The sequence below is a fragment of the Aythya marila genome (assembly GCF_965140915.1).
Source record: "Aythya marila genome assembly, chromosome: 1".
NCBI classification, from domain to species: Eukaryota; Metazoa; Chordata; class Aves; order Anseriformes; family Anatidae; genus Aythya; species Aythya marila.
Window position 1 is genome coordinate 124,404,293 of NC_139042.1, and position 137,705 is coordinate 124,541,997.

The 137,705-nt window shown below is 50.3% G+C and overlaps 9 protein-coding genes across 25 annotated transcripts; 3 read left to right on the top strand and 6 right to left on the bottom strand.

Annotated features, from left to right (window-relative positions):
• Nucleotides 1–819: 819 nt before the first annotated feature.
• On the bottom strand, nt 820–10,993 carry LPAR5 (lysophosphatidic acid receptor 5). Of its 2 annotated transcripts, XM_082752702.1 has the most exons (3): nt 10,641–10,993; nt 9,804–10,067; nt 820–2,873 (listed from the first exon to the last, which is right to left on the bottom strand). In XM_082752702.1, exon 3 carries the CDS (start codon nt 2,553–2,555, stop codon nt 1,443–1,445), a length of 1,113 nt encoding a protein of 370 aa, XP_082608828.1. In that variant the 5' UTR covers nt 2,556–2,873; nt 9,804–10,067; nt 10,641–10,993; the 3' UTR covers nt 820–1,442. The 2 variants fall into 2 exon arrangements, with proteins under 2 accessions (XP_082608828.1, XP_082608829.1); XM_082752703.1 differs by lacking the exons at nt 9,804–10,067; nt 10,641–10,993 and adding an exon at nt 7,601–7,688.
• Nucleotides 10,994–12,694: 1,701 nt separating this feature from the next.
• On the top strand, nt 12,695–15,357 carry LOC309874500 (protein Wnt-4-like; the record flags this gene model as incomplete). Its single annotated transcript, XM_082752723.1, has 5 exons — nt 12,695–12,759; nt 13,108–13,346; nt 14,065–14,196; nt 14,359–14,501; nt 14,861–15,357. 5 exons carry the CDS (start codon nt 12,695–12,697, stop codon nt 15,326–15,328), a joined length of 1,047 nt encoding a protein of 348 aa, XP_082608849.1. The 3' UTR covers nt 15,329–15,357.
• Nucleotides 15,358–15,757: 400 nt separating this feature from the next.
• Nucleotides 15,758–37,496, bottom strand: ACRBP (acrosin binding protein; the record flags this gene model as incomplete). The annotated part of the gene is made up of 12 exons (XM_082751494.1): nt 15,758–16,290; nt 16,874–16,960; nt 17,033–17,191; nt 17,286–17,465; nt 17,662–17,858; nt 18,070–18,152; nt 24,406–24,811; nt 25,080–25,188; nt 25,330–25,424; nt 28,555–28,764; nt 34,415–34,466; nt 37,479–37,496. 12 exons carry the CDS (start codon nt 37,494–37,496, stop codon nt 16,177–16,179), a joined length of 1,710 nt encoding a protein of 569 aa, XP_082607620.1. The 3' UTR covers nt 15,758–16,176.
• Nucleotides 36,912–57,408, bottom strand: ING4 (inhibitor of growth family member 4). Of its 4 annotated transcripts, XR_014319322.1 has the most exons (9): nt 47,317–47,744; nt 40,379–40,450; nt 39,810–39,976; nt 39,529–39,643; nt 39,099–39,207; nt 38,597–38,744; nt 38,145–38,206; nt 37,737–37,910; nt 36,914–37,643 (listed from the first exon to the last, which is right to left on the bottom strand). XR_014319322.1 is itself a non-coding variant. In XM_082782861.1 (8 exons), exons 2-8 carry the CDS (start codon nt 40,404–40,406, stop codon nt 37,871–37,873), a joined length of 669 nt encoding a protein of 222 aa, XP_082638987.1. In that variant the 5' UTR covers nt 40,407–40,450; nt 57,350–57,408; the 3' UTR covers nt 36,912–37,870. The 4 variants fall into 4 exon arrangements, 3 of the variants coding, with proteins under 3 accessions (XP_082638987.1, XP_082638985.1, XP_082638986.1); XM_082782861.1 differs by lacking the exon at nt 47,317–47,744 and adding an exon at nt 57,350–57,408 and having other exon boundaries at nt 36,912–37,910; XM_082782859.1 differs by having other exon boundaries at nt 36,914–37,910.
• Nucleotides 55,787–77,549, bottom strand: ZNF384 (zinc finger protein 384). 9 transcript variants are annotated; one of them, XM_082782784.1, is made up of 12 exons: nt 77,467–77,481; nt 77,119–77,167; nt 76,170–76,359; nt 73,662–73,728; nt 73,283–73,523; nt 72,835–73,165; nt 68,057–68,134; nt 60,700–60,924; nt 59,859–60,041; nt 58,959–59,037; nt 57,966–58,124; nt 55,787–57,834 (listed from the first exon to the last, which is right to left on the bottom strand). In XM_082782784.1, exons 3-12 carry the CDS (start codon nt 76,220–76,222, stop codon nt 57,556–57,558), a joined length of 1,695 nt encoding a protein of 564 aa, XP_082638910.1. In that variant the 5' UTR covers nt 76,223–76,359; nt 77,119–77,167; nt 77,467–77,481; the 3' UTR covers nt 55,787–57,555. The 9 variants fall into 9 exon arrangements, with proteins under 9 accessions (XP_082638910.1, XP_082638913.1, XP_082638914.1 ...); XM_082782787.1 differs by lacking the exon at nt 76,170–76,359 and having other exon boundaries at nt 73,662–73,732; nt 77,467–77,549; XM_082782788.1 differs by lacking the exon at nt 76,170–76,359 and having other exon boundaries at nt 77,467–77,528.
• A 14,790-nt stretch (nt 77,550–92,339) lies between these two features.
• PIANP (PILR alpha associated neural protein) lies at nt 92,340–104,350 on the bottom strand. Its single transcript, XM_082784707.1, has 6 exons — nt 104,176–104,350; nt 98,012–98,081; nt 97,301–97,866; nt 97,072–97,153; nt 96,691–96,918; nt 92,340–96,507 (listed from the first exon to the last, which is right to left on the bottom strand). Exons 2-6 carry the CDS (start codon nt 98,026–98,028, stop codon nt 96,486–96,488), a joined length of 915 nt encoding a protein of 304 aa, XP_082640833.1. The 5' UTR covers nt 98,029–98,081; nt 104,176–104,350; the 3' UTR covers nt 92,340–96,485.
• Nucleotides 104,351–109,560: 5,210 nt separating this feature from the next.
• Nucleotides 109,561–112,544, top strand: COPS7A (COP9 signalosome subunit 7A). 3 transcript variants are annotated; one of them, XM_082764438.1, is made up of 8 exons: nt 109,561–109,830; nt 109,926–110,001; nt 110,248–110,336; nt 110,413–110,615; nt 111,112–111,217; nt 111,474–111,625; nt 111,940–112,005; nt 112,173–112,544. In XM_082764438.1, exons 1-7 carry the CDS (start codon nt 109,669–109,671, stop codon nt 111,977–111,979), a joined length of 828 nt encoding a protein of 275 aa, XP_082620564.1. In that variant the 5' UTR covers nt 109,561–109,668; the 3' UTR covers nt 111,980–112,005; nt 112,173–112,544. The 3 variants fall into 3 exon arrangements, with proteins under 3 accessions (XP_082620564.1, XP_082620565.1, XP_082620563.1); XM_082764439.1 differs by having other exon boundaries at nt 112,281–112,544; XM_082764437.1 differs by having other exon boundaries at nt 109,562–109,830; nt 111,940–112,544.
• A 7,652-nt stretch (nt 112,545–120,196) lies between these two features.
• Nucleotides 120,197–127,452, bottom strand: MLF2 (myeloid leukemia factor 2). 3 transcript variants are annotated; one of them, XR_014318066.1, is made up of 8 exons: nt 127,123–127,452; nt 125,562–125,688; nt 125,202–125,237; nt 123,054–123,107; nt 122,189–122,314; nt 121,678–121,837; nt 121,345–121,585; nt 120,197–120,778 (listed from the first exon to the last, which is right to left on the bottom strand). XR_014318066.1 is itself a non-coding variant. In XM_082766596.1 (8 exons), exons 1-8 carry the CDS (start codon nt 127,170–127,172, stop codon nt 120,766–120,768), a joined length of 732 nt encoding a protein of 243 aa, XP_082622722.1. In that variant the 5' UTR covers nt 127,173–127,300; the 3' UTR covers nt 120,197–120,765. The 3 variants fall into 3 exon arrangements, 2 of the variants coding, with proteins under 2 accessions (XP_082622722.1, XP_082622721.1); XM_082766596.1 differs by having other exon boundaries at nt 121,420–121,585; nt 127,123–127,300; XM_082766595.1 differs by having other exon boundaries at nt 120,197–121,585; nt 127,123–127,300.
• A 3,882-nt stretch (nt 127,453–131,334) lies between these two features.
• Nucleotides 131,335–134,157, top strand: PTMS (parathymosin). Its single transcript, XM_082753554.1, has 5 exons — nt 131,335–131,714; nt 132,196–132,267; nt 132,963–133,044; nt 133,206–133,270; nt 133,797–134,157. Exons 1-5 carry the CDS (start codon nt 131,667–131,669, stop codon nt 133,845–133,847), a joined length of 318 nt encoding a protein of 105 aa, XP_082609680.1. The 5' UTR covers nt 131,335–131,666; the 3' UTR covers nt 133,848–134,157.
• Nucleotides 134,158–137,705: the final 3,548 nt, after the last annotated feature.

Consider the following 137,705-nt stretch of genomic DNA (forward strand, 5'->3'; position numbering starts at 1 on the left):
AAGGGAGATTGAAAAGAGGGATCTAAATCTCTCTGTCTCCTAAACTGTATTGTAGCACGAAATCTTGATGCATCGCAATACCTTTTTCCCCCCAGTACTCACAAGGTAGGGATTTGAAATGTGATTCATTGCTAATGCAGAAGGTAGTCTAAGAGCATGGACTTTACCCCAAACAACATTTCTCATCAACTTCCCTTACCATTCCTTCAACTCTTTCAAAAAACAAAACCAACCAAACAAAAACCAACCAACTTCACATATACTGCAATGGACCCACTTTGGGGTGACCTGGGTCCTGCTGGGATCCAAAGAGAGGCTCAGTTGCAGTGCAAATGGGAAGGCAACCCTCGGTCACTAGCAGGAGTGAATAGCAGGTTGGTTGTTTTTTTTTGGCATTACTGGTGCACAGCTGCATCTCTCGCTTCTGGGCAGATTTATAGGGCTTTAGCATACAGTGCAGTCTGGAAAGCTTGTACAAACAGTGCAAGCAAATGTATTTCACTGTGGCCTCATTCCGTGACATCATTTCGCTTTGACAGTGAAAATCACCCAGAGCTGAAATCAATCAGCCTGAGGCCAAGTGACAAGAAAGTGCAAAGCACTAACGTCAGTGAGATCTTCAGAAATGACCACGGTATTGGTATTCCCTCTCTCTCTCTCTCTTTTTTTTTTTTTTTTTTTTCCTGGGGCCATTATGAATGCTGAGTGTATTCTCAAGTGTGCTAGTGTTTCCCAAGCTGTTTCACTTAATGTAATTGTATAGCCATTGTGCTGCATGTGTGTGTGTGCAGCTGCACAAGCACATTTAATGTACCTCCTAAACGTAGTTTTGTTAAGGTCTATGACTTGCTCTACAATTAGTAACCTATTTTCTGTGAGAGTACTAAATATTCAGCTATTCTCTTTGACTCTAACAAGAGTTGCTAAATGCTTCAACTCTTTTGGAAAATTAAGACATTTATTTAGGTGCCCCACACTGGACTTAGGACTGTATCTGAGGCATCTAAAAAACAAGAAAACAAAACAAACCAAAAACTTTCCCTCAATATTTACTATTAAATTCACCCTGTCAGCAATGAGTACTGTATCTGTGTTCTGATTATTCTCAAAATTGCTTATTGTTACAGTGCATCAAGGAGGTGCTCAGGCAAGATCAGCTTATCACAGGAACCAGACCTAAACACAGCAGACTTTTTTCAAGTACTCGTTCCCCACTATGCTTCCTGTACCAACAGAGTCAGGTGGGACCATGTCACCAATGTATCTGTTTATTCAAAAACATCCTTTCATCCTTCAGCTTTGAACCATCACATTCACCCACATACAGCCTGCTGTGCTCCCTCAAACAGTTTGCTAAGTTACCTTGGGCTGCTTTCCACCGTCTTGCTTTAATTATTGAATGGGCCACTCTGCAACTCAGTAATGCTATGACCTTCCTGTGGTTATATTTCTGAGTCCTCAATAGGGTCATTCAAAAATACTGCAGTAGGAAGAGTTGGCAAAGGTTCATTGGGACAGATAACATTTTTAGATGGGAACTGTTTTGTTTTTGTGGCAGCATGGTTTTGGGCTGACTTTTGCTCCACAACCTGACTCTTAAGCATCCCTGTATCTGAGTCCCAGGTTTGTCCCTGTCGCAGTTTCTTAAAGGTGTTACGGAAACCTTCAGTGCTAAAGTAGTAGATCAGGGGGTCCAGAGTGCAGTTCATACTGGCCAACAGCATCGTCCTAATTAACACGTCGCGCACAGAGGACTGTGTTTCTGGTCGTACATTAATCACCTTGGCCTTTAGCAACCCGTATACTGCCAAGGTAGTGTTGTAGGGCACAAAGCAGATGATGAAGATGACCAGATTGACCACGAGGAGACGGACTGTCTTCTGCTGTCGCAGGGTCCTTGTCTGGCTGGCCTGGCAGAGCTCCCGAAAAATCTGAATTGAGCAGTATGTCACAGAGCTCAGAGGCAGGAGAAAACCCAGGATTTCAGCCAGTACAACTAGGGGGAAGAGGTTGTTCTGCCACATGTTGTCACTAAAGCTTTCAAAACACAGATATGTGGTCTGGTTCTCCAACACACAGTGGTTTTGCTTGTGGTATATGGCTGTGGGGATGGAGCCCATGAGAATCACTACCCAGACAACAAGGCACAGGAGCCTGGCCACCTTGGGGCGCCGCAGATGCCGCCAGCGAAGTGGATGTACAATGGCGACATAGCGATCCAGGTTGATGCACATGAGGAAGATGCAGCTACCATACATGTTGATCTGGAAGACAGAGCCAGAGACCTGGCAGAGGATCTCACCAAAGGGCCACTCGTGGTTGGTATAGTAGTAGAGTCGCAGTGGCAGAGGGAGCGTGAAGGTGAGGTCACTCACAGCCAGGTTGAACATGTAGATCATCACTACAGACTTCAGGCGCAGGCAGCGAACAAGTATCCACAGAGCCACCACATTCAGTACCAAACCTGTAATGAATATCAGGACGTAGCCAGGCAGCAGGAGGTAGTGCTGGTATTTGTAATCCTTGCACATCTGAAATGAGTTGTTGGCTAACATGCCCAGGGATGAGGGGAGGATCTCAATGAGATGGCTGAGGCAGCTGGTGAGTTAAGAAGGTCCAAAGAAAAGCACCAAGCAAAGTCATTCCCCTCGAGGAAGCTCTGGGTAGGGCATTCCCCTCATCTGCAACTGGGAGGTAGATGGGCACATCTCTCTCTCTTGACTGGCACTGCTTTGGATTGTTGGTCAATGGTCATCAGGCAGGGATGGTAATGTAGTCAGCTTCTACCTCTAGTTCATTTATTCTTTCCAGTGGTTACGGGGATGTTGATGTGATGAAAGGTCATTTCCAGTTATTCAATGTCAGCACAATTCCTGGGCAGAGCAGAAAACCAAGAAATAAGAGTTCAAGTTAGAAGGGGAAATCTCTTGAAAGGTCAAAATCCCACCACGGTGGCTTCTATTGCAAGACTTTGTAAAAAAATTGAAAGATGAAGAAAAATGTACAGTAGAAAAATGAGTGGTTAAACAGCAGAAGAAGCCAGAGAAGGTAACTGTTGTATAGGATATGCACTTCCCAGAAAATACACATTGTTTTGATTGCTGCTGTGAGCACATGCATGCAAGAAAGGGACAACATAAGAGCACACAGAGAAAGTAGTTAAGGCAGCTCAGGGTAGGCGGGGCGGGGGGGAAGGAAGAGAGAAAGAGAGAAAGAAAGAGAGAAAGAGAGAAAGAAAGAGAGAAAGAGAGAGAGAGAGAGAGAGAGAGAGAGAAAGAAAGAAAGAAAGAAAAAGAAAGAAAGAAAGAAAGAAAGAAAGAAAGAAAGAAAGAAAGAAAGAAAGAAAGAAAGAAAGAAAGAAAGAAAGAAAGAAAGAAAGAAAGAAAGAAAGAAAGAAAGAAAGAAAAAGAAAGAAAGAAATAGGGAAAGGTTGGTTGGTTGGTTGGTTGGTTGGAAGGAAGGAAGGAAGGAAGGAAGGAAGGAAGGAAGGAAGGAAGGAAGGAAGGAAGGAAGGAAGGAAGGAAGGAAGAGAGCAAGCATTTTGAAGCAAAAATGCTGGCTGTAAGGAAATTAGAAGAGAATAAAAAATGCATGGTAGTTTTGTATCAGAGAAACAGGACTTTGTACACCATTGCAGATAAAAAGAATGATGCTATAATTAGACTTGACTCCACCCTAGCTCCCTTTTGTAGGTGAAACAACCCATAAAAGTCTGAGTCCCAGCTAAGGGCTGGACCACCATTGATAAACTTCAATGGATTGATGTGTAGGGCCAAGGAAATCTTCTAGAAACCTGACTTGTTTTTCTAGAGATTTGAGTGCAAATGAGACCAGGGCATCCATCTCGGTTCCTTCCTCAGCATTTATAAGACAGAATAACAGGGATGATGAATAACAGGGTAGAAATGACTGGGCCTCAATTTCTCTATGAAATTTCAGCTAAGCATGAGGAAAGAGAGGATTTATGTTACAGTAGCTGAATTTCCTTGAGCAGCTTACATTCACACAGTTCCTGCTCTAGCTCCTTTTTGGGGTGCTCTCTTGTGTGTTATAAGTGGTGCCTATTGCAATTGCATGTCCTCAGATCACTTTCCTGCTTACAACACCATGAAGTATGAAGAAGTCCATGTCCCACAGCCACAAAGAATGCCCAGGTAAAGAAGGAACCCAGTAAAGAAGGAACCCATGGGACTAATGCAGACAAACATGTCCATGACTCCTACTTAGTGTGAGGCTGGTAACCACTCTAGGTTCTAGTGGTAGCACTGCCCTGACAAACATTGATCAACTAGACTAAGTCCAGTGGAAGGCCACCAAAAAGATCTGGGGGCTGGAACATTTGCCCAGTGAAGAGATGCTAAGGGAACTGGGCTAATTCAACTGAGAGAAGAGAAGGCTCCAGGTGACATAATAGCAGACTCCCCATACCAGCAGGAGAAAAGAGAAAAATTTTGCCTAAGTTGGATATTACTGTAAGAGGAAGCTCCTCAGCAACTTGACAGGCATGTCAGACCTTGTGGTTGGTATTGTAGGGTGATGCACAGGTCCAGAGGGAGTATCTATTAAAAACAGAGGAAGTGCATGCTGGTTTCATAGGTGGGAACTGAGTCAACAGTCTCATTGTGGTAACTATATTAGACAATGAAAGTGGAACTCAACTATGAGAGAATGGGGATAAAGAGCAGAGAGTAATCAATTTGCCCATCCTTTTGTGTCATTGGGAAGGTCCACCGCCAAGCCAGTTTTCTTACAGAAACTTCTGCTGGTTTGTCAGGATACATTTGAATGGCTTTCCTCCTTTAAAAATGAATGACTACTTTGTGTGAAGATTTGCTTAAGTTTAAAACATAGAATGATCCAGCAAAACAAACTGGAGATGTTCAAGGAAAGGCTGGACCTGGTGCTTAAGGGCATGGTTTAGTGGGTGACATTGGTGGTAGGGTGATGGTTGGACCAGATGATTTTGAAGGTCTTTTCCAACCTTAACAATTCTATGATTCTAAGAATGTTGTTGGTTTCAAGTGAAATGATTAGATGCCTCAAAAAGAGAAACTACAGGGAGATATGCCAGCTTTTGATACAGCCAAAACCCTGCAATGACTCCAGATTGAACAGATTGGAGAGTAGCTTCATCTTGACTGAGACAAATTGAGTGAGACTCAGGCTCTGTGAGAAAACATGACCTTCTCCAACGCATGCCCAGACCATCCGGCTGTCAGATGAAGGTGACTTGTCTAGATAGACAGCCTATTTTTGTCAGTTGGTATTTAATAAACACCTCTAGAGAATACAGTCTGTAAGTATGGTCCATACTGTGTGAGAGCAGTGGTTTATCTACAACTAATACTCTAGCTCAGATCATGGCTGACGAAGGAATAATGTAAGAACAGTACAATTATGCAATGATACTCCTTCAAGTTCTCTTTCTGTTTCCAACAAACTGTGGCCCAGGGATTTCCTGAGCCAGAGGTGACATATTTATATTTAATAGTCCTCAGGGATCTTTTATTATTTTTTCCAATTGCTTTTTGAATCCATATAAAATTTACCATCGACAACATCCAGTGACAGCAGTGCCAAGGTTTTCCACAGATTAATTACATCACATGTGAAGAACTATCTCCTTATACCCACTTTAAATCACCACCAGCTAGATTCAGTTCCTAGTTTTAGTACTGGGAGAGACAGTGGAATAAAACATTCCTATTTACTTTCACCTTGATGATTTTACAAGCTTCTACCATACTTCCCCTCAGCGACTTTTTTTTTTTTTTGAGGCTAAAGGGTCTTAGCTTCTCAGTTGCTCCTCTGTTCTGAGGATCTGTTCTGTAACTTTGAATGTCCTTGTTGCCCATTCTCAGAACTTTTCCTCCTCTTCTACAGCCGTTGTAAGCCTTGTGGTGAGGGGCTCAAGCTGTACAGACGGAGTGTTGAAGATATGTATGCACTGAGCTGAGTAGGCATAGAACTCATTCACAAGGAGTAATGGTAGGTTCAGATTGTTTTTTTCTCATCACTTAGCTAGATGAAATTTCAGCTGTTATTTTAAGGCCAGTCACTCACTCTTTTTCTAATCTCTGCGGTTCTTCTCAGCCACTCTCATCTTTTCTAACTTGAATAATTTTATGTCTCCAACAGATTTGTTTTTTCATTATTCATCCTTCATGAATAAATCAAACAGCCCAAGCCCCAGCATGGGTGTCTTATAACTCCATTGCAAAAACTGACCATCTACCCCCATTCTCTGTCCTGTCTTGTACCAACTTTTTATCCAAATAGGAATCTTTTCTCTAAATTTCTTTAAGCACCATTCATGAGAGCCTTTTTGAAAGCCTTTTGGAAACCCACACAGGCCACTGTTCATGTTCTTGTCGACTCCTTCACAGTATTCCAGTAGGATGGTGAGGCACAGCATCTCTTTACAAAAGCCATGTTGACTCTTCCCGAGTAATTAGATGTGACTGCATGCCAATTGATTTTTTTCCCCTTCTTCTATCGCTTCTACTAATTGTGTTCAGCACAGATATCAGGCTCCCTGGTGTAAAATCTCCCAAAAGCCTTTCCTCAAATTGTGCCTGTTAGTGAGCACCACAGATAGTCACTTCTTTCATACTTAAGTTGTTTTAGGACCACTGGGATAAGAGCCAGAGATTTAATAAGTGCTTACTTAATCTTGCTGCTTTATAACCCTTCATAACAGCATTTTCATCAGAGGCAGTCCTTTGATGAATTTCCCCTTAAAGATTGTTTCTGCTGTGGAAATCTTCCAGACTTTCCTGACATGAACACCGGGGCAATAAATCTGTTTAATTTTCTACTCACCTTCACCTTTTCCTTTTTCTGAGTGGTCTTTCCTTATGTATTAGCCCTTAAGCCTCTGAGACACCAGATAGTAGAGTTCTGAACTGATAGCAAAGATCACTGGGAGTGAAAAATAAACTTTTTTTTTTTTCTTTCAGGTGAATTGGTTTCTTTTTTGTGGGTGGATGGAAACACAGAAGCAAGAATCCTTGAGCTGAGTTTTACTAGAGGCTAATGATGGTGTTATTAAAAATAAGGTGATAGTCTCAAATCTGATGTAATAGATACTGTAATTGAGATGTCAAAGACCCAACTTAATATGTGTTTGTACACGGTCTTTGGAAAGAGGAAGTTGTGGGGGCAGAGCACTTCTCTGCAGAGCTCTGAAGGTACAGTTTTGACTGCTCATCACTGATGAGGAAATCTCCTGATAAAGCAGGCTGGTAGCAGGGGGACTGAAACTGGTTCAGTTATCCACGTCAGTTAATGTTCAAAGCCACTGGCACCATTCATTGTGGCTATTTCCAAAAGAACCTCAAGCTCTACAAAAAAGCTGCTGAGAGGTCTCAAGTCGTCAGCTGTGCCTACACAGGGAATGGTACCACAACTTGAACTAGCACTAGAAGAAGAGCAACCAAATAGATATTTTGACTCCAATGTTCTCCTACAGAAATAATATTCCTTGTGATGAGATGCTGTCTTGAAATCCTGAAGGAGATTCCTATTTGGCAACTGACTTTAAGTGGCCCATGAGTAGGAGTAAGCATCTTTTCACCTTTTAGTGTAGATCAGTACGAACCTTGAAGGACCTTTTCCCCAGTGGAGACAGAAAAGAGTAATTCAAACTGCCGATGCCATCAAAGCAGATACCTCTTCCTGTCATGGCTTCAGGCAGGAATTGAATTTGTTGGTGGTGTTCTTGCTCTGGGAAGGGGACAGGAGGAACAACATGGACACGTGCATGTACACACACACTAAGCAAATTCTGCAAGGGAGAAGGAGATGAAGAAACTAAAACGAAGGGAAGGCAGTGTCAAGGGAGGAAGAGGTGGTGGTAGAGGTGTGAAACGGAGGCAATGTTGACTGCTGATGATGTATGAGGGGAGAGAAGAACACCATGCTGGTAAACAACCTGAAAACCAGTTAAAGAGAACATGTCACGCTCCCCTCCCACATACACCCTCTTGTGATCACCCTGCATGGACTACAGCCAGCCACGTTGCCTCGTCCAAGTGCTTAGGAAGCTGCCCAAGGGCCATGGCTGGTATGGGGTGCTCCTGATGGCCTCATGGCACCAGCAGGGGACAAGCCACAGGTCAGGCCCAAGGTGAGCACATCAGAGGTAGAAAAACAGCTGCTAGGCAAGCAGATCCCACAGGACATGCCAAACCTGTGGGACTTTACATTTCGGAGGGTGGGAAACCATAGCTGTACTTCCTTACAGGGGCTGAAACAGGAAGGCCTTGGGATGAGATGAGATGATGAGATGAGCTGAGCTGAGCTGAGCTGAGCTGAGCTGAGCTGATGAGATGAGTTGAGATCTCTCTGCCTAGTCTTAGGCATCTTCTGACAATATCTTACCCGAGCCACTGCTGCCTAGCACCACAAAAATTATGAATGACCACAGCATAGTGGGACAGGTTTTTCATAGAATGGTCATCTAGTCTAATGCCCCTGACATGGGCTGGGACACCTTCCACTACACCAGGTTGCTCAAAGCCTCATCCAACCTGGTCTTGAACACTTCCAGGGATGGGGCTTCCACAATCTCTTTGAACAACCTGTTCCAGTGTATTGCCACCCTCATCATGAAAAGTTACATCTTTATATCCAATCTAAATTCACCCTCTTTCAATTTAAAACTCTTGCTCCTTGTCCTATCACTACAAGCCCTGGTAAAAAGTCTTTCTCTGTCTTTCTTATAACCCCCCTTTATGTTTTGAAAGGCTGCAATAAAGTCTCCTTTGAGCCTTGTCTTCTCCAGTCTGAACAACCCTGACTGTCTCAGCCTCTCTTCATAGGAGAGGTGCTCCAGCCCTCTGATCACCTTTTGTGGCCCTCCTCTGGACTCGGTCTAACAGATCCATCTATTTCTTATGTTGCAGGCCCCAGAGCAGGATACAGTCCTCCATACTTATGAGAGCAGAGTAGAGTTATGCATGGGGCAGGGAAATGAGGCAAAAAAAAAAAAAAAAAAAAAAAAGAGAGCTAAAAAAGTCTTGCCAAGCATGCCACAGAGTAAGTGTTTCTGAGAATGACTTGTTATTTAATCTCTAGTGCACTCTGGGGTTGCCTGTAGATGCAGGAAGAAAGCACAGCATCAGGTAGCAAATGAGCAGAGCAGTGCCAAAGAGAACACAAACTGCACAAGCTGGCTTAGTAGATCTGACACCAAGAGGAAATAACAAGGAGTGTGCCAGACCTCAATATAAAAAAACAACAAAACAGCCAGTTTTGTTTTAGAAATTGAAGGTACTTTTTTTTTTTTTTTTTTTTTTTTTTTGAAATGTGGATAATTTTTACTCAACGTAGGTGATATTTAAACCCCACTTTTCACCTTTATTTCTAAACATGAAATTAGATTATTGTGGTAATTAGAACCATGAAAGCTAAGGCTTGGGACTCGGGATGTCTTGTTTTTAATGAGGTGCATGGCACCAGGGCTCAAACCTCAGTATATAACTCAAAAGGACTGATCACACTGGTACTGCCTGCTCCCTAGAGGTTTCACCCACCCTCACCTTGTAAGGACCCCATGGAAGAGGACTTCCACTGCGGGCACCATGTCAAGCAAGCTCTGCAAGCTGCTGACGCTCTTAGTATCAGAGGACTCCAAAGAAAGCCTGTGTTTGAATGCACACTGAGATTTGCCACGCAATTCTCAATTCAGTGGATGACCAAAGAGGCGTTAGGGGGTTCCCTGTGCCCTATGATCAGTTTTGGTAGCACCTGCCCAACACTCCCACACCATCCTGCCAGTGAACTGCTTCTGTCTCACTTACCTCTCTGCTGGTGAAGAGCTGAGGGTGCATGAGAGCTTGCTGTCTGCTCACTGCAGAGATTTCAGTTCATTCACCAGGGCTGCCAGTGGCTTGAAATACAAGAGAACCAAGCAGGCTCTCTGTCTACTTGCTTATCCAAATCACGTCCGTCCCCACTGCCGTGGCTGGTTCTATATCTGTCAAGCTGCAGTTCATGTTCCCTCCTTCCTCACTTCCTGATGCACTGGCCACAGAGCATGAACTTTGCTATTTGAGGCTGATAAGCTAAAAGACATTCTATGAGAGTGATTGCAATTGTGAAAGACGCAATACTCAGGTGCACTAGAAACAGAGGAGGCATGCCCTCAGTCACCGTGCCAAATATTTCTTCATCTTTGCCCCCACGATAACGCAGCCACCCCCACGGCTGAATTCTCCACGGGGAAAATTACCCCCCCCCCTTCCCCACAACATTGCCAGACAGAAGTTAGAAGTGAAATATGGGAAGTGAGAGCTAGTGCGTGCACACAAAGGCTTTAATCACCAGACAGCACAGTGGCTGGGCGTCCTGATGGCTCCATGGGGGGCACTTTGGGGCAGATGCCCTTCCCAGGGGCACAGCTTCACACGGCTGGCAAGCATCAGGGACCCCAAATAACCGAGCTCTTGAAGGGCTGTCAGTGCCTGCAGTAGGCAAAGGCATGTTTGCCCCGAGTGTCATCCCTGTTGGTAGAGGCATGGTGCCACGAGACCCAGCATTGCCAGGCAGGGCTGGGAGGGGGTCTGCTCTTCCTCAGAGCCCATCTGGCACTCTGCTGCTTCCTGAGGTCCTGTCTCTGCTTGGTGGTCCCAGCATACCTGGAAGAAGGCGGGGACCATGGGAACGCTCCTATCCTGACTGTCGTCCTTCCCCGGGAGAGCTGCTGCCTTCTGCCCCAGATGAAGCTCACGGGCTCCCAGCACCTCCGCCTGCTGGCTGTCACGGCTGATGTTTGACTTTCTCACTCCCTGTGCCCCTTGTTCTGCCTCATTCAGGGAGTGACACGATGAGGGATATATCTTCCTGCTGCTCGTAAATCCTCGGAGGGTACAATAGCACCCGAACTGCTGATTTCACTCTGCTTTGCTTCACTGTCTCTCTCTTTTAACCAGTCCCCCTTTCTCACTTCCTAGTTGCTGGGATCTTTGTTCTCACAGCTCTTTGTGATTTTTTTTTTTCTTTCTTTTTTTTTTTTTTTTTTTTCTCCCCAATTCCTGCCAAGTCTCTTGTACCACGAAAGACTTGCAAATATATTGAGGAGTGGGGGCTTCACCCTTTGCAAAAAGAATCCCTAAAACCTTCTGTGGGGCCTCTCCCCTCCCCTGAGCCTCTCGCTGCCTTCCCCCCACCTCCCTGCCGCAGCCTGGCAGCCCTGCCTGCACCTCGTGTGTCAGAAGAGCTGCCCTGCGTGTCCGTGCCACCCCACTGCATCCTTCACACCTCGCTCCCCAGGTTCACTCACCTCACTGGGTCTCAGAAGCCCACAAACGATGCCCTCCCAGGTGGGCTCGTGCCCAAGCCCCTCAGCTGCTGCCCCTCGGAGGTTCAGCTTGCAGGGCCGAGCAGCGCAGCCCCCAGCGCTCCTCGCTGCTGCCTGAGCCTCCAGCAGGTAAGACCAGATTGCTGGGGTGTGTGTCGGAGGCTACACCCTGGTGCTGCTGCAGATCCCAACATGCCCACCGCCGCCGAGCACTGGCTCCAGAAAGCAGGAGCAAGGACCAAAGCGGAGCTGGGAGCTGGGAAGATGAGCAGAGAAACAGAAAGCCTGCCGCAGCAGAGAAATTGCTGGGGTTTGGGAGGATGCCTGATAAACCCCAATGCTTTTCAGAACTCGTTGTGCAGGCAGATGCAGACAAGCACAGCAAAGGTGTTAACCTGCATGTAGAGGAGATGGATGAACTGTAACAAGGCCAGAGCCACAGCGTTTTGCTCTTTGAACGGTTCAGAGAAGGAAAGCAGAAACCTCAGGGCTGGGTGAGGATTATCACCTTGCAGAGACAGCAGACGGTACTTCCCCGGCCCAGAGAGGGAAGAGCAGCCTTTGCTCTCGGGGTGGTTCATACAGCTTACATCTCCCTCCGAGAAGAGGAGCAGCCACCATGTTACACCCTCCTGGGAGAAGGGCAGAGACAGTCCCTCCTGCCGTGGGGGACGGCAGGGCTGAAAGGGGTCCTGACATGGGGAATAGGGGGTATACAAGGGAGACCCGCCAGGGAAAGAGTTAAGAGAGCTGGGAAGCTGCCGGGCTCTGTCTGTTTGCTGTAGCTATGTGGGCTGCAGGGTAGGGAAGAAGAATGTCCAGCCTGGAGGAGGCAGATTTGGGAGCCTCACCAAGGACAGTGGCTGGGGAAAAGGCAAGCAGCAGGTCTTCCCCTCTCTGCCCCCATGGACTGCCACGGCCGGGAAAGCCTCTGGTTCCCCAGGGCTTGATGACAATGCGGTTACGAGCTCATGTGTCTAGCAACAGCTGCCTGCACCCGTAGAGTTTCTAGACCCTCTGGGTTGAACATCTGCGAGGCTTTTCTTGCATGGAAAGATCTGTGTGCTGCCAACGGGATCTCGGGCTGCTTCCTGCTGATGAAGTGAGTTGCCTACGGAGGAAGACAAACAGATCACACCGCTTACAGGACATCAAAGACCAGGGCTCAGGCACTGATGCCATCCCCAGCCCCGTGAGCTACCTGTGATGGGTGCCCACCTCAGAGCCCTGGTTCAAAGCTCTTCCATAGCACTGGCAGAGCTGTAGGGGACAACACTGCATGAACGTGCTCCATCCAGCTGGTTCTGTGGGCCACCAGGTCTCTCAGGTCTTTGGCAGGGATTTGGGTGGCTGCTGCTTTGTGGCTGAAGGTGGAGTTTGGCCAAGGAAAGGATGGAGATTGTGTGGCTGTGCATGGTGCTGATCCTGATGCAGCACGTCCTTGCCGTGACCTGGCTGTAAGTATACTTTGCACTTATACTATATAGGTTGAAAAGTCACCTGGGGAGGTGCTGTTTGTGAAGAAAACATGCGGATCTGTGAGAAAGGGGTGGGAGAAGGAACTTTGGCAACACAAATGAAGCATTTGAGAAGGAGCATCTTGGTGAGCATGAAGGGAGAGGGGCAGTGACATGGAAGAGATGCAAGCAGGGGAGCAAAAATGTCCAATTTGCCACAGAGAAGAGGGTGCACATCCCCTTCCCTGCCCATTTTTCCTCTAAAATAGAGCTACAGAGGGGTAATCCTCTGCAGGCACGACCCTGTCTCCAGCCCACCTGTGACTGAGACTCTCTTCTGCCTTACAGGCACCTGGCCAAGCAGACGTCCCTGCGGGGGGCCCTCAGGGACCCCGGTGTCTGCGCAGGTCTGACGGGGCTGGTGGAAGAGCAGGTACGGGTTTGCCGTCGGCAGGTGGAAGCCATGGAGGCGGTGAAGCGAGGAGCGGAGCTGGCTGTGGAGGAGTGCCAGTACCAGTTTCACTCTCGCCGGTGGAACTGCTCCACCCTGCAGGGGCTGCAAGTCTTCGGCAAAGTCGCCATCCAAGGTCAGCAGGGGCAGGCTGAGCCAGAGGGGTTGGCATGGGGTCCCTTCAGTATGCAGGGTGGCTTGGTGTGGCTTCCTTCACATGCTAACATAGCTGCTAACACAGCAATTTTGGAATGGCATGCATGTGCTACTGCAAATATTAATATTCTACCTAAATTTTGCCATTTAGCCAGGCCTGGCTGGGTCCTGTCTGGACCGTGCTGGGTATCAGCTCTGCAGGCTGGCAGATCTTGCCCCTAACCCCTGCCATCATCCCCCAGGAATATCAGATCAAATCGAGCCTTTTGCTTCAAGGTCACAGTCCCTTTTTTGTTTCAGGCCGGGAAAAAGGCTCTGCCTATGTCTCCAAAACCAGTCTGCACAGGTTTTGCACATGCTTCACATACAGGGAGCAATAAACAGGGTTTCTGTAGCTTCCCACCCCCAGGCTCCCCTTTTAGCTGCCTCTGGGCAGCAGGGCTGCTGACTTCTCTTCATCAATGGGACACGAGGCCGAGGAGCTGGGGGTGCTGCAGGCTGGCTTCAGGTCTTAGGAACCACAGTGCCGGCTGAACATCCTGATTGTGATTTCTCCTAAGCAGTCTTCAGCTGAATGTATTGATCCTGCCTGCACTTACAGCCTCCCTCCCCTGCTGCATCCCACCAATTCCTTCCCCCTCTCCACAAGGGAGAGCACCAAACTCAGCAGAGCTCTGCCTTTTCTCACCCCGCTGCAGGCACGCGGGAATCCGCCTTCATCCATGCCATCTCCTCCGCGGGTGTTGCCTTTGCTGTGACTCGAGCTTGCAGCCGTGGGGAGCTGGAGAAGTGTGGCTGCGACCGCAAAATCCGAGGAGTCAGCCCTGAAGGTAATGGAGGAGGCCAGGAGCAGAGTTGAGGTGGCAGAGGATAAGATCCATTGGGGAGGCCCTCACCAGGGGAAGTGAGACCTCATTTTGCTTCACAGCCCCCTTCTGGAACTCCTCCCAGGGCCTCTCACTTTTCATCTCACGGCTGCTTTCCCTCTGCAGGTTTCCAGTGGTCAGGCTGCTCTGATAACCTGTCATATGGGATTGCCTTTTCTCAAGCCTTTGTAGACAATCCCGAGAGAAGCCGCGGCATCTCTTCCAGCCGAGCTCTCATGAACCTGCACAATAACGAGGCGGGGAGGAAGGTAAGGGCAGGAACAAGAGCTGGGACTCAAGCCCAGTTTCTCGGGCTTTCTCCTTGGCTGGGCAGAGCTTGCTCCAGCCCCTTATCCAGAGTAGCAGTTTGGGGCAGTCACAAGCTCACAGAGCAGGTCTGTGTCCTGCTGCCTTGCCTTGCCTTGCCTTGCCTCCCCCTTTCTCCCCTTCCCTTACAATCCCTCTGGTTGATGCTGCCCTCCAGCTGAACACCCCTTCCCGAAGCCCCCCGCCAGGCCCCATATGGGAAGGCTGGGAGGGAATGGAGGCTGCCTGGGGCTCACAGGCACGGGGCAGGTGCCCCACATCGTGTCCCAAATCTGTCTGGCAGACACCTTCTGCTCCCCAGGCGCTCCTGGCCCACATGAAGGTGGAGTGCAAGTGCCACGGCGTGTCAGGCTCCTGCGAGGTGCGTACCTGCTGGAGGGTCATGCCCCCCTTCCGCAAGGTGGGCAACGTCCTGAAGGAGAAGTTCGAGGGGGCGACTGAGGTTCACCCACAGCGGGTGGGTTCCCGCAAGCTGCTGGTGCCCAAGAGCTCTCGCTTCAAGCCCTACACAGCTCACGACCTGGTCTACCTCTTGGCCAGCCCAGACTTCTGTGACCGGGACCCCCGGCGCGGGGTCTTCGGTACCTCTGGCCGCCAGTGCAACCGGACATCCCCGGCCATGGATGGCTGCGAGCTCCTGTGCTGTGGCAGGGGCTTCCACACCACGCAGGCCGAAGTGGTGGAGCGCTGCAGCTGCAAGTTTCGCTGGTGCTGCTCCGTCAAGTGCAAGCAGTGCCGGCACCGGGTGGAGGTGCACAGCTGCCGCTGAGGGGGGACGGGGGGTGGCCGGGGACCGAGCAGAAGACAGCCCAGGGAGAGGGCCACGGGGTGGGGGGAGGCAGGGTGGGTGTGGGGGAAACCTGTCTGGGTCTCTCTACTCAGTCTCATCAGGAGTTTTGCAGTTTAAACTTGTTTCCCAGATGGAGGGTTGGAGGACATAGGCCCCAGAAACCCTTAAATGTTAGAAATAAAGCAGCTGCAATAGAAAGCAGAGTGTCTACGTTAACTCCGTCCTCACGTGCCGTGTTTAGACCTGGAGGGAACCTTGCCCTCAGAGCCTTATCACGAGGGCCACGTGGGCAGTGGTGAGCAAGCAACACCAGCGAGCCATGCAGAGGGAAGTGGGGAGCCTGCTCAGATGTGAGAGGGGTCTCCAGGGGGTCTGACAGAGTGGCAGCAGCAGAGAGAAGGGCACAAGTTAGGTTTGTGGTCTCATTTTTATAAAATAAGACTCAGCCTTGAGAGCGTTACTGATCCGTATGGGCCTGCAGGGGCAGGAAAGCCAGAGGTTGCTGGGGACTTCAGGCACTTGGGCTGGTGGGTCTAAATCCACGTCCTGGGACCAACGCCTTCTCCAGTACTCAGCCACTCCTTCAGCTGGAGAAATCTCTTGCAGGAAGGAGTTTGAGTAGACAGCACAGTGAAATGCTGTTGAATGTCGCTCCCATCCTGGTGTGCTGCTGTCATGAACGCAGAGCAGGTTCTCAGGTGGCAAGACCTGGCCACGAGGAGTCTCTGGAGAGCCGTCCGAATCTGTCCAGGTTCTCCACATTGCCACGGCTCTGGAGAGCCTGCTCTGGAGCCCTGTGCCTCACGTGCATCTCCCAGCACCATGCCTCACCCTTCGATGAGGCTGAGGAACCTCTGGTGCCACCGCCTGACTTCCTCCTCTCCCTCCTCCTTACTCAGCACATGGTAAGTCTGGTTTCTGAGGCAGCCATGGCGAACCACCTGAAAGGAGAGCCTGAGTTCATAGGGTTGGTACCGCTGCCTGTCCTTCCCCTGGCAAAGGGGACTCCATGAGGGGTGGCATCTCTCAGCAGCCGTGTAGGTGGGACAGCCCTCCCCATCTCACAGACACAAGAGAGGAGCCCACCAGAGGGGAGAGCCTGCTTGGGAGTGCTAGGGAGCGGATGATAGCTGAACTGTGTTTCCCTGCAGGATACAGGATAATCAGTCCTCTGTCCTGCTCTGGGGTTTCTGGGTTTTGTTACTGGCTAGAAAGCACACAGTATATGGGGGAGATGCTCCTCTGTGAGAGGAAATACAAGAACACCCTGATGGCTGGGAGGCTCCCCATGGCTTCCTCTGTGAAGGCATCTCTTACTACCTCCGCACAAATCCCACTGCTTCAATTACATATCAGCAGACCCTCTGTGCTCAGGTCAGTACTTTTGATCCCCCTTCCCAGACACAACCACCTGTGTGCTGTTGGCAGGAAAAGCACTGGGCCAGTGAGCTCTGCAGGGACTTGGAGATGGCTGGAGCATGCGGGGCCTTGGAGGAGAAGGCAAGGTCACAGGCTGCTTCTCACCTTCTGGTTGTGGAGGCTGTGCTGCAGACACTGGTGGCTCTTGAAGGCGCAGTAACTGGGGTGCTGAACTCCACCTGAGTCGCAGATCTGGGGAGATAGGAATGAAAGCCAGGGGTGGGAGAGGAGAAGGAGAGATGGGAGCACCCACCCGGCACCCACCTGGCTTGGGGTGTCCCCGGCTCGGAAGGCGGCGTACTCTGCCTGCAGCCAGAGCATCACACGAGGGTCGTCGCAGCCCTGGGTGGCTATCTGGCTGCACCAGTACTCTGCTCGCAGCCCTTGGGAGAACTGCATGCCGTAGGGCTCTGGGAAGCCGGTCTGCAAAGTGGTGGGATGAAGAGAGCTCTGCTTCTTTCTCCCCATCCCCACCACCCATTGCACAGGCCGACTGTAGAGGCGGCGTGCTCAGTACCTTGTTGCCCATAGCCTGGTGCTGGGCTGAGATCTGGGGGTTGATGTAGGTGATGAAGTTGCCTTTCCCGCAGTGAACACGCCTCAGGTTGTTGGAGTTCTGGCATTGCTCCCTCTTCAGTGAGCAGAAGGCACAGTCAGGGCACAGGTCCATGTGCCGCCGCCCAAGGCTGTCGCACACCTAGGGTGGGTGCAACGGGGAGGTCAAGAAGAAAAGAAGCAGCTCCCGTAGCCCTGCTTGGGTCTTGCCTACCCAGTCACCCAGCTCAGCTACTCCCAAGAGCTGGTACCTGTAAAGGCAGTGCTGGTGAGCACTGTCAGTACTACAGGGAGCTCTGCACACAGCGGGGGGCAAATATGGGCTTCAGCATCCTTACCGAATCTCCAAAGCCAAGGATTTTTCCTTCCATCTCCTTCCAGGCCTGGGTGACAACTGATGAAACACAGATTCCCTCCAGCACTGCATAGCACAGGATCATCACTGCTTCCTTCTTCTTCAGGGCTAAAAGGCTGGCAAAGAAAGGGATGGAGGAAGTCAGTTCTCTTCCCTTGTCGTGAGCTGAAGAGATAGACCCTTAGATAAAAACAGAAGAGGTGTGGGGAGGAGGAGGTGCAATGGCAGAGTTCAACCCCAATGCAAAATGAAAAACAAACAAACAAACAAACAAACCACAAAGCCCTTCATGAAGAAGCCTTGGAGTCCTGGCCAAACTGCACAGACTGGGGATGTCAGCAGGGTCTGCATGTGCCTGTGTAACGTGTAGGATGGGGATGCATTCAGGAACATTTAAGAGGCACTGGACAGGCACAGGTTTGGGAACTTTTCCAGGACCACCGAAGCAGCTGCTGTGTAGTTCTGTCTGTCCAGCTGCACAGCAAAGGGATCTTTGTTAGAGCCTGCTGAGTGTTGGTCACAGGGCAGCCCCACTGGGGTCTGAAATGGACAAATTATTAAGCCTCTCTCCAGCTTGAGACAATATTTTTGATGGAAAGGGGAATAAACTGGTAATGATGGTGAATTAAATTTTCGTTCAGACTGATGTTGGAAGCCAAAGGTAGAAAAATTAAGGACAGTATAAGGACAGGTAATGACAATAAGAATGTTTTCCATCTTAGGAACAGCAGAAATCATAGACTGGTATTAGACATGTGAGTTATCAGCAATGAAGCAGAAGAGGTAAAAACACTCATTAAATATTTCTCTTCTCTGTCTGGAAACAAATCCAGTGATAAATAGATAAATAAATTTTTTATCTGGCAGAAAGTAAGAAGAAAAAAGCAGCAATTACTTACATTAAAATGTTCTTAAAATCCATGCATGAGCTAACCTGTATGGAGGATTTGTCCTAAGATTGACTGAGACTTTTTGGAGGCCTTCAGATTAGCCTTAAAGAGAAAAGAAATAGGTGGAGAACCTGGAGGGAGGTCATTAAGATGAGATTTCCTGCAGCCTGGAAAACTTTCAAAGTGAGAAGCTGGAGAAGCTGAACTAAGTTGAGCAAAGGCACTACTGAGTGGCCAGTCAGTCAGTCTGTCCTTTTACCAAGATGAAGGTCAGATGGAAGAGTCTGTTCATCAGATGAAGAGCATTGACTTACAGCAACTGGAATTCAGGGTGAGATGAATTCAAATCAGAAATTAGCTGCATGAAATGAAGGGTGTTTACCATGGGAGCAGCTTATGAGATAGTTTCTCCATGGCTTGGAGACTCGATAAAGAAATCCCAAATTTCAGTTAGGAGAGGGGCTGTAGCTCAGCCATGGGATACTGCTTTTTCTTCAGGGATCCCCAGGCATGGCTTCATGTCCTCTGCTGGGCATCAGAAAAATTTGCCAGGTCTGAAGGCCAAAAGAGATCAATCTCCCTGCCATTAAACAATTACATTCTGTGAGTAGAAATAATGCTGTAAGGAGCAACTGGTGTTCACAGATCCATGCACAGTGGTGCAGTTTATACCGTATGTGCTGAAACCTGTGAATGCCAGGCATTTGCACTGGGTTTGAGTGTGCTCTTGCAAATATGTGTGAGTGTTAGAACTTGGGAAGAAGTTTTGTGCACCTGTGTAAGAGGACACATGCACTGGATATGTATGCAGGTGAACATGAGCATTTGCCTTGTTTGCTCTGTACGTACATAACAGGATCTGTATGCAGTCCATCACACATGCATACAAGAGCAAGAGCTCAGCAGGCAGCATGAGGTCAAGCCCTAAGAGATCCCTAGGCCCTGCTACACACTGCAGGTGAAGGAGCTCATGGCACATACTCTGCACTTGCAGCAGGTCAGGAGCAAGTGATCCTGTGTCCAAACAGCTCACACTAAGCAGAAGCAAACGAGCACGTCAGGGTCTCTGAAGGCATCACTCTCATTTAGGTACAAGAGAACCTGGAAAATCTTGTTTGCAGAAAATATCATGAATGTCTCCATACCATTTTTTTAAAAAGACATAATGGTCAAACCTGTCTTATCACAGCACTGCAGATGCTGCTTGAGCCTGCATTGAGACAAGAGAAGATGTTGTTTCAACTCACATTGCTGTGCTGTGCTCTGGACAGGCTGCAAATGGTATTCCAAGGGTACAGACACATGAACAAATTGCAGTGGCGCCAACCCACCGCACATCAACAACATCCACTGGAAAAATGAGGGCAGTTCAAAACCTAGAAATCTATGCATTGCAAGCTTGTGCATATATTACTGCAATGCACCACACTGTGAACAACCTGGTCATATGTTTGTGGAGGGAAGATCTGAGCTCAGAAAAGACAAAAGAATGCAAATTGAGGACAGCAGTAACAGACACAGCTGGAAAGAATGAAAATGTGCCAGTGAAAAAAAGGGAAACAAAGCCTGCTCATCCTGGAGAGAGCCCTTCCAGCACCTGCAAGACCCTTATGCCTACTCCTGTATCCCCTATAATCTTTCTTTTCTCCATATAATCTTTTTTTTCCTTGGTTCTTCTGCAAACACTCACAGGAAAGCTTTTGAAATTTTAGCAAAAAAGTATCTCTGGTCTGTACTGATCCCACATGAAAACCCTGTCTGTGGTTGTTTAATAAAACCCTCTCAGCGTTTTACTGTGACTGGATGCTGGCCTTCACTAGAAGAGGAAGCAGGGACAGCCCGCGGGCACACCTAGCACTTCTCCTCCATAGAGGATTGCTCTTTGAGTGGGAATTACCTAACACTTACAGTTTCTCTCTCTCTCAAGCAGCTGCTTCAGAGCAGCCCATGAGATCCAGATTTCTTTGTCTGCTGTGCTGATAAACCCGTGACAGCTGAAGGGAGTCCCTGCCAGCACTCAGAAGCCTGACTGCTCATTCACAGTTGGTTCTTGGCCTTTAAAAACTGGTAAATTAGCTGGGTCATCTTGGTGGGACTCAAAAATTTGATTAATTTGATTAATGACCTGACATCATTCTCCAAAAATTACATGAAACAATTTACCCACAAATATATCATCATTGCCTCTTGTTCCACTACCCACTTTTTATGCCAGTGGCACGTTTTGATTTTATTACTTCTTCATCAAGCCAGGATGATCAAGCCATTAAAGTGAGAGGCATATTAACAGTCATTAAACATGGTATGAATAGCTCTGATATTTTCCTCAACAAGGTAGAAAAACTGTCCAGATTGTTATACTTTTTTTAAGATACTAGTAAATAATTAAGAACCTAAAGCTTAAAATGTGGCTTCTACTAAATGGGCTTAACAGCCTTTGCTTGCTCCTGCACATGCACCAGTCCAACGAGTGCTGCCCAAACAAGATGCAAATAGAGGACTGCAAGGAAAAGGGGCAGTAAAAGGGAACTCAGCCCCAGCCTCTTCTAGGAAGAGTGCTTCCATAAGTAGCTCATAAGCAGCAATAAAACATCTGCTGAATGCTGATGACCTACTTGGTTCAGAACAGACTCTGTTCTGAGTCTGATCTCTTCACCCAGGTCAGAAAGCCCCGCACTCTTAAGCGCTGCCCGCTGATGCTTTGCTGCTGGCCATGTTTGCAGAAGCACACAAATTGAGTCCATAGCATCCGCTCACCCATCCAGGAAATCGAGCCGTGCCATCTGCCTGAGGTTACCAAGAAATTCTGCTGCTCTCTATTTCACATCCATTTCCTGCTCTATCTCTGTTCTACATCTCCACTGCAAGGCTTTCTGGCCGCAACGGCTGCACATTTATGTGTTGGTTTACTATCACCAGGTGGGTGAGGTAACTCTACATCATCCCCAAGTGACAGCTAGCCCCTGAAAGCAGCTTAGAGGTAACAGGGGAAAGGTTCCCATCCCGCATCACCAGGCCCAGGGACAGGTCCTGGGCTCCTCCCCTGCTTGCCAGCACCCGCAGCCCATGATGCCAAGGCTCTGGGTGCACCCATTGCCACCACTGGTTTCCTGGCACCACAGCTGGCAACGTAATGCTCAGAGAAGCCCCCTGCTGCTACCTCTCTCTCTAAAAAAATAGAGTTGAGAAGACTCTGTCACCCGAGATCAGTAATTCCTCAATGGCTCAAAGAGAAAACTTTGGACGAAAGCCCATGCTGTTTTAGCAACTCAAGGCATGGCGTGACGCATACTCTGCCTACTTTACTTCAGTGGTGTCTCTGAAGAGGGCTGGCTGACAACATCCACTTCTCCCTCAACATAATGACAAGGATTTGGGCCATTAACTTTCAGCTGCTGAACCTCCCTGATATTAGCAGGCTGCGTGAGGCAAGCAGAAAAGACGATAAGGAGCAAACAACAGCTTTCCAGCACTTTATGACTTCTGACTTGTGTGGGTTGCTGTAGGAAACTAAAATCACTAAGGGAAAAGCTGAAGTTAACAGCCTCAGATAGAAAAGTAGATTATTTTTTTTAAAGCATACCCATACAGTACATTGTATGGTTATAATGTTATAATGTTATGAAGCCAAACGGTCTTTGTTGATGTGTTGTGTCACCTGGAGCAATATCTTCCAGCCCATTCACAACAGAGAAGGGTGCTTAACAATACATATTAAGAATAAATCTTTTTGAATCGGTGAGTATAGAAAACATCTCTAATTCTTAGTGAGCCGACCAAGGGGATATCTGGCCGCCTGACATCACCTGTGACAATTAAAGTCCCAGCGATGCCTTGGCAGCCTGCAGGTGGCCCAGATGCCACGAAGAAAAGATCAGCAGGTAATTGGGTGCAGGAGTCATTGGAAGAATGGGACATAACACCTGGCCAAGAGCTAGCGGATGCAGACTCTGGGAAAAATTGTATTCTTTAAGCAATTACACTTTGGGGTAAACTTTTGACATTACATCACCTGAAGTTCCTGTTGCAAATGCTAGCCAGTGCAAAAAAGCCCAGCCAGGTCCTTGTTAAATAGGAGGCTCTGGTTTGCAGGACCTGAGGTTTCCAAGCGCTGGTGGGGCAGCCAGTTTCATCATTTGCCTGGATCCTTTGTACCATGAGACCTAACTCCTCTTCAAAGTAAGCCACACACAGTGATGACATGGAAACAATAAACGGGCCCTGGCCTTACCAAACAGCCAAATTTTCAACAACAAAGGAAAGAAAATAATTAAATAAATTTAATAAGAGACATATTTTTCCCCACAATGAATCACTGCTAGCAGGACTACCACAAAAGTGTGCTGTGAGTTTTTCACTTTGCTATTTTGATATAATTGGCATCTCTCTCTCTCTCTAAAGGTCACAGCTAGCTTCACCAAGCACCACAGAGCAGCTGCCACAAGCAGGGCCGAGAAAGGTGGGGTGGATATCCTGTGAGACATATGACTGCAGAAGACGTGCAGCCCTGGCTCCACTGCCCCTTGTCACAACTGTGTGCACCTGATGTTAAACCAGACGCTGAACAGCACCCGTGTGTGCTGACCAGTCCCACCCGTCACTATCACTCTGGCTGGAGTGGAAATGCCCCAGGGCATTTCGCCCCTGTTTTAGGTCATGTGCTGAAGTCCCCTTGCGAGCAGGCAGGATGTGGTGAGCAGCAAAGCCAACAGGCGTAGCCCAGCTCGCTTTTCTATCTCACTCGAATTTAAGCTTTGCTTAGCATGATTGATGGGGCCCGGCTGTCAGGCTGCAGACACAGTCAGCATTAGTGCCTTTGAGGAACTCTGCAGCAGAACAACGAGTGTCATCTGTAATCACAGCAGTCCCCCGGTAATCCCGATATAACTAAATCAGAGCAAAGCTCAATTTCGGAGGCAGGGAAGATGAACATATCTTCAATGAAACATAACTTTGCCTTAGCGTACATACGCCAGGAAAATATTTGCTGGGCAGTAAAAGCCTCCTAAAGTATTAGGAAGGAGGATGGCACAAGTTGCAACCTTGTAAGGGAACAATTATAGTTTCAAGGATATGATGCAATTTATTTGTACATGTAGAAGCGGGATCTGAGGCTCAACTGCAGTAGCATGCAGTGTTTTCAGTAGAAACCACACGTGCAATCACGCACAGACTGATGTGCTTACAGGAATATCACTGGCCCACAACTAAGTGAAACCAAAATTACTTATCTATGAAAATCACATTCAGATAGCACATTTATGACTTTGGTAAGCAAAGTAATCTTTGCATTACAGTCAGAGGAAGTGGTCCTCTGCCACAAAGTATGAAAGGCTCAAAACAGGAGTCGCACTGGTCCTGCCAAGCCAGCCTGTTCTGTGCTCCCAGCCCTGTTTCCTGGTTTTTAGTTCTTCCTTGGGCTGCTTTAGTTCTGTCTGGGTGAGGACAGAGCACGGCTCAGGGCTCTCCTCAAGCCGGGCTGTTTCAGGAAACACCTGCTTGCTGTTGCGTGGAGGTGAGCACAGGCAGACAGTGGTGTAGTCCAGCATCCCAAAGACCCGCGAGTGCAAGAAGGCTTTCTGCAGGTCGCTCAGACTGCCAGCAGACATGAGCTGGGAGGTGGATGGGCGCAGGGGTGATCGCACAGCACAACTGGCTGCAGGATGGGGATGTGTCATGGGACATGTGCAGAGGATAAAGCCCTGACTGAATCTCGGGCACGGTCAGGAGGCACTTTACTCACATCACCAGGCTGGGAACATTTCCATTTGAGGACTGCACACATGGCATACAGCAACCAGCACCCCACCGGGTGGGGAGCTGCGTCTCCCCCTCACCTGCCACGGGAGGCCTCCTCCTGCATCCCCTCCTCGGCACCGCTGGGCACTCTCCCCGGCTTTGACACGGTGTCGGGGTCTGGCGTAGAGTCCTCCGTGCCCGCCGAGGTCTCCAAGGTGAGGGCCAAGCCGATGAGCTGCTGGACACTGTGCTGCAGGCGGCGCTGCCAGGCTCGCTCTGCTTGGCTGTCGGGTGGCGAGGGGGCCAGGGGGGCTGGGACCAGCAGGGTTGGTGTGGGCTCAGGCAGCCCCTGGTCCCCCGAGGGTCTCGGCACCGCTGGCAGGGCCGGGGGGAGCTTCCTCGCCAAGGGTTTCTGGCTTGACAGCGCGTAGGAGTACTTCAGGAGCATGTCCACGTTGGAGTGCAGGTGGATGTCGGTGGGCGAAAGAGAGGCCTGCTTGGGTGCTGGGGAGAGAAGAGGACAGGAGGGCTGGGGAGCAGAGCTGGCCTCCGTGTCTGCCCTTCGGGAGGTGGAGGGCAGCTTTCTGGGGCCAGACAGAAAGCTGCCTCCCCAGAGCTGCAGCCAGTCAGCACACGTGCTTACTGTTGCTGCACTTATGCATACACATGTGGGACTGGGAAGGTTTCTGCCAGTCTTCAGACCCTTCACAGAATCACAGAAGGGCTGAGGCTGGCAGGGACCTCTGGAGGCCATCTGGTCCAAAAGCCATACCTCCATCTGTAGGAGAGCTTTCCTCCTTTGTCTGAAAGCCCACAGCATGAAGCCTCTCTGCTGGACGAAGAAGGCCTTTTGGAGGAGAGCCACTCGGACACGGGATTCGCTGAGTGGAGAGAAAAACAAGAGTACTACCGTGCCCTCTTCCTTCCCTTCTCACCCCAACCTGGGACCCTGTCTCCTAAAGCTGGCACCTTCCTTCTCCCAGGAGACGCTGGTACCTCCTAACCCCAGCCCCACACCTCACCTTGATGTAGAATTTGCGCTTGGAGCAGCGGTACTGGGCGAACTGGCAGAAGCTCTGGAACCACCGTGCCTCCGGGACAGCAGAGCAGACGGGTCCTAGGGACAGGTGAGAGACAGGGGAGGTGGGAACAGGGTTAGGGATACGTCCCTTGGCCTGAGCCTGAAGACTGGCACCTCTCAGATGCTTATTTTCAGAGCATGCTTGTGGTTGAATGGGGAGTCAAAGGTGTCTGCCCCCATGTGGAGATCACGGCGTTGTGCTGTTAAAACCACCAACATTTCATGTCACTTGTTTCCCTACACACCACCTAGGGGTTCAGTACACCCCCAGCCCAGCTACATGCAAGCAGGTGGAGAAAACTTTAGAGAGAAGAGTATCTCTTCAGCATCCTTCAGAAAACAACATGGTGACCACAGGACAGTCCCCTGAAGGCCTGCCAGTGAGGGTCAAGTGCAGGTGGAGATGGAGGAGTTCAGCAGTGAAATTACACCACTCTTGCTACTCTCCCAGTGTGCATTTTGTACATAATATGCACACTTGTACATCTTTTGTTCATAATGTGAATGCCTGTTTTTCAGTCCATCGCTATTCAGCTCTAGAGGCAGCTGGAATCAGATCAGACAAAGGCACTCTAACAAGGGCCCATGCACTCGTAGGCTCATGGCAGCCAAGCAGTGCAGGTGCAGCGGTGTCTCCTGTACTTCTGCATGCAGGAGCAGCACGTGGCAGCACCTCACCTTGTGCTCAAAGCCAGCCACAGCACGCTGCACAGTCAGGTGCTCTCCCTCCTCCCCCCATTTATTGCCAAGCATGGAGTAATTGGCGTATCACACTGCCCTTGAAACCAAATTTTTAGGCGTTAATTGTGCAGAGACCAGAGCATCCTGTGCTGCTTTGTTTTTAGCTTAGAGTTGAATTTGGTTATTAATTTTGGCAAAAGCAATGGACAGGACAAGAGCTACAAACATGAAAACAGTCTGGAATCAGGGAATGCAGACATTTTGCACCAAATAAGGGCAGATACGGACAACACGATGAACAAGACAGCAGTCTGCAAAGGGTGTGAGAAACACATAATACATGAAAGGCAGAAAACACCAGCGTTAAGTGCTCTTTGGGCTGATTGCTTGAGAAGTGGCCCTATGCCATGCAATAAGCAGGAGGCCGTAACCCTGCCTAAATCATACCTCTCCCCTTGTGCCAAGCATACAAATTCACTAGCAAGAGCAGAATTTCAGCCATCTACCAGAAAAATGCCCAGTGTGATGGGAACAAGCCTGATGGTCTCCCTGCGCTTTGCCCTTTCTTTGAATCCTCTGACCTTCCTGCCAAGAGGAGCCCTTCCAGTATTATCTGTTTAATTTAATCCATAAGATTTTTTGCTTCTTTCCTGTTCTCTTCCTGCCCATTTGCTTGCTGCAAATGGCTACAGCTCTTGGAAGTCAGGAGGCCACCTCTCTGGGCTTTGTGGCAAAGTCCGCATGCAGGAGCTCCCAGCACTGGGGGCTTCCACGGAACAAGAACAACTAATTAACAATTTCACCTTCACTGAAAGGTGGAGCCAGCCAAGACGTTTTCATACACTCATCAGGGACACATCATCCTGACTGGGTTCTTCCATGGCAAAGAACATCGAAAGGTTTTGTGTGCACTTATAGTGCTCCAAGTATCTCCAAGCACTGCCATGCCAACCGTGGTGTCCCAGAGGTCCATGGTGACAGACATTGCCTGGAGAAGAACCAGCAGCAGCCCTGCAGCACCCAGAGCCCTGGTATCACCGACTGCAGGTGCCAGCAAGTGAGGGAGCAGCCCAGGACCTGTCCCTGGGTCTGGCGATGCGGGATGGGAACCATTCCCCTGACACAGCTGCAGAGGCAGGCAAGAAATAGTTGCCCTCAAGCTGCAGTCCAAATAAGCACAGACAGTTGGCTGATCATTCAGTTCATTGACGTTCATAGCTAAATATAAAGACATATTTTTAATGAGAAAATTGTTCCTATTTTTTTTTCTCTCTGAAGAAAAATACAACAGAAGTAGTCCCAAGTTTTTCAGCTGCACAGATATAATTATGCCACTTAAATTCACTGATGCAGGGGTTCAGGGAAAGGATGATTGCAGAGATTTAAAGGGTGCTGTTGCTATGGCACTTTCTGAACTGGGATGTTTCTCCTCTACTGAAACGTTAAACACTTAAAAAAAAGCAGATTATCAGCTCATGGTTTCTTAAGGGCCTATGAGAACCTATGAATCAGGCTTCTGCACTAAACCCCAGATCTAGCTGGAAAGAAACGTTCAATTCATAAGATGAACTGTTAGGAAGAGCCAACGAGCTTCAGTGTGCTTCAGAAAGATGTGGCGGCTGTTATTTTATTTTTTTTCCCTGCCTCCCCACCATACACAGCTCAATAGGGGTGTGGAGGAACTGAAGGGCTGGGTGAAGGGCCAGCGGTGTGGCCAGGGCCTCAGCCTGTTACCTGTGGATAGATGCTGGGGGAGATGCACTTGTTCAGTCAGGTGGAAGGCCCTAGTCTACAGACAGATAAGAGCAGCCTCACATTCATAGGCTGTAGTCCTCTTGGGAGGCTTCAACCACCCCAAAAACTGCTGGAGGGACAGCACGGCAGGGCATAAGTATTTTGGGAGGTTCCTGGATTGCACTGATGATAGCTTCCTCCTCCAAGTCACAGAGGACTCAATGAGGAGGGGTGATCTGCTGGACCTCATACCCAGCAATAACAAGGGGCCTCTTAAAAGATCTGCCTGGAAGAGCCCCATAGGATCAGGCTCCAGAAGAGGGGCCAAAGAAAGCTAAGTTAATATTAAAGTTAATATTTAGGGATCACCTCCTCCAAGAGTGGTGCATTCGATGAATAGAAACACCAGGAGGCCTGTGTGGATGAGCAGAGAGCTCCTTGCCAAACCCAAACCCAAAAAGAAAGTATACAGAGGGTGGAATTAAAGGTGGGTAACCTAGGAGAAGCACTGGAAGTTGTGACCAGAGAGGCAACAAAACCACCCTTGGAGGTTTCCAAAATTTATCTGCACAGAGCAACGGTGATCTAGTGCTGGGACTGTCCTGCTCTGAGCTTGAATTTGGACCACACACCCACCAAAGTGCCCATTCCACCACCATTCCCACAACTTGGTGGCATTTTGGCAGCTGGTGACAGCTGGGGTGGCATCCGCCACTGCCCCTGGAGGTGGGGTGAGCCCGCACCGCCCTACCTTTGGGGACGTGGCCGTGGTTCTCCTGCTGGTCCAGCCGCAGGACGGCGGGGTTGAGGCAGCCGTGTACCTGCCGCAGGTGGCAGGACACCTGGGCCTTCCAGGGTGGGCGCAGGCTGGAGAAGAAGAGCTGGTATTCGCTGTCAGACAGGGGGCTGCCTGCGGGAGGCACAGGTGGCGCGGCGGCAGACGTCAGCCAGATCAGCAGCCCTGGGGAGACAGCAGGGACCTGTCTGCCTGATGCCCCTGGAGGTGCCCACGGTGCAGCTTCTGCTGCCCACCCCTCCCACATGCCCCCTTCACCACCAGCAGCCCTGTCCAGCACACCAAGGACCATGCTCCTCCATGAGGATGTCCCTTCCTTCCCTCCTCTCCTTTGCCCCCAGCCGTGTCCCAAGGCCCTGCTGATGGCCCTGGGAGGCAGGGCAGCAGCTGGGGGGGTCACTCACCCACCAGGGAGGGCAGCCTCAGCATTTCTGCCCCTCTCCTCAGCACCCCTGTCCTGCTGACCCCTCTGCTTGGTGTCCCTGGCAGCAGCGGAATGAGAAGGGGGTGGTGTCACAGCTGGAACACGGGGGGACAAGGGGACATGAGCCCCCCTGGAACCAGGGGGTGGGAAGGGCTGGTGGGCACTGGGATGAGCAGTGCAGGGGACCTGAAGCATAGGCTGGTGATGTGGGGGTGTGAAGGGGCTTTGGCACGGCCACGCCACAAGAGATGAGGAAGCTGGGGCAGAGAGAAGCTCTCTGGGGACAAGGCAACCACAAGGAGCAATCCAGGAGCCTGGGCTGAGAGCTGTCGGCACAGCAGATGGTGTTGGACAGCCCAAAGGAGGTGTAAGCACAGCAGGGTGCTCCTGAAGAAGCCGATCCTAGCACAAACCCCAGGAGATTCAAGCCGCTCTGCTCTGCGCAGCAGCTGCAGGGAGCACGGCGGGTGAACCAGCTGCAGTGGCTGGGCATCATCTGCCAGTAACCCAAGCTGCCACGCAGGCCGAAAGGCGAAAGCTCAGATCTCTGCAGCCATGCATTGCAAAGGCATCTGCCGACAGCACGTAGCTCTGCGCTTCCTTACAGGAGGCAAGACATCGTTTGCTCCAGGAGCACGAAGGCAGCGTTTCCAAAAAGCTAACCATTTAACAACAGCATTGAATTTTAGGATGTTTTCACAGCTTCTTACAAACACAGAGACCATTTGTCAGCGCTCTCTTGCCACTCATTAAAACAGGTGACACTGCTGCAGCTCACAAGCTTTATCTGATTCCTCATCTCCTGTCACTGAGCTTGAGCCGCATTGCTTATTAGCTGATTTTAGGCAACCCTAACACCTTCAGCTCCCCAGTTTGTTAATCACCTCTGCTCCCTGGTGACAAAGGAGCCCGGGATGAGTTCTGCCATCACTGGGCAGCTTCACAGGGGAAGGTAGTGCTGACCTCAGTGGCTGATAGAAATTGATGACCTAGGGAAGCACATGACATGCAGTGTTATCACAAGGGCTCCTATTCAGATTTTATGGCATATAGGAACAGAAAACATGAATGAATGGGCTGGAGTCTCTGAACATACTCTGAGAGCTGAAATACAAGGCAGAAGATAAAGGAGCTGACAAGGAGATCATCCATGGTTGATGTTCCAGTAGCTCTGCCTGTGAAGAGCTACTGCATATTTCAAAAGATGGTGTTCAGTGATGTGAGGACAGGTTGGCTGCTTTGTACTTCCCACATACTTAAAGAGGCTTGCTCAGGCCCAGAGCCCAGCTTACCTCTGTTGGTTCAGGCTGTCAAAAATCCTTCAGGAAGCTCTTATGGCCCACAGGTGCACAGAAAAGCCAGACTGCAGTGTGTACCCGGCAGGGCTGAGAGATGGTGAGTGGCTATGGGACACTTGTAAGTTTCTGCAAAGAATAATTTATCCTTGGGACAAGGATGAGGATAGGAGAAACAGGAGTTTGAGCAGGAGTCATCAATGCAGCACGCTGGGTGGTGGTGGTGTCTACTCCTTAGGGAAAGGTCTGTGAGGTGAAGCACAAGAGTGACATTAATTCCAGCATTTCCTGAGATTTGAGTTGGCACCTATAAGGCTGCACCACTACAAGCCGCATCGTTCATGCACTGAAGCAGATCTGTGACCTGATTTTCAGGGCCACCACAAGACCCAGCTCCCAGCAGACCATGTCCCTGCGCTAGTCGGAGCTCAGCGAGCTTGTGTATACTGATGTAAGCCCCGGGCCTACAGCACGCCTTACTGCTGCAGTAGGTAAATACGGCAGCAGGATAGCAGCACACAGCTGCTACAAGGAAAGGAGATGCATTTTCCTTGTAGCTACCTGATTGCCGTGCCCACAAACACCACTAACAGCAGCAATGGCTGAAAATCTCTTGAAACCCCTGGGGCTGTAGCTCATGAGTCCTCCTTCCTCTGCTGCAAGGGGAATATTGCCCCTTCCTTCATTGGGCTGATGGCCACGTTTGTTAGACTGTGCCAGCTACATGAGTTGAACTGGGGGGTGGATTAGGGGAGAGGATGTCCCGTCAGCTCAGGAAACTCAAAACGATGGAGGTTACAAAGATCAGGCAGGGATTACAGAACCAGTACATTGCCCGGTAGCCCTGTACTGAACACATCCTCCTGATGGCTACAGCCCTGTGGGAAGGGACATGGGCACCATCTCGCTCAGAGCAGGGCTGGCATCTCCATTTCCAAAGACAAAAGCATGAGGCAGTGCGATGAATTAAACCGAAATGATATGAATTGATGGCTTTAATAACAGGTTACCTAATCTTCCTTCTGAGTTGCACTTCATTTTTGTAGGTTTACTGTCACTGACTGAGAGCTATTCGAATGAGCTGATAAATATAGCCTTTACATTAAGATTAGCGCTCATTTTAACTTGGTGGATATGTTAATCTATTCACATTTATACAGGCACTGTACAGTTATAATGTGCATTAATCCAGAAAGCTAATTTACATTTAATTTTGTTAGGAAATAATGAATGAAGCATTTTTTTCCCTTGTCGTTTAGAAAATGGAAGATTTAATTGATTGCAAAAAACGGTATTTAAAAACGGTTTCGTGAATTAATAATACAACCTAAAATGGAGTGGGCTCATACAAGAATGCTTGAATGAACTGCCCTGGTCTTTTCAGGCAGGCTTGTTTAGGGCAAGAACAACCTGACCACAGTTAGCCCTAGCGCAAGCAGGGGGTTGTGCTACAGAGCTCCAGAGGCCCCTTCCCACCTGAATCTCTCTGTGGCAAATAATTAGAGCCCTTCAGGCTTTCAGAACAAGGAAATCTTGTTGTCTCACACTTTTTTTTTTTTTTTTCTGAATGCTTGTCATTGACATGTGAAAAATAATTCCAACCTTTTTTTTCCTCCCAGCTTGGTTTTCAGCTTTGAATGAGTTATCCCTTCAGTGGCAATGACCCAATCCACTGAAATTAAATTGTACAAAAACTAAATTGTGCAAAAATTAAATCTTCAAAAAACAGCCCAAAGTAGGTAATTTACAGAACATTTTTGCAAACTAGGCTTTAGCTTAGTGTTTATCCCAGGTTTGCCTGCCCTTAAGATGTGGGCAAAAAAAAATATGCTTTTTTTTTTAAATGAATGTTTTAATTTCTTTTATGCATTCGGAAGAATAAATATAAATTACCATAAATTAATCAAGATGTTGGACTATTTTTGTAAATGAAATGCATTTTGTTTGATAAAAACAGCTATGTGTCTCCTGATACTGTAACCACTAGGCAACAGAGTTGGAGAAACTTCCTTCAGTTGTTTTTGAAAGACAGATAGCACACTTTGTTTTCTTCTGCTAGTGTTTAACTCTATGAATGTGTTACCCAAGAAAAGTTAAACACTTGAGGTCAGCTTGTAAGTAGGTGTCACCTCTCCTTTGGAAGCCCACCACAGGAGAATGAAGAAACCCAAATCACTGAGCCAAACAGAGGACGTATGCTCACTGCCTAGCAAGAGACGTGAAAGGCAGCACTTAGCGTTAGCATCCTGCCCCCTCCAGTTTTATGAAGTGAGAGCACATCCATTATTTTTTTGATTTTAAACACTAACCAGGGAGACAGAATCATACAAAAGGACCCATGGGACCTCAGGTCTACAAGAAGAACCAGGTGCAGTAAAGAGTTTTATATCTCTTCTAGGCAATCCGGACAAACAAACAGATGACATGAAATTATTCTGCCAGTAACACCTTGTGTCCCAATAGTAAAAAGCTGACATGACCACAGTGAGGGAGGACTGGCCAGGCCCTAGAGGTCCCTTCCCACCAGCATCTCTTGGACTCTGTCCTTCTTTACATAGCAGGTCCTCATGTAGTCACAGAGCTGCTTGTAATTTTGCCTTGTGGAAGTAAGGGAGTCCTTTGATTTCTCAGCAGTAGAAGTGATATGGGAGATTTGGGGCCTGGACTTGTTGAGGGATTCATGATCTTTCATGTCATTGTTTTATTAATCTTTGAAACGCAAGATCCTCTTTCTGTTCAGGCACAGAAGTAAAACCCAGACCTTTGCACATGGTCTGTTCAAGCAAAGCCTTCTGCAAGCTCCTTAGCCAGAGGTCTAAACTATTACTGACAAGATTAATGCCTCATTGAAAGCCTTGCAGAGATGATATTGATGCACTGGTAGTTAACAAGGAAGCAATCTGGATCAGATAGCCATGGGTAATCACAGCCAGCTCTGGTACACTGGAATATCAGGACAGGACAGGACAAAACAAGTGTATCCACACCAAGTTTGCACCAAGGCATCCTTTTACTTCACATCAGAATTTTAACCTTGGGTGTTTGCTGTTCCCTTGTGCCCTTCACCAGCACTGCTGAAAGCATTAAGTTCAACACCAGATGATCTGGGACCCTCTTTTCTGTGCTGCCCAATGTCATGAGAAGAGCAATGGGCACACACTGGAACACAGGAGGTTCCCTCTGAACATTATTAAGCACTTATAAAATTTAAGCACTTATAAAATCTCATAAAATTTAATCCCCAAAAATCTAAGTGAACACATAATTAAGAGTGCTAATTAAAGCTATTGCTGAGCAGTGGTGACTGTTTTAATCACTTTTAGATGTGTAACTGGTGACGAAAGCCGTGCTGGTCCAGGGTGACAGCTATGGCTGGCACAGTTTCTACACACCCTGCACATGGCAAAACGCACACAAGAAAAGAGTCCCAGGGATGAGAGATTACTGAAAATGTGCTCACTGCAAATGAGCGTACTTTGCTAGACAGTCTTATCAGTCACACTTGCCCAGCTAACCTAGGAGTGATGCCCACCATTAAGACAATTAGAGCTGGAGAAGATAAACCAGTCATTCGTGTGCACGATCAAATTTTTATCAATAAATTTGCTTAAAGATGCTGGCAAAAGTCTTACCTCTGGCAGCGCTGCAGCTTCTTGAAACTGAGCCTTGCCTTTACTTATTATTACCAGTCAGTCTGAGAGGCAATTTCACCAGTTCCACTTTCGAGGGTGGTTGTGTTTCGTTGACAGTTACTCCAACAAAGCTGCAAGTTACCCAGTTCTTTAAAGGAGTTTGTGATTACTTTAAGAGAAGCATTACAATCACAAACTTGTAGGTGGGATGAACTTTTGGATGCTTGTTCCAGTGATTATAACAGTGCTACAGGCGACTATTTAAAGCAGCCTTTTCAAAAAACCGTATCAGGTCATTTTGACAGACTTTTCTGGTTGTTGGTTGTTTTTTGTTTTGCTACTTCTAGCCAGAACAATTTAATTTTATTGACCTGGAATTCTTGCTTGTTTTACAGAGAAGCCATTTGCTTATTTGGTGTGTCAGTATTTCGCATCTAGACCGGTATCGGCTGCTGTTAGCTGACCTGCAGCAGTCCTCCTGACGTCCTTAAAGCCCAGCACAGCGCTGTCTCTTCTCTTTCATTGCAGGCTTTCCCCAGCACTCCAGAACCTGACAGAGAGCAGAGAGCACAGGTGCCTTCAGGCGGTTTTCACAGGGCTACAAATGCCATTTGCTGAAGATCACTGATCAAAATTGTTCACCCCAGTGGATGCTATTTAAAATCCCCCTCACTGTTTGCCTGGGAAGTACATCATCCTAATATGACACCAGCACCAACACAGAGCAAATATTTACAGAACACTTCCCCCTCCTCTCATTACAAACAATTCTGCTATCTGCAGTTGGCAATGGACACGTGCCATGTTCAATTACACCAGAAACAAAAGACGTTCTAAAAAAAAAAAGCTGCTTATGTTTCTAGCCTCTTCACTTACAGGCTTTGTCTCCAATGGCTTCATTTTTGTGCTTTGTAATTTCTAGCTTTTCTTGATTCCATTATTTCCCCCCTTTGGTTATTAAATATTGCACAGTTGCTGTCTTCATTCCTTCTCTTCCAACACTTTATGTCCTTTCATTTTTATCCATCACTGTAAACTTTTTTAAATGTCTTGGTTTTCATTCACGTTTGTGTCTAAATTCCCTCTTCCTGCAAGTTTGCTTTAGGGCATTCCCCCCACCTGCAGCAAACGATCCCCGAATGCTGCACACCACTGGACAGGATTTCCTTTCACCCAGCAGCAGCAGGTCACACTGGCAGGACCAATGGATCCCGTTTCCCTCCCTAGCACTCGGTTTTCTCCACCTGGCCTAGGTGTTTTTCATGTGTTTTGTGTTAAAGTAAAGGGGACGTTCCACCTATTTGCATCCCTGCAAACAACCAAAAAGCCTACCAGGAGCTACAAACTGTACAATAACAGGGGGTGGGGAAGCATCCCTTGTGTCCCGAAGAACACAATGATAACTTTCTGCCCAGGCTTTAGCCTAAAAACGGGCATATTCTGGTCTGCCTCCCCCCTCAGCGCCCTGTGCTGACTGCAGAGGACCTGAGTTGTGTTTCACAAACCAGAGCTACCCTGAAGAGAACTGTGCCTGCAGGGTAAGCAGTGCCTAGGCAACAGGTCACCGTGTTTCCTGGGTTGGCACGCAGTAACCCCCTGCCCACTCACTGCATTCACTTCACACCGTGTGCCTTTACACAGCACTTATCATCCCGTATCAGTGGTGGCTTCGTAACAAAGCCACCACCTCAAACACCTCTCTAACCCCCGCTTCCTAGAGGTCTTGCTGCTCACGTTGGCCACCACAATCCTGTGATTACTGATCCCATGATGGCCAACATCCCCTCAAAATCATACCATTTAAAATAGTTTCTGCATCTTTTGTCTCCCCTGCACTTTGCCAAAAGCCAGTTTTCAGTTTCAAACCATGCCCTTCTTTTGTACTTTTATCACTCGTTTGGTATCCGGATGAACCCCAGCTCAATAAATTAATTCTCCTTCTCACACAGACGCACGGTGGCATAGCATCTCCTCTTGACTGTGTCAGATTCACAGCCAACATCTTCCAGCATTTTCCTCTTCCATATTTAAGGAGGGAAGCTCCAGGACGCAGACTGTGGCAGCAGCACACCAACCACATGAGCCAGTCTGGGTAAGAACTTACCACAGCGTTTTTCTGTGCAAGATGGGAACCCAAGCAGCCCTTCCCAAAGCAAAAGGAAAGAACGACCCAGTGCTAACTCACCTGAACAGGAGGCTTGGCAGCAGCTCCTGAGCTGATGGCTCTGGCAGGATCCCCATACAATTACATAACTACATGGTGATGGTGTCACTCTCCAGCTACACGGATCTCTGAGTTGTTTTAATGATGAACCCCTAAAAGAGCTCCTGCTTTGTGACCACGGGAACAAAATTGCTCCACCAATCCTCATAAAAGTTATTTATTTGAGGAAAGCATTTATTGTTTCCTGTGAAAAGCTTAAATCCTCCTGAATAGCAGAGGAAAGGCAGGAAGAAAAACTCATCAATCTCCAGGCCAAGCCACTGGAATAGACAAAGGTCAGCTTCAGTATGGATCATCTCACAGCTACCTGCAGACACTAGAGAGAGACACGCCTCCAGTCACTGTTTTGGAGCCTAATGCATTTTAGTAACAGCTTCTGGAGTTTCTGGCAACGAGGTGATCTGAAGTGTAGGGGATTCACTGGGGAGCAAGTTAAAAGGTACCTCAAAAAGCTGCCCAAGCTGCCCACGTTCTTGTATGCACGTGTTTTGCCTTGATGGCTTACTCTCTCAGCTGTGCTGCCCTGCAGTCATAGCGAGGGTTGGTCTTTTATAACCTCCGTCGCTCTTGTTTGAGAGAGGATAACTGATGCAAAAACGATCCAACAAAAATGTGAATAAGCATCCCGTTGCACGGGGGGACGTGACTAAACGGGCAGGTGCTTTTCACAGACACTAGAATGCTGCATAATTCTTTGCTAAGTGTATTGGGTGCATTTTCAAGCCTGACTTACACGGCGTGTCCAACTGTTCAGGATTATCACCTGAAGAAAGCTGTGCCACTGAGAAAAAGCAGAGCTGACAGAGAAAAAAATAACGGAAGAGACCCACTGCTTACTTTGGAGGTGACAGCAAGGCAAACAGAGTATTTGTTCCAATGAACTTTATTTAATTCTGTATTATACAAGTGGGATTTGGATCCCAGAACTTCTCATCATGAACATAATGGAGAAGCTCCACTGCACAAAACGGAGGGAGAATTTTGGAGCCAGAGGACAGGCTAGATCAAATTGTTTCTTGCCATGCAGCCAGCAATTCTTCCTCCTTCATACAGTGTGCTTCAAAGGCCAGCAGGTTTACCCCAGGAGTAAAGGAGACAGCCAGCTCTAAACACTCCTCCTTCCTCCTCACCCCAACAAAAGAGGCAGCTCAATGCCAGACAGAGTAGTGGAATGATTAAAGATAAGGAGTACATTAGGTTTTCAGTCTCTCAACCAGCCCACTAGATTAAGCAGTGGCCTGGTTACTCCCTCTCTCCTGAAGAAGATCCAGGCAAATCAAAGACCTAAAATACTGCGGACTTACCTCCTTTCCTTCCCCCATCCCATAGCCTTGCTCTCTAAGCAGAGAGCGGGCAATGAACTCTGAGGAGGCTGAAGGAAAGCCAAGGGAAATCAGGGGCTACCTGAATCCCTGGGAATCTGGTGGCTACCCTGGTGCCCTCATTCATTCCCTGTGAGGTTCAGGCACCTGTTTGGAATAGTACACAGAGAGGGCCTCCCTTAGGGACTTGGAAGCAACCAGGGACCCAGAACACAGAGGAAGTGCCGTGAGGGTACACACCATTCCAGGGATGGCCGAAACCACAAACAGGGCAAGGCTCCCCCCAGCCAAGGCCCCAAGGGCTGGGGGAGTTGGGACGAGGCCCTGGCAGGGGGAAGAGAGCTCCTGCAGCAGTGCTAAGGGCTCATGGGGTTTTATTTCTTCTTCCTCTCCTGGGAACAGCGAGGGCAGAACCTGGTAGGAAGGGAAGTAAAAAGCCAGCATTTATGGCCTGATATATAAACATATACAAAGATACAGTCTCAAAAGCTCTTTTCCAAGGTTCCAACCAAAGCCTTAATTCAAATTTTCCTTCTGCAGAGGACGTCTAAGCGTGCACATACAATATCCTCCCTCTTGCCACCCCGGGCCTCCCCTTTCCAGAGACCAACGGGCCCTCCAGGGTGTTTGCTTTTAGCCCTCACTCACCATTTTCCTCTTGGTTTTGTTGTCAGACCCACACAGGCAAAATGAAACCATTCGATGGAACACTGTTGGGGTGGAGAGCAGGCAGTTAAAGAGCAGTTTTCTTTGGAAATCTTTGTTTCTGGACTACTGAAGTTTCCCAACATCTGATCAAACTCCTGCTAGCAGCGATGTTAACGGGATCAGTCAGGAAATGGGGACTCACACCCACCCCATACAATGTTAGTGAGCAGAATTCCCCTCCGTGCTTGCTGAGGGTGGGGCCAAAAAAGCAGCCTGTCATTTCAGGAGCAAACCTGGAGGGAGTTGCACGTAACAGGCCACATCGCTGCTCTGCCAAACTACCCGAGGTAAGACCTCCTCCTGCCACTGCTTGCTACATCAGCCCCCAACGTGGGACAAGACATCCTGTAGGAGATTCTCCTCCCCCACCTCCACCATGCACGGGCTCTTACGTCTGGGTTGTCGCAGCCAATCATCTCCCCGTAGGAGACCTGGTGGCAGAGGCAGTACGTAGGCTCGTTGGGGTCCACAGGCATATCCAACACATCCGAAGGGTGCACGTTCCCAAAAGTGACCGAAGGCATCCCGTATTCCGTGCTACTGCAGGAGAAAGGAATAACCTAGGTGAGCAAATGAACCAGCATCGGTTGCCTTTGTGTCCCCCACGACGATGCCCTTAATTTGCCAGACAGCCACACCTCTTTTTTAAGCACACACACCCACCTCCCCCGATGTGACCTGTGTTCCCCTTCATGCCACACTCCCCTGAAACAAATAAAAGGCCTCTTTTTTTTTTTGTTTGTTTTTTTGTTTTTTTTCCCCCCAAACAGGGACAGAAGACACACAGCCTGGTCTGGGTGAGGACCGGATCCTTCAGAGGGAAGTCTGGCTAGGTCTCCCTTGGTCTGATTTGCACTGCTGCTCCTCACTTCCCCAAATTTCTTAAATGCTTACGTGCGGACAAGCTTCAGCTTCTTTTGGGCAGTCTTTGGTGCCTCCTCATCAGAGTTCTTCCCTTTAGAGCGAGCACGGGCAGCTTTCTTCTCTTTCTGGGCTCGGCCCTCTGGTAACAAGAGAAGAAGTTGTTGCACCTGCCACCCCGTCAGAACAGACCCCTGACAGGAACACCCTCTTCAGCACTAAGACGCGCTCCTGCTGTGGAGCGTGTGTTGGCTTTGGGCCACGCACCCCATCTTAGTTTTATCTAGCGGCCTTGCACACGCTCACAGAAAAGAGCCCAGGACACCATCTTTTTACCTGTCCTTCAGATTCCAGCGTAACAGTCTTTGATCTGTACCACTCCAGTGCCTGCCTTCATCCCCACCACTTCCACAGGCACTCGGCTGCCTCCTGTCTCAATCTGCAGCCCAGTGGTGGTACTCACTCTTCTTGCCCTTGCTGGAAGAGCTGTCATAGTCACTCGACTCTATCTGCTTCTCCTTCAGGTCTGCTTCAAAGCGAGCAAGGTCTGTGTCCAGCCGCCGGATGTGCTTATCGACCTGCAGAGATGACATTGAGCAGGAATTACCACGGAAAAGAGCCCGAGGGAGCAAGGAGCAGAGAAGCAAGAGCGTGCAGGGCCGGAAAAAGAGATCAGGGCCTTCCACGACTGGGGGTGTCAGTACAGCCTGTCATACAATAACCACTAGACACTTCCCTTCATACCATCTCGTAGGTCTGCATTGCCAGCTGAACCTTGTCATCCCCAAACTCCTTGCACTTCCCATAGGCCTCCTGGATTTGCTTGAGGAGCCCCAGTTTTTCCTCTGACGACAAAGTCCGCGCGTTGCTGATGTACTCCGTGGCCAACTTATCGATCTCCGACTTGAGGTCTGAAACAAGTTTAGCATTAGTACACAAATACACAAACACACACTGGTGGGACGGGTTGCCCAGGGAGGTGGTGGAGTCACCGTCCCTGGGGTTGTTTAAGGAAAGGTTGGACGTGGTGCTTGGGGATGTGGTTTAGGGGGTGACATTGGGGGTAGTGGGGTGGTTGGACCAGATCTTGGAGGGCTTTTCCAACCTTAATGATTCTATGGAATGATTCTGTTAGGAAAGACCATGAAGTATAAGGATAGGAAAGAATAGGTTGGGATAAGGTTGGGAAAGGATGAGAGCAGCTGCAGGTTTCCTTCCCTGCCCTGAGAACCCTGTGACGAAGGCACAGCACAGAAGAGCTGGCCAGGCCGCACGCTTTCTGTCTCATCACAGAAACCATCTCCGATGCTCACCTTCCGTCCTCTGATCCAGATCTCGCATGAGCTGGAAGTTTCTCTGCAGCTCAAAAGGCAGGTTCTCGATGCCTGCAGGGGAAGGAGGACACATGGAGCAGTCAGGTTCAAGGCAGGAACCAAGCTAGCAGCTGATCACAGCACCTACACCAGCCCCGCCACTCCCAGCACGCCTTCCTGCTGCACACGAGCACGCCTCTGCTCTCAGCTGTCCCTTCTTCTGCCTCCTATCCCACAACCTCAGCGTAGCCTGTCCAGCACCTGCAAGGTGCTGTGCATCACGAATAACAAATGTTTCTACAACTCAGCACAAGCAACGTGAAGCTGAGAGTCAATTAATTCTCAACGCACAGCGCTACTCGCCCCCTAGCCATCAGCAGATGCTGCACTGACAAAGCTGATAAAAACAATTCTCGTTTTCCGCGGCTGTCTGATCAAACGGAGGGCTCCCATCACTGCGCTAACATCAAGTCCAAGCCTGATCGCTGCCACCTCTATACCTGACAGAAAAAAAACAATCTCTTGCAGGTATAAATAAAGGGGGGGAGGTGGGGAGGAAGAGCTCTTCAGAAACACAACATAAGCACGCCTGCCTCCTGGACCCTCCCTGCAGCACAGGCAGAATGTAAATGAAGGCGTCTCTGCCCGTAATCAAAGCTGTCTAACACAATGGCCCCAGCAGTGCTCTCTGCTTTCACTGCCATATGCTTCTACACCAGAGACACTTCCTGAAAAACAAGAGATTTTTTTTATTATTTTTTCTTAAAGTACAGTACACAGGCCGTGAAATTTATTCCTACAAGAGGTAAAAGCAATTGTAGGCTTCATCGAGCTTAGAAGATATTTAAACTTCTTTTTTCACACACACAGAACACTGTGAGTTACATACAAAGGCCCTGTAGGTAATTAAGCTATTGCTGCAACAGGTTTTGTTGCCATTTCTACTTTGAATATCTGAGGGATTTGCAGGTAGCAGGTGTCCTGAAGAATACAGGAACATGATCACGCAGCACACACGCATCGCCGCCCTGTGTCCAAGGTTAACAGTGCCAAACTACCTTCTGAAAAAAATAAATAAATGAGGAAGCAGCAACATTAAGGCTGTGTGAATGTTCCCAGATTTGATGCTTCCTGTTGGCCTACTCTGACAGACTTTGCACCAGGCTCGAGCAGCCCGCAGCTGATGTTACATCCCTACAGCTCAAAAAACATCTCAAAAAAAAATCAAATCAGTGACACAACGCTGAGAAACATCGCTGCTTACAAAGGGAACTTAATGACAGGGATGAAATTCAGCTCAGGTACCTTAACATCGTTCCCTTTTCTTGTAATCCCCATCCTCGTTGACTCCAAGCCTTCCAATTTGTGCAGAAATGAACCATGTTTCATGCAGCAGCACACTACTTTTTACTCCTCTCCTCTAGGAGAAATCAGCATTTGTTCTTGCGTTGCACGCCGTGTGCCAGATATGCACCAGTTGATTAATCCTGGACCATCGCGACCTCTGAATTCTTGACTTGGCAGATTTTAGAAAAATATCTATGTAATTTCCTTTTTCTCCTCTAAAGCAAAGGCAGCTGCTGCAAGCAGACATTCCACCACATACCTAGCTTTCTCTCGGCAGGGCTGCGAACCGTTCGGTTCAGAGCACACCTGGGCTAGCACAAAAAACAGCAGGACGCTATTTTTCGGGCAGAACAACCCGAAATGAGGTTACGGCTGGGTTTCACAGCAACGTGCTACCAGCAGGAGGAATTCGGACAGGAATTTGCTTCCGTTACAGCCCCTGAAAGGGGCTGTGCTCTGTTTTTTTTTTTTTTTTTTTTTTACAGATGTCGCTGTGAAAATCCGCCACCAGCTGCCACTGCCACCATCACGTGCCCTCGCCTGGGAAGCTTCTGTTCTACCTGCGCCTCTCCCTCCTACACAGAAAGCACAGCGCGATCCAGCTGCAGCTACACGAGCCTGGATGAACTATTTCTGTGGCAGTCAGCTTGCCTCAGCACGGGGGAGCTTTCTGACCTCTGCAGCTTAACCCAGAAGCTCCTCCCGACCCTTCTGAAGCAGAGCCCTTCATCACACACCGTTTATCGCCGTGGGCCAAACACTTGCTGAAACTGTTTGGCCTGTGTTGTGCAGTCCATTAAAAATAAATAAATCTAAGGTTTAAAATTTCCATTGTCTCTTTCTTACTACACCAACACCTTTTCCCCTCTGTCTTTCCAAAACGATTTGGTATTTCTGTAACTGCTTCCTCCCGTGTTTCTCCTTTCCCCTTTACAATCCATGCATGCTTTCTTCTCACAGTGGGACGCACCCAAGCTCTTCTGGACTAAATGCTGTATTTGCCAGTACCCAAACAGTTCTCAGATTCTGAAAGAGATCACAGGAAAAAGAAATTGTCTGTCTGAGCAAGCGCAGTCAGGACACCCTAACAGACACATTCGACTGCTAGGGCACAGGCGAGTGCGGTCACTCTGCCACAGGCAACAATTGGACAGAAAAATAAGGAGAGGCAAAGACCTCTCAGCACAGACGCGGCAGAGCAGCGAGAGAGGAAGCCAAGGATGGGGAAGATGACAGGCTTGCACAAGGGCAGGATAACCCCCGTAAGGAGTACCACACCAGGGAACTGTATGGCTACGTTAGAGATCAGCCTTGATGTCAGAAGTTCGGAGGACACGGAGGACTGAGATGTCAAACAAGAGGCACAACACTTCCAGCTGGTCACAGATCTCCAAGGGCAGGGACCACCACTGAAGGGCTCGAGGGCTTTTTGCCAAGACAGGCAGATCAGATGTGTGAAGAAATACAGAGAAAACGCAGAACGCTCCATCTTGTACCATCCTTTTCTCTCAACTCTGCTGAAGACAGCGGTCAATGACCAAATCTGTTCTAAGTGAACTGGCCATTACCAGCAGCAAAAGCATTGGCTCAGTGTGGGCTGTGCCAGCAGCTCTCACAGAAACACAGGATGCCTGTGAATCACCAAACCCTCTCCCTTGCAGGAGATCTGCAATTTTCCATACCTGCGTGCTGCGGTACGGATCCACCTAACCCAAAGCCTGGGGAAGGTGACAAGCACCTTCCAATCCATGACAACGTTTAACATAAAAGGAAAGGATGAAGAGATGGCAAACCTGAAGTATGATGCAGGAAGCTCGATAGGCAGGAACAGAAAGCTCCCCCAATGAGTACAGTTAACTCAGTGTTAACTGCGGACTCCTCAGCTAATGGTGCAGTGAGATAGCTAAATGTTGGCCGAATCTAGATGCACAGAGGTATGGGGTGGGGAAAGCTGGGAACATTTCTGTTGCTTTGTTACCATTCTCCTCACCCAGGCTTTACACTGACATTCATTCAATATCTGACCAGCTTTGAATGGAAATGTGAATTTCCTCCCAGTCCGGTGCACACTTCCCAACCGGGATGATGAAAGTTGTACATCCAGCAGGACAAATAAAGCAAGAGCCTCATCAGTCCAGGCAGAAAATGTGGTGGGCAGGGTTGGCTGGAACAAACAGGGAAGGTGGCATCTCATCTCCTTGTTTCTCTAAGGAGGAAGCACACCCACAGACACAACCCTTGCATCTGGTCAGCCATCCCCAGCAGCAGAGCAGGGAAGGTGAGCAGCTCGCAGTAAACTGGCCAGCCGAGGAGAGGTGCACTCCTCGGTTCTGTTGCTATAGAAGATAGATTTGTGGGGTGTCCCCGTGCTTACTTTATTTCCATACCCTCTGACCAGATAAACAGGGATGCACCAGCATTAGGAAGTGTTGTTGAACAACCCTACAAGTCTCTTGAAACATCTAACCGTGAAGAAAACACGGTGTTTGCATCCCATCTTCTGGAGGATCTGTATTAGTCACCCTCCCTTGCTCCCACTCAAAGCCTCCACTACGGTATTTCTAAGCCTGTGAGCATGCAAATGCTGAGCCAAACACGGCAACTCCAGGCTGAGCAACCCCAAACTCCTCTGGGGAGCTCCCATGCACACGCAACCACGAAATACCACGGTTTTCTTTCATCTCGTTCCTCCTCCGCCCCTTTCTACACCTCTAATTCATTTGCAGCCACGGTTTCCCCCTGCTGAAGTTGCGCTGCTTTCTTGGCGTGAAGGCAAGCGCTTCCCTACCTTGCTTTCTCCCCTCAGAAGCAGGCATAACATCGATTTGAGACCAGGAGGACAACATTTGAAGAGATGGAACGCTTTTTATGCTTAACTTCAATCACTAAGGAGAACTGAGGAAAGAGCCATAGAAATAAACAATGGAGAACAGACGTGGAGCAAGAACCACTCCTCCTCTTCCCCTTCCCCGAATTCTTTGGCTCAGTATTGTCGTTGAAGGGCCAGCCTCAGCATGATGAAGGCAGGCAGGGGATCAGGGCAGTCAGCAGAGGGACTTTCAGCACTGAATGAACACGCACATGTTTTTGCTGCAAGAACACCTGCTAGGGGCATAACACGCTTCAGACAGCCACACTTTGCCATGAAGGGCTTAGAGCAAAGGCATGTCTAATCCTAGGTCTAAAATCAATTTTAAATTACAGCAAGGACCTGAAAGAAGAATGTTTTTTCCCAGCACAGTGGAATAGCCAGCTTCCCTCACCAGGAAAATGAGTAACTGAGGTGAAGAGACTAAGGGCAGCTCGTTGCAAACACACCTCTTGACATGTCAATGCTACAAATCCTCACTACTTAGGATTGTTTGTTCAAAGCACGCTTTAGTTGCAGCTATGAGCGTTCTGCACATCTGCTATAGAGGAAACATAAACATCAGTCACATTTTGTCCGGGTGGCATTCAACAGGACACCACCTTTTTTCTCCCTACAATCCTCACTTACTCCATTACACACCTTCCTTTCTTCAAGCATCTGAAGAGGTCCGACAAGCAAACTGCCCTCTTTCATCACACACTCCTCATTCAACCCCTGAGCAGACCCAGACAGTAAAGAATATGAAAGAGAAATGCTGCAGGAGGGAAAAAAAAATCAACTGAAAGCCACATCTACGTTAGATGCGAAAAGAACACTAAGAAGAATTTCAGTGCAACAAGCAGAAGCAGATATTAGACATTTTGAAAAGAGCTGACCAAAAGTTCTGGACTATTTATTTGTAGCAGTTTACAGGATATTTTGGAATGTTACCCAACTTTTAAAAAGTGAACTTAAAAAAAAATTATATTGAAATAATCATCAAAGAAAAAAAAATGAAGGAAGGAGTGAGGGGGGAACAATCGGGAGGCATGAAACCAGTAAAAGAAATGGAACAGCTGATCTGGGATCACCTCAGAGAATTCAACAAGGGTGACAATGCAGGTTAAGTTGTGACACCCTCCCTTCCCCAACTTTCCTGATAAACTTTTTTTTTTTAATATTATTATTTTTAAAGAGTATACATATCGTTAGCAAAAATATCATTTTTCAATGATTGAACTACAACTTGGATCAAAAACTTGACGTGTTATCAGAAAGGCTTTTCAGTAAGGGTATATTCAACAGGAAGACAATAACCCAACCCGACTTCTTTAGTTAGCACTGTAACAAAGACTGGTAATAAAGGACCGTGTGCATTCAGAGAGTCAGAACCTCAAGTAGGATGTCAAAAGATGAGAGCAGGCTTGGAGGAGAACAATATGGCTAACTGAAAAATACATTATCATAAGAAATTCATTTTTTCCCTAAGGTACCAGAAAGAAAGTTCAGATTTAATTAATTAGAATCTACACAAGGAAGATTTTAATAAAGGGACACTTCAACACACCAGGTAAAAGGCACAGGTGCAATGACTAAGTGGTGGAATTGTGAAAATCAGCTACAGACAAGTCAAACTGTGACAGGAAAGCTATTAGCAAACTAACCCACTGAAGACTGAGATGGATTCTCAACTCTATGTATTAATACCCATGTAAACTGCCTTTCTTAAAGAAACTCTAATTAGAGCACAGCAACTGTCCTACAGCTAGCTAATGAAGGGAAGTCACATTGTATATGAGATACACGATACCGGATTAAAAAAGGCAAAGCCACCGTAGCGAATGCTTTTTTGCTCTTCCCAACAGTCTTGTAGCCAGATACTTTACGTACTTTTAGACTGTGAACATAAAAAAGTAAAGCGACACACCTTAAAAAAAATGACACCACCACTGTATTAATATCCACCTTCAGCAGGATGACAACCTCTAACTCAATTGCAGGAGCACACATCTCAGCTGGGACAAAATGGAAGACCTTATATTTTTCCTCCGCAAGTATGTGTACTAGAGGGGAAAAGAGGCATTCCCATGGAGTTCATAGATTTTAGCTAACAGTAACGGTGACATCCAGAAGCTGGACATCCAGAACCAGAGCAGTCTCTAGCCACCAAGATAACCTACAGGTTCCTCTCTCTCTTGTCTTAACACCTACCCTACCTCTACTGGTTTCAAATCCCGGCATTTCACCCCTTTATCTCTGCAGCCCTTCTCACATACACTTCTGCTCTACCCAGTAAGGAAACACCGCGTTCCCCCCCGGACCAGCTCCCTGCCCACCCCGCACATCCACCTCTCGCCTCGCCCCCACCCCTCAGGCATCTTCCCCTCCTCGCCCACCCTTCCCACTGCCCTCTGCGCCCTCCTCACAGACCCCAGAGCAACATTACAGCCTGTGCGCTCCCACTGTCTTCTCAGCCTCGGTGGCAGAGCATTACTTACTACAATTCTTGAACTTTTTAAAATTCTTTTAACCTTTCTCAAGAGCCTCCCTTCCCTAAGGGCAGAGGCCAGGCCGAGAGCCGCCGGCCGCGGGGCTCGCAGCAGGCCCGTGCGCCCCGGGCTCGGCCAGCACCCGGGCAGGGCCCGTCCCCTGTCCCTCTTCTTCTTTTTCTTCTTCTTCTTCTTCCTCTCCCTCCTCTTTTTCCTCCCTTTTTCCCCCTCGCCCCCGCCCCGCCGCTTACTGTCCAGGTAGTGCTCCAGGTACATCCCCGCCGCCATCTTGCGCCCCCCACACACCGCCACTTCCGGCAGCCGGCGCGCCCCCACCGGAAGCGGCCCTTGCCCGGCTGGTGAAGCCGCTTCCGCCCTGGCTCCGGGACGCTTGGCGCCCGCCGCCATTTTGGGCCCTGAGGGGCGGTGTGTGGGGGGGGTGGAGACCTGCGTCCTTCACCGCCGGGCTTCGGCCTCGGCAGGGCTACGGGGGTGCCCCCTGGCCACCGATAATTTGCAGGAGGCTATCTGGGCACTTCTGCTGGATAATGTGCGTGGGGAGGTGCTCTTAGTCCCTTACAGCACTGTATGCGTCCATTTACTGCGTTGCCAGCTGCGACAAACTGCTGGGACGTTATAACCAGAGGTGGTCTTTGCGCTGAGGTGGTTGGGGTACAGGCTCGACATGCCTAACAAAGCAATAAACCCATGAAGTGAAGCTCAACGTCTGCCGTCTCTCTCTCTCTTTTTTTTTTTTTTCCTCCATCTAAGCAAAACCACTTCCATGGCCATACAGAATCACAGAATCACAGAATTTCTAGGTTGGAAGAGACCTCAAGATCATCGAGTCCAACCTCTGACCTAACACTAGCAGTCCCCACTAAACCATATCCCTAAGCTCTACATCTAAACGTCTTTTGAAGACTTCCAGGGATGGTGACTCCACCACTTCCCTGGGCAGCCTGTTCCAGTGTCCAACAACCCTTTCGGTAAAGAAGTTCTTCCTAACATCCAACCTAAAACTCCCCTGGCGCAACTTAAGCCCATTCCGCCTCGTCCTGTCACCAGGCACGTGGGAGAACAGGCCAACCCCCACCTCACTACAGCCTCCTTTAAGGTACCTGTAGAGAGTGATAAGGTCACCCCTGAGCCTCCTTTTCTCCAGTCTGAACAAGCCCAGCTCCTTCAGCTGCTCCTGGTAGGACTTGTTCTCCAGGCCCTTCACCAGCTTGGTTGCCCTTCTCTGGACCCGCTCAAGCACCCCCATGTCCTTGTAGCGAGGGGCCCAAAACTGAACACAGTACTCGAGGTGCGGCCTCACCAGAGCCGAGTACAGGGGAACGATCACCTCCCTAGCCCCGCTGGTCACACTGTTTCTTATACACCACATATGGCTTCTAGATTAGAGATACACGTGCTATGGACTTCAGGAGCCCATCCCTAAGCAGTCCTTTGCTAGTGATGGTACACACAAGGTGTTCTAGGTCACAAATTTAATTATAAATAAATTGAGACCATTATCATCTTCTGGTCCTTAGGACCTAAATTCAGGATTGCTGTTCAGGAGGTCAGGGTTAACTTTGTGTGCCATAATTGAGTTTGTATTTGGTAAACATTAAACTTCATCTGCATTTCTCCTGCCCACTCGCTCACCTGTGTTGCTTTCTTTCCCCCAGGCTTCTTGTTCCTCCTAAAAGTTTCCAAGGCACCATACCAATATTTATTTATAGGGACATTCTAGGATTAAGCCTTTTAGCAACCTGCAACCCGACTCTGAGAAGCTGTGATGAGAAATGAACTGCAACTGTTTGACTTACTGGCCATTTTGCTGATGCACTGTTTGGTTAATTCACAGAACCTCTCTGTTCTGAAGATGCAAATAGTTCTGCTAGAATCACACAATCATTAAGGTTGGAAAAGACCTCCCATACCTCACCTAGGTCCAACCATCCCCCTACCACCAATGTCAGCCACTAAACCATGTCCCTAAGCACCACATCCAACCTTTCCTTAAACACTCCCAGGGATGATGACTCCACCACTTCCCCAGGCAACCTGTTCCACTGCCTGACTGCTCTTTCCAAGATGAATGTCTCCTCATTTCCAACCTGAACCTCCCCCTGGTGCAACATGAGGCCATTCCCTCTAGTCCTATCACTAGTTACCTGTAAGAGGCTGACCCCCAGCTCCCCACACCTTCCTTTCAGGTAGATGTAGAGAGCCATAAGGTCTCCCCTGAGCCTCCTCTTCCCCAGATTAAACAAACCCAGTTTCCTCAGTCACTCCTCACAGGACTTGTGTTCCAGGCCCTTCACCACCTTCATAGCCCTTCTCTGGACACGCTCCAGGGCCTCGATGTCCTTGTAGTGAGGGGCCCAAAACTGAACACAGTACCCAAGGTGCAGCCTCACCAGAGAGAGCACAGGGGGACGTTCACCTCCCTGGTCCTGCTGGCCACACTACTCCTGTTATAAGCCAGAATGCTGTTGGCTTTCTTGGCCACCTGGGCACACTGCCAGCTCATGTTTGGGCGAGCATTAACCAACGCGTCCAGATCTTTTTCCTGTGCACAGCTTTCCAGACACTTGCCCCAAGCCTGTAGTGTTGAATGGGGTAATTAAAGTCATTGAAGTTACTCAATGTTTTTAATTATTCAAAAAACTTTCTTGCTCTTTAGTTCTGTTGCAAAGGAACTGGTTTCAGTTAAGCTAAATATTATTGTTAAACCTCGCTTTGTTTTTAAAGTACTTAAAAATTGTATAAATTGCCTTACACTCCTTAATTACGGAGAAGGATGTGGCTGTTACTTAGAAAGTCTACATCCTCTGCCCTGTCACAACACTAAACCAGGCACCCCCAAATGCATTGTGTTCGGAGCTACTGTGCTGAATGGAGCTGATGTTAAGAAACAGGCATTCTTAGACATCACTGATTTGGTTAATAAGAGACTACCCAGGAATCTCAGTTTATCCTCCAAGTTAAGGCAGTAGAAACGGTTTCAGGAAAAGCTAGTTCCTGAACTCTGAATCTAGAAGTTTTATTTTTTCTTGCTTTAAAAAGCTGAGGCACTGAGGTTCATGTGGAAGTATGTCTCCCTGGGTTCCAGGAGCAACCTGATTGGCAGATGAGGTGTTACCACTGCAGGTATTTGGTGAGAAGTGTGATATTTTTAAATGTTTCTACAGGTGAAAGCTGTAGCACTGATGCAGAAAGATGCTTTCTCGACTGGAATATGCTCTGGAGAAATCTGACTCCATCTAGCCCCACCCAGCCTCATGTATTGATCCTTATGTAACGACTGTAGGTAACAAAGCCACATCTGCTTAACTGCAAGGGATATTTCCACCCACACAGGAGTTTGCTACTTCAATTAAATCATATTGCTAGGTGATAAATACCTCCCAGTTTGGTGCAGGACCTGGCTGATCAGTGAGCGGAGACCTGTGCATCTCGCAGAGGGAAACTAAACAGCCTACTGAAGTAGTCTAGACTAGGTTCTCAGCCTTTATTGATCTACAGATGCCTGTGTATTTTCCCTTGGAAATGTGAACATCTGCATAAAATTTAAGCCTCCGGCTTTTCAGTTACCTTACAGACCTCTTTAAGTGTTCTCCAAGGGCCACAAGGTAGTCCGTGCTTGAGAGGGATTGTTACGCAGACTGCAGCAGTAGGCCTACAACTCCAAAGTTTCGTGTTTAGTTCCCTTTTTGCTGTAGAGGCACACATTCGACTCTTCTCTCTTTTACATTCTCAGTTCAGAGGTCCCTGCTCTGCATTTCCTTCTCTTCAGAAAGGAGTAGACGTACCCACACTTCATTCTCACAGACATCAGTTGAACTGGAGCACCTGCCCCCAAGGTGGTAAATCAGCTTTACATATGGAAGAGGATGCCAAATGCCCCATGGTATAGCTGTGTGCGCGTTCCAAAAACATATCCTAATTGAGCAGCAAAACTAGGCATAGACTCTAGTTCTTTGGCGTCATGATTTCTTTTCTTGCAGTTGTTTTTTTTTTTCTTTTTTTTTTTTCTTTTTTTTTTTTTCCATTCATTACACAGACACTACATGAAATCGAAATGTTTGTTGGACCAAGTCACTACATCTCTCTAGAACTTCGGTGTCCTATACAGAAACAAGAAACCATGCACACAAATTTAATCTGTTGTACCTGGAATGACGATTGAACAGGTACCTATCATGTAGTTAATGAAATGTACAGAGCGATTTCAGTCTATGTTCTGAAACTGTACTAGTAAACTTGGGCATCTTTCAGGTACATCACCTGCAAAATATTAGAAGAAAACCCTAGACATGATATATAACCTTTAGTTGATACAAAGATGATAAAATAATAAAAATATAGAAGACAGGCAGGATCTCAATTATATTCTATATTATGAAGAAAGATGGAAGATGTAGACAAATTTGTGAAGTAATGAAAGATTACCAATTGTCCATGATATTTAGGAAGATGTTTAGTTCTACCCATCTACCCATAAAATATCCTAGAAGTTGCATAGCTAGAAGCTCACAATCAAGATTTAAAAGAATTATCTGGCAAGCAGATGGAAACAACGGGCTTTCCTTTCAGAAGAACTTTGGAGTTTGAATGCATCCCAGAAGACAAGTAAATACTTTCATTTAAAAATATTTGAAAAAGTAAGGGGGGCTATCCAGGTTGCTATAAGCCAGTTAACCTAACACTGATTTGGCAAAATCAGAGCGTAATCAATTTGGGTTACACTCAGCTAAAAAAGGAAACATAATGTTATTTGATCTAATTTAATGGAAAAGATCTCATTAAAAGAATTACTTTTATGGCCATATAAATTTGGTGGTTCAAAATAGCTGTCTAGGACTAACATATCAAGACTTGCATCTGCATACCGCACAGGCTGGCTGTTCATAAGGGAAAATGAAAGGCAATAGGTAAGTGCTGGAGGATGGAGCTAAGCCTTACCATGAAATACCTAAACCAGCTTGACTTAATTTAGCTGTTTGGAAAGATGAATACAGTGGCTTGATCGTGGTCTGTAACTCATTACAAAATAAAAAGATTTCTGATAGCAGAAGACTTTAATGTTCTGAACACAGGCATAACAAGACCCTATGAAGTTAAAAAAAAAAAAAAAAGAAAAGAAAAGAAAAGAAAAAAGTAAAATAGAATGCTATTTTTAATGGCAGTGATAACCAACAAAAAAATTTAATAATGGTTGATTAAACATAAGTCTTTAAATTATGAAAAGTCTTAAATCTTTCTTGAAGATTTAACTGAATGGTAGAGCAGCAATACTATCATTAGTCACAGCTGAGGTTCAGTTACTGTTTTGTGGGTGATTTTTCTAAATGATTTCCAGCCTACGTGATGTTTCCTTTTAAAGCAGTGATAATTTGCAGAATCCAGCTTAGAACTGACAATGGATTCAGTAAAGACAAGAAGAAAAAGTGCTACCGCCTTCCAGCAGAGACTCAAGATGCAGCCGAACGCAGAACTCCAGAGTCAACGTAAGGTCTCGGGCACAGACACACGGGAACAAATGGATTGGCATCACAAAGAAAATGCATAGTTAAAGAATTCAGGGAGCTGAAGAGAAAGTAAAGAGAATATTCCATTCTTGTGAGTGGAAGTTAAATAATTGAACTGTTGTCACCTTGAGTGTACAAAGCTGAAAAGCTGCAGACTGTGGAACCCGCAGCTTCATCTCAGCAGGGGATAATTTTGTGTGGATGTTATATTCTGCATCCTGCAGGTAGAAACCATACTTTTAAGATCAGCTGAAGTACTTTATATGTGTTAAATAGCCTCAGAAATTTGAAGAGGAAGACCTGATACAAACAAGACAATGAGAACAAGGTATTTTCAATTATTTCTACACCACCAACAGGAGCCTGGGTAAACAGAGAAATAAGAATTTTTCATTGATGAGGGGAAAAAAAATAAATCCTGGAATAAAGTGGCACTTTTGAAACTTGGTGGGAAAGTCCCTTAATAAAAATCATTGGTTTCTTTCTGGGCAATAGTAAAAGTTACAGGAACAGCGGCAAACTGCACAAACACAAGCAATATCTTTGAAATAACTGGTAACAAAAGAATCATACAGCCTTAAATACATATAGATCCCCATGCTTGGTAACAGATTCCAAGAAGGGGAAGGATAGAAGACATTGAAAACAACACATCAAACAAGGTAAGGTGATTTCAAGCACCTTTAACACGTTTAAAAAAGAAAAAAAAAAAAAAACACTGCAAGGAATTGTAACTTGCAAGACACTCCCCAAGGAATCCAGCCAGTCAGCAAAATATACTTCCAATTTTTAAAACTAGTTTTCTCAATACAAGACACTGCACCCAAACCAGGTCAATTTTTCAGACTTTGAGGTGATGCATACAAGACAAGACAAAAACATGAGCGGAAACTGGCAGCTTTGTCCTGTTCCTACTGAATACGGGCATGCGGAGGAGAGCCACAAGCAGTAATAAACCTATCCTGTCTGTGCTTCTCAAAGCCAATTTCCAAAGTGAGCAAAACTGTAAACTGAGTTGCCCATGAGAAAAAAAAATGTAAAACGGAAAAGTGTGAATGAAAACTATTACGAAAAATTTATTATATGGCCAAAAAAGCTCCAATTCCACAATCAACAGGGGGAAACTGGGTAAAAGCTTGTCCTGGGTTCAGTGAGAAAGTCTGTGAGCAAGAAGAAACAACTTAAAAAGAGAGAGAAAAGGCCGAAATATAACACATTGAAAAGGGGAAGGCCAGACAGCAACTGACATAAATTAGGTATTATTAAATAGAGAAAACTGGTAAGGAAAGCTCTGCAGCTAGCAAAACTACAGATAATATGGATTTGGGAACTCTCATTCATTTTTTAAAATAAAAAGTAAACAAATATTACTAATAGTACTGATCCATGCTAAATAAAAATGATTAAATTGCTAGTGACACAGAACAAGGACAATCAGTCAACAAAATATTTCTAATCCCATACTCAGAAAGAAACAGAGTGTGGCAGTAGTACGAAAATAGCAACTTCTCTCCAGTACCTTAGTATCAAAGTAGGAAGTTAGACAACATCTGCCGGGGACATATATTTTCAAGTCAGCAAACAAGCAGGAGTCTTTCCAGTTGACTAACAAGCTCTCCAGCCCATTGATTCTGATTTTCATTCAACTTGGGATATTAGAGAAATACCGTAAGACATTCAGTGACAGTATTCCCAAAAGGCAACTGAAATGATTCAACGTCAAAATTAGTCTGAGGCAAAAGAATGGAAGAGCTGTTGAGATGAAGAATGAACGAATGAAGAATAAAACCTATAATCCGAAGGTTTATGGAATATAGATTTTGTAGAGGATAAAAAGAAAAAAAAAAAAAAAGCCTAATTTCATTCTTTGAAGACATCATTATACATTTGGTTTAACAAAGGGGACTGCATAGGTGCAACATACTTAAATTTTTGTAAGGCATTGACCTAGCACCGTAAGTCAAAAAGATTTACTGTACATAATCACATACTACGAAGATTAAGAAACGACTACTAGCCTGCAAGTCTCAAAAAGAAGCTAATAAAAAGTTGCACTGAACGATGCTTTTCAAGTTAGTGTAGGTCAGATGCAACATAGCACTTTCAACCCGGATCCGAAAAGTAAAAAGTAACAACTGATGCAGTTTGTGGTGGACAAAACGGACAGGGTGGTGCACAACCTGGACCATCGGCAAGCTGGGTCTGTTCACACACAACAGACTGATAGAGACTCACGTTCAGTAACCGGGAAGAACTCGGACCATGCCTGCAGAAAGGGGGAAAACGCTATCGTGGGGAGCTGAGACTTTGATCTGGGAGTCACACCAGGTAAGCAGCTAATGTGAACTCCAGTAAAATGCTGCAAGAAACGGGCAAACGCAGTCCTCTGCAGACTTAAGGCAAAGGGCAGGGCAACCTTGTCCACGGCCACGGGGCTTCAACACTTAATTCTGACATGAACGCGTCTACAAGATATTGAAGGATCTGCCAAGATGTAGAAATAAAAGACGAGAGTGATTCACAGGCTGGAGGAAATCCCTTACAGTGGAAGACTGAAGGAGTTTTCATCCATTTAGCTTCTCAAAGAGTAGATGAGGAGGTGCTATTACAGCGTTTAAACACCAGACCAGGGGAGAAAGCCCCACTCTGCTCTGTGGGTCTCTGAATTGGTGGGATGGACAGGACTGAACTAGTAACTAGAAGCCAAAGCCAAACAAATCCAGAAGTGAAATCGGGCTTGGATATTTTCAAGCCAGAACACAAAGCCCTTGCAGCAGGCCACCAACGGAAGGGGTTCGCTGTGTCCCCATGCCTGAAAATCAAGCCAATCCATTTCGGGAACACGTACTTCAAACGCACGTTAGTCACCGAGGCTCAGAACAGGACAGATGGGTTGAAACGTCGCCTGGAAAACGCGGGAGGAAGAGGGCTTCTCCCAGCCTGATCTGTGAACCTAAAAAAACCAATTCAACCCCTCGCAGCCAACCCTGCCGAGTAAGCGCAGAGCACCAGCTCTCCCCGCGGGCTGTGCAGGTGCAGAGCTCCCCTTCCACCCTGCAAACCACCAGGCTGCCCGAGGGCAGGGCTGCGCCGCGCCGCTCGCGCTCCCGCAGCCCGTCCAGGACGCTCCTGCCGCGTTTCGGTGTGCGTGGGGAAGGAAGACACGGCACAGGGGCAGGGTGCCCGCAGCAGCACCTCCAGGGAGCCTTTTACACCAATTTATTTCTACACAGGGTGGTTAAAAAAAAAATAATAATAATAAAAGCCCCTACCGGTTGTTCATACATAAGTCTGGGATTCTATAGGGTTTGAGTGCAACACATGCTTTTTTTCCCTTGCCTTCTCGTTCTCTTCCCAGTCAGCCTCCATGATCCAAAGAAACTAAGAAGTGACACACAAGACTAGTAGTCATGTGGACCAAAAAAAAAAAAGAAAAAAAAAAAAAAAAAGAGGGGGAGGGAATCTGAAGACGAAGAGAGAGGGAAAAACAAACAAAGATTGAAAATAAAAATTCGCCAGGATAATGCGTTTTATAAACACAGAGATAGAAACAGTTACAGCAAGGACAGAGCGGGCCAGGGGCGGGGAATAGATATTTATATATATATATATATATATAAATTCAAGGGGCCTTCAGTTTATTCTTTTTGGCTCCCCCTTCTCATTAGATTGGTCTCTCTGTGGGGATCTTCGCCCCTTTCTCTCCACTGTCCGCCTTTTGGGGATTCTCTCCCACGCTCGGGGTCCAGAAGAGGCCACCACTGCCACGTGAGTCCAGCCCGTCTTGGCAAGAGGGAGCCCGGGAGAGCGCTCGGATGGGAGGTGAGCAGAGAAGCTAGCCTTGCCCTGACACCTGCCGGCTCCTCGAAAAGCCTGGGCTATTCCTCCTCCTCCTTCCCTTTGGGAAACTGGGGGCAGGACAGGTGTGGAAGAGTCAGAACTGCTGCTGTTCCGCCTTTCGGGGAAGGAAGTAGAGAGAAGGGTGATGGTTATTTTGGCAGTCTCTTCCCCTCCCCTCCATTGCTTTTTTGGTTTGTTCTCGATGCCTGCAGGCTTTTCTGAGGAGGTTGGGGGGGTAGGGGGGGGGGGAAGCAGGATGGAGAGGAGGAGAAGTACGAGCTGCTAGGACATCATCCACAATGGGCAGGAAGAGCAATGAGCAGGAACCCACATTCCTACGGGGCCTTGGCCGTCATGCTGCTCAGACAGCCGGGAGAGGCGGCAGCCCCTTCAGCCAGACTCCTCTCTCTATTGCTCTCCGCCAGGGGAGAAGAAAGAGTGCAACGCTCCAGAGCCCTCGGGCAGCGCAGGCACCTGTCCAGCCCAGAGAACACGCCTCACCTCTCCCCCACACCGGTTTCACCCTCCGCTGGGGAGAAGGCTTCTCCCATCCGGTCCTCGGGGCAGGACAAGCGACCCCTCCTCCCTTTCGCAAAGCAGGAGGGACAGGAATGGATATTTCTCTCTCAGACAACTCAAGGAAATCCTCAAAAATACCCATCCGGCTGTGACCCCCTGCCACGTTCTTCTGCGGCCCGCTGAAAACGTGTCCGAGCCCCCGCCTGTACAAGGCCCAGCTCTCCGTCCCGTCACACCACGCACCTCTCAACGCCTCCCCACCCCCTTCCCACACAGCCTACAGCGAGAGAGAGAAGGCAGAGCAGGGGCCTTTCTTTGGGATTGAAAGGAGGGGCTCTTGCGTGAGGAAGCGATCCCGGCACAGGAAGGGGGGCTCTTGCACAAGGAAGCATCCTCCTACCAGGCAGGCTGCTGCACGGAAGGAGCACCCCCTTGAGACAAGGCTGTCGTTCAAGGGGCTGCCACGAACGGGGTTTACACGGCCAGAAGAGGCTGCTGCAGGAGGAGAGGCCGGAGGCTGTTGCACGAGGAGGGCCGCTGCACAAGCGGTGCCCCGGGCGCAGGCTATGCACAAGAGGCTTTTCTGCTCCCTGGGTTGAGGTCTCTCTAGGAGCTGGAGAGGTGCTCCACTTGGATGGCGCTGGTGCTGACAGTGAGGCAGATGTCCTTGTGATGCTCTGAAGTCTTGTAAGGAGTCAGGTCAAAGGAGCACTGAGGGGGAGGGTTGGGTGGGTTAGTGTCTCCAGAAGGGCCCCCTGCTGCCCCACCCCCCTGCGGCTGGAAGTGCTGCTGCTGCTGAGAGGCCTGGGCTTGTTGGGCCTGAACCACCTGCTGCTGGGGGTCCGGGATGTTGTGTTTCCGCATGTGCTTCATCAGGTACGTCTCCTGCAACGGGAAGGCGGCGTGAGAGGAGGGGACGGCTTTCACCGAAGCCAAAGCCCGCGGGGACCCCAAGGACGGACTCCCCGAGGAGCACTTCCACCTCTGCCACCCCCTCCGGGGGAGGAAATACTCACCGAGGTGTAGGCCCGGCTGCAGATGGAGCAGGTGTAGACCTTGGCGTGTTTCACCGTGTGCGTAGCCAGGTGCACCTCCAACGAGGCGGCATCCGTGTACGCGCGGTGGCAGTTGTGGCACTTGAAAGGTTTGTCTTTGTTGTGCTGCCGTCTGTGGGACTGGGGGCGGCAGCGGGGTGGGAAAAGAGAGAAGGCAAAAGGGTTAGGAAGCGAATATTGACGCTGGAGGCTGCCTTACCTCTAACACTCCCTTCCCACCAGCCTCCAAGTTCCCTAAGCCCCAGGATGCCGAGCAAGGGACACCTGGCTCCTAGAGCAGGATGGTGATTTCCCCCCCAGTCCCCAGAGCTTTCTGGTGGGCGCCGTATTTTCTCAGCCCTATTAGGCATTTGAAGAGCAGTCTCTCAACTCTCCGCAATCCCCACCTTCTCAGTCTCCATGCAACTCTTCCAGTCTCCCCCCATGCCCTTTCTACCTCTCTTCACATTTACTCTCCACATCTGTCAACTCTCAAGGCAGGATCTTTCACTGCTCACAGGCATTCACAGCTTTTTGCCAGTTGGCATTGCCTACAGTTCCCCTCCTCCAGGATACTGCAACAGGAGGCACCACCTCTGCTTCCCTAAATCCCTACTCTTACGTCCCCCATTTCATTATAAAACAAGAACACCTATTCCTGAGATTTTATCCCACGTGTGAGATTTAGGAAAAGCCTTACCCCAGCTATGTTAGAAAATGTCTGCAGAACAGATCAGAGGAACTCCAACAAGCTATCACCGCTTGCAAGTCAATCTTACAATTTTACAGGATGTAACCACTTATGTGACTTATTTGGGTCACTGTTGCCACCAATCTCTCCCCTGTCCAGCCCTTCAACACCTTTTCTGCATTCCTTCACTCCTCCTCCCAGCTGCCCCAGTTTTTCCATCTCCTCCCACTCGCCATCCAGATTTGCCACCCCCACTGTCGAGCAGGGCCTGCCCAGCCCCTTACCTGCAGGTTGGAAAGCTGGGTGAAAGCCTTTTCACACCCAGGGTGAGCACATTTGTAGGGTCGGTCCCCGGTGTGGATGCTGTCGGGGGGGAAGAGCACAAACAGGAGGCAGTGAGCAAACAGGCAGCGCAGACTGCCGGGGCCTGATGCTGTGATGCAATCTCACAGCCGCTCAGCAGCGCGGGGAAGGGGATGACGGTGCTGCCAGATGCTGTTCTACCTGGACAAAGAGAGCTCTGCCCAGCTCCTGTGTCCAGCTAGAAGTTAGAAAGGATGTGCCATCAAGCAGAGTTCAGAACGTGACTAGGACTGAGGAGCAAGAGCTTATGAACGCTTGGCACGAGGGTCACTTAAGAATGGCAGGGGGTCTGCTGGCCCAGACACCCTGCTCCAAGCTCAGGAGACCCACGCTGTGACCAAGAGGAATTCATTCTCTTGCTTGCACAGCACCGAGAAAACAGCTCTGTTCCTTCTCAGGATACGCGTGACAACAGCCTTCCTCCCTTCACGCTAGTGGGGAAATGTGCTCACGTGTCCCTGTCCCCCTGCAATGCCAGGACAAGCTTCCACACGCTCAGTCCAACCCCCGTGGTGGTGCCAGGATCCCTCACGGCCAATGCCTCTCTCTCCATCGCTCTCTCTCTCTCTCTCTGTGCCCCCCGCGGTGCCAGACCAAGGCTCCCCCGGGACAGCACGTGCCCACCTCTGCCCTGCCGTGTGCTCAGTGCCTCCTGCGCAGCCGCCACTCCGTCCACTCTGCTGGGCCGCCTCCTCCTGGGGGTGCAGCCGGCCGCGCTCTCCCCGCCCGCCCCCCGCATGCTTGGCGCGCGTGCTCCACAGGGTGCATGCCGGCAGCGCGGGGGGGCCAGGGCCAGGCCCCCGGCCTCCTCTGGCCCTTACCGTGTGTGCTGCTGCAGGTGGGAGAGCTGGCGGAAGGCCTTCTGGCAGTAGCGGCAGGTGTAGGGCTTGGCCCCCGAGTGGATGCGGAGGTGCTGGGCCAGGTAGGAGGTGTTGGCGAAGCTCTTGGAGCAGTGAGGACACTTGTGGGGCTTGACAATCGCCGTGTGGAGCTTGGAGTGGATCCTGCCGAAGAGGAGGAGGAGCAGCAGCAGTTGGACACGACCGCCATCTGGCTAGTGCTGATGGAATGAGGGCACAAAGGGGGTGGGACAGCACCACGCTATCTGCTACACAGAGGAGCTCCACACACGGCCCTAGCTCGGAGCTGGCTCGGCCTCAAACCGTGCTCCCCGTGGATTCAAGAGACCATGGTCTGTCCGCACCGGGGGAGGATCCAGAGAGAGGAACTACAGAGTTTGGACTGAGGGGCATTGGCAGAGCTGTGTGGGAAGCCTATGGCTGAAATAGCAGGGGGCTGCAAGCCCGGACTGAGACGTTTGGCAGGACTAGGCTGGGGTGACAGGGAACAGTCCTCCTACGCCCAACTCTACGCTCGTGCTGACAAAGCCAGTGCTACCTTCTGTCCGAAAACACCGCTCCGCTGCAGACGCCCCTTAGAGTCAGCAGCACGAACCTCTGCGCGCACCCAGCCCCGCACGGAAAATGACAAGCACTACGTGTCAGACACCACGACCGCCGCTTTGTTTTCTGTCTGAGGCGTGACCAGCCCGCGGAAAACAGCAGGGTCTCCCCAGGCGGTCACCCACTCGAGGTGCTGACGGCATGCTGGGACGACGGCAACATGCAGTGCGGAGGGCCCCCAGCCTCCTCTGGCCCTTACCGTGTGTGCTGCTGCAGGTGGGAGAGCTGGCGGAAGGCCTTCTGGCAGTAGCTGCACGTGTAGGGCTTGGCCCCTGAGTGGATGCGAATGTGCTGGGCCAGGTAGGAGCTGTTGGCGAAGCTCTTGGAGCAGTGAGGACACTTGTGTGGCTTTGTCTCCGTATGGGACTTGGAGTGGATCTGCATCTCCGACTTGGAGTAGAAGGTCAGCGAACACATCCGGCACCTGGGACCGGGGCGAGGGGAAGAGACAGCGTCACACGGGGCGGGCCCCAATATCTAGCAGCTCTAAGTGGAAGGGGTCTTCCACACTGAGTGAGTAAAGGAGAGTTTCTGACCATGCGGACCAGGGGAAGTTTCGCCTCGGCCACTACGCTCAGCTGCAAGTACTCCAGTCCCAGAGGGACAAACCTAAGCTAGGAATGGGCAGGAAAGACCAGACTTATACCTTGCAGCCACACAAGGAAAGGTCTTGGAAGAATCAGAGAGATTAATTTATCAGGCTTACAAGGGAGACAGGGTAGCACTTGGGAAATTTTCCAAGGGCAATCTGAAGGGGACAGGAATAAGAATTCCCAGACAAAAAACACTTTGTTCATCTATGATTTATTTCAGTCAAAAAAAAAGTTGGAAAACCTGAAAATCCAGGTTAAGGTGTGTCTTCATAATAAAAGTTAATTCCATGTACTGCAAAGTCTGCAAAAGCAGTTATGACCAAAACACTTAACTCTGCTCCCGTTTTTGGGGAAGACATTCACGTATTTGAAGGCAATGCTGGAGATAACAGGGCTACTTTCCTAGTGGGTCTCACAAAGATACTCTGGGAACGTAATCAGCTATTTCACTGGTTTAATTGGCTTTCACCAATTCTATCTTACTGATGTTTTACAATGTTTTGTCTAGGAGTTTGGACCCATCTGTTCCCATAAAGATCAGAAACATATTTGGTAACACAGATTCTTCGAACAGGAAGAAGCAGTTGGCATTATCTGCTATGGATGTTGCTGTTAAAAACTGTTCCTCCGTCATGACACCGGGTTGTTGGGAGAAGCCTGCACTGCTATACAATTCAAGATGGTAAAAGATTTTGTCTCTCTGTCATTTTAACCACAGAGGTTGCACCCATTGCTGGCCTTTTTTTTTTTTTTTTTTTTTTTTTGTCTTCAAAAAATGTGTGACAACAAGGAGCAGAGTTAAAGTTTCTCTGAATTTAAGTCCTTCCATGTGCAGGCTTTTCCATTAAACAAGACAAAATGGAAGCTGCACTTGGAACTTCCAGGGTCACATCTGAGGGAACAATGCCACCTAGGAGACCTCTGTTCTGCCTGCTGTGGTGTGTTCATTATGTTTTTGTCTGGGAATTTCCTTAAGTTTTATCAGTGTCTAAAAAAGATACCCAGTGACAGAAGTCTCTGCAAGTACTACACACCACAGAGAGCTTATCCTGTTTGTGCCCACATTCAGCTACTTCTTTTTCCTCCTCGGAGGATACATCATTACATCTACTGTTGCGGCTATTGATGTGGGAGCCAGAAGCTTTTAGGAAGTGTGCGGTCTAATTGGTGTATGTAATGTAGGCAACATTTATCCAGCACCTACCTTAACTTCCACAGGCCCTTCAAAGCCACAGCTTGATTTTGAGCCATGTAACTGGAAGCCATGCCTCCCTACCAAGCATCCTACCACACACCTGCCACAACATTGTTCCTCCTCCTTTACATTCATGATCACCTCTAACAGTTGCTTCTGCATTTCCTACCTTCATCTTTCTCTTATTCCCTTTTAATTGCACACCTGAACACAACGCACAAGCTAAACACATCCTTACGTAGCTCCCCGCTCACACATACACAGCTCCTGCCTGGAATCAAGGAGCAGAAGCAATTTGGCTGTTTGTCCCTAGGTCTGCTAGAGATACAGGGAGTAAGAAGGCACATCGGGATCACCTTTTAGGAAAAGCAGCTTTTGGTTTATAAACCCAATTATCTCCAAACACTTGTCCAGTTTGCTCCAGACTTTCTGAAACAGGACAGCTGGACTTGAAGACAGCATACGTATTTTGCAGTTATCAAGTCATACTTAGAGGCTGAGGACTGTATCCTTGAACAAAGCAATGCTAGAAAGAACTTAAGTGAACGCTGAGCTGAAAGTACCACTGAGTTACCAAGTCCAGTTCTCTGCTAACGCAAGGAATTAATTCATAACCCCATGCGTGACTCTATCAAGCTCCCTCTCAGTGGATGTTTATTGCCACTATTCTCAGCTGAAGCCTGTTCCACTGTGTCACTCCTCTGATGATGAATCATTCAATTGAGAACAAGCTCCCAGTGCGATGTTGTGCTAATACGGCTAAATGAATCAAAGGGGAATAGCAGGTATCAGCTCTCTCTAAGTGGGAATGGGGCAACTACTCCTGCAGCAGCATGCCTGACGCTGAAGACTGTACAGTCAACAAGTACTGAGAGATCCAGGCAAGTTCAGAGAGCTCGGGAATGATGGCGTGTGGAAAATCTACTTCACAGAAGAGACTCACTGAGCCCGGTCTATCTAGGTTTGGTTTGGGGGAAAGGTTAAAAGATAGCTTGGTCAATAACCGTATAAATCTACGTAGAGGGAAAAAAATCAATGACTGTGGGCTTGGTTTATGCAGCAAAGGTACCATGAGATACAGTAGCTGACAGTATGAGCTCGAGAAATCCAAGAAACAAAATCATTCCAACCATGAGAAGAATGCATCTTTGGCACAACTCCGAGGCTGCGTTACAATCTCAACCACTTGGCACCTACAATTAATATTTTTAGACTTCAGCTACCCGTCAGTGAGTAATACCTTTCTAGAAGTTTTGCTTGAGCTCCAACGCAATGTTGGGCACTAATCTCCTCTGTGCTGTACGCATGACCATAGATTTTAAAAGTCTATTCCTTTTTGAAAAATTCATGATCTTTACTATGTCATCAAGTCTAAGCAGTCCAGCCCCTTAAGTCTGTAATGACATAAAGCCATCTACTTTATTTTCCGTAATAGCTGTGCACCAATTCCTTTACTTATTTACTTTGTTAGGTATCTGCCTTCAGGGCAGAATTTCCCTAGAATAAACTTTAATGAAAAGAGAGAGACTGAACGTCCTTCTCCGTTTTCAAAGTAAACATATAAAAAAAGGTATTTCAAAACCTCTCTGGCACCTGCATGAGAATGGGAGATAAATCTGAGTGTTAGAAACAAAACAAACAAACAAACCAGAAAATAAGAAGAAAACAAAACCCATCAAACAAGAAACCAACCCTAGCTGTCTGAATTTAGCAGCTGCAGACATTTCAGCAGTGTTTTTCAAGCAACATTTAAAAAAAATAATCTTGCAGGGACTCGTTTTCCAATAATCTACCGAGCATTAGCCCTGAGAGGGCACGAATGTTATGTAGCATTAACAAAGTCATAAGTCTTGTAAGTTAAAAGAGCCCTGGAATACAGCAGAAAGCTGCACTTCAGAGAGTTCTGTATGATGTGGTAGCAGGCATTTTCAATGGAACAAATGATCCATTTAATTAAGGGTTTTGCATTTTGCCTCAGACATCATCAAATATTAAAGGGGAAGATGCAATCAGCCCTCTAGTGGGTAAACATGGATTCAAAAAAAAATGTTAAAATCTATACGGATAATGAGAACATTGCATCTGACACTCGCAAGGCTTCAGTGTTTCATTTCAGTGAATTTTTCCTTGCTGGGGATAGGAAAAGTTGGCAGCGCCGCCTGCTAAACATGAACATAGTGCTATGTGAAATAATCTGTTGTTGTTTGTTGTTAATAAACATTTTTGATCTTTTTTTTCCCCATCGTGCTTCTAAACTACTACTACTGCCATTGTATTCGGAGAGCACGTACCAGCAATGGCTGCAGCATTCCCATTGAGAGCATTATACAACATCCCTACAACTGTTTGTTATGGCTCTGCAAATTTAGCTTAGAGCATATTCTTAACAACGCAGAGGTGTATTTCTCCATATAAATAGTTAACTCCATACGCAGCAACGTGCTAGAGATCAAAAGCAACCCCTTCCAGTGTTTGTAATCCTTTCTTTTTATAAGGAATCTACAGAAATAAAGCGAGACGTTAAAAGAATGTGCATGTTAAGACAAACACCCTCAAAAATCATGAAATGCCAGTAAAAGGTGGATGCACAATTCTAATTCTGCACCCATATGAAAGTCATCACGATGAGTCATAAACAAAATTATGCTTATAGCAACCAGACTACAACTCGGAGGCGCACGGGGCCTTTTTTTTTCTTTCCACTTTTCATGGAATGTTCCGCCTCATTCATCAGATGCTGTTATGAGATAAAATGCCATCTGAAATACCATCTCATAGTAAAATTTGCCTAACGTGGATTAACAGCATTTTTTCAATCAAGTGCTTAATTAATTGGTATCACAGTTGTGAAAACTATGCAAGCTTTTATACACAGCCTTGAGGATTCAATTTCCTAGTATCCGCCGAGATTGGTCTTGAATTTAATTGAACCCTTGCTCCTTCTATTAGGCTACAAACACCAGACCAACAAGGTTTTTTGTTTGCTTGTTTATAAAAAACCAACTAGTTTAACTTCCCGCCTTCCTGATCTAAGTTTAGGCTCTCCGAGTCAACAGATATTTAGCAGGGAAAGAAATGTACTGCCTTTGCAATGCAGAGTTAATGAAGTAACTAATGCAATCATAGCATAATAATGGATGCACAGTGCATGATAAATGCTGATTTAACCTTCAAACTCCCCAATTTTTTAAAGCTGGAGCTAAACATTTGCTTACTAATATTTTGTAAGTGGCAGAGGGAAGGAGGCCAAACAATTAAGAGACACGGCTACAAAACTCGGATAAGACCTAAATAAAGCCTGAGTACAGAAATGCCAAAAGGAAAGCATGTGACAATTGTACCTCTGCTTCTCCAATTCTACACCAAATCACATTAAAAATTTAACATGCTTCCATTTGCCAATTTACACTATTGACACATACACTACCAAATCTATCAGCTACACTGAGGTCTGAAGCTACTTATTTCCACACTCCTTCAGTCACTCGTGTGGTTGATAAGGCTACAGAAAACAGGTGTGCATCACGCTCTTGGCAAGGCACTGAATATTTTTTTTTAACACCCTGTAGCATTTTTCCAGCTCTACTTTTCTGAGGGGATTCCAATGTTTTGTCCATTTTTCAAAGATCATTTTGAAAAACATCGGAACCAGAATTTTGTGGCATTTCAGCACGCTTCACAAGTTGCCTGCCTTCTTTTAATCACTTCAGCACTTGTGCTTTCAGCAATTGCATTTACCCTCTTTCATCACAGCCTCGCACTGGGAGCTCACATGATGTCATTTAGTTCCTAAAAGTCCTTTTCATAGCCATTGCTTTCCAGGATACTGTTTCCTCATGATTATTATTCCGTATCTTTAGATCAAAGGTGTTCAACAGCAGCCAACAGGCCACTTTAGAGAATTACAGAATATCCCACATTGGAAGAGACCCACGAGGATCATCAAGTCCAACTCCTGCTCCAATTCTATCCAGGCCTAATTGGATGGTTGTTTATATCGTGTCTGAGTATCTAGATTTCAATCCCTGACTCCGCTGGAGAAATCACACGGGTTAATAAACCAAGAAACTAAGCCTTCCATTCAGCTGTAATAAAAACACATTTTGTTTGAATGGTTCTGGCTTAACCAGCACACACAACTTCCCATTTTTTTCCTTACCTATCCACCAGCACTGCCTCTACCTGTAAATTGTCAGCCACAATTTCCTGTTGATCTCCGAAATCACTGAACAACATCAAGCCTAAGACCTTCTCTACCACTTTCTGAAATCAGTCACCATTAGCAAGAGAGCAGCGAAACAACGAAACACAGCGAGGTGTTTCCTCGTGCAGTGATAATACCTTGTGTTAAAACTGAAAGAGCACAAAAGAGAAAACACTAACAAATTTGGGAGTGCCAGAAGTTACGGTCATCTATGTCACCATAATTTGGCTCCGCAATGCAGGGACGTCCTGATACATCCTTATTGACTGTTCCCACACAACTGCATCGTTATCATGTTGCACAGATAGTTAACAAGCAAGCCTTCAGTACTCTTCATCACCATTGTGATGTGAACAGCCTTGAGCCTCATCAACCGCGCGCAATTCTGACCTCAGCTGGCAGAATTACTCCTCTGTTGGACCCCCACAGAAGTATCGGTGCTCCTCAGACACTCATTTATTTCCACAACACCCCTGTTTATTTTTAAGGGAAGGGTGCAGCAGAAGACAGAGGAGTGAAAAACAATTAGGAGGACGTAATTCTGATGCCCGCAAACACTATTTTTCTTTTAAAAGAACTTCATGCTATTTACATTTAAATCACAGCTCCTGAAGGACTTCTGTGCTGCATATAAGATCCAATGCCTCTGCAAAGCAAAACAGGATCCAACAGGTAACAGAGGACTACTCTATGACACTTGAAGGGATTATGGTTTTAGGAATACCAAATGTTAATTACTTCAGGATAACTGTCTATGGTCATTCCTAGCCTGCAGCCAATGCAAATCCACAGAAAGCTCAACCTAACTCATATATGCACAGGCTTCAAGGCATGATCATCTGTAGGCCTGAACCACATGGCTGTAGAATACTGTAGGAAATCTGTAGCAGAAGCAAACAGAGCCTGCAGTTCCTCAGACCAGCAGTCAAATGCCTTCCTCAAATCATCCTTCTCTAGGCCACAACCCCAAGTCATTTTTACTTTATTTTTGACAAAATTATTCCTTTCTCTAAGTAGTTGTGCAGGACGCTGCCAGGCCATCACATATACAGCAATTGTAGTCACATAATCAAGGATGTATCGAAGTGCACTGACTCAACAGGGCCAAATTAAGGTGTGACCAGATAGATGAGTGACAGAAGAGTTTTGATGTTCTCTCTCTCCAGCTGAAACTGTAACTGGCCCTTCACTCCCTTGCACATCAGTAGAATGGTTGTATGCAAGTAAAAAGCACTAAAATTAAAATTCATTTTAATTTTAGAGAGAGAACTTGCACCAAGCTTCCACCTTACTATATCCTGAGGCATACGGTCAGTCTCATTTCTAACTTTCAAGCACAGCACTCATATCCAAAGCAAAGCTCATGTGTACGGTGTGTGTAGATATGGAAGTTCATGCACACCTGTCCTCCTTCGTTTTGAAATCATAAGCCAATTTCAACCAAAGCTAAAAAAAAAGGGGGGAAGGGTTTTAAAGTCACTACAAGTTTCACAAGAATACGCAGCTGGGAAAGATGAGAGACCCTCATGGAGCCCCCTGCTGAGGGAAAGGCTAGGAAGCTCACCCTTGATTAGACATCAGAGAATCCACACAGGAGAGAGCCGCTGGAAACCAGGCTTCATTAGTTCCGCTGCTCACGGAACTACTTGTTAAAAAAAGCAAACAGAAATTCCAACATGTGGCATCGTCCCGACACCCACGTTGGTCATCAGCAATCTTAAGATCCGCTGCACAGACCTCTGCCAGCAGAGCAAGGACAATCAGTGACAGCAGTGCTAGTCTGACACCTTTCGCTAGCATTAGAGGGGGGCGAGGCTCTGTGCCAGAGGAGGGCACGTTCTCGTGCTGACAGCAGACACACAGCCAAATTTAGGAACATTGGATTTAGTATTTCTAGGCTTTGGAGGGAATGTGGTCAAACTTTCTGCCTGATACTTCAAACTTTATTCTCCCCTTGCCCCTAGCCTTCCAGCCCGTTGCAAGCCCCTCTCTCCTGCACCAAGACCCAGTCCCACGCGCCCCACTTCATCCTCCACTGCAGTGCATATTCAAAGTTTCCTTCTCACACTTCACATTTGTGTCCTCTCCCTCATATTTCTCTTTGTCTGTCCACATCCCATGCCCCTGTCCCCATCTGTTCCATTAATTCTAGATACCCATTCACTTTCCAGCCCCTAGTAGATCTGCTCTCTGTCTTCTCAAGTCTTGGCCCCTCCTAGCCTCTCTCAGTCCCCTCTCCCTAGCAAGCACACTCTCCACCATCCCCTCTGGTTTGCAGGCTCCAGTCTTTTCTTCTCCCTCCTTTCTGTTCCCATCTCTGCTCTGCCAGCTTTCTAGACCTCCTAGGCACAATCAGCTCTAGGTGCTAGCCATACCTCACTCTCGTCCCTACTGCCCTTGAATCAAGCCTTCTTTCACCTTGCTGCTGTGCCCAGGGGAGGGGGAAGGTTCCTGTAAACACGGGCAGCAGGACTCCCTTCTGAAGCAGAACGAGGAGTTGCGGCTAAAGGAAAAGCGTGCTTGGCCCTTCAGCATTCAGAGATGCCTGGAGGTCAGAGTGCTTTTGGTTCCTCCGTGGAGACGGACAGGCTGGTCAGTGCCCGGAGCCATGCAGGCTTCAAGTAACACCAAAGAGGATCTAACAGCCTTCGCCTATTTCAGCTACTGAAGTATAAAGCGTCTCAAAGCGTGCTTAACAGATTTTTTTTTCAAAGCTTACGACTTGGCCAAATTTGGCCACATTTTAACAGATATTTGTGGCTTAGAAAAAGCCATAATCACCTGACTTCAAATCCAGGAAAAAAAAAAAAAATCAGAAAGTCACTGAAGAGCAACATTAAATCCAGCATAGAGCAAGAATAAAAAAAAGGCTGACAATGAGCTAAGAACATGCCCACGTGCTGTATTCAAGCCACTGGCTCCTCTTGTGTCCCTAATTTCCTCCTTAACAGGTCCTCTGCCTGGCTTTTCCCCCCTCCACAGCTCATTGATCTTTGTTTCTTGCTAAGCCTTCCATGGCTTCTGCACACTTTTCTCCCTGGGCACACCACAGAAGCGTACGTCCCTTAGCTACTTACTGTTTTCCAAACCAGAACACCCTGATGTGCCCACACCCTGCTGAAGGGAACTCACAACTGAAAGTGGAAATGGAGCTCTTTGGTTACAGTATCACAACAAGGCTCTTCTCAAGGCAACAACTTTTCTCTGGGTGTACTAGGTTCAGAGGCATAGCTTGCAAAACCATTCCAGATTAAGAACCAGAGCCTTTACAAACTCAGTGTTACCACCAAGCAACACGTATGAAGAGCTCTCTTCCTCTTGCAAATGCAAGATCAAACTATCTGGAGAATTGTTTTCTGAGACAGAACGGATGATCTGGAACAGATAAGCTGAACCATTTAATCAGCCTCGTCTAACACACCACACCACAAGCTTCAAGAAGCGCGTACGTACAAGCACTACAACAGTCCTATGAAATGACCCTACTGCCTCCAGGATTCACGCTCTCTCTCTCCCTCAGCATATTTTGAAGTTCTGATGAGCAACCATGTGCTTCACACACTGCCTCTTTCTAGAAATGTGTTGTCTCGATGATCTTGTTTTCCACAGAAAAAGTTCTGCAAGGATGTCAGGGAAGATTAATAAAGTTGCACTGAATCCAGACAAGACTGAAGCGACATAACTCACAAAGGAAAAGGCTTCATGGAACTGGCTCAGATGCTGTCCCCTTCAGCTACGAGCATTTTTCTAATGCCACAAAGCAAAGCGCCAAGGACTGTGCCAGACTGATCCTAAGGCTGGATGTCTGAGATCTGCAAGCAACACCATTAGCAAAAGCTTCACGCCTTTCCTTACAAAGAAAAACCTGGTCATAAAAGATTCTTGCACCAATTTCACTAATTCACTTCTGGAGATGTTAGAGCAGCAAAACATCTGCCATTTGCTGGAGCAGGAACCGCTCCATTCAGTGGGCTGATCTGCACTGGGGGCATCATCTTTGTGCTCCAATGCCTTCAAAACCTGCCCGCACTGCTACCTGCTGAAGGCCTCGCTCTGCCTGCATCACTACGAGTCTGGAGCTCACAACATCAGACACCTGCTCTGACACACACAACAAGACAGCTCACAGAACTTAAAAAGAAAAAAAAAAAAGATCAATTTGACAAAACCTTTCCAGGCTTTAGGAATGAACTATTGAAAAATAAATAGATTGATCAATATGGCAAACTCCTTCCAGGCATCTGACTAGCTTGTCCTTAGTGCATCACCATGAGAATCGATGAAATCATACAAACACATCCCCACGTACACCGCAAGCAACTCCTCCTTCAGCCTGAGAAGGGAGCAGTAGACAAACCTCACACGGCCTTCATTTGGCTAGTGTATGTCTGTATGTGATAGTAATGGGAACTCCCCAAATTATCGTAATCTGGAATACAGATGGAACCCAGGAGTCCTCAAGAGTTTTCACTCGGAAGCCCATTCATATGCATATTATGCACAAACTGCACTGCAAAGATTTTCTCTTCCACAGCTGCGAAAGACGACAGCCTTTTCTTTTATTTTGGAACAATTTTTTTTAGTTCCAAACTTGGGCATGGAAAGCAGCAGACAAAGAGAAGACCCAAAGGAAGTTCTCTTTGATGGTCTTCAGTAAATACCAACGTAGCTGTCTTGCACCTTAACAGTGCCCAGAGGAAGCCCAGGTTGGGATGGGGGCTGGATGAAGAGGCAGAGGTACCACACTTGGACTAAGCATGAAGACAAAGTCTTCCTGCTGACATGCTCCCACATACAAACTCATTTTTTCCCCATGACCAGTTACACAGACTCTGCATGTTCATAAAGTTTCTGCTGAGTCACTCCACCTGGTCATTGGCTTTTTTTTTTTTTATTTCCAAACTTACAAATAAACAAGGAGCTATAATTAAAGCTTTGGTTCAGCTTTAATTCTAGCATTCACTGCCAATTGTGTCCCCTGTAAATACATATTTAACAGCCTAATTAGCAACCCAGACTGTAAGCAGCTTGAGTGTGGAATTGTGGCTAGGGCCCAAAATAAATGGTGGGATTACAAATAGCAGGCTACCTAACACTCCTACCCTTCTTCACCATACGCTGATTATATTTTCAAAGTGGAAAAACTGGGACATTGGGCAAGAGAATAAAAAGGCTGATCCAAGCGCTGGTTTTGAAGCTATTTCACTGCATTGATTTAAAAATACAAACATTCCTTAAATGCTGTAGTTAAAAATGAAACAGGGCCTGCGGTGGATGCACTGATTCTGTGTAGGTGCCTTCACATTGTTATTCTTATGCCAGAAACGTAGCTAAATCTACCGAAAAGGAAAAAAAGGTCTGGGATGGTTACAGGGAAACGGTCTGCCTCAGAAGGATTCATGGGCACGTAGCAGGGAAGCGAGGAGAACGAGGAACCACCTCCTACTTGTTTTCACCTAGCTACTGATTTGTCTCGTATTGATCTTGATCATCCTTGAGAAATGCCCATCACTAAATCACCTGCACTTCCTCCCCAACCAACAGACTACCACGTCGCTTCCTTTTCTTTCCTAGCACTCCCCTGCTCTGCCCAGTTCCCACCTTCTCAGGAACACTCTCACCACCCTCTGCTTGAAGCACTCCCTCCTAGCTAACCTCTCCCCCGTTCCCAGGGCTCACAGGTTCCTAAAGCCACATCCCTCCAAGCTCAGAAACCCAACTTTGGGGCTCAGAGCACTCTCCCCTCTCATCCGATCCCTTTAGGGCTTAGGAACGCCCTTACACCTAATTCAGAAATGCACTTTTTCCTGTTTTGTTGGGAACACCGAAACAGGAGGAGAGCACGCTGGGCAACGAACACAGGAGCAGGCACTGTCACCAGGGTTCGCTTCCAGCTCCGTGCATCCAGTCTAGGGTATTTATACTGGGCAGACTGGAGTCCTGCTTCGGGGGCACCCCGGCACAGCAGGGCTTTCAGCTGCACCACGCAGCACTGCGTTCTGCAGCGTGCCAGCCACGCTACCCGGCTGTGGCATCAAGGATATGGCTCAGCCTCCTTCAGATCCTGGTCGTTAATCAACCTAGTGATGTTAGCATCTGCACATTTAGGAAATGGAGGTTGTTCACTAAGGAGATCCTTAGTTTTGGGTCAACCCACTTGTTTGCAAACATCCCCGATTAGAAAGACAACTCAACTCTCCCTGCATCTGCAAGTTTCTCTGCTCAGGGACTCCGCAGGGAAGAGGCCAAGATCTCTTCTTCCCTGCGCGAGCCTCTGAAGGGCCAAACAACCCCCCCCGACCCCATGCAATGTTACGGGCACGGTTTAACCCTGCTCCCCACCTGTATGTCTTGCCATCCTTGTGCTGGTCCTCATCGTCCTCGTTTGACAGCACAAAGGGGTCGCTCATCTCTGGCAGCCCCGACTCCTGCAATCGTTTCTTCTTCCGGCCCCGAGGCGGTTTGGGGGCAACTCCCCCACCCCCGCCACCCCCAGCACCTTCGGAGAGGGTGGTCGTCCCCTTCTTGGCCAGGTCGGGCACCACCTGCAGGGCTGCCTGGGAGCCGGGGGGGAGCGCGGAGACAATCATGGGAGCCGAGATGGGAAAGGTTTGTGCAGAGGTGGCTGTGGTCACCAGGGAACCCGAGGGGGAAGTTATCACCAGCCCAGGACCTGCAAACAGACCGAGGCGGAAGGCAGGTGTTACATCCCCGATGGCACCCAAAAAGGACCCCCCAGGACTCCCCGCCGCCCCTATACCCTGCTGCAGACGTCCCCAGAGTCCCCTACCTGCTGTCATCAGCCCAGCAGACTGCACGGGCACCACGGTGATGTTCTGAGTCACGGGGGCCTGGCTGTGTGGTGTCAGCTGCTCCGGCTTGGTGTCCGAGTCCATGGCGATGCCGGCGGGCAGGGCCACGGAGGTGGGCACCGTCAGCAAGGCGGGGTAGTGGGGGGGAGCCAGGCTGCAGCCCTTCTCCGTGGGCAGTAGCTGCTCCTTCATCTTGTTAATGAACATGGTGTTCTCGATCTGAAAAGGGGGAGAAGGGCCTTTAGGACGCTGTGCCGCAGCTTCTCCCAGCGCTCGGCTGAGCACAAAAGGCAACAGAAGGGTGTATGGTGCTCGGGTTTCTCACGGGACGCAAGGGTTGGAAGGCAAAGCTCTTACCTGTCCCGAGACGGTGGGCACTGCTGGCCAGAAGTACGGGGAGGAGTTGAAATGAGATTCTTCCATCCTAGCTGGGCACAGGGGGGAAGAGGAAGGGGGAAGGGAAGAGGAATATGGGGGAGAAGGAAGACAGACAGACAGACGCACACACACACACATACACAAAAGGAACATTAAACCCAAAAAGACTCCAACAGGGAACTGACTCAGCCTGATGCTGCGACAGTTCCTTAATCTCCCCGTCCTTCCTTAAGCAACTGCTCCCCGCTTTTGATCTATCTGCCCAAACCAGGTTATTTGCAGAGAAAAAAAAAAGATGTCTGCTATTCCCACAGGCTTGGGTCCACCTCAAATGCCTCTTGCCCACCAGTCCTCCATGCAAAAAATAAAAAATAAAGACTACATCTGACCCCAAGCACCTCTAAAACTCCCCAGTTATCCTCTACCCAAGTACATGCCATAGATGATGAAGTCTGTGCATCTGCGTCCAGGCAAACACAGCTGAAAAACGTTTTTTGCTGCCGCAGACAGCCTGAGCCCACAAGCAGTGCAAGTTTTGGACCCTGCCTGCCCCTCCACCCCAGCTCCCTGAGAACCCAGATGCAGCAAGGGCGCGTTAGCATCGTGTTACACAGGAAGAAGGACAGGCAGAGAGAGGGAAACAGACTTGCCCGAGGTAACAGACAGGCACAGCAGACCGAGAAGTAAAACCTAGGGCTCCTGACTGCCCGTTGCCCACTGCCCTGACCATTCCTGGAAGAAGCCTGGAGGTGTCTCTCAGTATTCCTGGCAGACCACAGCCTCCATCACCCAGCCAGACACCAGGAGACAGCCTAGCAAGCAAAGTTTGCACCACTCTGAAAACCCCAAGAAATCCACACAGCGGTATTCTCTGAGGTAGAAGAGGTGCCGATTCCTTAACAAAGATGGCAGAACTGATGGGTAAAACAAAGGCCGTAAAACCTCTGCTCAATGAACACCGTGCCTGGCAGAGCGAGCTGCTCAGAGAAACCAAACACCGCAGCCTTCTCGTGCAGCTCTCTGCAAACAGCACCGGCCCGTTCCTGTTGTGATGTGGCAGCAGTCTAATTAGCGAGTAAATATTGCTTCTGAAGGGCCTATCCCCAGCATCAGATAAGCTGAGGAGCGTGCCCCGAGTAGCACGAAGCCCTTGCTTTCCAGGAGTGTCTTAGGAGAGAATAAACACACGTGGAATTGCTGCGTGTGAGCCAAAATGCAAAGGCACTTCTCCTCTGTGCGGAGCAGCAGTATTTAAATGACCCAAATTACCCGTTAATTTGCTTTTTATGAATTGCTCGCACAACAGCAAAGCCCTGTCCTCCTGCCTCACCTGCTCACTGCACACCAACCAATAAACCCACTTAAGGATGAATTATTTACCTTGCAGCAGCGGCATGCGGTCCGGCTGCCAGCTGCCTGACCGAGTTACTCTGGATTTACACTGCCGTGATTCGAGCAGGATCCGATGGGGCAGGCAGCTGGGCTTCCTTTAATTTCTTTACTGAGCCAGATTAATTAAGTGCTCTGCCCACAACGAGGCCCTGCGTATCTAACACTTCAGTACGGGATTGTTTCCTTCCACGGGATGGGCACACACAGAGATAAGGCCTCCCCTAGCAACTCAGCACCTGTATCAAGAGGGATTTTTTTTGTGTTTGGGATGTCACGGGGGGTGTCGTGGTTGTTTTAAATGAGTAAGCCTCTGTTTGCTCAGCTTCCACATCAAAAAATAAATGAAGAAAAAGACAAACCTAAGTAAACCTGACTTTGCAATCACAAAGTCTCATAAATAATCACACTTGTCTGTCAAATAAACTTTGCAATCGCCCAGTCTCGGATTCCTTGGATTCAGCTGCAAAGTTTAGGAGTAAAACAGAAAGATGACAATTTAAACAAAAATCTCCTAACAGCTTTCCTATTCAAAGAGCACCAAGTATGAAAGGCAACTCCATCTTCAAACTGTAAAATCCAAACCAGCACAGGCTGGGGCACTCAGTGGCCTCCTGATTCTACCCTGCCCCCTGTCAGAACATGACAAAGCACCCAACTTTTGTTCGCTTTGTTCTGCAAAGTGTTTAAAAATAATAATAAATCAAAACACCACCACCAAAACAATTTGTATTAATTCTCTGAAGATGACTACCATGTTTTCACTAAACTTTCTCAGAAACCGTCCCCCCACCCAGCAATCTTCATGCTTGAATAGATGTCAGGCCTCAAAAAAAAATCAGCTTGAAAGACTGAAGTGTAACAAAGTTATAAGAACGTGGAGAAAAAGGAGGAACGGTGTGAGAGTCAAAGCTGTCATGCAATCTCACTGGCAAGCCAATCTTCCAGAGGGAGAAAACAAAGGCGAAGATCCTCGCACCAACCTCCTGTCCTAATGCCCACGGACGTCCCTCCCCTGTCCCGCTGTTAGGCTGAAGGATATTTCGGAAAACATGCACCCCTATCCACAGCCCCCACTTTCCCAGCGCTCACACTTACTTTACCAGCACTCTGCTCGTAACCCTTCCAATTGCTCTACAACTATCACACATGGGCTGGAGCTTCAACCCTGTACCGCAGCATGTTCCCACTGCGGTGCCTTCAGCATCCCAGCTTCCACAAACAGGCCAGAGATGGGACCTTCTTCCTACGCACCAGTCTAGTATCAGACAGATGTCAACGTACCCTCCTGATACAAACCAAAAACACCTTCTATGTACAGACCACAAATTGACATGCACCAAACAAACACCCGAGTGCACCAGGGAACTCGCAAGGGGCAAGGAACCTGAAGCGTGGCTCTCAGAGTATTTCCCAGAGCCGTGTACTTAACGTGCTGGGCTTACACTTCTTTGCAGGGTCATCGCTTTAATCGTAAACACAGAGACCAAAGCACGTGTGAGTACACGGCCGGGCACAGGCTGCGTTTCTGGAAGGCACAATCAAGGTTGGACACGCGGGTATTTAGAGACTGAGTTGTAAGGTGGCTTTCTTTATTCTCCACGCGCCTCGTGGTTATTTTCTAGGCAGCTTTCAGCTGATAAAAGGCCCTGAGTGATTTCAGCTGTCATTTTACGTCTGTATGCAAGCAACGAGGAGTAACTGGTCGCTAACAAGGAGCTTTTAGGCTTAACCGCTGCAAAATACTGAGGATGCCCCCAGGGGACGTGGGAACAAACGCAGAAACGCCTCCCTAAGTCCCTAAGCACCACGAAGTTCAAGCCCTGCTGCGCCTGGATGCACACCAGGACCCCCCAGCGCAACACCCGGAGCCCTGAGCCCCAAACCCGGAGCTCGGAGCCGCCTCATGCACCGCCCCCCCACCCCCCATGGCCCCCCCCGTGAGCCCCCCGGGGGCTGGGGGCCCCGCAGCCCGCCCCGTCCCGTCCCGTCCCGTGCCCCCCCCCCCGGGGCGAGGCTGACTCAGGGCGCGGCGGGAGCTGCTTACCCCTCTCACTCTCCCTCCTCTCGCATCTCTCCTCCTTCCAGGCCCGGCTCTGCGAACAAACCGCCAGCGTTACGGGGAGGGAGGCGGAGGGGGGGGGGGGGGGGGAGGGGGGCGGACAGACGGCCGGCCGGGCAGACAGACGGACAGGCAGGCAGGCAGGCAGGCAGGCAGCCCGCCGCTTCCGCTTCCGGATCGCCTCACGGCCGGAAGCGCTGCCCCGCCGTGCCGCCGCCCCCCCCCCCTCTGCCCTCCCCCACCCGGGCCCTCACCCCCCGCCTCCCCCCCCTCCTCCTCCGCCCGCCCCCGCGGCGCCCACCCCGACCCCGGCTCCTCCGGCGGCCTCCTCACCGGAAAGAGGGCAGCGGCCGGGCCGCTTCCGGGGCAGCGCCGAGAGCACTTCCGGGGGCGCGCTGGCGTCACGGCCGCTCCCCTCCCCCTCTCGCCCGCTCCGCTCCCCCCCCCCTCCTCCTTCCGCCTCCCCCCCCCCCCCCGCCGCGGCGGGGCTGCGGGCGGCCGGGCCGGAAGCGCGCGGGGCTCCACCGGAAGCGCCGTGTGGCGGCGGCGCGCGCGGGGGGCGGCGGTTGGCGGCGGGGCGGAAGTGGCGGCGGCGGCGGGCGGCGCGCGCGCGCGGCGCTTTCCCCCCCCCCAGTTCCCCCCCCGCCTCCCGCCGGCCGTAAGGGGGCCGCTTCCGGCCCGGCCCGGCCTCATGAATATTCATGAGGAGTTCATGAATAATGCATGAGGGGGGGCCCGCCGGTGTGTGTTGGAATAAAAAGGGTTTTTTTTTGGCTGAGTGGTCAGTCTGGGGAGTGGGTTGCGCAGAGTCACACGGTCACCGGAGTTAATTGCACAATCGCCCGAGTTAATGGCACAATCACCAGATTACATTAATTACAGGCACAGCAGCTAATTACACACAGTCACACGGGACGTCCCCCAGTTCTCCCAGTCCACCCCTGACTGGGGGTCCCTACCCAGCCCCCCGTATCGCTGAGTCCTTCACCTAACCCCCTTCCACAGCCCCCAGGATGGTGGCTCCACCACCCCCTGGGCAGCCCGCCCCACTGCCCCTCAACACTTTTATTTAAAAAAGTTCAATTTCCTTCCTAATTTGGGGGATTTGACTTGCTGGTGGGTACCCACGCTCATCCCTTTTCCATTTTTCCCTGTGTAATTTGTTTCTGGGGTTGTCAGCTCAGCCCTGAGGGTGGCACGTCTCGTCCCACATCACCACAAACTATGTCAGTCCTACATCCAGCAAGAGGAGCCTCTTCTTCGCCCCAAAGCCCCCCTCGGCTTCCCTCCTTCCCCTCCCTGTGCTGCCCAAAAGAAATTCAGCCGAGTGTCTCCTCCTCAGCTCGGCTGCTGGGAGAGCTCGTCAAAACGCCCTGCACCAGACGAGGAGAAGTCATGATTTCCAGCAGAGGAGTGGGACAGGGTGGTTAATTTTCCCAAACTGTGCCCAGAGCGTCACGCTCCCCTCCCCCAGGCACCTTTCAGCAGCACGTGAGGCAGCGTGACTAACATCTGTCACAGGCACTTGATTTCTCTTATCTTCTTCCCTTAGGAGGAGACGAAATAGGAGGAACGGGTCTATCTCTCTGCAGAGGGCACCTGGTCTCCTCACCTTCCTTCCTAGCTCAGGTTCACCCGCTCGCAGTGCCCAGGCCAGGCTGCTGGGGAGGGGACAGCTGAGAGGGGCTCAGTTTGTTGTGTGGCAGGACGAGAAGCCAGCAGCGATGTAAAAGAGATTGTGAGAGGTAAATGAGCCCCAGAGGGGTGGTGGATGGAGGCCAAGGGGCCTCCCCCCTGGGAGAAGGAGCCGGCGTGCAGCACAGCTAAGCATCGCCTGCCTCTGAGGGACTAGCTCATGACAAGCTCAGAAAAGAAACTGTGTGGAGAAAGCACACCAGCTGAGAAAAAAAAAAAAAAAAGAAAAGAAAAGCTACCACAGCGGTTGCTCTCTCACAACTTCTGCAGAGAGCTTTTCAAGACAGCTTTGACCCAGGAGGGTAGCAAACACAGCGCTACACGAGCTGCAGGCTCCATCTCCCACCCGTGTTCCCTCCTCCGCAGACACATCTGACTGTCATGTTCCCAACTCAGCTCTTCCCGTCTCCTTCTGCTTGCCTGATTTCTTCATCTCTATCCTGTCTCACCACCCTGACACCAGACCTAGCCCCGGACCTTCCGTAATGACTACGTGCTTGTGGCACCACTCCATACTCTGTGCCTGAACACCTTTTGTCCCCTGTCCGCATATAAACTGCACCAGTCACGGTGGCCACCCCATTGATATGGGTGGTGCGTGGCGCTGTGGGATCCTGCTTGGCTGGCTTGTAGGGCAGGCCCAACATGTTCTCTGATTTGCTGGTGTTGGTGCTTGAGTTTGTGGAGGGTACCTGAACACCAGGCAGAGACGGGCAGATGGGCTTGGGAGGGTGTGATGGTGTAGTGACACCCGTTGTAAGGATGGAGGCTGTTCATTCTTGCCCATATTTTCTTCTGCTTGTGGGACAATATTAAGTTTATCCTGAAGCTGGTATTTTAATCTTGCGAGTACATTTCTCAGCAAGGCACGTTGTCCTTACTCTTTCAAGGAACTGACATCTCTTTGGCAATCGGCTGATTAAATCCCCTGGTAGCGCGCAGCAGAGAGCATTTCAGCATGTCATTTCTGCCTTTCTTTCCATGGCGTGGAAATAGATTGCATCTCTCCCTCCTTGGTAACTTCTCTATTTAGTGTTGTACGGTCTGAGAAGTACACAGTAACTGAGTTATAACACGTGCATTATCGCATTATCCTGCACACGCTTGCTTGTCTGAATCATGTGTTACACTGGCATCTACTCTCTTAAGGTCAAGGAGCAGAAACCATGCGCCTGGGATGCACTTTGGAACTTGAGGCACACTCAACAGCGATCCACTGCTTTTTTACTGAGAAGTGGCTCTGGAGCTGGGAACAGCAGGGTTCCTGTTGGGCAGACTCTGCTGGGACTGATCAGCCTTAGCCACAGACTGAGTTTGTTTGGCCACTGTAGTAAGAACAATTAGTTGCCAAACTTTCTGGCCAACGTGTCATGAATATGCGTCCCATAATTTGGAAGGAGGAAAAGGAATTGCTGGGCATGCCAAGAAAGCCAGAGGGACTGTGCCCAAGTACCTTCAGCACAGGAGAAAAACCACAATCGCATCAGCAGTGCCTGAGGGGGACCTCAATTGCATGGTCACGGTCAAAACATACCAGGCGTGCTCAGGCAAAACCTGTTCCAGTGGGGTGATAGCTTCTCCGTGGCAATAGCCCCAACAGGCTTAAATCAAAACTGACATTATTAGATCACCTCAAAAAGTCTTAACAAGTATTTTGAACGTGATCCAGCAGTGAGCCCTTCAAGCAATGACAGATCCCTGCAACCTAGGTTGCATTAGCAAGAGCACAGCCAGCAGAGGAAGGGAAATTATTATTCCCATCCACCTGAAAGGTGAGGCCACGTCTAGAAGATTACATCGAGGGCTGGGCTGGGGTGCAAGAGGCATGTTGACAAACTGCAGCACGCCCAGCGAAAAGGCCCTGAATTGGAAGGTTGGAGCACACAATGTGCAAGGAGAAAGCTGAGGCAGCTGGGTTTGTTCAGAAGAAAAGGCCAAAGGGGCATCCACTTGCTGTCTGCCCCTACCTAAAGGAAACTTGTAGAGAAGATGGAGCCAGACTCTGAGGATACACAGTGGAAGGACAAGAAACAACAAACACAAATAGCAACAGGAGAAATTTTGAACATATGTAACAGAAAATTTCTTCCCCTTGAGAGCTGTTCAGCAGTGAAACATGTGCCTACATAGTCTGGGGAATCTCCACCCTTGGAAATGTTCAAAATGTGTGGGGACAAAGCCCTGAGCAACCCGATCTGTCTTTGTAGTTACCCCACTGTGAGCATGGGATTGGACTAGAGACTTACAGAGGTCCTTTCCCACCTGATTTTTTCTGTGAGTCAGTGATTTTGATCTGTGCTGCTGGTACGCTGCAAGCAAATGCTCAATGTCTTCATCATGCTAGAAGCCAGAAGGGTAGCATGCTTGTTGGACCCTGTGGAAATGCATCTATGTTGACAGCAGCGTTAGCATCGGTAAAGCCCTGGTGCACAAACATCTCTTCTCCAGCTGGCTTTGTAGCGCTTCTCATTCCACCCCACTTCTGTTCCAAGTACAGGTGAACGTCGTAGCAGCAGGACCTGTTTGGTTTGGGGATGACTTCGTAGGCTGTGACATCCATATTCTGAACAGTAACACTGCAGAAACGTCATTTAAAATTACGTTGCATGAGAGCATGGTCATGCAAGCTTGTCTGATGCGCTCCTCACACCACCTTCAGTGCTCACCAAAGTGCTGCTAAAGCATGTCTAGGTCTTTACAGTTGCCTCATGTCATTTTTCAGTAGGAAGAATGATGCTGAAAAAGACAGGAGAAGAGGATATCAGAGACAGGGGAGAACAGTATGCTTTTGTACCAGGGCAGAAGCAGAACTCCAGAAGCTCTATTGTGTGAAGGCTGGAGCTCACAGGTTCACCTCCATATCTGTATTTTGTTCAAACCTGGCAAGGAAACTGCAGTTTGGGGAGCATAGACTTGCAGTATATCCATCAAATTCAGGGTAAGCATGCCAGGACTGGAAAAAGGGAGCTATATTTCAGGAAGAGAGAAAACAAAGTACTCTCGGCTGCTGCAAGCCCATTAGTCTAGTCTCAATAGAGCATAAGGTTAAGAACAAATTACAGAAGGAAAACAAAATTAAAGCTACAGCAGTAAGTGGAAAACGGCACCAAATACAGAATGGGTTTATCAACACAAGCACTGCGTGCCCTTAACTTGATCTTTTTCTTTACCTCCTTTTTCTTTACCTCCTTTTCATCCTCACCTGGGTGGGAAAAATAAAAAATAAATAAATTTTAAAAAGGTAGATCTAATCTAGCTGAATTTCAGTAAGACATTCGCTAGAGTAAAGGATGTAAGGCAGTGAGATGAGCTGAAATGAAAGGAATTGTTAGGGTCATTTTAGTTGGGTGAAACACTGGGGAAAAGGAGATGATGTGTTGAGTCAAATGGGAACTGCTGAACTGCCACCATGGAGGAATGTTACTGGCCTTGGGAATAATTCTGTTTGCAGTAATGGCTCTGGCTCAGCAAAAAAAAAGCAGAGTGAAAAGGAAGTTTGCTGATTAAATGCATTTGGAAGAATTACTCACAGACCGGAACGGAGAAGTGTGAGGTCCTGTTCTTTGCTCCTGCTAACAGGGATTTATTTTATACATGGAGATTCAGTGGTTAGAAATGACAGAGGGTAAAAAACAGATCTGTGTGCATTCATCACTCACGAGGTGATTATGAAGCAATGATGTGACGTGGTCACAAAGACAACAGCCTTAAAGAGATCATTACGTTAATCTTATTGAAGATGGTATATACAATTTGTCACCCGTGCTCAGGAGCAGGCTGAGGGCTGGCAGCAGCACGGAGGAGCTGTAATAACGGAGTCTGTCTCTGTGCCTCCCCTCTGGCCATCCTGTGAAACGATGTAGGGAGGGGTTGGCTTCTTCTGCTTAGCAGAAGGCTGGCATGGGTGGATTCCTCTCTAGAAATCCATTTTATATGTGAGGCTGTTCCCAGTGAAAAGGGCTATGATCGAGGAAAAGGAGCTCGGCTGTGATTGAGTCATGCAGTCCCTTTCCCTTCAGTCTGGCTCTTTTACAGACTGTACAGATTTACTATTCCCTGGGCTTTGCTGTGCTTCCAGAGCAGGTCAGCATGACAAAAAAAATAAATATGATAATAAAATAAAAAAGGTGTTGAACACAGGTCCACAAGCCCATGTTTTCCTCCTCCATCCCCTAAAGAGTTTTTCCTTCAAGGGTAAGTCCCAAGCCTGGTATTCTCAATGTAGACAATTGCTTGGTGCCTCTCCTGCATGACAGCTGCTCCCAGAACCCTCTGAAGAAGGAAGTTTAAAACCCAGGTTCTCAGAAAATGCTCAGATCTCTGCAGAGGTGCACAAAAACCTTCCTGAACTCAGCGTGTGACATGCCTGCACAGACAGCAGAGCTGGAAGGGTTTCACCGTGTGGGTTTTCAGCATTAGGGGGACAGATTCTGAGCCTGGCTTACACCTGGGCAAGGTTGGTGCTGGTCTAATGCCCAGCTTGCAGGAAGGCAGTGAGCAGAGCCCACTGCAGCTTGCTTTTGCCAATGGTTTCTGAGGTTTGCTTAATTTAGTTAGGGGAAATGAAACTGGGACGAGACCTCAGGCAATCATCTAATTCATCGTCCTGACCCAGAGACAAGATTAAGGAAGCGCAGCTCATCCCTGACAGATATCTGCTGAACCTGTTCTCAGCAGCCTCCAGTGACAAGACTCCCTCGGCCAGTCTAGTCCAGCATTTTATTGCTCGATAGTTAAAAAGCTTTTCCCTACAACACAGCTTAAACCTTCATTGATGAAAATGAACCTGCTGATTTCTGTGGCCACGTCGGAAATGCCTTTTGGCTCTGATGATGTAATCTTCTCAAACCAGCTGTATACGTATTTTTTTATTTTTTTTATTTTTTTTGGCAATTGCATTCACCTTTTGGCAATTCTGGCTGCAGTCATTTCCCCAGTTTCTTTGTGAGAACTTCAGGCCTTTTGCTGCATCAGAAGCCTCAAAGTCAAGACCTATCACATCTACTGCATCCCCCGGTCTGCCAGCCCAGCTACCCTGTCAGAGAGTCAAGTTAGAAGGGCTGATGTGATTTTCCTGACAAATTGACGTCAGAGGGATTTTTTTTCAGGTTTGAAATATACATTGGATGGGAAGCTAATTGACAGGTGAAATTGCTGCCTGAAAGGGATGAGAAAGGGGATTAGGGGAGAGGCGTCTGGGGCTGTGGCAATCTGCAGGGAAAGGAGGCAAAAGGACTCAGGTTAAAATGCAGAAGAAAACGAGATGCAGGAGTGAACAAGCAGTCTGCTATCAGGATTCTGGGGCTGCCACTGGCTGCCAGGAGCCCCTTGAGTAAGCACCGAAAGCTTGGAGGGACAGCCTGCTGCAAATGTTTTTGCAGTCTGCAGCATCAGGGAGGCAGGATGTCTGTACAAGGGGTACCTCTGGAATTCATTACGGACTCCAGCACACTGAGAGGTTTTCAGAGTAATGCTTCAGCTGCAAGACTCGGAGTGGTTTTTCAGGTTTCAGCAGCTCTCACACCTTTATTGTACCCCAAAGCTTTCCTAATATCTATAGCAGATCCCTCTGGGCAGGGCTCCCAAGCTTCAGGTAAGCATCACATTCCGGGAACTAACTTTTCAGATGTGTTTGCAGTGTCATCAGGGAAAACTCATCAGCTGCCTTGCTTCCTCTCAGCGTACCACGGCTGGGTTATCTCCCAGGATTATTTCATCCTCCTCCTCATGGTGTGTTTACTGCAGTGCTAAGCCCAGCAGCAGCAGTGCTACCTAGTCACAGCACTTCTTGCAAGCTTTCCACTCTCTCCCAATGCACATCAGATACCCAGACACAAAACCACTGATCCTGGACTATTTGCTGTCTCTGTTTTGCCAGCTGGAAGCACCTCTGACTTTATAAGCAGATTTAGGGAACCCACAAGTTGTCAGCTTTTTGCCCAGAGGGGCCCGTGACTCGGGGACACACATTTTCTGCCCAAACCATCAGCAGCAGCGAGTCCCAGGGCCAGGCCAAGTGAGGCCAGCTCTGCAGGAGGTGGAGTGCCTCCTGCCCAGCAGGCTGCCCGAGCTCCTCCTCACAGGTGGGCTGGGATTACCGCCTCCAGCTCCTCAGGGCAGTTGCTGTTTCACCTAGATGTTCCTCGAAAATCTTGTGCATCATCTCTGCAGCTCCTTTTAGCAAGGATTCTCACGTTTTCCAGGGACTCCTTCAGCACCAGTGTCACCTGAGGCTTTGTTTCCCAGCCTCACAGGCTGGGCGAGCACCTGCCACGGGAGCCTTTTTGGCTCTGCCTGGGGAGCAGCTGCCGCCTAGGGAATTGCTCTGTGCTCATTCCCTCTCTCCTTCTTCTGGAGTGGAGCCTCCCAGCACCTGCCAGATGACAGCCCCAGCTTTTCCCAGACGAGCTCCCTTCATCTGCAGCATGCTGCGTGGATAACTGGGGAGGGAAGCAGAGGGGGAGTCACTCTGGACATCCTTTGCTTCTGTACTTGAAGTTTCTACAACCACTGTGTTTTAGAGCTGCCATAATTTTCTGTCCTGACCTTTGTGCATCACTGTGACCCTGGTGGAAATCTTGGCCCGAATTCCCTGCATGGAGGAGCCCAGGATGGGGCCGAAGCTTGCGGCAGCCTCCCAGCATCCCTTCACTTTAGACAGAGCAGCTTCCATGGCAAAGCAGCACGCCTGCAGCTGCAGGAAGGGCAAGCAGCTTGCTGCTGCCAGGAAGCATGCGGGGCCTCCCCAGCTGTGGTAGGACTGAGTCTGCTGGGCTGCTGCACTGGCTGCTGGAAATGGCTCCTGCCCACCTCGGTGACTGCAGTGCAGGAGGCAGGGCACGCTCCTGGTGAACACTGGCATTGCTCCTCCTGGGGAAATGATGCCTCAGGGTTCTGTTTTTATGAGCTGACTCCTACCAGAAAGTTTTTCCCTTCAGTGTTATGGCAGAGTAGAGTGCCTGGTGGAATTTTTACCTCAGGATGTCCTAGTTGTATTTCATCTTCCTCTGTCCTTGAAAGTGCTGCATGGTGAGTGCCTGGATATCCCATGGACAGAAGCACCTTGCCTTCCAGCCCAGAGCCCCCTGCGTGCCCCAGAGGACTCATTTCCCTGCTCACCTCCCCCATTACTCGTGGTCCTGCTCCCTCCCGACATAGCAGAAGGCTTTACACCTGACACAGTGGGCGCAGCTGGAGGGCTGGCAGTCCCCCTGGCAGCCGCCAGCTCAGGATGAGCTGAAGTAAGGTTGCTCAGGCATGCATCTTAACTCTAAATGCCCTGTTTTTCCACAAGTTTGCATTTTCATGAACTCAATGTTCTGGGAAAGAATGAGCTATCACCAAGCAACATTAACTCTGTGTTAACAAAGGGCTTTGTCATTGAATTTAAGCTTAAGGACAATGCTGGCACAAGAATGAATTATAACAGGCTAAGCCATGAATATACTGAGGCTGGAAATTAGAAGGAGCTTCCCACCTGCCAGTGCAAGGACCTAGCACAGCCTCTGAGCGGCAGTCCCAAAGCCAGGAGGCTGAGCTTGTTTTGAGACCGGGGGTCTCTGAGCAAGAGGATGTGGTGGGACTCCCTGTCAGAGGTCAGGCAGTCTCCTCCAGTCCTCTCTTCTTACATGAGTGCAGGACATTTTCATAATGTCTTTGGTCTTCACGCAGTGCAAGCCAAGCAGGATGCCTGGGGCTTGACTGGAATTGGTGCCAGCTGCTGGTGGTGGTGGGGTTGGTGCCCATGGGATGCTGCAGGGAGAGCTGTGGGGCTAAAGTTGCCCAGGGAGCTCAGGATGTGTATCCCACGGGTGGCACAGCCTCCTCCAGGGTGTGTAGAGCTAGGATGGGAACTGGAGAGAACAGCAAGTGAGAGGCAGGCCCATGGCCAAATGCCTTGGGTGACGGGTGCGTGCCTTGCAGATCCAACGGGATTTCTAATGAGCAGAGAGAGCTCCTCCATGCTGCAGCACCTCTGTGATCTTCCAGGCTTTGAGGCCATCTCCTCCACTGCTTTTGTTTGTCTTTATTAACCCAGGCTTTGCACGTAGGCTGGGACAGGGCTCACACCTCACAGGACCATCTGCACAGTGGCTGAGACCAGACCCATTTGTTGGCAGGGGGCACAGGGCTACAAACGGGGACAAGAGAAAGGAATGCCTCGGGAGCAGCTGCCTGGGGAAGGATGAGAGCAGCTCTCCCCGGGCAGCCTGAGGAGCTGCTGGGTGCTGCAGTCAACCAGCAGCATCTGCCCCTGAGCACCTCCTGCCTTGCCTGGACACCAGCAGCCCTGGACACGGTGCAGAGCTCTCAGCCACCCCTGTCTCCAGGCACCCATCCGCTCTCGGTTGCCCAGAGCAAAAAGCCTTGCATGAAATATTTCACTGCCAGGTCACAGCGGGTTATGTGAGCCTGGGATGAGATGGGAGTCACAGCAAAGTCTGTTTGACTGTTTTCTGTTTTTTTTTTTTTTTTTTTTTTTTTTTTTTTTTTTTTAACGGAAGATTAAGGCATTGCTGGAGTGACGTCTACATCTTCCTCGGTGATGAAGACTAGGGGTTTCAAGCCTAGCTGCTGACTCATAACCAGGCGGAAGAAAAAAGGGAAAATTAGCATGAAGAATGTTGCTGAAATGGCTTGTATATGTTCAGAGATTAGTGTAGATATTGTATTGCTGCCTGTGTTATGGCTCTTGTTTTCAGTGGATGTTTTCTGATGGAATCTGATCTTTCTAAGAACATGGGGCACCTGTATCGGCAGCATTTTGCTTGTATCTGCAGATTCACTGCCATAAAGGGGCGGTCATTAAGAAACAAGCTCTTCCAGAAAGCGAGTTTAATTCCTGACACTGTAACACCAGCGTTTTCTTCTGAGCCCAGATGCCTTATGACACTTTACTGAGCTGTCGAGCTGCTGGATGGCTGATCACAGGCCAGTGTCTAGCCTGGCTCTGTGAGTTTAAAAGAAATCTCTCCCTGTGAGCGCACATCTGTGGACTCTTGTGAGACGTGAGCTTGGAGTCCCAGCTTCCCCATTAAATCCTCACCCTTCCTGCTGCACTGACTGGCAACCTCAGCAGAGGACTGGAGCACGACCTTGCTCTGAGCCGCACCACCCGCAGCCAGGGTCACCTCCGGATCAAGGCTGAGGCAGGCAGGGGAGGATCGTGCTGCTGCCCCTGAGATAGCTGCAAGGAGCGGGGCAGCAGGGTGAGTGCTCAGCCTAAACAACGGCTTCAGATTCAGGGTTGTGATCATACTCAAATTAATTTCAAATAAGCACAGTAACACGAGAAGTAATTTGCATATGACGTCATATGGAGTTGCATGCCATTTTGCATATTTAAACAAAACACAACAAAGCACATCTCGGGCGGGTACATGAAATCGTTTGTGAAGTAAATTGTACAGAGAAATGACGTACAGTTATCACAGAAGAAGAAAACCAATGGCAGCAACCACCCAGGATGCAAAGTCAGCTCAGACACTGGGAAACACCAGCCCCTTCCTTCACTCACCATCCCGACAGATGCTTGGGTTCCCGTTACCGTCACGTTAGCAGGCTCTGCTTCAGCAGGCAGTTGCACCTCTGGTGCAGAGGACATGCTCACTGCATCACGACACTACTCGCCCTTTCACATTCATATCCCTGGCTTCTTCTTTGCAAATTTTATTTTTTTGTTGTTTGTTTGTTTGTTTTTCATGTGTCATTCTGTTTGGGCTTCCTCATGCATCCATCGCTGAGTCTGAGAGGCTCTCCTCCCAGCATATGCCACTCCAGGTGGTGCTGTTCCTGCCCTTCAGCTCTAAAGGCCAGAGGCCCGTATACCAGCACTGAGCCCAAGGGCAGGTGCTGACAGCCTCATCTTTGGTGGTCTCCGTGCTGAGCGTACTCAGAGCTCCATCCTCAAAGTTTATTTCTTCATGTCCCTGTAAGTCCGATGACACAGCCTCCACCTCAGCTCCTGGAAAACAATATCCAAGCAATTAACATCAAGAAAGGAAGAGGACAAGAAAAGGAAACAACATGGGAATGCATCATCTTTTTGAGAGCTGGGTCGGCCCTAAACAAGGGCTTCAGCGTCAGCAGCACCCTCATACCTGTGAGCCCCCAGACCCCTGCTTCATCCACCTGTTCTTGTTTACCCAGCCCTTTTAAAGCTCCCCTAGCTCTAAATTCCCATCCTGATCCCTTCCTCTGACCCTACTACCTCTTCCTGCTCCATCTTTTAATCCTGCTCAAAATTCATGGTTCTGCCCACTCTCTCCTCAACCTGTCCTCCCTCATATTCCTTCTACCTCATAACTCTCTTCCTTTAGGCCTTTCCTCAACAGCTTCAGCTCCTTGTGTTTCGGTTAGGCCGTGCATTTCTCTCCAAGGTACTGCCTGAGCAAACTACTGTCACCAGAGCCTGCCAGAAGTGCTGTTATTATCCTCAGTGACCACTTCATCCCAGCCCTCCTGTAAGTAGCAGGTACCATGGGAGAATCTGTCTCTTCCTCATCAGCTGCACTCAGATTTACTGCAGCATGTTTTTTAGAGAACCAAAAGTAAGTTAGCCAACATGAGTAGCTACAAGAAACCAGCATTTGGCTATAGGTCAGTCTTCTAGTCCTCTTTTTTGCCACGCATGTCCTGATGCTTGGTGTAGGAGCAGTCTCATTATGAAGGAGGGAATAACGCCTCTCTGACAGTTCCTGCTGTGTATCCACAAACACAGGGTAATGCTAAGCAGAGCCTCGGACCTCATCTGCATGATGTTCACTCATATGCAGTGTGTCACACGTGAATGAAATCTGTAAGGCAGGAAAAGGCATCAGAAGGAAACCATTTCAGGCTTAAATAACTCACCCCGGTGTTGTCAAATGGCTCTGAGTCAATCTAATGGCACTGGTGCAAGCCTCCTCTGTAGGTGTGAACACATTCAGACAAACTGCACGTGTTAGCAGTGCAATAACCTGTCTAGACTGATTTCCCTGACACTAGCAGAGGACACCCACCACAGGCTGTCCCTTGATTTGGGAGGAGCTCACAAAGATCCTGCTGTCTTGGTCACTTTACCAAGGCTCAGATGGTACCTGAGAGAATCGTGATGCTTGTCCGGGCACTTTTGTTGGGCAAACTAACAGGGAAACCAACCAGCTCTTCAGCCAGGCTGTAATGCAGATTTGACCAGTGCGTGCCGTAGACATCAAGCTATGTTCTCCTGACATTCAGAAAATGAGTCACCCCAGGCTTGCTTGCTTGTTGAACCTTCGTGGTACATCCAGCCCTTGACAGAGCCTGGACTTCGAGCTAGACTGTCTGCCCTAGAGTGACTGCCCTCCAGCCTCTGGAGCTCTAACTAGGAGCCACGGAGATGCAAGACAGGTCCCTGGAGCAGGGACTGGCATTTGTTTCCCTGCCAGATCCCTCGTAGGGATTGATCTGAAGTTGAAGATGGTTTTGCTTGTATTCTGGTCACTCCCAGAGAAAGATGGGCTTTGGATCAATGGCGAATGCGTCACTGAATGGCCTATTATTCACCACGTGAAATGTGCACTCGGAGACACAGCAGCCCTTGATAAAGATTCAGCTCTGAGGTTCAAAGCAGGAGCGAACTAAGGCAAGCACTCAGCTCCTTTACATGGCACTAAAATGAGCTTGTTTCAGGGTCATTCTTCAAGGCAGCCTTAAGCTGTGCATTGCTGCTAATTCCTAATTAAATCACCATCTGCACAACCACATCCCTTTAGGAGACACCTCTAACTAAAGCTGATCGACCCCTCTGCTGCCATGCCCAGTTTGTACGGTAGGCCTGAGGAGGACAGCAATGCCCAACACCTCCACAGGTGCTTTCCCATGATAGCCCCATGGGGAAGAGCAGCACAGAGCGTGTAGAGGCCTCACTCCCAGCCCCAGGTCTGGAGAAGTTCCCTGAGCAGGGGAGGCAAGCGAGTACTGTAGCTCACCACCAGCTCCTTACGTTGACAGGCGCTGCCAGCAGGCCATTACCTTAGTTTTTCACGTTTGTTTGTTTTTAAATAGAATGGGACAATTTATTGCGGGTTACAGAAAGTGCTCAGCTGGAGGGAGTCCCAGCTTTGGGAGCTGTTTTCTTAATGTGTTTCCGAGGTACTCCCTTTCTCAGGAAATCACAGTGCTCAGCAATACCTCCTGCTTGGTTTCTGACCCCTTGCTGGGGGGCTTTCATGTATCTTGATGTGGCTGTGCAGTTCTTGGGTGTTCTTCTTTGATTTATTTGATCTCATCCATTTCTCCTGTCTCCACTGCCCCGTGTTCAGCATGCAGCTCCCCATCAGTGAGCAAGGTGCTGGGGATGGAGGCAGGGCTGGGAGCAGGCTGGAAGGGTGGGAAGCCAAAGGGAAGTCGTGGGCAAGAGCCACATAGTGGGAAGTGTTGTTGAGAAGGGACTAGACCAAGGAGTCAGTGCTTCAGGAGACCAGAAGAAAAAGGAGCTTGTCCAGGTGAAGGAAAGGAAGGTTTCGCTGAGTGCCCATAGCCTCAGCCTCTGTGGAGGGGGCACTGGAGGAAATGCATCTGCTGATGAGAAGCCAGCAGGAAGGGCTGAAGCAGTGGCTGGAAGCAGCTGAGGTTTACGCAAGGCATTTCACTGCGCTGACAAGCCTGTGAGCCTGTAATGTCAGCACGCTGAGGATCTCTCACCCCTTCAGCCGCGTCTCCCCAGCCTGCCCAGCCCCACAGCCTCCTTTTGCAGAGGATAGGAGAGGCTCAGCCCGCTAACGCAGCAGGGCTGAGGGACCCCCTCCTCCCACCCTCGGCACGGGGGCAGCAGGGGTTCTGCTCACAGGAGCTGCCCCACGGGGAGGGAGCCCTTCGGAGGTGCCACCAGCGCTGCTGTGGTCTCCAGCACCCCCCTCCTTGCCCACCCCAGCAGCGATCACTGACGGAGCTGGTGAAGTGGGGGAGTCGTAGGAGACAGAGGATGCTTAATTACAGAGCAGCCCTGGAAACCAGCAACAGCAGCGGCACTGTGGCCAGGAGGGGAGGCAGCAGGGCTGTAAATAGAAATTGCGGAGGCAGCCGCGGGGAACAGAGTGAGGGAGGCTTCTGCTCCAGCATCTCTCCGTCTCTCTCCAGCTTCTCTCACCTCTCACAGCCACCCTGGCTCCCAGCACAGATCAGCATGTGACGAGCAGCCCCAGAGCATGGCTGGGAGGCAGCAGCTCCGGCGCAAAAACAGACACTCGGGGCTGAGAAGTGGGTGTGTGAGGCCCCTGCGGCTTCCTTGAGTGAAGGAGAGCGGTGGAAATCTGTGAGGAGGGCTGAAAGGCCTCTATGGCCACCAAGAAAATCAGGGTGAGATGGACACGTGGCCAAATTGCCCTGTCCACCCCCCTGGAGAAGGCTGTAGGATGGCAGGTGCGTGAGTCCCCGTCCCACCGGGGTCTGCACGGGGCAAAGCCCCTCTCTTCCCACCCCTGACACCTCCGTTATGGCCTCTTCCACAGCAGCGAGAGCTCTGCTTTCAGTATTTTGCAAAGGTTTATTTAAAAATGTTGAAACTAACATCCCACAAGAATTGAATATTTCACCACAAGGAGAAGAGAAATCCTACAAAAATATATATCACAGCGCACGAGGGCAGGGGAGGAGGGGGGGGAGCGAGACCAAGCGGGAAGCAGGAGGGAGGATGGAGAGAAGGATGGGAGCTGCGGCAGAACAAGACCGAATGGCAGGGAGAGGACAAGAGAGGAGAGAGGAGAGCGAAACAGCAGGAGGGGAGAGAGAGCCAGGAGGGAGACCATGGTACGAGATGGGAGCAGGAAGAGGGAAAACAACGGGAAAGAAGGGGTGGAGAGCTGTCAGACAGTGAAAGAAGGGGGGCCCCCTCTGTTGTCTTGACAAGGTAGGGCCAGGACCACAGTGAGACATCAGCTGGGGCATGGTCAGGGAGCTGGAGTTTGGCCCAGGGCTTTTGTGCTGCAGGACTCGTCTCTAAGGCTGTGCCATAGGCGTGTTTTTCAGAGTGAAAACCAAAACCGCAGTTTAAGTCAGACCAATCCGAAGGTGATCATGTTTTCATTTGAGAATGTGTGGGAAGTGAACAAAAAGCTCCTTTCCAAGCGTTTTTCCTTAGCAGGAAAGGGAGGAGGGGGGCTGAAAGGGCCAGATTTACAAGGGCACTTAGGTGCCACAGAGGAAGAGGTAGATAGCCCTCTCTGAAGCCCTGGGACTCTTGGCTGGATGTGTCGCTGTAAACTGGACTGGAGGAGAGGTGTGCAAGCACACGTCTGAGCTCTGCTCCCTTGCCTACCCGTCATGGCCAACCAGATCAGGAAGCCCAAACAGGATTTCTCCTTGTGGTCATGTCACTGTTGGGTAAACAGGGAGAGGGAGAGACTCAGGTTCCTGCTCCAACACAATGCAGGGCGGAGGGGAGGGACTGTCCCCCAGGCCTTCCCTCCTTCCCACTACACCCGCAGGGAGACCGGCCTTTTGCTAACAAAACCACGTCCCTTGAGGAGTTTGCACAGACAAGGTTGCTCAGCCCACCCAGATGTTTTCTGCTAACTGGCCAGTAGTGTTGGACAGGCTCAGCCCAAGCCTACAGACATTTGCAGTAGTTTTCCCTACACACCTTTCTCTCTGTAAAATTTCCACTGGAAAGAAAAAAATAACCCAGATCTTTCTCCTCCAGTCAGCTGGAAGATGGAGAACCCTGCAGGTTGTGACTGAGAAGGTGCCGGCCTCTGCCCTGGCTCTGTACCTGGTGCTGTCAACCAGTCCACGTGTGCATCTCACAGAACACGGTCTTGGACCAGGCAGGCTCCGTTCTGCATGGGGAAAGGTGATTTATAAGGCTCCCACCATGGAGAAAGCAGATCCAGTGAGACTATTTATAGACTGGAAGAAGCTTATGTGGCCAAACATGTTTTGAATGTTTTGCTCCAGGGACAGAACGTAGCAATGAAATTTCGGGCAGAACAATGAAACTGTTTCCCATATCTAACCTTTTTCATGTGAGAGAGTGAATGATCATCATAAAAATGTTTGACTAGAAAAATTGGTGTTGGAAAAGATGTTCAGCATATCGAAGCTTCTGTCATTGTAAGAGTTTTCTCTACTGCATTTCCCATCTTCCCTCTTACCACAACACCCATGAAAGGTTTTCACTCCTTGGAGGTGCTTTCATTACTTGGAGGTAACAAGAGCAGAGACACGTTAAAGGAAAACAAACAAACAAGCAAACAGAAACAACACTTGAATCTGATGTGTTTGCAGAGTTTACAAAGGCCTGGCCAGCAGAGCACAGGGCTTCCCTGTAGCAAGTACTGGAAAATGCTTTCACTACACCCCCTGCAGTGCCCTGCCACTTCCTTGCAGACCTTCTCTCCACACAGCCTGTGCAAAGGGAAAGCCCAAGGACAGCCCTTGAAGTGGTAGCATCTAAACTCTGGCCTCGTTTCAACAGGCGCTATTGATCAAAGAGCAATCTAATTAATCCAGTCTGGAAGGTTACTTAGACCAGTTTGAGGCATTGTGCTGCCAACTGCCCGCCGTAACCAATTCGGCCCTGTGCAGACTGTCTGCAGATGTCCTTCTCCATCCCTGGTTGTGCCGAAGTGGGGGAGAGCAGCCCCCGACCTGCCCTCAGCTGGCAGGGGTGGTGGTGAGGGACCTGTGGGCAGGAGCAGCCACCTGCCCCCTGCTTTGTCCATCCACAGCTTGAACGTCCACCAAAGCCTTGAGAGGGGCCTCAGTAAGGAAAAGGCTCAGTAACGGATTGATTTACAGTAAAGCAATAATATCGCCTGCTGTGAGCAGAGACTGAACCTGTGCTTAGGCTGGAGACCTCCAGAGTCCTTTTCCACCTACATCTTTCAGCCGTTCTGTGCTTCTAATAAGCCGATAATTTTATTTGACCTGACATTTTCTCCAAATCTCTGCTGTTTTCTGCGAGGCTTATTGTAACTTACACTCTCATTTAAATGTCCTTCCCGGTGAGCCAGGTGGGACCTGAGATCACCATCAGATCAGCTGGGTAAATGGGCAGAACCAGGCCTCGTAGGAAACTCCGTGTGCTTTGTTCTATAAAGAATACGCTTTTACTACAGGGATAAAGGGTGAAAGGCGATTTCATATCCTCTGAGATGACAGATAACTTTTTGTCTAGGACCTTGTATGGTGCACTAGAGCCTTCAAATTGTGGGTGAATTTCCCGTCTCTGGACACAATCAGCCCAGCAGCTGAAGGTGTTTGTATACCGTAGGGGTGACCTTACCCAAATCAGCATCATTTCAGTTCAGTGGCTGTCAGCGTGGGTTTGTGAATTTCTTTGAAGGTGTCCACAAAAGCCACGAGAGGGCAAATACTGTCATTGCCAATGGACTGTCATGGAAATCGGCCTCCCATGCCTGGCTGCAGCATAGATGCTCCCTCTCTCATGCCCTTGGTGTTGTCTCAGGAGGCATTTCAGGAGAAACCTACCAGCAGTACACGGCAACCCTCCGAGCACTCCTGAGGTCATCTGTAAATTGCTCTTTGCCATCCAAGGCAAACAGAGTCATCTCCGCTGCTTGCTGCCTGTGACAGGAGTGTCCAAAAGCAATTCCCTACCCCAGCCCAGCCAAACTCATGCTCCTTGTGCCCAGCTATATCTGCTTGTGACACTTTTAGCTGCTTCAGCTGTATCTCAATGGACAGGACACTTGCTAAATGACGTTATGGGCAGAAGGCTTCACCTATGATTTTCTAAAGAACACCTCCATAGAGCAGAGATAAAACCTTGATGAAGTAGACAGGGGATGGAAAGGGACAGCGAGGAGGCTTCCAAGAGATCAAAACATTTGACAAGCTAAAGGAACTTCTTCCAACCTTAACTGGCAAGAAAGGAGGGGAGGAGGAATGGAGAGAAAAAAACAGAAACATTGGGGACTGGGAGATGAAAGATACAAGCTGAAGACAGAAAACAGGAGTGTTAGGCAGAAAGGAGATGGGAAGATGTGAATATTAAAGGCAGGGCAATGTTTCCTTCAAGGAAATGTGTTGCTGAGGGGGGTCAGGTGCTATATAAGCCTCTTCTTCCCAAGATTCACCCACCCCCGGGACCCTCAGGAGGGCCAAGACCTTGGGAACAGAAGGACCTGCCTTCACCTGAGCCCCAGCTCGGGGCGACCGAACCCCAGCAGGCATCGCTGCAGCCACTGAACTCCAGACGTTCACGTCAAAGCACACAACATGGAAAGGGACACACAGAGGGGCTCGGGCCCACAGGGACAGGGGTACGCCTTTCCACCTCGCCTACCCCCGACGTCAGGCATGCACTGGTGGGAGAGTCACGGAGGTCGAAGAGTGCATGTGAGTGTGCGAGGAGAGGGGCAGGGCAGGCTACGACTTCACACCACCGACAGCCGCCTTCCCTCCCACCTTCCTGCTCGCTCATCCTCCTGTCCTGCTCGGGGGGTCCCCAACCTTCCCCCCACAGGACGCTAGCGAGGCCCGGCTCCTCCGTTTGCCCAGGCACGTCCCGGTGGAGTTAGTTAACAACGGTGGCAGCGGGCCGTGGCACAAGGAGATTTGTTTTTGTTTTGTTTTGTTTTGTTTTTTTCCTGGGGTAGCAGAGGCGGCAGAAGCGTGGGCTCCCCGGTTGTGACAGGAGGGTGGGGGAGCCAGCTCTGCTTCTCCCGTGTGCATCACAGGTTCACCAGTGGGATTCTGGGGGGAAAAGGGAATTGGAAAAGAATTAGAGATGGGCGCTCACGCTGCCCCGGCGTCCCCGCTAGCCAGCCAGCCTCGTGTGGGCCCTCCTCAGAAGGTTGAGTTGCCTTGCCCACCCCTAGCCTGCTGTCCCTCTGCCCCCTGCCACCCCACGGCTCCCTGGCTCCCCGGAGGACTCACCGGTTGAGCTGGAAGGCAGTGCTTTTCCCGTGGCCCCCCAGCTTCTCCGCACCCTCCTGCCCATGCCTGGGTTCCTCCGCCTCAGGCGTGGGGGTGAGGGAGTCGGCATAGGGCCCCAGGATGCTGACGGTGGTGGGGGACAGGTCCGTGAGGGGCTGCTGGCTCTCCTGCTGCCTCCCACCGCTCTGCTGCCCGGAGTGGCGCCGGCGCTTCTGGTTGCGGTCCCAGCTTTGGGGAGAAGAGCAGCAAGGCAATGAGTGCCCCTTGCACCCGCGGGTCAAATGCCTTCTCCAGCACCCAAGCCCACAGTCCTTGTGCCCTCCGACATGGCTTCAGAGCACCGTAATGAACCAACCCCGACTGGCCCCAAGCCCCACTCACCAGAACTTGAATATGATCCCGGTGGCAACCAGGACAATGATGATAGAGATGGTGATCGTGACGTAGAGCTGGGGGTCCACACCTGTGAGGCAGGGGGGAGAGAGACAGTGGGACCGCCGCCCCCATCAGCCCCCCTCGAGAGCAGTAGCACAAGCGCTGGGGCAATAAGTTTTGCAGGAGGAGCTCCTCCTGCAGGAACAGGGCCAGGGGAAGCACAGTGCAGACCTACCTTCCCCCCGGGGCCCAAACAGGAACGGCCGTAGGGTGGCTGGGGTCTCGCGGAGGTTGAGCCCCGCGTTGTGCAGCAGCGAGTGGGAGTTGGGCTGCGCCGTCGCCATCCCCCGCGGGGAAACGAAGGTGTAGCCCAGCGGTGGGAAGCCCGGGTTGGCGGAGTTGGCGTCCCCTCCGTCCTCATCCGACACCGTGGGGCCCCAGACGATGGCCCAGGGGTACTGGGAGGAGGGCATGCCGTCCTCAAAGCCAGAGGGGGTGGCGGGCCGGGCCCCTGCTGCCTGGCGTCTCAGCCGCACGGCGTGGCGCAGGTCCCCGCCGCGGGGGGACAGGGCGCGCTGGCGCGGCGCTGTGAGGCGCAAATCCCGCTCGGGCAGCGAGGTCCTGTCCCAGATGCAAATGGGCCGGTGGGCAGAGGGGCTCCGACGGGCGCAGAGGGGCCGGGTGGCCACAGGGCTGCGAGGGCGCAGGGACCAGGCGGCGGGTGGAGGTACGGCCGAGACCAGGAGGAGGAAGTGCCATAGCTGCAGCGAGTGGATGGAGGAGGCCAGGAGAGGCATCCTGCTGCAGGAGGAGGAGGGAGAGCGCATTATCTGGACGTCCCTCCTGCTGGGAAGGCTCCTCGTGGAGCAGCCGGCAGCAGCCTGCTGCCCACATGCCTTCCTCCCTCCCGCATCGCCGGCAGGCGCCGGGGGGGCTGCGAACCTACCAGGCACCAGGCTCCATCGCAGATGCAGCAGCGCCTCGTCACTCGGCGAGGTCTCGCCTCATGCTCCTCACTGGGAGGCAAGAGAGAGAGCTTGAGCTGCGCCTGGGCCTCGCGGCCATCGCTCCCTCCCCGCTGCTGGTGCCAGCCCCAGCGGGCAGAGCATGCACATGCACCCACTCCCCTGCCCGGGGCTGCTCCCCCCAGCCCACAGAAACACACTTGTTATCCTATACACCGGGGAGAAGCGATCTGCCTCTGGAGTACACGTGCGGAGACGCGTGCACAGACTCCCGGGGGACTCTCCTGTCTGAAGGCCGAGGGGGGGGATTCGGCGTCTTTGTTTGCTTATCGCCAGAACAAGTTGGAATCTTAATTCCTGTGTTTATTTATAGTGCGGAGCGTGTAATCCATTTATTAAAAAGAAGCCTCTTCATTGTCTGCCGGGGTGAGGGAGTGAGAGGGGACGCTCGTGAGTGATAAACCGAGAAGATTGGGAAGGAGAGAGTGAATCAGCCAGAAAAGTCCAGCCTTACTGAGGAACTTAAGAGCAAAAACATAGCTATCAAATATTTAGCATTTACTTTCCTCTTAGCTAACATGGAATTACCTTTCCGTGCTCCTTACCCGCGTACCCTCAGCAAGGTCCCATCCCTCCCCTCCTCCCCCGCCTCTCCCACCAGCAATCCCCCAAACCCAGCAGTGCTAGGCAGCAGCTGTAGCACGGAGCAAGGGCCAGCACCCCGGCAGGATTTCAGCTCCGGCCGCACGCCTCCCTCCGGCATCATCCTCATGGCAGCACGGCTGCCCTTCATGCTGCCTGCCCCTTCCCTTGGCAGCACGCGGCGCAGCGCCAGCCCTTCCCCAGTGAGCTGCCGTGTACCTGACCCGGGATTTGCTCCACAACAAAGACCTCACACACACACGGGGAAAAAAAAAAAAATCATTGAAGACATCCAGCCCGTTCCTTCATTGTGAAGGAGAGGCGTGAGCTGACAACCCACATTCATGCCCTCATGTGGCTGTGGGGCGTGGAAAAGGGGGCGCTTGGCCAAGGGGGCTCAGAAGGCAGTCAACAGAGAGACCAAACACCCTGCACCTCCAGCCCTGAGCCACCACGCTGTATCTTGATGCTCCCAAGGGGTAATATCTGTCCCCTTGCTGGGTCTGTGTCATTAGGTGACGCTGCAGCCCCTCCTGAGGAGCAGGCCTTCCTCCTGCAGCTCACAGCTTGCTGTGGGCTGTGGGGCTCGCACCCCATGCCATGCACCTGAGGAGAGGGGCCGGGAGGAAGGACACCCAGGAGCAAGCCGCTGTCTGGCTCCTGCTGCATTAACTGGGGATATTTTTAGTTTCCTTCTGTTAAATATTTAAACAAAGTTCACAGGAAAAAAGGAATTGTCGGCTAATGTGCCCTGCCCTTCCCTCCGGGGCAAGATCAGTCTCTGGAGAGATCCTGAGATGAAGATGAGGAGAAAAGAGCAGCTATTCTCAGCATTTCTTTGTACTTTGCTCCTGAACCTCTAAGCCTTAGAGGGGACTAGGCATTAAAATGCAGCTCTGCAGAGAGCCAGCCGAATGGAGCAAGTTTCTTCCAAAGCCAGAGGCTCCCTTGCGCTGGCAAGATCTTGGCCATCTGGATTATGATCACGACGCTGTGGAAGATCATGTCTGGCAAGACAAAAATCTGTGACAGGATTTCTTTTGGCCCTTGGAAAGGGAGGGAATCCCAAGTGTTGTGGATCCCTCTCCGTGTGAGTCCCCAGGCTAGGGTGCACGCAAACCCTCCGGATGATTTCAAGGCGGCCTGGAGTGCCTGGGGCCATGGCTAGGACTGGAGAGTGATGAAGAGCCTGGTGATGAAGAGCCATGCTCTGCAACCACATTACCTGCTAACAGCGCTGGTCTTTGGGGGGTGTCTATGTGCTTTTTTTGCATTAGGCTATAGGAGATGTGAATCTGGGCAGTACCACCGCAGAAGCAGAAATTGCTGTACTGCTTGGCTGTATTTGGGCACTCCAGAAGAGCACCCTGCACCAAGCATTCCCTAAAGCCTGGGAATAAGGATCCCTCCGGACCCAAATTCTGTTTCTTTAACACCAGGAAGCCTGAATTTCAGCCCTAGGGAGCATGTTATGGCTGTTACTGGACCAGAGGGATAAGAGTGAGCGCAGCACTGGCCCCCTCCTGTACCCGTACCACTGTGATGGTGACAAGCCTCAGACCTCAGCTACTCTTGAGCACAGATCCTGGCAGTAAAGAGGAAGTGAATCCTGGAGGCTCTACCCCAAAGGCAGCTCCAGATGAGTGAGGGACACGATACCAGTCGCTGCCAGTCCACACATTCTGGTTTGTTAATGATACTGGGGTCAGAGACTGAGAGTGTGACCTGGCACAAGCACAGCCAGGTGTCTTTTGTGGAGGGGCACAGAGGTGTCTCCCGTAGCATGAATTTGAGAGCAAAGGAAAACGAAGTCCAGCTGATTGACCAGCCAGCAAGGGCTAGACTCCACTGCACATGGAGTACCGATGCTCAGAGCAGAAATAGATCCCTGTGGCTTACCAGCACAGCAGCAGATAAAACATGTCTGGGGCACTCTTCAGTTAGCTGCTGGCAGTAGGAATTGTGTCCTGGGCACAAACTCTGTTGTGCTTGAGGGCAAGCTCAGCAAATGTCCTTGATTCATCTCTGTATCCCATTGTGGGTGTTGAATAAAACAGTAGATCTTCAGAGAGGAGGAGCGGGCTCAAATAGTCTCACTGCCTGGAGGTATGAGTCCCGGTATCGTTGCACCTTACACTGTTCAGGAGGCTGTTGTGTGCCAGAGCAGAGACTGGGTTTCTGCATCAGTACCGCCTGGCACGGCTTTTGCTTTCAGGTCCGTCTCCCAGGTCTAACCGTGATAAAAAATGGACAGAGCTGGTCCCAGGGTCCAAAGATGGACCTGTGTGCTCTCACTCTAGGTACAGGGCCTTCACTGCAGTGTTCCAGTGTCCTGTTATGCACAGATGACAGAGAGTGAATGACAAAGCTATTTCCCCAGGGCACTTCACCGAGCGCCGTTTGTGAATCTTGGTGCTTGGAAGCAGCGAGGAGGAATTGCATTGCTCGTTGCTATTGCGTACGGACCCCACTGCAGGGCCAGACTACAGATCCGGGGCTAGTCTGTTAGGAGCTGCTCTCACTGAATTTGCAGGATGAAAGCACAAATCCTTCTTCTCTTCCCCAAAGTCAGTGACCCAGCCGTGCTTTCTCCCTCCTTGGTAAGTCTCCTGCAGCCCAGACCCACTGCTGCTGGGATGGGAGAGAGCAGATCCCGGCAGCTGTGCCTCAAAGCATGCATGCCACTTCACCAAGGGGAATGGGAACCTACATCCTAACTATTGCCTAGGAGCAGAGCCTGCTGCACGCCTGCTCTGAGCAGGAAGCGCAGGCTAAACCGCAGAAGTGACGTCCTGAACTCTGGAGTTCAGGTGCTGCTCTGCCTGCTGAAGCCCTGGGATTCACGGATAACTCCTGCATGGCCAGGACTCTAGTAGTATGCAGTGGTCCCCAAGAGAAATCTTACTGAAATACAAAAGTTATTGCTGGAATAAAAGAGCCGAGGTGCCAGCCGCGTGCAGGCAATACCCAGGCTGTAGCTCGCTCACATCAAATGCAATCTGTAACCTTCTGTTACAAAATGCTGAAGTTTGACAAATTCAAATGAGGAACAACACTATTAATAAAGAGGGTCACACACTCGTACAATTTACCTAGGGAGGCGGTGTATTGCCTCCTGCCTGAAGCCTTTACGCGGCTGTATTTCTCAAAGAGCCGCTGTAGTTCAATCAGAGGTTATGGGTTTGACGCAGGAAATGAAATTGGTGAGATTTTCTGGCCTGTGCTGTGCTGTAGGTCAGACTAGATGATCAAAACGGTCCCCCTGGCCTTAAAATCTGAGAATCTCACAGCTTTCTTGGTGCTTAGCAGAGATCAGCTCTGACCGGAGAGCAATTGGGCGAAGCCGAGCGCAGGCAGGACGTGCCGGCGAGAAGCGGCTCGCCTCCTTCCATCTGGGGATGGGGAGAGGGCTGCACCCGGTTCTGCCTGGCTCGGCTGGCAGTCGATGATCTATCTGCATTTCTGTAGCATCTCGGGCTTGACTGCTGTGATACTCTGCCTCTAGGAATGGAGCCGTCTGCTCTCCGAGCGCTCCAGCTAGTTCAGAATGCAGCAGTCTGTTTGCTCAGCCACTCGATCTGCCGGGAACGCATCACCGTGCCCCTCCGCACCCCACAGCGGCCCTCCTGCGAGCACGGAGTCCAGCTCAAGGTCTCCAGCCCAGTATTCAAAGCCCAGCATGGGACAGGCCCCAGTGACCTCAGCAATCAATCACCTCTCCTTATGCAGCGATGACCTCACATGACGGATATATTCCACTGGAACAATGAGATTGCCAACCAGTTTGGGTAGAGGGGGAAGGGGTGGAAGAAGGGGAAAGAGGCTGATGACCCTGGGGAACAGAACATTCACAGGAGCTGGGCCAAGATTATGAAACTTACTGCCGGCTGAAATAGCGTTCGCCATTAGCAACCCCGCAGCACCGAGAGCTTCATGCAAATCCTTCCTTTGCCCGGCTCCCCCACAGCAACGATCCCACTCAAAACAGTGATAAAAAATCAAAACAAACCTGAGGGGGACCCAGCCCTCCTCGCAGAGACAGAAAGCCAGGTTGCCTGTCATTTTTAACTCCCGGCCAGCATCAAGGTGCTATGATGACAGCTACTGATAGGAGACAGCGATCCGGGACTGTGGAGCCTAGCAGCTATCTCCGGGCATCGAGCAGAGCGAGTTCAGACGCCGGCAGTGAGACCCCCCGACACCCCCGGGTGCCCCGAGCACCCCACACCTGTGTTTTTCTCAGTGGCTGTGAGCATCCTGGGGTTCACAGCCCAAGCTGCAGAGATGCAGTCATCGCTGGTGTGGCAGCAGGAAGCGTGAACCCCAGTGCTGATGAGAAGGAATTGTGAGTCCTGCTGTATTCGGCTGGGTGGGGACAGGGAAAGGGAGGAATCCTGGAGCAGCTGCCCCAGGGAGGCAGTTCTGCTGCGCTCAGGGGAGCTCAGAGAGCCGGGAGCACGAAGCCAGATGCTGGTACCCTGTGGTGGGAGATGCCAAGCCCATCTGGGCAAGGAGCTCCTGCTGTGCATGGGGCTGGGGGCGACAGCTTGCAGAGCGTGCTGGATTTGGGGGCCGGCAGGCTGAATGCAGTGCCTCGCGTCGGGTGCTCTACCTGCTGCCTGCCTGAGGCTGTCGGGGTTGGGGGCAGTGCCCTGAAGGACTGGCCAGGACCACGGAGGGGCTCTTAGTGCAGGTCCTGCAGCGCTCGGTGACCGCTGGCAGAAATCCCAGTGCCAGGGCACTGGGGCAAGCACCCATGGGCTGGGCATGGAAATCCTGGGCTGGGGCACAATGCGGGGCTGGAGGGGTGGCAGTGCCTGCGCATTTGGACACCTCGGTACCTAGGGACCGGGCGTGTGAAGCCCAGCAGCGGTCCTCCGAGCTCGGGTCTCCCTGCATTTGGGAACTGTGAGCATGGCCCCATTCCAGCCAGCACTCTAGGATGCCGGTCCCCTGCCATCTAGTGCCTGCCTGCAATACATGTCATGAGTCTGCCAATCTTCTGCCTCCCGGTTCCCTACTGCTCCCGGGCATCCGAGTGCTTCAGGTGCCGGGTCTGCACACCCGAAATGCTCTCCCTGGCGGGGTGCACCCTCGGCCGGGCGGGAGGAGGGCCTGACCCCTCCTTTTCCTTTCTCCAGCTGCGCCAATTTGGCTGAAGTCGCCTTGCTCAGCAGAGGCTCCAGCACAACAGGTCTGTGATGGAGCCCGGAGCTGGAGGGCAAGAGGCAGCGATGCCTCGGACCTGCCCCCTCCCTGCCAGCCCCTCGGGCACCCCCTGCCCCACAGCCAGAGAGGGGAGGGGGCGGCAGAGGTGGGGGGGGGGAGAGCCGGCTACGGAGGAGACGGAGCACCCAGATGGGGAGAGGGAGAAGGAAACCGGGGGAGAAAGGACACGGGGAAGGAGACGGGGAGGGATGACTCGTAGACGGGCACGCGTCCCCCCCCCTCGCCCCTCAGCCCCGCGGCCCCCTGCCCACCCCGGGGCTGAGGCTGAACTTACCTTGCGGGGAGAGCGCTGGGGCGCAGCCGGGGCGGCGGAGCGGGGGGCCGGGGGAGCTCGGCTGCCGCTGCCGGTGCCTCTCATGGCCAGGACGAAGGAAGGAGAGGAGGAGGAGGAGGAGGAGGAGGAGAGGAGAGGAGGAGGGAGAGGAGGAGGAGGAGGAGGAGGAAGGCTCGGCGAGGCTCAGCCCTGGCTGAGGGAGAGGGAGCGAGAGATGCCTTGAAATAAACAGCTGCCGAGGACTGGTCCAGCCCCTCTTTCTCTCTCTCCGTCTCCGTCTCCCTCGCTCGCAGCCTCCCGTTAACCCCATGCCTGCTGGCACGGCCGCGGGCCGCCGCCCCCGAGCCCCTCTGCGGCCCGAGGGGCGCCCACGGAGGGCAGGGGTGGGGGCAGCCCCGACGGGGGCAGCAGCACCCCGGGGTGGGGTGGGGGGGCCGCCCCCTGCCCTCCTGTCCTCCCCCGGCCCCGCAGCCCTCCCCCGGCGGCGGGGAGGGGATGGATGGGGAGGGGGCGAGGGCTCCCCGCTGCCTCCCCCCCGCCCCCGGCTCCCCTTCCCCATCCATCCCCCGGACCTGCTCCCCGCCGCCGCTGCCCGCTCGGCGCCTCTCCCGTCGTGCCGGTTATTTCGGGCTCCCCGCAGGAAGCGATTAGGTTGCCATGGAGAGAGAGGTGTCTCCAAGGGACCCGCCGCTCCCCCCCGCTCCCCCCCGCTCCCCGCCGCACGCCTACCCCCGGACGGCTCCGTCCCCCGGCATCCCCCCGCCCCGCGACGCCCCCAAACCCCTCCGGGCTCGCCCCCGCCGCCGGGCACCCCTCGAGGGGGACGCCCCGCGGCCGTCCCGGGGGTCCGGGGGGGCTCTGCCCGGCCTGGGGGTCCTCCCCGCCCGGCTGAGCGCATCCCCGGGCGCGTCGCTCCGCCGCGGATCGATGCGGTGCGTCTGGGAGCGGCGGGGATGTGGCAGCGGGAGCAGAGCCCCCGAGGGGACGGGGGCTTCGCCGGGAGAATCGAGAATCTGCCCCCCCCCACCCTCTCCCAGCCGCCAAGGAGCAGGCAGGAGGCGCAGCCCAAACGGGGAGGTGGCTGCCGAGCAGCCCGCGGGTGAGAGAAGAAAGTCAGAGGGAGAAGAAGGACGGCTGCCACTGCCGGGGCCGAGCTATGAGGAAGTAATTTCCTCAGCTCCTCAGAAACGATCAAACTTTTCATCATGCAGTGATGAGGGAAGACCGTGTCTGACCCTGGCAAAACAGAGGGGAATAGCAGAGACAGCGCCGATCCATAAAGCCACCGCCACTCCATCAGGGACGGACGCTGGTCACAGCCACAGCGGGCGCCTGGAACAGAGCGTGCCAACGCGTGGCAGCTCCTGAGGGTTCTCGGATGCTCTTCAGGCCTTCCACGAGCTCCCCTGACAGCAAACCAGGCTGAACTCACCTTGTCCGTGTTTGGAGGGAGCTTTTGCAAGTATTTTGGGGAGTCAATGGGATTTGCACGTGTCTGTGTGCGGCTGGAGGTATCGGCACAGTGCTCAGGGCATGGGAGGACGGTGCTGCCCAGGGAGCTCTCACAGCCCGTGGCTGGGCGAGACAAATGCCATTGTGTGTCCCCAGGCATATACGTGTCTGAGCGCCTCGGCTTTTGTCCCCCTCACGCACACAGGGCTTTATGTCAGAGATTATCTGGGCTTCCGTCGCATTCGCCAGCCTTTTCATCTTTCACCCTCCTGGGACTTGTACAAGGGATCCGTACGAGGCTCGCCCAGCTAATCCTTGCATGCTTGTCCACAACCACCTGTAGAGACGTGGCCGGGGAAGCCCCTGGCACAAGCGAGGCAGGCGTGCCTCCGTCTGCGCCCTCGTGCTCTGCGAGCTCTGTCCAGCCCCCTGCCCCCTGCACCCTCCTGCCGCTCGTCGTGGGGTAGCTGAGGGTGGAAAGCTCTGGAAGGGGCTACCTCAGCCACGCGGGCTCTTTCTGACCTTTTCAAATTATGACAAATGTGTTTAGTATAATTGGGAGGCACAAAACAGACGAGAAAATTCAAGCGGGGAAAGGTCAGTTAAAGGGCGAAAATCCAAATGACGCAAACACTGAAAATCCCCCTGAAGAGCAGAACTGCAGGAGGAAGCAAAAGGAGACGGAGACAGGGGAGAGAATGAGGAGGAGGAAGGTGCTGTAGGGACCAAGGAGACCCTGGGAGGCGTGAGGGAAGTCAGGAAAGCCATCGAGGTGACAGGAACGGCGAGCACAAGGGCTGATGTGGCACTTACATCAGGACATGAAGGGGAAGGCGTGCTTGTTTCAGAGCACAGGTTTGGACAAGCAGAGCGGTGAAAGGAGGTACTCTGGAGGGGGTGGGCTCAAAGGAAAGCTAGCGAGAAACTACAGGGAAATCCGAGTGAAGAGATGGAGTCAAGTGGGCTGGTGGAGGTGCAGGTGGATAGCTGTGGGAAGAGGATAACGAGAGCGATGTTAAGCATGAAGTACTACTCTCAGGGTGTTCACGCTAAGGTGGTGTAGTGATGGAAAAAAGATGGAGATGTAAAAATTCTCTCTGCTGTGTATTTGGCCAGGAGTTGTACAAGGATCGGTGAGGACCGTGAAACACCTTCCTGCCCCGTTGTAACTGGGAAGGGCACAAGTCTGTTATTTCTGTCTGGCACAGTCATCGTGTACAGATCATTCCCACCAGAGTCCTGAGGCCAAGAGGACCACTGCTGTTCTTATTTAGCATTGTGTCCTGAGGGCAGTGAGGCCCCTATGGCTGCCCTGCTATCTGTCTGTCCATCTGCTTGTCTGTCAGTCGCCACAGGCCGTGTTCAGCCAGGTTTGACAAAAGAAGCAGAGTCTGAAAGGTAAATAAGCTCCAGTAAGTTGTATGGAAGCTGGCAGCCTGACAGAGGAGAGATGCTGTCAGTGACTGTGCTGGAGGAGAGCCCGTAGCCACGCCGCTGGGCAAAGCCCCACCGGTCAGAGAAGTCCAGCCAGCAGGCCAAAATAAATTAAGCAGAAAATATGGAGAAAGCTGTGTGTGTTAGAGAGCACTGGACAAATAGCCCAGTGACACAGACTGCAGGTAAGGGGAAAGGACACGCAGCTGTGGCAGACTGAAAGGGTGTCATCACGATACCCTGGTCGAAGGCAGGGCGGTGGGAAGTATAGAAAATATAGGCAACACATCCAAACAGAAGCCAGGCTCCTCGGTCCTGTTGCTCACAAAACCACCGGTTCTAATAAGCTCTGGAACACCAGAGACTTCCCAGAAGGCTGGAGAAGAGCAGCACTGCGCCGGTGTTTGTAAAGAGCAAACAGAAGACCTGAACATTTCTAGGCAAGAGGGGAGCTGATATGAGATTCTCAGCTAATGCCAATCAGTCTGATTTGGAGGAAACTGATCTTGCTGCATAAACTTGTTTTGTTCGTGTCAGTCTTTGATGTGACTATGGGTTTTTTTTGGAAAAGGTGATGGCTTAGATCTATCTAGGTTCCTGGAGGCATTAATATCCCAAAGCATTCTGGTGAGAAAAAAAACAGCATTACGCAATATTAACAGAGCAGGAGATTAAGTGAACTGATTAACCACGTTTTACCACATGCAAAGGGAAGTCCACCACTGAATGGAGGTGTTTATTCTGTGGATGCCCAGGAATGAGCCCTGGGTCAGGTATGAGTCAACACTTTATTCAGCGCTTGGTGAATGGATACAGTTTATTCTGACACAGTTTTCTGAGGACACAAATATTGTTAGGGTGTTAAAAATAATGAGGTTAGGACCAGCACAGCATGATCTGCTGCGTTCAGTAAGGTGGTCATTCTCAGAAAACTTCTTGTAAGACAACTGAAAGCAAATTGTACGGGAACAGGGAAAGATGTCCACAAGGTAGATATGTCCACGTCAGCAGGGAGCGTCTTTCAATCCCCAAAAGAGGTGATCTGAAAAGGATTTAGGGGTCATATCAGGCAGAAAATCCCAGTGGGACAGGCCACAGCAATGGATCTGACCTGGTGCCTGACCATGCAATGACAGGACTAAGCAGCAGAAGTGAGGAGACCTCTTTTTGTGACTTGGGTGGACCCCATGCTGGGAAACTATTCACTGCTTCATGGTCTGTGTTTTAAAAATAACTTTGAATCAGACATGATTTGAAGGCTGGGGATCTCGGTAATTTAAAGAGGTCAACCTGTTTAATTTATCAAAAGGCAAAAAGAGACACGACCTGACTGCAGTATGATTTCTTCCCCGAGGAAAAGTATACCAGGTATTCTGGCAGAGAACGACAAGAGACAGCCACCAAAGAGTGACTAATAATCACAGAAACAGCCTACCACGTGAAGCGAGAGGTCCTCTCGCTTCTGGAGTCTTTGAGTCATGACTGGAAGCCTGTCTGGAAGGGAGTTCCTGCTCTGCAAAGCCCTGCAGGCTGTGAGAGCAAACAGACAGCAGAGCTACCATGCAGTTTTCCTCCTCTTATATTCCTTTGTAGGCACCTGGTGTTGCGCTGCCCTGTGTGTAACCAGGTATAGGTCTTACGACCCTGTGTGCACTAACCTAGTACAAGTTATGGGGTTAAAACCCTTCCGAGTCATGTCGCTGCCCAAAGAGATTCACTCCCTCGTCCTTACAAGGCTTTTGCCTAGGAGCTTGTGGAGTCTGCACAGAGGTGTGAAAAATCCTCTCAGAAGACGCGACCCTGGATATGTTTGGAGAAGGGCTGGTGAAAAAATACCATCAGCGTGTCGACAAGTTATTTGGATTCTGCAGTGGTGAAGAGAGAAACAACCCAAAATGACACAGTACGGCGCTGCGGGCCTTAAAGTGGGGCAGAGGGGAGAGGGGAGAAGGTGGGTCTGCAGCAAGGAGAGAGGGGGGCTTTCTTTCCGGGGGGAAGAGAAGGGTGATGCTAGAGGAGCAGAAATCCCAAACACTCATAAATAATAACGCACAACCTCGTGGTATTATGAGATTTTTTTTAATTTGAAAAGTTTGAAACGCAGTGAAGGCTGACATCCACCCGCACCCTTGGCTTCCAGTCGTTTTTCAGTGAGGGGCACTAGCAGCTCCCTCCTCAGCCCGCTCACCTCGTGGGCAAGCTTTGTGAGGCTACACCAAGTCCTCAAATTTCAGAACTTCCCTGTAACCACAAAGACGGGCACTCGCGGGCTGTTTTTAGCAAGGCGAGATGGAAACTTGGGACGTAATGACTCCGGGAGCCCGGAGTTTAACCCCAAAACCCATTCCTTTGACCGAGGGACGAGGCAAAGCCCCGTCGCTATGCCTCAAGTGCGGAGAGGACCCGCAGGGGGCGCAGGACGAGGAGAAGGAGGAGGAGGAGGAGGAGGAGGAGGAGGAGGAGGAGGAGGAGGAGGAGGAGGAGGCGCCACACCCGGAAGGGGCCGCTGGTGAGGGCGGCGGGGCCGGGGCCTGCGTTGTGGGGAGCGATCGCGGCGGGGCCGTGCCCAGCGCCGCGGCTGCCGGTGGCGGTGGCGGTGTCGGTGCCATGGCGGCCGAGGGGAAGGTGACGGGGCAGAGCCAGGAGCAGTTCCTGCTGCTCGCCAAGGCCGCCCGCGGCGCCGCCCTGGCCAGCCTGATCCACCAGGTGCTGGAGGCGCCGGGCATCTACGTCTTCGGGGAGCTGCTGGACATGCCGGCCGTGCGGGAGGTGAGCCCGGACCCGGCACCGGCACCGGCACCGACCCCACCACGCAGCGCCCGCAGCCCGGCGCCGTGCCCTGACCCGAGCCCTCTGTCCCGCAGCTGGCCGACAGCGAGTTCTCGCCCGTCTTTCGCCTCCTGACCATCTTCGCCTACGGCACCTACGCCGATTACCTGGGTGAGCCCTGCCTCTGCCTGTGCTGGAGGGAGGGGGGAGGCTGGGGAGCACACTGCGGTGGGGAGGATGCCGTAATATAAGGTTTTGGGGCTGTGAGGTGGTTTTGGGGGTCCCCGAGGCAAGGTGCTGCTCAGGGGGTTGTGCAGAGGCTGTAAGAAACAGGCACGGTGCATATACTTCAGTCACACCACTGGGGAATGGAGATTGAGGCATAAATTCTAATATCTGCTCTTCCCTTTGCGACAGCTGAAGCAGCAAACCTCCCTCCCTTGACAGAGGCCCAGAAGAATAAACTGAGGCACCTGTCAGTCGTCACCCTGGCCGCCAAGATCAAGGTAATGCCCCTCTGTTACCCCGAGCCCTCCTCCCTCTGGGGTTGGCCTCGTGCTAGGCGCTGCCGTCTTTCCGCAGTGCATCCCCTACTCGGTGCTGCTGGAGCAGCTGCAGCTGAAGAACGTGCGGCAGCTGGAGGACCTTGTGATTGAGGCTGTGTACGCAGATGTGCTGCGAGGGAGCTTGGATCAGCGGAACCAGCGCCTGGAGGTGGATTACAGCATTGGGAGGGACATCCGGAGGGAGGAGCTAAGCACCATCACCCGCACATTGCAGGAGTGGTGAGGAGGAAGCCCCCCGTACTAACACCTAAAAAAAAAAAAGTCGCAGGAGTGGGCAGGGGCTTCACCAGGTCCCCTGTGTGTTGTTGGGGGGTAGTGTAGTGAGGTGGCCTCCTCTACCCCCTTTCCCTTTGCACAGTGGAAAACAATTTTCCAAATTCCTCCATGCTGGAGGAGTGAGATAACTGCAGCAACCTTTGCAACCAGTCCTGGCTGGCAGCAGGAGGCTTTCTGAGTATCCATCTGTAGCGCCCAACTTAGTGTGACTTTGTTATTTGCCCCCCCCTCCCTCCCAGATAATAATGGCACTAAATTATTACATTGGACTGCTGCTCCTGTGCCTTTCCTGCCTGGTGTAGCCCTCACCTTCAAGGCTGTTTGGTCTCTGTAGAGTTAAATTTGTCATCCTTCATGTTTTTTGTTTTTTTTTTCTTGTTTTTTTTTTTCTGTGCAATATAAATTACCCGTCCTGTTCAGCTTTACCTCTTCTCTGCAGGTGCCAGGGCTGTGAAGTTGTCTTGTCTGGCATTGAAGAACAGGTTAGCCGAGCCAACCAACACAAAGAGCAACAGCTGGCACTCAAGCAGCAGATAGAGAGCGAGGTGAGTGGGCTGAGGAGGGAGCTGCTAGTACCCCTCACTTAAAAACGACTGGAACCAGTATTTGGTCATTGTCACAGTCTTTGCTTAAGTAAGGTTGCAACCCCCTGCGCAGTTGTGCCTGAAGAACCCCAAATCAGCTAAATACTCCTCTGCAGTGCCAAGGTCTGGGCAGCTGTTAGCACTTGGACCTGTGTTTGCAGCTCTTAAAACATAAAAATGGGGAAATTCCTCGGTTCTTGCTTTATTGTTGTTTCAGGTAGCAAATCTGAAGAAGACAATTAAAGTGACAACAGCAGCTGCCGCAGCAGCTACGTCCCAAGACCCGGAACAGCACCTAACAGAGCTCAGGGAGCCAGCCCCTGGCACCAACCAGCGCCAGGCCAGCAAGAAAACTTCCAAAGCCAAAGGGTGAGGAGTGGTGGCAAACAAATACTGCCGCTGTCTGTGCGCATTCAGGGGAGTGCTGTTACAAAGCAGCAAGGTCAGGGGCTGCAGTGGTCTGTGTTCCTTGGAGGTGGGATGGTCCCAGCAGACTTCTGCCTCCTGCTGATTTGGAGGGGAGTCTCTGCAGCTCCTTAACTGAAGCTGAGTTCACAAGCCTTCCTTGTGTTCTCTTCTCTCACAAAGAATGTCAGCTGCTCTTCTCTCTGCACATTTCGCAGAGGAAGTCAGGCACGAAATGTAGTGTTCAGTTTGATTTCTTTTTTTCCCTCTCTCCACAGGCTCCGGGGCAGCGCGAAGATTTGGTCTAAGTCAAACTAGTTGGATCGCCCTTCACAGCTGGGAGGGTAGGAGGAAGAGACTTGGGTGATCGAGGGGTAGCGAGGGTCCCAAGTGTGATGCTTCTGAGCTCATCTCTGAGATCCATCTTGCCAACTAATTCTTCTGCATGTTTGTTCTCTTTCCTATCTCCTTCACTTCTTTTCCAGGCAGTGCTTCCCTGTTCTTCATCATAGCATTTCACACACTAAGCTTCCAGTTGAATGTGTTGCTGTTTCCCCTGCCCCTCAGGCTCCCATCATCACGATCATGTGTTTCTTTCTCTCTCCCTGTCTTCTGACAGGTAAATTTAAAGAGCCATAAAAGTCCGTCAGTCACCTTTGCATCCGTAGGGCATCACAGAAGCTTGGAACGAGTGCACTGGTGCTCAGCAATCATTTTGGCTCTATGAGACCCCTGGGACACTTTGTTCCAGGATGAAGCTGCCATCTTTGGTTGTTTAAACTTTGTTTTGCTAGGTGGGAGGGTAGTTTTTGAAGGGATTCTTTTAAAAATATATAAATATATTATAAATATATATAAAACAATAAAAATATAGATCTATGGACATATCTATACAGACTTGTGTTCCTGTGACGGTGTCTCTTTGCCTCATATACTGATTTTGGATATTCCTGTATAAACCATGACAGCCCTGGCAGTGCTCAAGGCCAGGCTGGATGGGGCTTTGGGCAACCTGGGCTGGTGGGAGGCGTCCCTGCCCATGGCAGGGGGCTGGAACTGGATGGGCTTCAAGGTCCCTTCCAACACAAACCATTCTGTGATTCTATGAACACATCTGTAATGCAGGGATGAAACGTAATTCTTATTTAAAGAGTTTCTTGTGTAACTGCTTTGCATCCAGAGCATTTGAAGGAGGTGCTTTTCGGGGATCCTTAGAGGTTAAAAAAAAAAAAAAAAAAAAAAAAAAAAGGAGGTGAAATTGGCTGCTGTGAGGTGCCCTGAAGAAGCTGTCGGGTTCTTCGGAGGATGCATCCTTGAAACTGCCTTGGAGCAGTCAGGCAGCTGCGGGCGCCACGCTGCGTGGTGGCTCTGTGGCAGCTGATGTACGCTGACACTGTGACTGCTGCCCCCACTCAGCTCTGCCTCTCGCTGTGTGCCAACACTAACGTTGCATTCCCTGACCCGGCGTTTCTGTGTGTGAGCAAACCACCAAAAAAAAAATATTAATGGGACAACAGAAGGCCCTGAACTTTGCCCAGGCAGGAAGCGTGAATCTGCCTGCAGGAGCGCAGAGCTTGGTCCCGGCTCTCCGATTTGGGCTGACTAATTGGCAGAAGTAGTGAGTTCACTTGATGAGTCCTGCTTTCCATAAAGCGCAGCGAGGGGTTGCGACTACACCTTCGGCTTTTGTTGGAATTATTTTGAGCCTTCCTCCCTCTGCATCGCGTCACCTTCAGCTGTTTTTCTCGGTGGGGAAGGTCACCGTGCTCTCCGCATTTCCACACGTCGGCGAGAGGCAGCGATGTCTGTGGGCATCCAAATCTCCTGCTCCCTGGGAAGGGCTGGTCATGGACCGAGGGGCTAACGGGGGAGATTAAGAAAAAGGAAGCAGGCAGTGACAGATAAAATTACTTTAGACCTTTTGTACGTCTGAAAAATAACTGAGAGGAAAACGTCGCTGCAAATTGCCTTGCCTGATGGCAAATAGCAGGCAGGAGCAGGGGTTTCGCTTTGCCCTTCACCTGAAAACCACGCTGCTTGTTTTCCTGTTCGCTTCAGCCTTGACTTTGAATTTCAGTCAGGGAGGCTGCGGAGATTAATTAATTAGTTAACATTTGTAAATCACTTTGAAGATGGCAAGAGTGAGATAAGTACCGAGCATTATTATTGCAAGTTTTCATTTTAATTTTAAATGTCCTCTTTGTGTTTTTAACCCTGCTTTCTCCCAAAGCAGAGCGAGGCCCCAAGCAGAGCAGAAGTATCTGGAGACACGGCAGCCAAAGCAGGGGCGAAAGAATGAGAGGTTCAGTGGGCTGTAGAGGGGAGGGCGTGACGAGATGTGCTAGTCCCAGCTCTGGGAGCAGGAGCCCTGCCAGCCCTGGCACGGCTGAGCAGTCATTCACTGCGGCCCTCTTTGTGCATTATACGCAGGACTCGCACATCTGGGTTCAGACAAGGGGAGAGGGCAGCGACGCGGCCAGGGGCTGAGTTGCTCCGTCCCTCCTCCTCCCAGTTTACACCTGAGTGTGGGGAGCGATGTCAGGATTTTGCCAGACACCTCCACCTCCTAGGGCGAGCAGCAACCGTGGGTTTTTATTAGGAGCACAGCTGCAGGGAAGTCTCTGCAGCAGCTCTGGGACACAGCAGCCTCTGCCCTGAGCTCCAGGAGCTCCAGCAGCAGCGGTGGGCTCTTTGTTCAGCAGCTCCCAGAAGGGCTCCGGGCTGTTTGCTGGGGTTGCTGAGGCTGTCCTTGTCCCTGTTCCCCAGATGAGACATAGGAAAGGTTACTCGTGTTTGTCTTTTGGAGAAGGGATGCGCCGGTGCGTCTCAAAGTAGCTGCCAGAAATCGCTGGTTAGCAATTCATTTAGCACCAAAATGCCAGCTGGATCCTCGAGCTGTGAACCTCACATGGATAACACGAACGTCCAGAATTACTGTAGCATTTATGTGTGTGTTAAAAGCTGCTCCAAAGCAGAAGCGAAGCCCCTTCCCCTTCATATCAGGACAATATAATTCTGGGAAGCCCTTGCCCTGTCTCCTTGCGGGATTCCTTGCCCTGACCTCTGAGGCATTTAGCAATGGCTTCAGGGTGCAGGCAGAAAGACAAACCATCCCTTTGGAAGGGGCAGGATGGGGATGGAGACTCCCAGTGACCGGGTGTGATCTCTTCCCGCTGCTGGTACTGCGTCATAGCCCCTTGTGTGAGCTTCTCCAGCGCCAACCAAAAGCTGGTTAATTTTATTGTCCCCGGTAGTCCTCTTGGAAGGCTGCTCCAGAACCTGCCTGCCACCGTGGTTAGGAAGTTTGTCTAATTTCCAGCTTAAATGTATTCACAGCTAGTTTATATTCTCTTGTTCCCGTGCCAATGTGGCTTTAGATTAAACTGTTTTTCCTCCCCGGTACCTCTCTCCCTTGTGTATAGACTCCACTTTGCCTAACCTGTCTCCTCAGATATTATGAGCTCTTCATAGGTCGTATCCTACAAGCTCTTACCTGCACTTCAAATTAAGCTTTCTTGGCTAGAAACAAGCACAGTTCTCATCCACTGATCAAGTCTTATCAACATCTTGCACAGCAGCAGCAATACATACCTGTAGCTACTGTAAATGCCTTCAGGATTGCATTCGTCTTTTTCCTGATGCTGCAGTAAGTGCTCACAGTTGTTATATGATTTACTGGTGATCCCAAGTCTTTCTTTTTTCACTGCTTACAATCAAAGAGGCTCCAATTTAAAGCTAAGAGTTTACAGCTAAGTCAGTCTTGACTTCAGTTTGTATGTGCCTTTTCTTTTGCTCTACTAACTTTAGTCCCTTTTGCTGTTATTGACACCTTTAAGACCATCTACTTCTTCCTGTGTGACACTCTGACGCAGTCTGGCAATGCGTCTGCTGGTTTTTGTTTTTTTTTGTTTTTTTTCCTTTTCCCTGCCAATAACAGGGGATGGATATCATGAGGCTGGTATCTCTGCTTCCAGCTTACGGCAGCAGCAGGTGGAGATAGGCAGTGTTGATCCCATGATTGTCCCTGTGTATCTCCCTTCACCCCCGTCGGCTTGTATTAAGTGCCCTCAGGATTTATAAACCCAGCCAGCCAAAACTGCCAGATGCAAGGAAACGGTGGAAGTAATAATCATCTGAGCAGAGTTTCCTCATGGGGATATCTTGTGAAGTGATGTCTTTAAAAAAGAAAATCGCCAGGAGGAAAAAAAAAAAAAAAAAAAAGTTACATTTAAATCAGGGGTGAAAAATAAGTTATTTTTCAGAATGTTTTGGAAAATAGATAAACATGGCAAAATCACACCGGTGCTTTTAAGCTAGACTGCATACTGAGCTCTATTTTAAATCTTGTTGTTCTCCCATATCCAGCCTGTGCTGTGGGACAGCTATTTGGGGGATTTCGCACTCCAGGCTCACAATGTGCATTTATTTCCCAAACAGAGCATCATGCCTACAGACGGCTCTGTTTCCTGCAACTCTCTTTTGTCCTCTCTGCTTTGAAGTATCTGTCAGGTCACCAGTTTTCTTCCTCCCTTTCCCACCCTTCCCTGCAGTCTAGTACTGCGCCGGCCTGCTTTTCTTCTCTGATTCATGGATTTTTAAAGTCTGATGGGAACAATATAATCACGGCGTTTGGCTTCCCATGAGGCTTCCCGAAAACTACCTACCCCCGTTCCTGCGTCTGCTCCCCAACTTCTGTCTGAGGCATCCCCATCCAGGTTTTGGTGTAGCAAGATCTGGACAGTCCAGGTGTCTTCTAATGATTGCTCTCCCCAGTGAAAGCCTGCACCTCATTTCCAGCCTCCTCATCAGGGAGCTGCAGGTTTTCTGCTGGGTTAAAGAGCCCTCTACTGTCAGAAACTTCCTTCCCATAAAGTAACGCCAGCCCAGGCTCAAGCTGGACTTCCAGTTCATTTCATTTTGTGGTGCCTCTCATCGCTTCCAGGCTTCGAGTCATCCTTGCTCCTCCCTTCTGGACTCCTTCGAATCTTTGGTGTCTTTCTCAGAGCAGGAATCTCAGACAAAACGCTTCAAGCAATGGTTTCACTGCTGTGGTATAGGGAAGAAATTTCTCCTCTGTTCTTGATGATGCCAGACTAATGCGTCCAAGTCCACCCCGTTTGTACAACTGAATAATTATGCATTTAAAATTAATTTACAGGGTTGTCTCCCAGCCCCCTAATTCTTTTTAGAGTCCCTTCAGAGTTTCCAAAAAGTCTTCCATCTCGAACACCTTTATGCTCCGAGATGAATGCCTTTCTGCTGTCAGTGCAGCCACAACCACTCACCAGTGACAAACAAACCCTGTGCCAGTGGGTACGGGCTGCACTGCGTATCTCATCGCTTCCCAGAATTTATTACCTCCCTCTTTCCTTGTGTCCCGCAAAAGCTTCATCAGCACTGGTTTAATTTCTTCTTTCAGATCATTAATCAAACTGCTAATGAGCATTCGTTTCAGAACAGCATCCTGTTAGAAATATTTCAGTATTCTGGGGACTCTTTCCCTCCTAGTTACTTGAAATCTCCCAGTAAGCTAGAATTTATATTATAGACCCTTTTGTTGTTAAAAATAAAAATAAAAACAAAAATCAGAGAATAGGCCTGCATGGCCAAGTTAGATGTCATGTGCTGGTGTGACTTTAGGTTCCTGTAGTGCCTTTGTTAGCCCAGCCCACAACTGCATCAGAAAAGATGACAGTTTTTAGGAACAACTGAGGGGAAGCCAGCATGGGAACATCGATACATCCTTCTTAATTTTTAAACCAATTGCGTTTTCACTCTCTTATCTTAACTTAATGCCAGTTTAACTGATTTACAGCTAGGATATCACCTCATTTACTGTTTATAAATATGGGCACAAGGTTAATTTTCCCGTGTTCATCTTACTTCCCCAATACTTTACGGCTTTAAAAAGTGCAGTGAAAGGTGCAGAGCCTCAGGGCTACCGACAGAACTGTTCAAGGAGAAGTTTCCCAGTAGCTCTAATAGCTCCCATTTTCATGATAAATGTTTATATATGGAAAGCTTCAAAACTTATGTTTTATTTTAGTAGTCCTGGCAGGCTCCTCTATCTCAGCTCCAGGTGCTCTACTTGCTCCTTAGCCAGAACCAGAAGCATCGCCAAATTGCCTGGCTTTGGTGCTCCAACAAGCCTCATCTGAAGGTGATAGATACCAGATAAAGACTGAGAACTGATTTTGTCTCCTTCGGATGGATAAAAATGGCTTGGAAGTATGCCCCTTGCAACTTAAACGTTTGACTTTCATATAGGGAACATCCATTCTCACCTTTCTTATGCTGAACGTAGCGGAAGAAAACAGGCTGAGGGAGTCGGGGTTGTTCAGCCTGGAGAAGAGGAGGCTGAGGAGGGATCTTAGAGCAGCCTTCCAGTACCTAAAGGGGGCCTGCAGGAAAGCTGGAGAGGGACTCTTTGTCAGGGGGTGTAGTGATGGGACAAGGGGGAATGGTTTTAAACTCAAAGAGGTGAGATTTAGATGAGATACTAGGAAGAAATTCTTTACTATGGGGGTGGTGAGGCACTGGTTGCCCAGAGCAGCTGTAGATGCCGCATCCCTGGAGGCGTTCAAGGCCAGGCTGGATGGGGCTTTGGGCAACCTGATTCAATGGGAGGTGATCTTCTCCATACTTTTTCCAGGGACTGAGGTTAAAGTGATAGGGCTGTCATTTCCTTTCATGTATGTCTTGTACAGTGATATTACACTGGCTCACCCCCAGCCACCCTGTGCTTTCCCAGACTCCCAAGACCTTAGGTAAACTGTTGGGGGGGGGTCCAGTTATAACACACACAGTTCAGTACTCTGGGGTGAATCCCATCAGGCCACGTGGACTTATGAACATTCAGCTGATAACACTGACCTTTTACAATTTCAGGAGCCACAAAAAGACATCCCAGGCCTTCAGCATGCCCTGATACAACCATCGATTACTTTGAAACAGGAAACTCTTTTCACCTGAAACTGTAGTTAATGTGTTAAAAAAACAAAAAACAAAAAAACACTTAGGCGCAGTCTAAATGCCAAAGTTGTAGTGGTCTAATCAGAAGGGGGCTTTCTGATCGTGTGTTTGCGTTCTTGTTTTCAGGCACTCCAATTACAGCAGCGCACCTTCTCTGCACGCAGACTTCACCTGCGTTCTTAAAACAACTTCAGGCTTCTCACATCTTGTCTAAAGGCAGGAACAGGAGTAAATAAATGGTTGTGCACACACACACACCTTTCTCTTTTTTTGCCTCCATGCAATTCTCTGCACTCTCTTCCTTTTGATTAATAGCCTACATCTGTAATCGGTAAGTGAATTTTCATCAAACCAGGGTTCTGGTGAAAGCACAAGCCCCAAGCACAACTCGCACTCACTCAGCAGAAGGCGGTGAAGGCAGTAAATCTATTCCCACTGAGGTACAGATCCGCCCTTTCTCCTTTCCTTCGCGTTCTTTCCTCTTTTCTGCAGTCCCTCAAGCCACCGATCGAAAGGCACTGCCAGGCCCGGATCAATGTCAGCCCAGAGCAGGTGAAAACATTTCAGCAGACCCCAAAGCTTGAGGTGAAAAACTGCCTCCTGGGACTGAGAGTCAGAGGTGTACTGTTCCCCCTTTGAAAGCAATCTGCCTGAAGCCAGGGTTTAACACCCTGTTAAGTGATTCTTCCCCTCCGTACTCATGAGGCCTTCTCCAAACGCACCCCAGAGGTGGAGGCCTTGTTGAGCCACCACCTGAAGTGCAGGACTCCTGCTGGGGTTTACTATGGGGGATAGAAGTGGGGACAGAGCCTGCCATCAGATAAGGCTCTTCCCTGTGCTTCCTTGGAGGGCGGAACATGCGTAAACTCTGCCCCAACCTTTAACACACCAGATTCTGCATCCTATTTTTTGGGGCAAAGCAATCAGTACTCCACGAGGTGTCTGTCCCTCTGTTAGGGTACAACACGGTAAGACATGGTAAAACCCCGGCACACCATTCTCAAGCACAAGTCAAGCATTAATTTCCTCTGTTCTGTTCCAAATTAATTTATGAAATAGTTTACATAACAGGACACGCCAGAGCAAGAAATTGGCCCAGGAGGTCTTTCTTGGTCCTGTATTCCCAATGCTTTTCAAGCTTCACCTAATACCGAAGTTAAGAGATCACTGGTAGAAATGTCAAACGTTGTCAGCCTGGGTTGCAGAGAAATAATGAGCAAATCATGGAAATACTCCCCAGCTATCCAGGAACCCTAGAGGCCTCGTTTAGGGCTGCACAGATGACCAGGCAGCAAGAAAAAGCATCCACAGTTCCCCTTGAACATGCAGTGAAGCTACAGCAATTAGAGTGTCTTTTTGCAAGTGGCGGGTGGTTGGGTCCCTTACAATTTCCATGTTGTCACTGAGCATTATCTCACTTTAACAATGCGAGAAGGTTTTATAGGAAAAAAAGCCTTAGACACTGAGTTTCTACTCAGCTGCTTCCTAAGGATATGAAAGAGGTTACCTAATTCCACATCAGGAACAATTAGATTAGCAGGAAGTAAAAAAAACATCCGAGAATTCTTTAGTTTGTTTCTTTATTCAGTAAACATCTAGTTACAAGTTCCACAAATTAAAAAAGTGGGGGAGCCAATCAAAGAAAGGTCAGGGGGCCCACAGGTAATCCAGCTTTTGTTCTGCTCCTCATCTCTCTAAAACACACATCCTTCTGCTTCTCCAGAGCTGCACCAAGGACCAGGAGGGGAAGAGAAGCCTTTGTCCCAGTGAGGGGACTAACACAGGGGTCTAGCAGGATTCCCTCATCTTTCTTTCACAGGGGACTAAACACAAACTCCAGAACCAGCCCAACCCAGCAGAGGAAGAGTGGAAAGGATGGAAGAGGCAAGGTGGCAGCTCCTCGTGCCCACCACTACTGGCAGAAAAGAACCAAGGGAGAGCAGAAAGGGAATGGGCAATTAACACGTTCCTTGCACATCAGTGAGATTCTCCGTGACCCACGGCAGCACCCAAACGGGGCAAAAAAGAGCAACGCAGAAGATTAGTTGCTTTGTTTCAATTCTTAAGTGGAAAGGAGGTTAATACTAAATTTGAGGAGGGTCCAAGTGGAGCTTTGAAGGGGCTTCAGAGTTTCACTGTCTGTACCTGGGAGGAAGGGAAACAAAGAGAGAACATAAAAAGAGTAAGTGGTGATTAGAAAGCAGCACAGAAGACAGATAAAGGCAATCTTAAGGGTGATGGTTAAAGATAAAAAAAAAAAAAACAAAAAACAAACAATTCACTGATTTTCAAGCACTAGATCACGTGCTAGTGAACCCTCAAAACACAGGACAACAGAGTTTAGCACTTATTTGTATTTCAACCTGTTTTGACAGTAAACATTCTCTGAGTTCTACACAATGACAATATAAACACTCTGTGGATTGTGGTCCTGCATGATCTCATACCACTTCAACCACCACTTATGGCTGACAGCATCTTCATTTCTTGATGACAAAACTAACTTCGACAGTTTCCACTTTTCCACTCAGAACGTGATTTTCTCAAAACTCCCACCTTCCCCTGCTCTTCACAGTATCTGGGAAAACACACCTGATTCCAACGCTTCGAAATACTACAGGACTGGGGCAACGAAAAGAAAGCCCATACGGCTAAGAAGCAACCGTGCAGTGGAAGATGGAAAAGAGAAGTCAAGCCTTGTTAAGACTTACAATAGTGTGTGGATAGATTTGGGGGTGAGCACGCTGCACCCCCCACAAGGTCTGCTCTGGGTTCACCAGTCATACCGACGGGACTGTCTGGAGGGAGAATCCTCAGGGCCCTGGATGGCGAGGCGAGTCCCTTCGGCCCGGCGGCCAGCGGTGCCCTCGTGGCGTCGGTACTCCAGGCCCCGCTGTGGCCGAAAACGGGAGGTCTCTCGCCGCCACTCGTCGTCAAACGCAGCCGCATCACCTAGGGAAGGAAAGGAGAGCAGGCTCAGCTGGGGAAAAAAGGAGGAAGTGGTTTCTGGGTTTGCTGGGGAGGAGGACGTGGCCAGCGCTCACTCTCGTCCATGTTGATGTAGTCCTGCCTTTCTTCCTGGTCGCCTGTGCGGTGGTTCCGGGACCGCTGCATGATGTGGGCTCTCTCCCTGATGTGGTGCCCGATAGACATTTGTTCCAAGCCACTGTCTGAGTCCCTTACAGTCCGCCTCGTCTCACGGATCTGAGGGCAGATGTGTGCAGGATCAACGTTTTAATTCACTCTTCCAGCCCCAGAAGGCGCTCCGATTCTTGCCTACAGAACTTCAGGCACGTTGCACTGCCACCATTCCCCGTATGTCAGATGCAACATAATAATGAGGAAAAAAAAAAACAAAAGGATTCCCTCCCCACCATCCCTTCCCAGTGGCCCTCAGCATGGTTCAGTGACTCACAATGCGTTCCTCAAACCACAGCTGACTGCAAAACAGAACTGCTGTGGGTGGCCAACACCGAGGCACCAAGTGAGATCTATTCGCTGTCAGCAAAGCCAGCAGCCTCGTGCTGGGAAGACACACTGCAGCCTCTCTCTTACCCCGCCAGGTGCTGAACGCATCTCTGAGGTCTCCTGATAGACTTTGGGCCCATCACCCAGGTTGGAATAGGAGATGACAGTTGAGGAGGTAAACGTCTGGCAGTTAGCACCGTTTGTCATATGTTCCTGCAAGGGGAAATGAGCAGTGGCGTAAAGCAGAAAAGGGAGGGAGGAAGAGATTGCGGTTACGTCTCTCTCTGTACAATTAAGCAAGAGGGAATTACAAAAGGAAGACTGTCCAGCTCTTCCAGCGATGCAACGAAGATGGAGCCAGGCTCTTCTCAGTGGTGCCCAGCGCCAGGACAAGAGGCAGTGGGCACGCACTGGAACACGGGAGGTTCTGTTTAAACATCAGGAAGCACTTCTGTACTGCGTGGGTGACTGAGCACTCTAACAGAGAGGCTGCCCACAGAGGTTGTGTGGTCTCCCTCCTTGGAAATGTTCAAAAGCCACCTGGAGATGGTCCTGGACAACCTGCTCCAGGTGTCCCTGCTTGAACCGGGGGGCGGCCCAGATGACCTGCAGAGGTCCCTTCCAACCCCAACCATTCTGGGATTCTGTGAGCGTAGTTCCCGTGGGTCCATCTTTCTGGAGAGCAGCTCTTCTTGTTTCTTTCTGAACAAGCCTACCCACACACTTCCTTCCTCCCCTATTTCTCCTTGCTGCACTCACAGCAGGTATGCCCCAAGAAAAAGCTCTGTCATTTCACCCTGGCCAGCACACAAGAGAGAAAGCCTCTGCCACCCTAGCAGCTTGAGAGCAGCCAACACAAAAGCAGCACAATAAGGTGGGAGACAAGAGAGGACGGTAGGAGCACCTCCAGTACTCCCCCCTTAATACAGAGGGATTCATTGAGGGTTCTTACCATGTTCCCAATCATGTCATTCATCATGCCAAACATATCCATAAAGCCACCTGCCTGAGAAAAAAGAAGAGAGCACAGGAACAGTTAGCTTGGACGGATACAGGAGAAAAGAACTACAATAAGCTGTCTGCAAAGGCCATAAAACTGATGTCCAAGAAGATAAATAAATAAGTAAATTTGTAATTTTCCCTTTCTATCAGTAGTTCAGAAAAAAAAAGAGGATTTATAGTTGCTGTTCTCTCTGGTCTCTCAGGGTGCATTGCCCAGATGTTCTAGTTCTCCAGATCCCCAGAGAGGACAAAGGGTGTTCTTTTAGTGGGAGTCTGACTCCTCGTTGTGGTTTCACCCAGCCGGCAGCTAAACACCACACAGCCGTTCGCTCACCCTCCCCCCTCCCTCTCTGGGATGGGGGAGAGAAACGGGAAAGTGAAGCCTGTGAGTTGAGATAAAGACAGTTTATTAAAACAGAAAAAAAAAATAATAACAACATTAATGATGATAATAGTACTACTACTAATAACGTGTACAAAACAAGTGATGCACAATGCAATTGCTCACCACCCACTGACCGATGCCCAGCCTAACCCCGAGCAGTCCAACCCTCCTTGCCCCGGTTAGCCACCCCTATATATTGTTTAGCGTGACCCCATTTGGCCAGTTGGGGTCAGCTGCCCTGGGTCTGTCCCCTCCCAGCTCTTGCTGCTCCCCCAGCCTGCCCGCTGGCAGGACAGAGAGAGAAGCTGAAATGTCCTTGGCTTGGTGTAAGCACTGCTCTGCAACAATTAAAACATCAGCACGTTACCAGCACTCTTCTCATCCTAAGCCAAAACATAGCATCCTACCAGCTACCAGGAGGGAAATTAACTCTGTCCTAACTGAGACCAGCCTGACTCCTGAAGAACTGGGGTTTGCGAATCCAGGCACTCAACAAAATTAAGAGTCGAAATCTCAGGATGTGCACTAACAGTGGACTTAGCCATGAGACAGTCATCCTCAGGGATGTTTTCGCCTCATCACTATCAGCAATTAATTTAAACCACATGGGAGTTTCCAGAGATTATATTCTTCCTAACATAATAGCTTTTCTTATTTTTCCCCAATAAACACCTCGTTTTTTAATCTCGTAAACCTACAGGCTGCAGTAACGTACCGGGCCAGCAGGTCTCACAGGTTAATTGTGCAATACGTAAACAGAATTACTATGTCAGTTTAAATGTGCTGATTTTTTGTTTTTATTTTTTGCTTCCTCGAGTACATTCTTGTTCTCGCTTTCAGCAGACCAGTACTCACATGCAACGTTACAATCCTTTGAAGTCTATCTATTTGTATTATTAATCCTTCTCCGAGCTAGAACAACTTTGGGACGCTAGCCTCTCTCGCTGAGGCAATCCCACAAGGCAGCTGAAGTTGCTGGATCTGTAATAACCTATTTCCACCGTATTATTTCAGCAGATGACAGATCAGCATGCTGTACGTACGTGAGAACACCCTTCTCACTCCAGTCCTGTTCCCCTCAATGACTCTGTTGGCTCTTCCGTCCGACACCATTGGCAAAGGAGGTTTAATAATCACCTCAGCCTAACGAAGGCCAAGTCTTTTCCTTACATTGTCATAGCTCCTCCGTGACCTCTAAAATGTATCTGTTGCTTCTTTTTAGACGTATGAGGTTATTAAGAGACTTTCTGCTCTTCCTGGGTATTAACTCTCCCAGTTCCTACTAACTGTTGTGCTATAACAGCTTTAGAGCTCTTCCCTGTTCAAGGTTCAGATCCAGCCCATCCATATAAACAGATTCTCCCCTCTAAAACAGCTCACAGGCCGGGTTAAAACATCAGAGGGGAACAACCAAAAGGCCTAAAGTCATACAGCAATTCATTGCAAGCGGTCCAAGAAAAGCCAGCTACATTCAGCTTCACTTCAATACCCTCTTCTGTATTCCATTTACTATAAATCTGAAGACAAACAGAGCTCATCCTGGTCTCCTCAAACCATCCCACCCTCACTGTTCGTCCTCACCATCTACTACATACGAGATACACACGGTCTTGGTCACATTTTAGCTACTAGCTAACAGAGTGCTAATGTATCTCTGCATGAAGCCATTATTCGTGAAGCTTCAAACTTGACACAGAAAAAACGAGTACTTACCATGCCCAGCATCCCAAAGGGTGAGATAGCTCCTGCCTGTCAGGACAACAGAAAAACAGAATAGAGGATGATCTCGCAACAGACAAATACTACATCCTCCTCAGATCACCCACACCCAGACCCAACAAGTAAGTTAAGGAAGTGTCCCACAGACCCACAATGGTTCAAATCGTATCACTGCTAACAAATCAGATGGAAGTAATGCTTCCAAATTACTCCCAGTTTTATTGGTTTACAGCCTTAAGAAATAACACGTATGCCTTCCCTTCCTTCCATCTAACACAAGAAGGCAAGGGGCATGCCCAACCCAAGACACTGCCTTGTCAGTGTCTGAGCCCCCGCACTCAGCCCCTCTTTTACCTGCATCCTGCGGCCGGCCTGGCGCGCCCCAGGAGTGGTCCCATCGGTGATGCCGAGCAGCGGGCCGAACCCAAAACTTCCAGAAAACATGCGGTTCATGTGCTGCCGGTGGATAGCAAAAGGGTCCCTTTTGAGAAGGTTGGGAGAACAGCGGTGAGGAAGGGATGACAGAAGACAAAGCCCTGCATAATAGACCTGTTCTGACAGAGTTTCTCTTATGTAACTGTGACTGTACTTTTTAAAATGAAAATTACGAGTGGTAATCCCTGTGGCTGGAAAAAAACAATTCTGGATCTCATTCTTTTCTTGTTTCTCATGTGCTAACTGATGTCTGTTCAGCAGCAGGTTAGTGTTCTGCTCCTTTTGGGCTAAGCATGGCTAAAGCCATTTCAATTGTAATTTTTTTTTTTATCCTTTCACATACCTGTGCACAAACACATTCAAATACAAGGACCGAAACCTGTATGGCCTGACACTGATATTCCCCTGCCCCAAACCATCTCCACCTGCTATTTTCCTGTGATGTTACGTGTACACCTGCAAGGCCGAGATCACAAAGCTTTTGCAGGTCAAAGTCTCAGAGTCAGAATGAAAGAAAACAATAATTAGGGTCCCTAAATGCTTTTCCTTTCTTTCTTCTGTAGCCTCCACTTTGATGGCTGTATACACTGACACATGCTGGAGAAGCAAGGAGAGAGAAAGAGCAGGCACAAACTGTCACAAAAGACAGCAGCCACAGCAAAGAGGCTGAGAAATACCATAGCACTTCCCTGCCCATTTTACAGTCTGCATTTATCCTTCCTCAGCATGAATAACCTGAGCGGCACAGAGCTTCCTGAGATCACAAAAGCACCCAGCACAAACCAATACTTTTCTGTCTCTACTGGAAATGCTTTGCATAATAAAAGCCAGACTCATCCCCGCCACATCAATAAGCACACACACTCATTCTGTGACTAACTGAGACATCAAGGTCTCCCCTCCTGCTAATTTGTTTACAGCTGATAAAGTTGGTGATTATCATCACTTTTGTAAAGAAAAAACTGACTTTTTTCCTCCTGCACAAATTCCTCCATATTTAATGAAAACAAACTCTTACTGCGGTACAGTCTTATCCTTATCTCTGCTTCGGTTAAGAACTAGCGAGCTTTATCAAGAGCAACCAGTCTGCGGACAGACAAAAATACCGAAGTGAGAGAGAACACATGAACAGCGCTTGGCACTTTTGGCGGATTTCAAGATTTATATTTCAGAGCCACTAATTTCCTGCTTATTTAGTTTCGTGCAGCGTGACAACTCCTTTACGAGCCTTCTTCACCTTCCGCAGAGCAGCGCCTAACAAGCAGGAGAGCCGACGTCCCCCGTTTGAACTGGAACCTTCCTAGGAAGGAGCCCTGAAGCCAGGAGATGTGTTAAGCACCCTACCCCTCTCCTCCCCAGCCAGCTACGAGGCACGCTGGCCTACTTTCCCTCACGACGCCTCCTGCGCTGCCCCCCGGAGCCCCCGCAGTGCCGCAGCAGACCCCCCCCAAGCCTGCCCGAGCCCCCCAGCACGACTCACATGGCGAAGAGGGGGTCCTCGGGCTCCCCATCCCTCATCAGCCGGAACATGCTGCCCGAGCCCGCCGCCGGGCGCTGAGCTGAGCTGAGCTGAGGTGAGCTGAGGGGAACTGAGGGGAGGGGAGGGGGGGGGGCAGCAGCAGCAGGCCGGCGCTCCTCACAGGCGGCTTCACCCCGCCGCGGCCGCCCCCCGGAGCCCGGAGCAGACCGGGGCCGGCCCCGTGCCCCTTCCCCTGCCCGTGAGGAGGAGGAGGAGGAGGAGGAGGAGGCGGAGGGGAGGAGGGGGCGGCTCACGGCCCGGCTGCCATGTCCGCCCGCAGCCCCGCCCGCCGCCGCCGGCTCGCCCCGCGCGCATGCGCAGGGCCGTGAGGGGGGGGGGGGACGGGGGGAGGGCGGGAAGCGGCGGCCCCCAGCGGCGGCAGCGCCCCCTAGCGGCGGGCAGCGGAATGGCAGGGCAGGGGGAAGGGGGGCGCTGAGGACTGCGCCTCCCGGTTTGGGGTCAGATCCCGAAACTGGGGGCCGAGGCTGAGCCCTGCAGGGCACTCCTCTAGCTGTCCTTGCGATTAATGGTGTAAGCGTAACCCGTGTTGGCAAAGAGCGCGTTACCAGCGGTATTGCCCCTCCAGCACACCCTGAGGGAGCTTGCAAACGTGTATGGGTAGCACTGAGCAAAACCCTGGACGGATGAACTGGAAATGCAAACCCCCCCCCCCCTTTTTTTTTTTTTTGTTTTCATTTCTGAGAAATGCAGAATCTGCATTTTTTTGCATGCAATGTTTCTGCACGGCACACACTGCACTACATCTAACGCGCTCCAAGCGCTGGGGCATAACCGCCACGCACCGAGGGGAGAGGAGGGGCACGAAAAGCAGGCCTCCCGTCTCGCTTCTGTCACGCTCCCCGTTTCCGTCCTCGGCCGTGAATAACAGCGGCCAGCCCCGTCCCTCCGTTTCCGTCCTTTTTTTTGAGCCGCACAGGTCCTGCCCGAGCAGGAGGATGGGGGGCAAGGGGAGGAGGAAGGAGCTCAGGCAGCAGGCAGGAGGTGAGCCAAGGGCAAAATGGCAGTGCTGAGCCACGCCGCTGCCCCCGACCCCACGTCCTCCCTGCCTTGCCTGGCTGCCTTGCTTCCCTCCCCCCGAACACCCCAGCCAAAGGGGCAGCCACCCGGCAAAGCGCTCCAAAAGCAAACCGAGCGTCACGCGGCGCAGGTAAATAAAGCCTGCCTTTTTACCCGCCTCTTACAGGCCATTCGGGCCAAGAAGGCAGCTTCTCAATAAATCCCAGAGCCCCTATAAGACAGAGAAATCCTCGTTGTACAAAAGCAGAGCCACGCACGGCCATCTCCTCCTTGGTTCCCTTCGCCCATGCCCTTTAAGAAACCTTCACCCAACCCCTAATTCTGATGGAGGGTGTCCCGAGTGAAGGATCCCCAAGTGTGACAGCTCAGATTTGGGATGCTTTCGGAATATTGTGCTCGTATTGAGAGTGCGTCTGTCACCCTGAGTGAGCACCACGACCTCCATCTGTGCTACGTTAGGTTCACAAAAACAGCGATTTGAAACCTCCCTCCCCTTGCCAGTCTTCTCGCAGGCTTGGTCGCATCCTTAATCACTCCCTTTTACTCCTCGGGTTTCCTCTTGCTGTGTTACACGCGCTGCTTCCCAGCCCGCAGCAGCGCCCATTGACATCGCCTCTCAGGAAGCCATTTCCCAATGCAAAGCTCGTCCAGGGGTTGAATTCTTGGAAGTGTCCTCCTGGCTTCTGGATACGGCATCGTGGAAGATGAACAGAAGTATTAATCTCCCTGATTTTTAATGGGAACAGGACAGAAAGATGAGCAGTGCGTATCAAACAAGTAAAAGTGCACATCCCCTCCTCACACTGAGATTTTGCTGGTTTCACTTTACGTGAAAGGGTACAAGCCCTGCGTCTGAATTTATGTAAATATAAGGAAAGCAAATGCAAATACATGGCCTTCTGCTCTGTTGTTCAGCACACAGTTTGGAGGGGGTTTATGAGTTATGTTCGTATATGACACTTATGAGTTAGTTCACAGAATAAAACTCTTAAAATATCTGGTGTGTTTTGGGCTTGCTCGGAGTTCCTTCAGCCTTCAGCATAAATGCTAAACTCCCCTCCCCCAGTGAAACGATACAGTGACAGGACTAGGAAGAACTATTAAAACAAAATGTATAAATATTTACTTTAGGAGCATGCACCCTGCATAAGCTAGAAGCAGAAAAATACTTATCGCAGATGAAAGCCCACAGAAATAAACAGCCATGTGGCCACGTATGAAGACATACATGCGAGCCTAGAACACATCTGTAGAAAAATACCATATTTTTATTACATACATACTATACATACATACATACTATAAACTCACAAAAGTAAGTGCATGTGAAGATAGAGAAAACACCACCACTGCACACAAATGTGTGTGTGTAGAGATGCACACACCTATGTAAACACAAAGCACAAACAGCACACACCATAAAAATTTTAATTTACTGTACAGAGAAAATTACATTCATATTGTTCTCCGGGCTGCAGACATGCATACTGTCGATATTCCCAAACAACTATGTATCGTGTGACTTCTGTATCTCTTTCATCTTGTCTAAGGGCATAAGACTCCAAAAAGGGTGGAATGAATGTACTCTGCTGAGGTTGCAGAGCAACTTGGAGCACAGATTGGGTCGTGCATCTGCACGCCGCATGCTGAGTATCGCTGCGTACGCAACAACGAAAAATTCAGGCGGGAGAGAGGAGCAGAGAAAAGCTGTGAACCGATCCAGCAGGTGAGATGTGGAGCAGTATAAATGTGATGGGAGAAGAGAAGGCACAGGTAGGTGAGGCTGTGAGGGGATGCCCTCGGGAGCTGAGTGAAGCAACCGCATGCCAGCAGCCTGGAGAGCCCCACCAGCAGGAGCTGAAGCAGAAGCAGGCGTGTTGCAAGGCACGAGGAGGGGTTTACACGGGATGTGAGTGCGCAAATGTAATTGATACAGGGAAAAACTGGACGGGTGAAAAACGTGAGCGGGTGTCTGAGCTGAATTTGGTACACGGCACAGCACGGGAACGTCCCGCTAAGGGCCGTGCGGGGGTGCAGCTCTGCAAAGATAAGGGCAGAAAATCCGGGCTGGCGCAAAGAGCGGCGGAGCCACGGGTCACGCTGCTCATGGCACACGGCAGCCCAGCACCTCCAGCCACCTCGTCGATTTTGGGGTGTAGCTCCAGAAAGTATTAATTTTTGTTGTTGTGGCAGGAAGGAGGGATGAGAGAGGGTGCTTGAACTGAGTATCAGGGCTTGGATGCGGATAGCTAGACCCAAGAAGCTGGCTAGGAGGGTTTATGAAGTAGGAGAGAAAGTAATTAACGTGTTTTTATTGTTTTTGCTGTTTGTTCTGCGTTAATGTGTGCGTCTGGGTTATGTTACGGGTTCTTTGGGGGCAGTACGCGCTGTGTGTGGCTCGGAGGGGTGGCTGCGGAGGAGACAACGAGGCGGGGACCTCTTCAGCCTCACCCCACACCTCCTCAGCCTCCTCTTCCTCACACCTCTTCCCCCTCGCCCTCCTCACACCGCCCCTCGGGGGCCGGGCGGCTGCGAGCCGGCAGCCGGCGGGGCGCGGTGCCGGGGCCGGGCAGCAGGGGGCAGCCCCGGCCGGCCGAGCGGCTCCCAGCGGGCGGCTCCGCCACACGGCCCCGGGGCCGGCCTCCCTCCCAGCGCCGCCGCCCCGCAACCCCCTCAGCTCGCTGCGCCAACCGCCCCCCCACCACCACAGGGCCGCCCGTCAGCCAATGGGAGCCCTGTTGCCAGGCAGACGGCTCATTTGAATAGCCCAATGGGGGCTCCCGCCCCGCCGCCCCTCCTTATATGGGCAAGCGGGAAAAACAGCCCGCCCCCCCACCACCACCCCGGCCGTTCCCGCGCGGGGCCCCGGCCGTTGGGAGGGACCATGGGGGGGGGGGGGGGGGCGCGAGTGGAAAATTCCAGGCGGGAGCGCGGCACGCGCGCGTAGGGGGGGGGGCGGGGCCAGGCGGCAGCGCGCGCGCGGCCTCGCGGCTCCCCCCGGGCACGGCGCCAGCGCCGCTCCCGCCCCGCCCTGGCACCTCCGGGGCACCTGCGGGCGGGGAGGGGCCGGGCCGGGCGGCGAGGGCTCCGCGGGAGGGAGGGGGAGCGGAGGGGAAGGGGAAGGGGGGGTGCCCGGGGAGGGGGCCCGCCGCGCATTGTTCTGGCGGCCCCGCTCCGCCGGGCCTCCGCCCTCCGTCCCTCCTCCGCCTCCCGGCCGTCCCCTCTCCCCTCCCTTCGCCAGGTCCCTCCTTTCCCCGTCAGCCGGCGCTGTATAAATCCCCTCCGCCGCCGGGCTCCCCCCCGCTCGCGGCAGACCCTTTGAGTACTTTGGCCGGCGGGGCGGGGAGGCGCAGCCGGGACGCGACTCGAAGCCGGGAGCCGCCGGGACTCGCCGCTCCTCACCGCGCACCCCCACCCCTTAGCCCCCTTCCTTCCTTCCCTCCCTCCCTCCCCGCCTCAGCGCCAGCATGTCGGAGAAACGCGTCGAGGAGGCGCCGGCGGAGCTGAGCGCCAAGGTGAGGCCGCGCCGAGCGCGCACCCCCCCTGCCCCGCGTCCTCCCCCGGCCCGCGCCGGGCGAGGACTGCGGCTCGCCCGCCCCGCGCTCCGGAACCCCCCCCCCCCAACCCCCCCCCCACTGCGCGCGCGCGGGCGGCCGGCAGGGGGGCGCGCGAGGGCGTCCGCCAATGGGGGGGCTGGGGCGGGGCGGGGCGGGGGGCGCGAGGGCCCGCGCGCGCGGGAGGCTGCGCGCGCTGCTTGGCGCGGGCGGGAATCGTGGGGGGGGGGGTGGAGGTGGCGGGAATCTGGGTGAAAGAGCGCACGCAGCACCCCCCCCGTGCACACACACACACACGGGGTGCTGCCACGCGTGTCCCGCGTCCCACGAGCACGCCACAAAGCCCAAACCCGCCCAAAATGCAACACCACCACCCCCCCCTCCCGGCTTTGTGGGTCGGTGCTGAGCGCGCCAGGATGGTTTTGTCTCGGTTGGCGTGCAGGAGATGAAGGAGAAGAAGGAGAAGGTGGAGGAGAAGGCGGTGCACAAGGAGAAGAAGAAGGAGGTGGTGGAGGTGAGGGCACGGCGCCGGGAGCCCTGGGTCGCTGCGGGCTTGGAACGCACAGGGAGCGTGGGCGATGCAGGAGGAACGCGTGAAGGAAGGGGGGGGTGAATGAAGAGCCAGCTGGTGGGTAATTGTGGAGAATGAGCCTTGAAGGACTTAGCGTCGTCAGCACGGCCCCGTGAGCTTGGAAAAGGATCAAAGGGGAGAGCAGAGACAAGCAGGAGTCAGGAGGAGGTGACAGGGGACGTGGTGCTGCGCCCACTCGGGCATCCTGAGGTCTGTAAGGAACATACGGCTGGAGGGAGGACCAGCAAGGAAAAGCACTGACTGGTGAAGGTCCAAATCAGTGTGATAACGGATGTATTACAAGCACGCCAGGGGGATGCTTGGGTTGCTGGTTTGGGACAGCAGCAGCCTGTCAGGATGCGAGCTGGTGGGCGTCACAGCTTCATACGGGTGGGGAGGGACTGGGGGGACTGGCTTTGTAAAGGAGGCAGGGTGGGAGGAGGGTTCTGGCTGCATGGGGCAACTGGGACGGTGGGAAGGATGTTGTCTGAATAACAGTGCAGAGGTCACCCACTTGATGCATGCCTGAGACCGGAGCCTGAAGTGGCTGGAGGTGTGGAGATGACGCTTGCAGCAAGGAGCTCGTGGAAATGTTGTCCTGATGCCAATTCCTGCTCTGACCAATTTGCTTAATTCAGGATGAGGAAAACGGAGCTGAAGAGGATGAGGAAGAGAATCCTGAGGATGTGGATGAAGAGGAAGGTGGCGATGAGGATGACGGTACGTATAATTAATACAGGGAGAATATGTGGGCGGGTAATCAGGCTGTGGGGAATGAAAGATCGCAAAGGGAAATTCCTCCTCTGCGCCCTCTGACTGAGATTACATTGCCTTAAATGCTACTTCAGCTAACCCGTGATTCCTCTCTTCTTTGTGCTTAGAAGGAGACGAGAATGGGCAAGAGCAGGATGGGCATGCAGAAAAACGATCTGCAGAGGAGGAAGAGGTGAGTGATCGCGTGAGAGTAATGGCATTGAGAAGTTCGAGGTTGCCAGCTGTGTGCTGACGAAATCCACGTGGATGCTGTTGCTGAGCGTCTCGAATCAGCCTCGGGTCTCATTGCTGCTTCAGCAGCAGATGGGCCAACAAATCTGATGTGGGGGGACAACAGAACTTGGTGGGCTTGTTGTAGGGTCAAGGTCCAGTTAAGGTACTGGATGAAGACCCCTCAAAGACCTGTGATTCTTGGGCTTCCGGCCAGAAGATGGATTTGTAGGGGTGGATCTCGGGGTCTGTAAGAAGGAATGTGCAGGTATTCCTGCAAATGGAGCTGTCCACGTCTTAACTGTGGCCACCAACAGAACAGTTGTTAGGCATTCAAAGATGTTGTAAGGAGGAGTGGCTTTAGTGTGGGCCAGGCAGAGATTTCCATATGGAGAAAAGAACAGCAGTAAGAGTTCTGTGGAGAAATTATGTGTCTTGGTATAACTGGCAGTAACTCCTTCTTTTTTCCTTCTCTTTGTGATGCGCAGGATGAAGTGGATCCAAAGAGACAGAAGACAGAGAACGGGTCTTCAGCTTGAGTCCTTCTCCCCTTCCATCTCCTCTGTTCCGTCCATCTCTCCTCCTCCATTCCAGCCTGTGCTTGCACTGTCCATTAGCCTCTGGCTTCACACAATCTCAGATGAGGAAAGGTTACAAATGCTCTCAAACAGGGAAGACAGCAGTTTCCTTCCCACCCGAAGATCCCAGCCCGTCCACGACATTCCCCACCTGGAGTTACTCTAATCCCCCACGTCCTTCCAGCTGTGCCCCACTCAGAAACGAACCTCTTCCCTCAAGAATCTCATTGTTTCCCATTGTGACCCAGTGCATAACCTTACCAGGCCCATATGCCAGGCTTTTCACGTGGCAAGCACCTATCATTCCTGTTCACTCGCCCTCCCTTTTTCTTCACTAGTATGAGTGAGATTCTTGGCAGCTTCTGCTCCCGGGACCTGCTGTCAGATACTCTCCCTGAGTCCAGGAGGCTGCAGGCACAGATCTCATGGTGCATTTTCCAGTCCTAGGCCTCCTCTCATCTGCTTTCCCACTGAACCCTGAGAGACAAAGTATTACAAGCAAATAACGGTTCTATTAAACCATACGCAGAGATGGGATTTATCTTAGGTTTTCTTTTTTTCAAGTTTACATGACAGACAGCAAGCTGGCCCTCGTGAATTTTTCAGAAGATAAGGGTTGTTTTTATATATGAATTTCATCATAACTGCATATTTTTTTAATTTGGAGGCTTTTTTAAAACAGATCAAGAGATACGTAAATTGGGGACCAAACTTTGATTTCCATTTTTTCCCTTTAGATTCTCTTGTGACCATTTTTTGTAAATTAAAGGCAATATAGCCACGGCATTTTCTATGGCACAGACATCACGAGGATGATAGATATAAATATATATATTGTTTTCAACTAGCACTGTAAATAAAAGCGTTTAAAAATATTTCAAACAGCTCGTGTGGGTGGTTGTGTCTGTATGTCTTGGGTTGTGTTCTGATCCGATCCCTGGAAGTTGGTTGGCAGAAAAATGATGGTTTGGACAGGAGCTGGTGGTGAGGAGAGCCCTATGCCAGTTGAAAGACCTGTGATAATTCTTCGAATGGCCCCCGCATGCTGGAGACCAGCGTGCATGGGTTCTGCTTCCTCCCTCTTATGCTGCTCCATCTGCCAGGTGCTTGGGCAAGGACATGCCACACATGTAAAGCTCCAGGGCTATTGTGAAGCTCTTGAAATCGAAATCAGGCTTCCTCACCAGACAACGGAGGTTCTGAAAGGGAACCTAAGCTGTGGCTGCTGCACGCAGGCAAGTGTTCCTCTTCAGCATCCCTGCCCTGGCAGGCATCAAACATGACCCATGCAGCATCAGTCACAGAATGAAAGGAAAGTGTTTAGAGAGGCAAGAGCTTCGCTGCTTTGTCCCACCAGCTGCCTGGGAGAGATCTGTCAAATATTTGTCTTTTATCTTGGGAGACCTTTAGAGTTGCCGTTAGTGCTTCTTCCTTTTTAAACTCTGTTTTGGCAATCGCACAATGAGCAGCCGGGACTGGGAGCTGTAAATAATACCAACTTTTGTCTGAGCATCAGCGGCTTTGTGCATGTCCAACAGCGGCAACAGATGAGATGTTGGCAGCACAAACAGTTGCTAGTCTCCGGAGATGCAAAGCCTCGATCGTTGTTTTATCCAAACGGCCGTGTTTGGCTGCAGGATGGCTCAGGGTGCAGAGGGACACGAACATGGTGCAAAGGGCACAGCTACTGCCAAGCCCCTTCACACGTGTGAAGGTCTCAGGGAGGTGCATGCCTGCCTGGTGGGATCTGGCAGCACCCCGGGGTGGAGGAGCACTGCTCCCACTGCCCCCACTTGCTGCTCTGCTGGGTCTGGACCTGTCTCAGCCCTGGTGCTCCTGTCCAAAGGCCGTGCTCACTGCAGCTCCGTCCTGCTTCCACAAAGCTCCCCTGGCAGCTGCAGCCACAGCCATTTGGGCCATCTCCCCGGTGAGCAGCATTTCAAAAGCAGGTAGCTCTTGCATCAGACCGACCTGCAACGCCTCTCCCTGCTCCCGCTCGCCTTGGGCATGATGATGAATGTGCTGATTCAACCTGCACGTATCGTCTAACTGCACTTGTGCAATTTTATATTCCTACTATTGCTCCATTTTAAAAATTGATGGATTCCAGTCCCTGCTCATTTCAAAATATTTTTGGAATACTTTAATACGTTGGAGTAAGTCCTCAGGATTCCCCCCAAATTTTTGCTGACCGATCACCTTTTAATGTTTGGTACCAAAGATAAATTACTAGAGGATAATCCGGTTTCTACAGAGGCCTATTCCAGTTTTCATTTATCTTCCCCACCACTGCAGCAGTGCCATACTATGAGTAGTGAAGAATGCACTTGCAGATGAGAAAGCGTGGAGAGTTCTCTGCTTTCTGTGTAGGTACACCACCAGTACTCCTGGCTCTATCCATCTGATCGTCCAGAAGGGAGTGAGGCAGCAGCTGCAAGTCAGGGCAGCACTAGCTGTGTGAGCACTAGCCCTGTGAGCAGCCGTTCCCCATTTCCTCCGAGGGAAATGCTGCAGGACAGAGGGCTGCCGGCATGAAGGGCCGCCAGCCGGTTTCTGCACGTCTCTATGGAGTCCTCAACTCCACAGCTTCTACTGGTTCTTCCACCTTATTCGGTTTTAATAAACACCTTTGTCACTGCCTATGGATAGTTAGAAGATAGAGCTACAGATATGGAAGTAGTTAGGAGAATATCTGTTTTCACATTTGGTCACCTCCGTGTCCCGTGGGACATCATTGCTGACCTGAGCTGAGGGCTACAGATAGCAGATAACAATGGGATATTACAGTTTCTTCCCTTTCCTTAGACCCGCAAAGAAGTCTTCTACTGTTGAGCCTAATTTTATTTCCAAGGGGGAAATCAATGAAGTCAACAAGGCAAGAACAAAGTCCGCCTTCACCGGTGCCTGCTCAGAAGCGGCGGCACTATGCAGGAGCCTTGCTCACCTCTCTCAGCCCTGTGCTAATCCTCCACTCATTTCATGTAATTCCTGCGACCATCTGCCAGCCTCATCAGCTGGGGACAGGGCTCCCTCGGCGCTGTCCAAAGGTCACACCAGAAGTCGGCGCATGCCGGGATGAAACGCAGGAGGCTGTCTGCACAGGAATGTGCACGGGCTGGACTTGCCGTTTGGTCAGGCCTCACCAGCTGTAGGCCGGACCTCAGCTTTCAGTCAAAGCCCTCAGTGGTTTTGTCTGAGAGAGGTTTTGCTGCCAGGAGGCAAATTTCTCAGCTTTCTTGCCCTGATCTCGGTGTCGTCACAGCTCTCAAGGAGATGTGTGGTGTTCACAGCCCCTTCGAGTGGGAGCTGCCCCCGGCTTCCAGAAGCTCTGCTCCCACCAGGAGAGCAGAAACAGCAAACCGAAGACCTCCTTCTTCATAGCTCTCCTTCAGGACTGCTTGCTTTGAGGGAGTTGTTGAGGTCACACACCTGCAGGCTCTGCTGGAGTCAATAAATGAAACAAGACTGGCGTAATCAAAACCATCACACGGACAGAACGGTGAACTCTGCTTTGGACCTGAAGTCCTCCAGCCACTGCTGGTCTGGGAGGAAAAAAAAACCTTCCTTGCTTTAGGAAAGCCCGTAACCACACCGTTGTATTAGCTTTAAAAATAAATAAGTAAATAAAATTACTTCTCTTCCCACCACTTCTCTGGGCTAATTGGCTTTTTTAGGCCCTCTGCTTAGGAGTCTCATCGCTCAGCCCATTCCCATACGCCATATGGGAAACTAAAAGAACTTGCCTTCCCAGATCCTTAAGAAGCCCATGTACTTTTCCCTCCCACCTCTCTCCCTTATTTCAAGAATGGAGTCAAAGAC

Bases quoted from the DNA above. Each gene is read 5' to 3' on its own strand.
- LPAR5 (XM_082752702.1), bottom strand. From the start codon at position 2,555: ATGTTAGCCAACAACTCATTTCAGATGTGCAAGGATTACAAATACCAG.
- ING4 (XM_082782859.1), bottom strand. From the start codon at position 47,473: ATGGCGGCGGGCGCCAAGCGTCCCGGAGCCAGGGCGGAAGCGGCTTCA. The intron at 39,977-40,378 runs GTGAGCATCGGA...AACTTGTTTCAG, and splicing joins TCTGGATCAGAGGACGGAAG to ACCTCAAGTCGGAGATCGAT. The intron at 37,911-38,144 runs GTGAGTGAGGGC...CCTTCCTACCAG, and splicing joins ACAAAACCAAGAGGAAAATG to GTTCTGCCCTCGCTGTTCCC.
- ZNF384 (XM_082782784.1), bottom strand. From the start codon at position 76,222: ATGTGTGATAGTTGTAGAGCAATTGGAAGGGTTACGAGCAGAGTGCTG. The intron at 73,729-76,169 runs GTAAGTGTGAGC...GTGCCCAGCTAG, and splicing joins ACGAGCAGAGTGCTGGTAAA to GATGGAAGAATCTCATTTCA. The intron at 73,524-73,661 runs GTAAGAGCTTTG...CCCCCTTTTCAG, and splicing joins TGCCCACCGTCTCGGGACAG to ATCGAGAACACCATGTTCAT.
- PIANP (XM_082784707.1), bottom strand. The intron at 97,154-97,300 runs GTAGGTCTGCAC...CCTGCCTCACAG, and splicing joins GTTTGGGCCCCGGGGGGAAG to GTGTGGACCCCCAGCTCTAC. The intron at 96,919-97,071 runs GTGAGTGGGGCT...TTCTCCCCAAAG, and splicing joins GGGATCATATTCAAGTTCTG to CTGGGACCGCAACCAGAAGC.
- COPS7A (XM_082764438.1), top strand. From the start codon at position 109,669: ATGGCGGCCGAGGGGAAGGTGACGGGGCAGAGCCAGGAGCAGTTCCTG. The intron at 109,831-109,925 runs GTGAGCCCGGAC...TCTGTCCCGCAG, and splicing joins ACATGCCGGCCGTGCGGGAG to CTGGCCGACAGCGAGTTCTC. The intron at 110,616-111,111 runs GTGAGGAGGAAG...TCTTCTCTGCAG, and splicing joins ACCCGCACATTGCAGGAGTG to GTGCCAGGGCTGTGAAGTTG.
- MLF2 (XM_082766596.1), bottom strand. From the start codon at position 127,172: ATGTTCCGGCTGATGAGGGATGGGGAGCCCGAGGACCCCCTCTTCGCC. The intron at 122,315-123,053 runs GTAAGAACCCTC...TTCCCCTTGCAG, and splicing joins ATGACATGATTGGGAACATG to GAACATATGACAAACGGTGC. The intron at 121,586-121,677 runs GTGAGCGCTGGC...TTCCTTCCCTAG, and splicing joins CTACATCAACATGGACGAGA to GTGATGCGGCTGCGTTTGAC.
- PTMS (XM_082753554.1), top strand. From the start codon at position 131,667: ATGTCGGAGAAACGCGTCGAGGAGGCGCCGGCGGAGCTGAGCGCCAAG. The intron at 131,715-132,195 runs GTGAGGCCGCGC...GTTGGCGTGCAG, and splicing joins CGGCGGAGCTGAGCGCCAAG to GAGATGAAGGAGAAGAAGGA. The intron at 132,268-132,962 runs GTGAGGGCACGG...TGCTTAATTCAG, and splicing joins AGAAGAAGGAGGTGGTGGAG to GATGAGGAAAACGGAGCTGA.